We start from the raw sequence: 144,179 nt of genomic DNA, 5'->3' as shown, positions 1-144,179 counted from the left end.
GTACACTTGAAAATGGAATGCATGTTGTATATTGCTCTCTAAACAATTCTCAATCTGTCAAAAGAAATAATTAATAATGCCTTAAAATGTATGCATGTTAGGGAGAAACTGTCATCAATGTTTGATATTACAAGCTGAATATATTCTTTCTAATTTAATAGTCACAAAAATGGCAGCTTGGTTTTATTTTCAAATACTTGATTGCCAGCTAGGTTGTATGTTTCAGAATTTGTTTCTAATTATATTCCTTAATTTGTGAATTACCTCTTTCCCCTGCTTACTTGTCTTTCTTATCAAATCCCGGAAAGATAATGGAAAAGACAGAATTAATAAATAAGCATTACTCTTCATGCATTGGTTTTAATTCCATCTATTTCTAACCTCACGCTTATATGTATCTGCACTTCAGAAAAAAGACATGAACATTTTTTACATAGAGTACTAAATGGTTATTCTTTTATCAGGTCTGTTTCTTTAGAGAGTCTTATAAAATTATCTTGTCATATTTGTAGTATGAACACTGTCCAACAGGTGCATATTCCTTTAGACTTATATTTCACTCTTTGTTGGTGTTTCTCATTCATTATTCACAGAGTGGGTGCTTATAGACTGTGCTTATGGACTATTCCTATAAACATTAGAAAATACTTCAAAGAACTGAGTCAACAGCTGCAGAGACAATCTAAGGATATTGATGTTCAAATTATATTAAATTAAGTCACATATCAGGATTTTCAAAAAGAAGCCTAAAAAGTAGATACATAAGAGTAGCCTTTGGGTTTATGAGAAAGTCACAGCAATCAATTTGCTTTTAGAAACTAAGTAGATTTCTATTAAAGGGTGAAGAAAGCCATTATGTGTTTGAATTATTCATTTCATGTAAAATATCTGTATTATGTTCAATTTATAAAGAGTTAGCATAGAGTTTATATGAATTGCTATGCAAGTCTGGCAACACTGAGATTTTATATACATCAAGCGTCTCATGAAATGTAAATATCAAACTGATGGCAAAATTCATCTTGCTTATTTCAGATACAATTGCAATAAAGTTTTAGTCATTAAGGGGATTTAAGTGCCAATCCAAACTTGGTTTATGAACCTCCATGGATAGCTTTGAAGTCTAAGGAACGTAGATTTTGGTATCTTTGCTAAGTGTTAAAGATTCCCCTCTCAGTCTCTGGGTAAATGGCAACTCTCACATTGTTGTCTGAGGAAGGTTGGTGGTGGGGTGACTAAACAGACCAGAACAGCTGGTTAATATCTCAGATTGCAAATTCATAACATTTATTATCTGTGTATAGAAAAGAAAAAAACCGTAGTGTTATAGGGGCTGGGTCTGCATAGATAAAGTCTTAGGTCACATCTGTAATAGTAAATTGAAGGGATTAGAAGGTGAAAAACACTAATATCCTCCTGAAATAATACAACATCCAAGCCATGTTTCTCAATAGGAGGTGATTTTAACCCTCTTTCCAGAGAACATGTGGCAGCAACGTCCAGAGACATTTTTGATTGTCCTAACTTGGGAGGAAAGGGGGTGCTACTGGCGTCTAGTCGGCAGAGGCCAGGGATGCTGCTAACCGTTCTACAATCACCAAAATAAAGAATTATCTGGCTTAAAATGCCAATAGTGCTATGATTAAGAAACCCTGAATTGAAGAGGTATTTTTTAAAAACTGGGAATATGTACAACTTGTCTTGATTCTCTTGTTTTTATTGATTTGTCATAGGGATAAAACCAATAGGGGAAATATGATCGCTGCTTAGCAAATCTGTTTTACTTTTTTATTAATCCCTAAGATGTGGAACCCATATCCTAGAAAAATAGGTTCAGTTTCTGACCCTGCCAATTCTTTAAGTGAATGATGTTTATCTTGTGTTGTGTCAAACTAATCAGGTAAAAATGAATTTACATAGAATAATACTAAAACATCAAGATGCCTCAATACCATACAGGACAAAATGGAATTTGGTCATTATGTAGTTAATGTGATTAATATGAGTAACAAGCAAGATGCTTCAGGGCCCCAGTGGAACATTTGTCCTGAATTATCTGGGTTGACTGTCCACTCCTATTATGGGAAGTGAAGGAGAGCCAGATCTCTCCATGCAGCACATTTGCATGAACAGTAGCAGAGGATACAGTGTATTAGGGTATACACAGGAGAGATCATTGACTAGGGGTGTTACCGTTCTTAGCTAAGAGTGTAACTTCCAATAAGAAAGCTAAAAATGAAGAGAGAAACATGACAGAATACTCCATTTATCGTTTCTGTGTGCTTATAGAAGATATTCTGCAAAATTTGCAGTTCATTTTCTCGAATTCTTCTCCTGCACAATTTCAGCACAATTCCTTTTAAAATACGGAACAGGAGTGAAACACATGAGGAGTTCAAAGGCACAGTGTCTTTCTGCTGCTGCACTTGACTACCTTTGACGCCTGGTTGAAAAGAAGTCAAGGATGGGCTTCTTTTCATCGTTGCTTTCATTTTTTTCTAAATGTTTATCAACATCAGTTAGTAGTAATGTATTAGTTATGGGTAGGAGAAATGAAATATCTTGTAAGCTTGGCAGATAGTTATAAATAATTTTGATAAGACACATTAATTGCACGGATATTTTATACTTTACAACATATGTTAGTATTTTAAAAAGGAGTGCCCCTAGATAATACCCATAAGTGTTAGAAAACCCAGTTACACAGAAAGTTATAATAACTATATTATAATTAGAAAGTATATTATATGTGTTAGCATTTTAAGTATATTACAGTTAATGAAAAATTAAATTTAAAAATTGGACATACTATTTTTAGCAAGTTATGACATAGACGGATTGTCCTCCCTTTTATTTGGTAGGTGTTTTTCTTCCTTTCAGTAAGATCCATTCACCAATTCCCATTTAGCCTGAGTGAAATATATAACTCAACTATGCTATCTTACCAGGAAGGGCAACAGTCGACATTTCCTTTTTGCCTGCATTAAATACAAATGCAGGTGAGATATAAATTCAAATGCAGGTGAAAGGAAATGCCTACTGTTGCCAATGCTTCTGGTCAAGATAGCATAGTTGAAATATATAGGAATAAAAAGAAAATCTCCTTATTTTATTATATTAAATACAAATGCAGGTAAAAAGGAAATGTCTATCATTGTGCTTCCCAGTCAAGGTAGCATAGTTGAGTTATACATTTGGCTTAGGCTTCAAACTGATAGCAATGATAGAAAAAAGAGAAAAATTGAAATCTAAAAATATATGTCCAGGCTCAAAAAATAAGGTAAACATCTTTATGAACAAAAACTACACCAAAATGAACATGTTAAATGGGGCTGAAGACATTGGTATTCTAAGATCTGGTTCCAGAAGCAAGCAGTGGTGTCTAGACGTCTCATATCTGCCAGTAAAGGGAGCCAGAGTTTCACATAAATATTTAAAAATTGATGACTTTTATAAATATAAATCTTTTAAAAATACATATATAAATCTATGTATAAACTTAAATTATATTTCTGTAATCAAGATATGTAAGTGAGGGATTGGAAACAGGTTTGCTGTGTGAAGCCATGGGCTCAGGTACCTCTCTCTGGCAGCAGACCTGCACTACAAGAAATACTATGTTAATGTTATTTTTGTATTGATTAGAATGGGATTATGAGTGATTTGTTGGTTTTTTTTTTTTTTTTTTTTTGAGACAAGGTCTTGCTCAGTCACCCAGGCTAAAGTGCAGTGGTGCAGTCATGGCTCACTGCAGCCTTGACCTCCTGGGCTCAAGTGATCCTCCAACCTCCCTCCCAAGTAGCTGAGACTACAGGTGTGTGCCACCATGCCCAGCTAATTTTTGTGTTTTTTGTAGAGATAGGTTTCACCACGTTGCCCAGGCTGATCTCAAACTCCTGGGCTCAAGCAATGCATCTACCTCAGCCTCCCAAAGTGCTCGGATTACAGGCGTGAGCCATCATGTCTGGCCTACAGGAAATATTAAAGGAAGTTCTTCAGGTAGAAAAAAAATGATCCAGATGGAAGCTAAGAGCTACACAATGAAAAGCAACATAAATGGTAAATATATGGGTAAATGTCCTAGACAAGTTTTATTTTTGCTTTAAAGATTATATTTTTACTTTAAAAATAATAATTGAACATTAAAAAGAATAAGAAAAGGTAATTTATTGCAGTTCATTTTGGGACTAAAGAGTGTGTTCAACAAGGTCACAGGGCACATGGTAAGTATACAAAAAATTTGCATTTCTGCATACTAACAACAAAAGAAGATTTAAAATTTAAAAATACCCTTTGAATAGCATTAAAAAATGAAATAATTAGAAATAAATTTAATAAAATATGTGTAAGACTTGTACAATAAAAATGATATATTGATAACAAAAAATAGGTAAGACCTAAATTAATTGAGATATATCATGTTCATGGATTAAATAATTCAATATAGCTAAGATGTCAATTCTCTTCAAATAGGAAGAGAGGACGTCAACCTATCCTTGTTTGCAGATGACATGATCCTGTATCTAGAAAACCCCATCGTCTCAGCCCCAAAGCTTCTTAAGCTGATAAGCAGCTTCGGCAAAGTCTCAGGATACAAAATCAATGTGCAAAAATCACTAGCATTTCTATACACCAACAACAGGCAAGTACATAGCATGTACACAAATAGCAGTTTTATACATAATAGCCCCGAACTCTAAACCCAAATGTCTATTCAACAGGGTAAATGGAGAAATAAATTGTCGTATATCCATATGATGGTATACTACTGACAATGAAAAGAAATTACTGACATATGCAACAGCATGAAGAGTTCCCAAAACATTATGCTAAGTGAAGAAAGGCAAGCACCAAAAGATACACATTGTATAATTCCATTTGTATGAAAATCTAGAAAAGACAAATCTAATTTAGAGTAACAGAAGTCAAAAAAGTGGTTACTTGGTCCTTAAAATATGGGAGGGCGGGGGAGCTTTACTGCAAGAAGGCATGAGGGAAATTTGGAGGATGGAAATTTTCTGTAAGACTGTGGCCAGGCACAGTGGCTCATGCCTGTAATCCCAGCATTTTGGGAGGCCAAGATGGGTGGATCACCTGAGGTCAGAAGTTCAAGACCAGCAGGGTCAACATGGCAAAACCCCATCTTTACTAAAAAAAAAAAAACAAAAAACAAAAATTAAATAGTTGTGGTGGCGGGCACCTGTAATCCCAGCTACTGGAGAGGCTGAGGCAGGGAGAATTGCTTGAACTTGGGAGGCAGAGGTTGCAGTGAGCTGAGATTGTGCCACTGCACTCTAGCCTAGGCGATAGACCAAGACTCCATCTCAAAAAAAAAAAAAAGTTATGGTGGTTTCACAGCTACATACATTTGCAAACCTCATGGTACTACATGCTTAAAATATATAAATTACGCTTATATTATGAGTTGGTTCATTAATTTACAGATCAGAAATGTATCCACCCTTTAATCATATACAATTAAAACAATTTATCATTCACTTGCATATTTGTTTGGCATGGTTTTTCTGATCGAATGTGTGTCTGTATTAGTTTTGTATATCTTGGACATAACTAACTAGAGTTGAGAGAGAGTGTATATAGTTATGTTTAAAATCAGTACAGGCCACGCAGGGTGGATCACGCCTCTAATCTCAGCACTTTGGGAGGCCGAGGCGGGCGGATCGCTTGAGGTCAGGAGTTCGAGACCAGCCTAGCCAACATGGTGAAACCCTATCTTTACTAAAAATACAAAAATTAGCCAGGTGTGGTGGCAAGCACCTGTAATCCCAGCTACTTGGGAGGCTGAGGCAGGAGAATCACTTGAACCTGGGTGGTGGAATTTGCAGTGAGCCGAGATCACGCCACTGTACTCCAGCCTGGGCGACAGAGCAAGACTCCACCTAAAAAAAAAAAAAAAAAAAAAAATTCAGTACAGCAAATAGGGACGTAAAATAGTTCTAAGATGAAGCTTGCTTTTAGTAGAATAATGATTCATGATATACCCTCTTCCTAGGGTAGGTAATTTGTACCAATCAGAGGATTTTACCTATAAAATCCAGGCTGAATTTAAAGACTTCATTGTCCTAAATCCTTTATAATTTTGTCATTTGACAAATATTCAGTAATATTACTTAGAGTTTTTAAAGCCAAACTTTATGCAGCCATAAAAAAACCAAAATCCTATCCTTTGCAGCAATATGGATATGGCTAGAGGCCATTATTCTAAGTGAATTAGCACAGAAATAGAAAACCAAATACTGAGTATTCTCACTTATAAGTGGGAGCTAGACATTGGGTGCGCAGAGACACAAAGATCGAAACAATAAACACTAGAGATTCCAAAATGGGGGAGGTTTGGAAGAGAAAAAGAGCTGAAAAACTACTCATTAGGTATTGTGTTCAATACATGAGCAACAGGATCATTAGAAGCCCAAACCTTAATGTCATACAATATGCCCACATAACAAACCTGGACATGTACATACTGAATCTAAAATTAAAATAAATAAATAAATAAATAAATAAATTTAAAAATCTATTTGGAAATGCAAAAAAAAAAAAGAAAGGTCTTCAATAAAATTCATCCCTTCATACTACAAACTCTCAATAAACTAAGTATTGAAGGAATATACCTCAAAATAATAAAAGCCATATATGACATAACCACAGGCAATATCATACTGAATGGGCAAAAACTGGAAGCATTTCCCTTGAAAACTGGCACGAGACAAGGGTGCCCTCTCTCACCACTCCTATTCAACATTGTATTGGAAATTCTAGCCAGGATAATCAGGTAAGAGAAGGAAACAAAGAGTATTCAAATAGGAAGAGAGGAAGTCAACCTATCTTTGTTTGCAGATGACATGATCCTGTATCTAGAAAACCCCATCGTCTCAGCCCCAAGCTTCTTAAGCTGATAAGCAACTTCAGCAAAGTCTCAGGATACAAAATCAATGTGCAAAAATCACTAGCATTTCTATACACCATCAACAGGCAAGCAGAGAGCCAACTCATGAATGAACTGTCACTCACAATTGCCACAAAAAGAGTAAAATACCTAGGAATACAGCTAACAAGGCAAGTGAAGGACCTCTTCAAGGAGAACTACAAAACACTGCTCAAAGAAACCAGAGATAAGACAAACAAATGAAAAAACATTCCATGCTCAATGGTAGGAAGACTCAATATCCTGAAAATAGCCATACCGCTCAAAGTAATGTATTGATTCAATGCTATTTCCATTAAATTACCATTGACATCCTTCACAGAACTAGAAAAAACTATTTCAAAATTCATATGGAATCAAAAAAGAGCTCCAATAGCCAAGGCAATCCTAGGCAAAAAGAACAAAGTTGGAGGCATCATACTACCTGACTTCAAACTATACCACAAGACTACAGTAAACAAAACAGCATGATACTGGTACAAGAACAGACACATAGACAAAGAGAACAGAATAGAGAACCCAGAAATAAGACCACACATCTACAACCATTTGATCTTTGACAAACCCGGCAAAAACAAGCAATAGAGAAGGGATTTCCTTTTCAATAAATGGTTCTGGAAGAACTGGAGCAGAAAATTTAAACTGGATCCCTTCCTTACACCACATAAAAAATACCAACACAAGATGGACTAGTGACGTAAATGTAAAACCTAAAACTATGAAAACCCTAGAAGAAAATCTAGGCAACATTATTTAGGACATAGGCATGGGCAAAGATTTCATGATGAAAATGCCAAAAGCAATTGCAACAAAAGCAAAAATTGACAAATGGTATCTAATTAAACTAAAGTGCTTCTGTGCAGCAAAAGAAACTATCATCAGAGTGAACAGACAACCTACAGGATGGGAGAAATGTTTTGTAATTTATCTATCTGACAAAGGTCTAATATCTAGCATCTACAAGGAACCTAAATAAATTTATGAGACAAAAATAACCCCATTAAAAAGTGGGCAAATGACATGAACAGACACTTCTCAAAAGAAGACATACATTCAGTCAACAAGCATATGAAAAAAAGCTCAATATCACTGATCATTAGAGAAATGCAAATCAAAACCACAATAAGACACCATCTCACTCCAGTTATAACGGCTATTATTAAAAAGCAAAGGAAAACAAAACAAAAAGAAAACAAAAACAGATGCAGAAGAGGATGAGGAGAAAAAGGAATACTTTCACCTTGTTAGTGGTAGTGTAAATTAGTTTAACCATTGTGGAAGACAGTGTGGCGATTCCACAGAGACCTAGAGGCAGAATAACCATTGGACCCAGCAATCCCATTAGTGGGTATATGCCAAAAGGAATATAAATCATTCTATTTTAAAGATACATGTTCATTGCAGCACTATTCACAAAAACAATCATGGAGTCAACGTAAATGCTCATCAATGATAGACTGGATAAAGAAAATGGTACATATACACCATGGAATACTATGCAGTCATAAGAAGGAACAAGATCATGTCTTTTGCAGGGACATGGATGGAGCTGGAGGCCATTATCCTCAGCAAACTAGCACAGGAACAGAAAACGAAACACTGCATGTTCTCACTTATAAGTGGGAGCTGAAGGATGAGAACACATAGACACATGGCGAGGAACAACACACACTGAGGCCTGTCAGAGGGTAGGGGGTGGAAGGAGGGAGAGCAATAGGAATAGCTAATGGATGCTGGGCTTAATACCCAAGTGATGGGATATTCCATACAGCAAACCACCAGGGCATACATTTACCTGTCTAGTAAAGCTGCACATCCTATATATGTACCCTTGAACTTAAAAATTGGGAGAAAAAATAATCTATTTGGAAGCATTGAAAATATTGGTAAATTATTTTTTGAAAATTGAACTCTGATACTTTTCTCCCATTTTATCCTTCCTTATTACTGGAAAATCCTCCAACATTATATTTCTATAGTTTGGAATAAGGATGTATTCTGCCCTTAAAAACTGTAGGTATTTTAATTATATCTAAATAAGTTCACAGAAATATATATCCATGGCTAAAGGGTAAAAATAAATAAATACATAAAGAAAGCTAATCTTTATATTTGTATGTCTCAGTATATACAAACCATCTGTTTTCTCTCCTACTCAAATCTTAAAAAGCAAAGTTGCTGTATCATAAAAATAAGACTTTTTGGCCCACTAAATATATCAAAAATTAAAGTGAAATATATTTGTTCACATAGTCAGAAATATTCTTCTGGGACCACCTTTAAGGTGGTCTGGGACCTCATGGTGGACAAAAGTAATCAGCGAGAAATGGGTAGGATGAGGGTCACGAATAAGCAGGTGCCACCCAGGGGCCAGGCTTCAATACAATGGTAAACTTGGATAGTGAAGCATTCAGTATCCTAGGGTCTAAAATAGGCTTACGGTAAAGAATATTTCCAGATCCACCTGCCGGTAGGAATAGAACTGACAGAAGCCAGACAGGATTGATTGTAGGTTGTGAGGAACTCTTCAATATCTAATGAGATCAATGAGATCAAGCAGGAACTTGCATCTGAAGTCATATGAACTCTGCTACGACATCCTGACCATCCCAATTTGAAGACAGAGAAGCAATGTTATCTGGAATACCTGCAGGCTCTTCTGTTCACATGCTGGCAGGCAGCATCATTTTTGGGTGAGCAAGTACTAGTCTATCTGATCTTTTATCTTTTTGGAGAAAGAGGAAAGGAAAATGCACTGCATTTACAACGAGCCCTCTATAGGCACTTTGCTTGTGATATCTCATCTTATCCCCACTTATTGTCCACATTTGCATAATAGGAAATCATGAAACTGAAGCTCAGAAAAATTGCCACCTGCTTAAGCTCACACATTAAGTCATTAGAGTTAAGAATTAAACTCAGATCTGTCTCCCTCCAAAAACGATGTGTTTTTTTCCTACAACTTTGCAAGGCTAAAAGGTCATTTTGTCAGCACATCAAAAATTGGTACGACATTTATGGACATGAGATTCACACTCATCAAATTCACAGGAGACTGATTCATTAAAAGAGTTAGAATTTATAAATATACAATGAGAAATAAAACTGACAAGAAAGACGAGAGGGCTTGAATCGGTAATTTAGCACAGTCTCTTAAATTTAAGAGTTACCCGGGAAGCTAAATTCTATTCAAAATATTGCTTGGTCAGTGTAAATCAGAAACAAAAGGAACTGGAGTGATCTACAGTACAAAGTGCCTCCATTAAGAGAGACTGAGGTTGTCATCCTCACTTGTGAATAGGTTGCTGTTGGTGATGTTCCTTGGTCTGGAGCTCACTTTCCAAAGGACAGTGCTAAGTATTAGGGTGGTGCAAAACGAATTGCAGTTTTGGCCATTACTTATAATGCAACTAGCATTACCATACTGTCCGTGAAAATGCTGCTCTTTCAGAATTATTCACATTCCTTCATTCATTATGTAACTGAGTAGCTTTAGCTTCAAAATGCATTTTAAAACCTTTTTTTCCCCTCCTTTCTCTCTAGTCTTAAGATGTAACCTTGAATGAGTTCATGTCCTTTGCAGGGACATGGATGAAGCTGGAAATCATCATTCTCAGCAAACTATCACAAGATCAGAACCTAAACACCATATATTCTCACTCATAAGTGGGAGTTGAACAATAAGAACACATGGACACAGGAAGGGGAACATCACACACCGGGGCCTGTCGTGGGGTGGGGGGCTAGGGGAGGGATAGCATTAGGAGAAATATCTAATGTAGATGATGGGTTGATGGGTGCAGCAAACCACCATAGCACGTGTACATGTATGTAACAAAACTGCACGTTCTGCACATGTAACCCAGAACTTAAAGTATAATAAAAAAAGAATATAAAATACATCATTAATATTTGTATATTGATTACATGTTGAAATGATAGCATTTTGGATACATTGTGTTATATAAATATATTATTAAAGATCATTTCACCAAAAAAAAAAAAAATGTAACCTTGAAACAGACTGTAGACACTTCTTTCTTAATCTTAAAATGCAGCAGCCTTAAAAAGTACTTTGCAACTCTGCTTCTTTCCCTTTCCCACCAAACACTCCCTTGCACCATACATACTTATCTAACTGCATGCTTGTTAAGAAATTCCGGTGGCTCAAGCCTGTAATCCCAGCACTTTGGGAGGCCGAGGCGGGCGGATCACAAGGTCAGGAGATCGAGACCACGGTGAAACCCCGTCTCTACTAAAAATACAAAAAATTAGCCGGGCGCGGTTGTGGGCGCCTGTAGTCCCAGCTACTCGGGAGGCTGAGCCAGGAGAATGGCGGGAACCCGGGAGGCGGAGCTTGCAGTGAGCCGAGATCGCGCCACAGCACTCCAGCCTGGGCGACAGAGCGAGACTCCATCTCAAGAAAAAAAAAAAGAAAGAAATTCCAGGGGCTAATTTTGTTTGTTTGTTTGTTTGTTTGTTTGTTTTGAGATGGAGTCTTGCTCTGTTGCCCAGGCTGGAGTGCAGTGGCAAGATCTCGGCTCACTCCAAGCTCTACCTCCCAGGTTCAGGCCATTCTCCTACCTCAGCCTCCTGAGTAGCTGGGACTACAGGCGCCTGTCACCATGCCCGGCTAATTTTTTGTACTTTTAGTAGAGACAGGGTTTCACCGTACTGGCCAGGATGGTCTAGATCTCCTGACCTTGTGATCCGCCCACCTCGGCCTCCCAAAGTGCTGGGATTACAGGAGTGAGCCACCGCACCCGGCTTTTTTTGTTTTGTTTTATTTTGTTTTGTTTGTTTGTTGTTGAGATGGAATCTCTCGCACTGTCGCCCAGGCTGGCGTGTAGTGGCGCGATCTCAGCTCACTGCAAGCTCAGCCTCCCAGGTTCCCGCCATTCTCTCCAGGGGCTAATTTTATAACAAGTCAGGTAAGGAGGCCCAGCTGTGCAATTCTCCCCAACTTCGAGATTACCCTCAAAACGAATAATCTACAACCTGCTTGCAACTGAGATGGCAGCAGCCAGCACTCCAAGTAGACAATAGTTCAAGGTAGCCCTTGGAGCAAGATCCGCAGACCCGCCTCCGGCATTACTCCTGCATATTTCCCATACCACGCCTACCCTTTGAAAGCCCCTTTGCAGGCCGGGCGCTGTGGTTCACGCCTGTAATCCCAACACTTTGGGAGGCCGAGAGGGGCTGATCACAGGTTTAGGAGATCGAGACCATCCTGGCTAACACTGTGAAACCCCGTCTCTACTAAAAATACCACCACCAAAAAAAAAAAAAAATGGCGTGGTGGCGGGCGCCTGTAGTCCCAGCTTCTCGGGAGGCTGAGGCAGGAGAATGGCGTGAGCCCGGGAGGTGGAGCTTGCAGTGAGCCGAGATTGCACCACTGCACTCCAGCCTGGGCAACAGAGCCAGACTCCGTCTCAAAAAAAAAAAAAAAAAAAAAAAAAAAAAAAAAAAAAAAAAAAAAACAAAGAAGAAGAAGAAGAAAGCCCCTTCCCTCGGCCTAACATTTGGAATGGTCTTTTAAGTGCATAAGCCGGGCCATTCCCCAACTGCTAGCATTTGAATAAAGTTGTTTTCCTTTCACCACATCTAGCTTCTCCTATTTTCTGCCTCTGAGTGTTGAGCAGCCAGACTTGAGTCAGTTATATATATTGTACATTTCTACTGGCCTGACTGTTCTTTGCACTGGGAATACACTAAATATTTAAAGTCCCTGCTTTTGATGGAGCGACTGTTTTTAAAATGTCAAAACCAAGGAAATTAAAACATTGACTTAGTTACAGCTTTAGAGATGCAAGCAGAGTTGTTCTTATAAATGGATTTTACTTGGGCAAATCACTATACTTCAAACGTCTCTGGAAAGCATGCTGTTCTCTCTGGTGTCACCTACATAAGGTAAATCAATGGTTGAACACTAAGAATGCTTCCTGTAAAAACTAGTAGGTCTTAGGCAATTTTTATCTTGTGACATTCCTGAATGTCCCTGAAGCTCCTCTTAGAGGACATTGAATTCTTCGAAGATTCACTATATCTCTGAAGAAGACTTGTAAGCAAGACATTGTAGCCTTTGTTACACCAGTACAACAAATGCCATCTATTTTGAGTGCTATCTGTTCCCAGGAGACTAGGGATTGGTTGTCAACTAGCTTTTGTGATTACGCTTTTCACAACAGGCTTTACAGTGATTAATGTCAATTAAAATATACCTACTCGACTGAATTACTTCATAAACATGTCTCTAATACCAGGTGATCTTGGGGTTTTGTGTGGCACTGTTACCCTCTCGTCACTAAGAGGACTCCATGGCCCTGATTCTGTCTTGTTTACTTTTTGTTCTAGGATTTTGTTACTTATACCAGGAGAAATAAGTGGGCTGAAGCCTGAAAATCAGTGTTCTTTTGATTATCTAAGAATTTTGATCAGAATGCCACTTGCAAAAGAAAATATCCTAAATATGAAAGCAGCCCTTGCTCTCTGCTCCTCACCTCCTGCCCAAATAAAACTTTAAAACAATCTTTAATACAATAGAAGTAGTCTATTAAATTATTAAAGTATGTATTCTATTGTATCTAAGTATGCTTCTACTAGTGATTAGGTAGATTTCATACAGTAGATTTGAATTGAACAGTTTCTGCCCTAAAGCAGTTTTCATTCAGGATTGGGTGGCATATAATGTATATACATACTAATCAATGTTTCAGATTTGCCATGCGAGGATGGGCCAGTCCCTGCCTCTTCCACTTACCATCTGTGTGAAAGCTCCAGTACTAGAGAGCCAGGGGAGCAGAGGGGTTAAGTGTACAGTGTCTAGCATCATACAGCCGTCTTTAAGCTCCAGCCCAGCACTTGTTCGCAGGGTGATCATGAGCAAGGTGTGTAACCTCTCTGCACCTTAGTTCCTTATTTGTATAAAATGAGAATAATTACATAGCTTATAGGGCTGTTGCAAGGGTTAAAAGAGTTATTACATGTAAAGTCCTATAATAGTGCTTGACAAAGAGTATACCCTCAAATGCTGTCTTAGCTTGCTAGAAAGCAGTGGCTGACTCAAGTCACGTACACTTTGGTTCTCCTCTCCTGTCCAATTTCCCTTTTCCCTCACTCTTGCTTCCCTGGGATTGCAGGTCCTAATAAAAATCATAGAAGATTCAGCATTGCCTGAGGTTTGCCTTCTGGAGCTTGGGCAGGATGATCTCCAAGATTCCTTCCTGAAAACACTCTTGGTACAAAGAGAGTGAATTGCAGTCAGAAGGTCTAGTTTATGTCCTGGTTTTATAATAACAATGATACCAGGGTGACCTTGGGCTAGCCATTAGCCTCCTCGGACCCTGGCTTTCTTTTTAGTAAAGGAGAATAAAATGTATTTACTGTTTTCATAGGAAAAACAGTTTTCTTCACAAAATGATGGCAAGGATTGACTAGATATTTATATGAAAGCAGTTTGTAACTATAGATCTATACTAATCCGTATCTGTTAGTCCTTTTTCCTTCCATCTAACATTCGCATAACTAAGGACTTCTGTTCCTCTATCCACAAGGGGCAGAGATCAGGGAGACCTATTCTGACCTCTTATACTTCCTGCCCCCAGGAAGCAGAATGTCCCAGGTTTTTTGTGGGTAGGGTACATGGTTTATGCGTGGCAGGCCCTTTTGCCCTTGTGAACCTCCATGAAATCAGATGAGGGACTTGCTTATTCTTTCAAGCCCTCATTTTAACTTCCTGCTACTCTCTTACCAGAAGCCCATCTGTTCCCCCATCATGGACAGGCCTATTCTTGGTCACTCTCTCCCTGTCCTGGAAGATGTTTTATGCAACAAAGAACATACCAGCGCAGGCTCGTACCACCACCCTTAATGAGGAGCTTGGCCAGGTCAAATATGTGTTCTCTGACAAAACAGGGACCCTGACTCAGATAAATTATGATTTTCAATAATGACTGGGTACATGAGGCCAGCATGCTTATCTTGCAGGAGGTTAGAATAGACAAGTATACTTAATAGCTGCCCTGTATGTTTGGTGTTCACAGCCAATCCCCAAGAATCAGGGGAAGAAGTTCCCATTAGCTTAGTCTAAGCTGTATGACCACCATAGTTTACAGAAGCCTCGAAGTCCAGGGGTGATTAACAAGTAATGAAGCTGATAGTTTGTGAGCCCGCTCTCTATTTTGTCAGAATCTGGGAAGGAATAAGGATGTTTTTTTCATGCCCCACTATCCCCCCTCAACTTCTAGCAATATCTATAACATAGGAATCAACATTGTCTTCAAGTAGGCATCACTTTTACCCCTTTCTGATGCTCAGTCTTCACAATGGAAGAGTGAATTTGGAAAGATAAGTATACAAACACATTCCCTTTGAAAATAAAAGGAAAAAAAGTCTGTTTAGAGAGCAGATGTAAAAACTTTTAACAAGAAACAGATCCTATCTGCATTGAACTATATTTAGATAGAAAGCCATCTGGCCACAGTCCAATTATACCTCCATGTTCTGTTCAAAACAGCATACTCTCTCTGTCTATTCAACAGAATATACCATAAACTGCAGAGACTGGGTTATTTAATGCGGGTTTTGACTGGTAGCAACAACAATTCTAAAAATAATCAGGATAGCCAGTATACTTCATTGAATATCTATAAGACAGAAAGTGTTCACAACACTTACGACAGAAAAAGTTGAAACTAGCATACCACAGCAAACTGAAACTAATCCGAAAGACTGCTATCTCATTAGCAGGATGTTTCAGTTCGTCATATTCCCTACACAGGTTACATATTCTGGTGGATTTGTATTATTCCAACTTAGTGACAACGAACTATATTTCCCACCATTCCCTTCTCTGGATAGTTCCCTGTAGCATGGGTCACAAGAGATATTTTGCATGACATTTAGAAGGCAGAAGCAGGAGCTATATCCTTTTACACATGGTAGTCGGTGAACCAAGCACTGATGCAGCTCTCACATATTATCACTTATGTGCTGGCTCTCCTCATTGGTGCATGGCAGGCAGTACTGGGCACGCAGCTACTCTAGCTCCTACCAGATGCTTCATCAGCTTGTCTGATTTCTGGGCCAAATGCATCTGTACCTCCTATAAGACACCCAGGTCATCAAAACTGGAGGCTTGGAGCCAGTAAGAGAACAACACAGTTTCTAGCCCATCCTTGTGGGTTTCAGGTTTTCCTCTCTCTCCCCATCTTCACATTCAATTTCCCTTTCCAGTGGCCTCAAATCCCCATGCTAGATAGAAAGATAATAATGCTACATAGACTGTTTAACAAGTCCCCACAAATATGTAAGGTCAAATTCTTTTAATAAATCTCAATGGTTCTGTTTCTCTGATTGAATCTTGACTGCTACAGGAAGTGATTTTGATACTGGAAGTGGTTTCACAACAGGATTTTAAGAGTAGATTCTTGGAAATGGCTTTGTGTTATCAAAATGGATTCTCCAATGTGACTCGATTGAGTCATCATTAATGACTTTGCTCCTAGTGATAACAGCTAATGAAGCGTGGTGATGAGTTCAAGCTCATGGAATTCACTGATATATTCTTCCTTTTTTCTTCAACAGAATTTTTTTTTAACTTTTATTTTCGGTTCAAGGGTACATGTGCAGGTTTGTTATATAAGTAAACTGCATGTTGCAGGGGGTTAAAGATTATACTAAATAGCTGCATTTTGTCATCCAGGTAATAAGCATAGTTATCAATTATTTTGTCACCTCAGTGGTAAGCATGGTACCCAATAGGTGTTTTTTCTGATCATCTCCCTCCTCCCGCCCTCCACCATCAAGTAGGCCCCAGTGCCTATTATTCCTCTCTATGTGTCCATGTGTTCTCATTGTTTAGCTCCCACTTATAAGTGAGAATACATGGTATATGGTTTTCTGTTCCTGCATTAGTTTGCTTAGGATAATGGCCTCCAGCTCCACCCATATTGCTGCAAAGAACATGATTTTGTTCTTTTAATAGCCATATAGTATTCCATGGTGTATATGTACCACGTTTTCATTATCCAATCTACCTTTGATAGCCATTTAGGTTGAATTCATGTCTTTACTATTGTGAATAGTGTTGCAGTGAACATACTCATGCATGTGTCTTTATGGTAGAATGATTTATATTCCTTTGAGCATATACCCAATATTGGGATTGCTGGGTTGAATGGTAATTCTGTTTTAAGCTTTTTTGGGAATCACCACACCGCTTTCCACAACAGCTCAACTAATTTATTCTCCCACTGGCAGTGTATAAGCATTCCCTTTTCTCTGCAACCTCTCCAGCATCTGTTATTTTTTTGACTTTTTAATGATAGCCATTCTGACTGGTATGAGATGATATCTCACTGTGTTTCTAATTTTCATTTCCCTAATGATTAGTAATTTGGGGTATATTTTTTCCATATGCTTGTTGGCTGCATGCATGTCTTCTTCTGAAAAGTGTCTATTCGTGCCTTTTGTCTACTTTTTAATGGGATTGTTTATATTCTTTAATGGGATTGATTATATTCCTTATCATTGTGAAGCAGCTTGCCTGATGGAACGCTAGGATGACTTTTTGAAGACTCAATTATGGATGGCAACACAAGGGCTGGATAATATCCTCTAGAAGATGGCATATGCTTTATATCAGGAACCAATAAGTAGTGGCTATTTCTCCTATAGCTAGAATTCACACACCTAGGAATCAAAGGGCAAGAAATGGAGTAGCACTTCTCATTAGCAATCAACTGGTGAAATTTTTGCTTCTTGTACACATGACTTATGACTCTGATGATCTTAGATGTATTACATTCCAAGTGAGGAATGCTTCCACCAGGAGACACAGCAGTGGGTTCACAAAACTGAAAGTTGAGGCTGCCAACTGCCTCTTTACAGAAATCATGCCAGCCAATTGTCAGGCAAAGAAGGGAGCTACAGTGGTGGCTGGGAAGATCGATCCTGATTTTCAAGAGGAAATGGGGCTGTTACTTAATGGGGTAAGGAGGAACATGTCTGGAAGGCAGGATACCTCATAGGGCTTTTCTTCATTTTTCCTATGTTCTGAACTAAGTCAATAAAAAAACTATATCAACCCAATTTAGGCAGGACTGCTAATGGCCTAGACTCTTCAGGAATGAAGGCTAAGGTGACTCCATCAGGCAAGGAACCATGACTATCTGAAGTGCTTGCTGAGGACAAAGGGAATAGGAAATGGATAGTGGAAGGTGGTAGTTTCATTTACAGCTATGACCACATGGTGAGTTATAGAAACAAAGATTGTAATAGCTTGATTATTTCTTACTTATTTTGATGTAAAAAGTGTCTTTTCTTCCCCTGTCCTATTCTTCTACCACATGACATGTGTTAATAGTAGTTAACCCCGTATCTCTGTTGTCAGCTAGAAGGGGAATGCACATCACCTAAAGATTGGATAAATAGACTCAGTATTGTTGAGGTGGAGGGTCACTATGTTTTCAGTTAGGCAGAAGCATGATCTTGTCGTATTTGTAAGTTAAACATGGTGAAAGGAGGTAAATGTCGATGGCAAGTTGACAGTGGAATATAGAGAATTTATATTGTGTCAACTTAGCTAAGCTGAAACTACATCTCCCAAAATTTCATTCCCTCCATAGTTTCATGTTAGCGTGGGTCACAAGAGACATTTTGGGCAAGATTTGGAAGGCAGAAGGGGCAATGATATTCCTTTAATGCTCAGAAAGCAGGTGCAAAGCCACCAGGTGTGCTGCAGCTTTATCCACGTTGACGTTGCTGCTTATCCAGCTGCTGGTTCACCTTGTTAGCATTGGGCAACAATGGGCATGGAGCTGCTCCAGCTTCCACCAGATCTTCCTTCAGCTTCTCGGACTTCTCAGCCGGATGTGTGTTTAGTTTTGCCATTAAAAAAAAAAAAAAAAAAAAAAACACCTCATCATCCTCTGGGAGGCCTGAGGGTGGTGAGTAGTCATTGTGGGTTCCAGTGTGGTATGAGTTCCAGTTTGTGCTTCTGGGTTCCAGTTGACCTTCTCTGTTCCTGTCACTTCACACATTATTTTTCTTCTCCCAGTTGCTTGCCCTACTGACTTCAAGATTCAGCACAGATGCAAGAAGATCTTTATCTAGACTGTTTAACCAGCTCTTATAATTGTGTAAGGTCAAATGTGTATATGACCATGAGATCACACACGCCTAGTGGTCATATATATATAGCCATGTGCTACGTAATGACATTTCTGTCAATGACAAACTGCATATACAATGGTGGCCCCACGAGATGACAATGGAGCTGCCCTATGCAGGTGTACCATTTTTTATCTTTTATACTGTATCTTTACTTTTTCTATGTTAGATATGTTTACATATGCAAATGTTTATCATGATGTTATAATACCCTATAAGAGTATAGTAACATGTTGTACAGATTTGCAGCCTAGCAGCAATACATTATACCATACAGTCTAGGTGTGTAGGAGGTTTTACCATCTAGGTTTGTATAAGTATGCTCTATGATGTTTGCACAGTGATGAAATCACCTAATGATGCATTTCTCAGAATATATCCCTGTCATTGAGTGATGCCTAAGTGTATATGTACACACACACACATACACACACAGCAGCAGCATCTAGCATAACACTCAGCAAGTAATAGGGACTCAAACATGTATGTTGAACTTAGGACATTGAATAGAATTAAAAAGATAGTTTGTATGAACATACTCAACATCTTAATACAAGTTTATTATCCTACTAAAGCTCTTCAAGTCAGAAGTCTGATGGGCTTGGCTGATTTCTGTGCTCCAGGTCTCACAAGGCTGAAATGAAGGTATCAGGCAGCCTAGGCTCTTCTCTGGAGGCTCTGGAGGAGACATTGCTTCTAGTTCTCCTTTGGGTTGTTGGCAGAATTCAGTTCTGCCTGTTGTCCCTGGTTCCTTCTGGACTATTGGATGAGGCAGTACTCAGCCTGCATTCCCTGGTTAATGGTCCCATTTATCTTCAAAGCCAGCAACTGTAGGTTGAGTCTTTCTTAGTCTTCAAATCTGTATACCTCATCTGACCTTCCTCCAGCTGAAGAAAGTTCTGTGCTTTTAAGGCCTTGTGTGATTACACTGGGCTCACCTGAATAACCCAGGCTACTCTCTGTATCTTCAGGACAGCTGATTAGTAACCTTAATTATATCTGCAGGGTCTACCACCACAGCAGTATCTAGATTAGTATTTGACTGAATAACCAGGTGATGGGAATCTTGGGGGAACATATTTAGAATTCATCTACCATGAAGCCCACTCCCATTTGGTAATTTTAAAGCTTAAGGTATGAGTCAGAGACTGCAGAGAGAAAGAGCAGGACCAGGTCATAGGCAGACTCACATGCTATGGAAGAGTGCCTTTAATTTATAAGTAATCAAGTAGGTTCTTAGTAGGGAGTTCAGGTTTGTGATTTAGTTGAATTTCTGGCTGCAAAGAAAGAAGGCTGGAGTCTTACCATAGGTCAAGGATAGGATAAGCCTGAGCTATGAGGTGATGGTAGAAACTAACAAAAATCTATGAATTCCAGAGGTATCTAGACAGTAAAATTTCTGGGACTTGGATGCTGAGGGTAAAAGAGAAAAAGTGTTCTGAGATTGAATTTCTAAGTTTCTGACTGAAGGAAGCTAAGAGTGGGCTGGTGGTACGAAGACATGGGACTCAGGGAAGCAGGCAGATCTTGGAGATGGTGGGCAGGAAATGAGAGCTTCCATTTTGGACAAAGGGCCTCACTGGACATTATGAGGAAAATACAAGCCTCCCTCCCTGTGTAGATATGTGTGTGGTGGTTTTGTTTTTTTTTCTTTTCTTTTTTTACATGGTAGCAGGGTAACAGTTTAGAAAGAGCAAGGGAGCAGATTCATTACACCACTGAAAAACTATAGCTATTTGAAAATAAACATACAACAACAAAATGTCTTGTCAAATTAGTTTGTGTAAATCTCATACAGATTACTAGCTAACCCTTAGTGATTGATTATGCTTAATCAGAAGTTTCAGAAATGTTTCAATGCAAATTTCATCTAATTATAATATGAAACTCTGTTCTGCTGTGTTCAGCCTCGTGCTGCTCACAGATAATGTCCGCCTGCTCACAACGTAAGTGTACGGGTAACGGAGGTTAAAGGGGAGGAAAAAGGAAGTTGGTATAGAAGAACATGGAGGCATTCTCCTTCCTATACCCCACATCCACCCCAGTTTTAGGATCCTCATTTTTTCTTTTCTGGTATCCAGGATGTCACTTATAAAGAAAAACAGAAACTGGGCAATGAGATTTAGCAACAAGCTACACAGCGTGAGCCACTTGTAGAAGAACTAGAAAATGTAAAAGCAACTGTAAAATTCTGCTGCTATTACCCATTAGAGAGTTCCTCTGAACTAAGGAATTAATGGCAGTAGTCAAATTCAACCTTTTCCAAACCAGAAGATTATCAATGTTGATAACTGGGCCTATAAAGCATGATGTATTTAATACATATTTAAGAATCAATAGAAACTGAGTGTAACTTAATTAAAAACATAATTATAAAGTGAATTAATCATGTTGCAGGTACTGGCCTTTCCTTCTGTTATACGCATGGTCAGAAACTTCAATTTTCTTTCTTTGTTCATTTTGATAACTCAAAGTCAGTTGTGATGTTTGAATAAAAGGACAATCTTGTAAGAATTGTCTCCTCTTAACTATGCTCTTAGAAAGTTAAATATAGCACAACTCTCTATTATATAGGCCACACACAGTCACACACACACATTGTAAAACAGGCTTTTTTGCCCACAGCATTCATTTAACCTTGGACTCCATACACTTGGCACATTCTCTTGTTAATCCTCAGAGACATAAACTAAAAAATTGGGGGTCTTTTTTTCAAATTCCGATTTCTATTTTTAAAGTTACTCTTGGAAAATTTCCTATTGCTTCCATTGAAAGTAAACAAGGAAAAGCTTTACCCTGCACTGAAAATGGGAAGTGATCTTCTGAATTAAACATGAAATCATGAGGTGCTTTCCCAGCTTGGGAGGGCATTCCATGTCATCTATCCATTAATTGAAGAGCGGCTGACATGCTGCAGAGATCAGGGTTTCAGCCTCATGCCCTGGTTCTTTCTCTACTTCTCATTATCACCACCACCACCCTGGCCCTGGCCCTCATTATCTCTCACCTGAGCCGTCTTAACAGCCTTCTAGCTGATTTCCTCCAAGTCATTCCCCTCCTGAACCTGCGCCTTCGAAATAGGATGCAGTTTCCGTAAGTGCTGGGGTGATGCCATCGTGACCCTGCTTATGAAGCTCAACCCCAGCTCCTGGTCTGCTGCTGTGGGGAGCCTTTAGAGCACTGGCCCAGCCTCCTCTTCCAGAACTTTTCCTCTGTTCTCCTTTACCTTTCCTCTAGCTGTCAGCCAGACTAGAACTTTATGTTAATTGAAACCCTCATTCATTTCTTGCCTCCATAATTGTGCTGTTTCTGCTACATCAGTTGCCCTGCCTTCTTGAGGTGTGCTAAATGTTGTCTGTAGAAAAAAAAGAAAAAAAGCCACCAGCCATACAAAGCTTTTCTCCACTGTGACCTCTTTCATGATTATTTTTTTGACCACCTTTCTCCCCTTCTTGAGCCAGATGAGAACTTATACTCATATATCTTTTATGGCATTATCTTTTTCTGCTTTTCATTATAATTATTTTTATATTTATTTTATTCCCTCAATGTTTCTCAAACTTCTTCATCCCTGCTCCTTTTTTTAGGGGAAAAAAAAATCCAACACTCTCGTAACATTTTGGGATTTCAAAAGAAATGAACTATTATGGGCAATAAATCAAAGTATAGTATTAATTATGCTTTTTAAGACTGTGGTGATTACTGAGAATCTCTGTATCAGCTGATAATTAAAACCCTAACAGATGATGCTGAAAATGTATATAAAATTCTTAGCACAGTACTTGGCACATGGTGGGTGCTCAATAAATGTTAGCTGTTTTTATGATTGTGATTAGCTCCTCAAGAGCAGGACTGTCAACTGTTGGTTGCAATATTCACAACTGGCTGCTCTGTTAAAGTTTACAATTTTAGCTTTATGACAAATTTAAGATCATGTCTTCTTGATAATGCTAATCAATAGTAACAAAGCACTCCATGTTTTTTATGACATGGGGCTTATGAGCTTCAATAAATGAAACAGTGGCCAAGAGGGGACAATGTAAGTTGTAGCAAAGTACTGGTGGGTAGCAAAGTACTGGTTAAGTGAACACTGGGCATTTCTGGGCATAGCTGTGGGTTCAGAATTGCATTGTTTTCACATGGAAAGAGATGTACAAGATACTCTGATCAGCAGAGTTCAGCAAATCAGGTAAATAGCCATTTCAGAACTTTAAATTGTTTAACCGTAATCACCAATGTATAATATCAGGGATTGGATAGGATATATGTCTTATGATTCAAATAACCTGTTAAATTCACACGAGAGAAAACATTTCAATATTTCCAAATCAATCACCTTAAATGAGGGTTATGTAACAAGAGGACAAAGTAAGGATGTCAGACACCCACTTCAACTTAGTAAAAAATCATCTATGGTAAAATATTTATGTGCTTAGGATCATCACCCAAAACAGGACTTTTCTGAAGTTTTCAGTTACAATTATTAGCTAAGAAGGCTTAGAAGTTGAGTCAACATCAGAAGACAAAGTTGGAGACTAAATTACATCACTCGTGTTTCTAAAAAACACTGTGAGCATTGTCTTGTCAGGCAGCTTAGAAGGATATCACATCAGAAAAGCATGCTCACACCAGAGTATATCATGAAACGCTGATGAAAATACTATCAAACTGTAGAAAACATGACATTGCCTCTTACAGTTAATTTTATTATTATGAAACGATAGCAACCATCCACAGATACTGTTTAAACTAATGCAGATATTGGCATGGCTAGGAGCTAGGTAAAGAACTAGGAGTTCAAAGCAACACATTAACTTTGATTTTAATCTTATCAAAAAATTGAGTTCTCTACATCATTTTTACTTCTTTATCTTTAAATCACAAAGTAGTATAACATAATTTTCATTAACTTGATTAAAGCTTTTAAACAAACACCCAAGCAGGCTTCCAGGAATCTCACGATGTGTTTTCTATATTTATGCTCTGCCCACACTGCTTCCAGGAGAGGATGACATGAAAATGAGCTGAGCTCGTAATAAAGAGCTTCTGTCCTCTGCTGATAGAGGACACACTCTCATGGTTTCCCGGTGATCCTTAGCTAGGGAGACCTGGCCTAGGGTCTTCAGGGTCAAGAAAGGCTTCTAAAGGGAGGGAACCTGGGGGCTGAGATCTAAGTAATGAGGAGGCACGACCATTTAGTCTCCAACTTTGCCTTCCTTCTGAGGTTGGCTCAATTTCTGAGCCTTCTTAACTAACAGTAACTGAAAACTTCAGAAAAGTCCCGTTTTGGATGATGATTCTAAGCACATAAATATTTTACCATAGATGATCTTCTTACTAAGTTAAAGTGGGCGTTTGACATCCTTACTTCGTCCTTTTGTTACATAACCCTCATTTAAGATAATTGATTTGGAAATATTGAAATGTTTTCTCTTGTATGGGTTTAACAGGTTATTTGAATCATATGGCATATTTCCCAACCAAGCCTTGAAATTATACATTGGTGATTATGGGTAAATGATTTAAAGTGAGAGCAGAAGCAGGGAAGAATGTTCCCTCTGATGAAGCGGCACCGGAGCAGAGGACCTGGAAAGAAGCTGATGTGGAGGCTGGAGAGTGACAAAGACTGTCTCCCTGACCACCCTTTAGTCAGGCTCTTCTGGGTCCTTTCCTTGACGAGGCTCTGACCTTGGCCATGTCCTCTCTTTGACCGGTCTAACCCAGTTTCAGCAAGAATCCTACCAAGTCGGTTTAGAAAGGACCCTCCACCCTTGATACCTGATTCCCCCGGCCTGCCTTTGGCAAGAATCTCCTCACCCTTGCTGTCTCCTCTTTAATTTTCCATCCACTGACCCCCTTGCTCTGCTGGTTGGCTGTAAATCCCCACTTGTCCTCACTGTATACTTGGAATTGAGCTCCGTCTCTCTCCCCTGTTGTGATAGTTTTGATGTCTATTGTAGCAGCCCTGAGCAAGACCTGCCTTCTTTACAGTTTTCACAAGAGCAGAGTGAGGAGAGGGAGGGAAGAGGAAGCAGAGAGAATAGAGTCAGGGGAGGCAGCCCAGGTCCCACCAGACAGGGACTCCTAGGCTGCCTTAAAGACTGTGGCCTTGATTAAAACAGAACAGAAAGGCATTGAAGAGTTCTGAGTCACTTAGTGACATGATCAGATTTTCATCTTTGAAAGACCATTCTGGCCTTTAGCAAAGAGCAACAATAATACTGTTTTTAAAATCTTGTACAATGTGTAAAGTGACGTGAAAGAAAAATTGAGTTCACCTATACATATGCAAATGTGTCCCAAAAGAGCCTGAGTGTGAATTAGAGCAGGGATTTGCAGTCTTTGTCAGCCCACAGCTATTAGTGCCCTTCGATTCCATACTCCCCAACCTCAGTCCTCCTGCAGCTATAAGATATTAACAGTGACTGGCTATGACCATCCCAGCTACCAAATCCTCCTGTTCACTGTGGGTGCTTTGGGGTTTTGTGGTCATTCTAGCAGCCTTACTTGAGACACGTGTGGGGCTCCAGAGGGACGGTGCTTGCTCAAAGGACAGTTTATAACCTGGGATTTATTTTTAAGACATGGTGACATTTTGATATTATTTTGAGAAAGCTCCTTTTTCACTTTACATATAAACCTGGTGGTAGTGGGAATGAGGGTGGTACGTTATAACACAGTGAAGTCATTTAGGACCATAAACACCTTAGGCAAAATGGGTTTGTTGAGGTTAACAGTGTAAGAGCATCTGCTGAGAAAAATCAAACAGAAAAAGTAAGTCTTGGTTAAAGAAAGGTCTACATGTTCCATTTTGTGAAACCATGTACAGGTTGAGGATGGGAAGAGGGGCAGGGACTCAAAGTGACAGCTGGTTATCCTGACAATGGGCTCTGGATAGGAAAGGAAATCAGAGTCCACAAAGAACCAGGTGGAAAGGATAACACTCAGACTATCTGCTGACTAGGAATCCACAGGTGGCATGCCCTTGATGTGTCTGACCAGACCAGCAACTGCAGTATCTCAGAGAAACCTCCGAATCAGTTCACTCCATCCCAGACTATGACTTCATTCTTGTTTGCAAGGACAAATATATTTATTCACAGAGCTTCCCTTCTGCTTTTCAGAAGAGCACTTTCAAATAAATTTTCTTCTGTATAGAATTTGCTTCAAAATACAAGTATGTGATCTTATTGCTAAACTTGCTTTGTCAACAAATTTGTTTTTCTCTGATGAAAAGAAATTGGCTCCTTGTATTATGTCCTATAAGATTTTGCTATTCTCTACTGGGTTCTGGGGTGCTGCTTTTCTGTTCATGGTCAGCTAAGTAACAGAGCAGGTAAAATTTCTAGCATAAAAATTAGGTAAGCATACAGAAGGGAGCATTCTGCTTCATTATTTGGCAGCCAGCTCCTTTAAGATCTTTATTGTCTTCTGATTTGGTTATGGTATCTTATCTTGCTCCATAAGTGTTTGAAAATAAGACTGAATATTTGTCAGGTGGGAACATGAATGGGATCTGACAATGCTTTTCCAATGAGCAAGAGAGACATTTTAAGAAATCGAGTTGCATACGTTTATGTACTCTTTATGTATGACTAACTGTGATGATGAGGACAACAAACCAAAGGACTTACTGTCCTGTTGCTATAGGCCAATATCATAGCATAACTGTTAAAAAGCAAACTTGCCTCCAATCCATTATATAAAAACAGGCTGCAATCAAGGCCTCCTGGTGTAGTCATCACACAGATGCAGGTATTTTTAAAAGCTGGAAAGCTGGGCAAGAATAACTAGCATCACATGCATTTTTTCCCTCCCACCACTTTTCCTGTGGGTGGCAATCAGCTGTGGATATTATGTGGCAATTGACCTTTACATAAATGAATGAGCATTAGAGTGGAGCATCGATTGGTAGGAATTTTGCTTTCATTAAGCAGTAGGAATTGTGGCTTGCTATTTGGGTCAGAAAAGCTTGACGTGATTAGAGTTTTAATTGGAAACATGCTAGCCTTAATTACCTGTTTGTCACTCCTGTTTGATGTCAGTGGAAATGGTCCTACTTTTCATTCGTAGTCTTTAGTTCTAACCTCAACTTACCCCCATGACTAGTTCAATTTGTTTGACTAAAATTTAGGATTTTATAAAGGAAAATCACTTTCATAGTGGAAAGAGCATCACAGGCTAAGAACACAAATTATACTCTAGACTTCAGAAAAGTATCTGCTTTTGCAAGAAGTGGCTACCTAAGAGCATTGAAGTATCCTTCTGTGGTCCAACAGTAGGTAGACAATAAAGTTGACTGGTGCTAAACAGGGCCTGTTCCATTCCTGCCATCTAGTCCCCAAATGCAGTCAGTTATGTCCTCCAGCAGCCTCCCAGAAGCCCAAGGTATCATTTCCCAGCCTACTCAAAAAACCTGGAAGTACTCAACTCCACCCAGGGCACTAGGTGGTCTATTTGGGTGGGCTGACCCTGGAAGGAGAAGCCTAGATGGCTTGTGGCAAGGTGAAATCCTAAGGGGAGAAACCATTCTTCATTCATCTGTGCCCCCTCACCACACACACACACACACCCCCACACCCCCCACAACCCCCTCTCCACACATACATGATATAGCTTGGATATTTGTCACCTCCAAATCTCATGTTGAAATGTGAGCCCCAATGTTGGAGGTGGGGCCTCCTGGAAGGTGTTTGGGCCGTGGGGACAGATCCCTCCCTGCAGTGATGAGTGAGTTCTCATCACTCTGTTTGCTCATGTGACAACTGATTGTTTAAAAAAGAACCTGGAACCTCCTCCTTCCTCTCTCTTGCTCCGTCTCTTGAGATGAGACTTGCCTGCTCCCCCTTCACCTTCTGCCATGATTGTAAGCTCCCTGAGGCCCCACCAAAAGCAAGTGCTGACACTATGCTTCTTGCACAGTCTACAGAACCGTGAACCAAAATAAATCTATTTTCTTTATAAGTTATCCAGTCTTAAGTATTTATTTATAGCAACACCAAATGGACTAATACCACACACAAACATCCACACTCTGCCCCAGGGCTTACTGCATCACTGAGCATATTGAAGATGCCTAATGTATATAGATTGACCAATTCATATGAGGGGCCAAGGAAGATCTTCCTGGCCCCAATATCACCCAGACTAATTTGTGTTAAGGTGGCATTTTGAGAAAGTTCTTTTTAAACTCCAGATGACTTGAGTGAAATAACACCAAGTCATCAGCACTGATTCTTAATGTTTACTGAATGTTACTATGTGTCTGTGCTAAATATTTTGCAAATATTTAAATCTCAGTTATATCCCTATAAGGTATTTGCTATTATCCCTATTTCCCAAATGAGGAAACGTGTTCCTTTGCCAAGGTTAATTTGCATAAGACCACATGAATAGTAATTAGCCAAATCTTATCAGTCTAACTCCAAAGCCTATACTCTTGAACACTACTTTATACTGATGAGTTCATTTATGAACTAGGATGCATGAGAAGCAGACAATATTACTAAGGAAATAGGAGAGAGACCTTGTATCAAAAGTGAAAGGTTGAAAAGGCTGGGACCGGGGAGAGAGAGGGAGGCAGGGTAGGGAGGCTTGGGCCTCTGCAGAGAGTAAGGTCCCCTATAGCCAAAGGAAGGTTCTGAAACAAGCCTGCCTGGTTATTACTTTAAAATTGTCTAAGGTTGGCCCTGGGCATAACTTGGCTCTGCCAGCTTGGGAGGAATTATTATGATCAAAGTTTTAAAACTTCTGTTTGCTTTTAACCAACAATTTTTAAAGCACATGTTTCTCCAACTGTTCTGCTATTTTAGGTACAGTTCGTATGGAAGGGAAGGAAGAGGAGGGATTTACTCTCCCACCTCTCCCAGGAGGATCCTTCTCACTCTTTCACTCCCTTTTTCCATGGCTTTGCTCCTTCTCTACAAAGCAGCGGCATCCATTCTGCAGTTCTGTTTGTAACTGTTCTTGTGTTTGCTATGTATGTATATAAAATCTGTAGTTGTGAATAATGGCACTGAGGCATAGTGTTCTAAACGTGGTTGTCCCCTTTCCCTACTTTAAGCTATGTGAGTTATAGCCCTGTTTGAACACTGTTTACAGAGTCCATATGTCTGAGTTAAAACTGTGTTTGGTTACAAGGAATAGAATGGCCAAAGCTCAAACCCATCAGGGGGGCCCCTTCCTTAGTGTGTGGCCTTGGCCTCATGCTATCAAGAGCATGCTGTACCTCTTGGCTTCATGTCCATGTCTTATGGAGAGGAATGGCAGCTCGCCTGTCTCTTCCATAGCATGTTCCCAAAGCTCTTCTCAGTGACTTCAGCTTAGATTCCATTGACCAGAACCGGGCCACAGTGCCACTCCAGAAACAAGACAGCCTGGGGAACTGAGTGTTTCAGCATTTTGGATTCTCGAGGTAGAGGAAGACAAAGGAAGAGGCGGTTGTGACGTAGCACCCACATCACCATGCTCCGGGAATGCTTGACGGGGAACTTTGGGTGCTTGAGCTGACAAAACTCTCTCTTATCTGAGATGGGGTTCAGTTTACCTTATTAAAAAAGCTCTGATGGTGAATCATGCCTGGATTATAGGTTCCCCTTAAAAGTTACTTTTTGTTAGTGATTGCCATAGTAATTGAAAATATGTCAGAATTATAATGAGTTAGGGAAAAGTAGGATACATCTACACAGTATAACTCTAACCAATTTCATTAATACCATTATTTTATAGTCTGACACTACTACAAAAAAGGGATTGAAGAACAGAAGGATACTTCAGAGCTTACCCAGATTTACTCTCTTATTGCACAGATGAGGCAACGATTCAGAGCAGCAGGTGACGTGATTGACTCAGGGCGACGCAGTTAGGGAATGACACCACAGGGGTGGGATTCAGAGTGCTTCACTCTACCCAGGACAGCCTGAGGACCAATCCCAGGACCCAGCACTGGAACAGTCAGGCTCAGATCTTACCCAGGGCCCTGCCCAGGAACCACATAAACAGTAGTTTGTACAATCTCAGTCTTTCTGTCCTTTCACACCCAAAAAATAATTTCATGCAATTACTGCTGTTTCAATCAGCACACATTCTATTTATATTGTTATAAATGCAAATATGATTGTAAGGGGGAAAAATTCTAAGTTAGAAGTGAGGAAATTTCAGCATTTGTGTGTCTATCTTAATGACAGCTAAAATATACTCCCTGGTCTACATGTCTGCTTGTTAAAAATATAAATAGGAACATCTTGAGTCTAATGTTTATTTTTAAATACTGAAGTATTTAAATTTAAATATTCTATATTTAAGTATTTAAATACTGAAGATGCTAATATCTTTAGTGAACCACAAACTTAATATATACAATTTTGGTAGTAATGTTGCCATAGTAACTTTAGACTCAGGATCAACTTTGAGGTTCTTATATGCCCATATTTTCTTTCATTCTAATAACCTTCATTATTGATTTTCATTAAAGAAAGTGAAATTTAGAACCTCTCTGATACACCATCCAGCTTTCTGTCAGCTACTAAACAAAATGATAATAGTTCTCTATCTTCTAAAATAAGGCTCCAGATAATGTCAAAGTGTTAATTATTGCTTTGACATATTTTTTGAAAAGTAAACAGATTTAAAAGTAAGTTAAAACATTGCGATAGTTATTGTTAAATAAAATTTTAAAACCATTCAAGTCAGTAAGTCCCTAAAAAATTTTATTTATTTTAAAATAAATAAGTCTTTAAAAAAAAGTCCCTAAAATTTTTTTATTTATTTTAAAATAAAATTTTAAGTAAGTCCCTAAAAAAATTTTATTTATTTTAAAACAAAATTTTAAAACCATTCAAGTCAGTCAATGTCAGGTATGGGAACAGGTATGGGAAGTCCCATTCCCATACCTGACAGCGTATCTGTGTGATCTTGATAATGACCTGAACTGAATGTCCCTGCACTTCAGGTTCAAGAAATTGAAATTTGTGGATTAGATGTAAAAAGAAATTTGTGGATTAGATGCTCTGTAAGGTGCTCACAGTCAATGCTTCGAAGAGAATGTCAGATTTGCACTGTCTCTCTTTGGTCCTGAACACTGTTGTCTACGACGGTATCAATCCAGGAAGCGGAACTACCAAGAATTATGAGACAACGGATTTATTACAGGAATTAAACCTTTCACAATTGTAGGGAGGAGGAGGTTGCTGGGGAATGGATGGTCTGATAGGGGAGTGATGATCAAGAGTCCTTAGTCATTTCAAGAAGCTAAATATGTCCAGCCCCAGAAGTAGATTGCCAAGGGGGAGCTGGTGGAAAAGTCTACAGGAAAACAATCTGTGGATCCACAACCAAGAGTCTAAGGAAAGGCTTAGGGCCACTGCTGGTCAGAGGGTCAGAAGTCAGGAAGAATGGCTGGAAGGGAAGTAAAGGATAGTGAGTTGAAGCTAGAGCCTGCTGGCACCTCTGACCATATAACCTTCAGAAAAGGAGGCTGCTGCTTACCTCAGCCTCCCAATTCTTGCACAGGGTTCCCTTTAGCCCACTCCTTACCCAGAGCTAGTCAAATAAAAGCAGCACCTCTAGGACAGGGATTCTAGGAAATATAGTTCCAGTTTAATTAAGTTGATAACAGGACAATTTAATACAAACACAACTGAACAAAGTGGTGAGAACTATGCTCTGATTCTCTCAACTGTTATTTAGTCCTTCTATATTCTATGCACCTTTGTGAATAGTCTCAAATCCTTGGTGCAGTAAGTTAGGTAATGAACACTTTTAAAGAAGCTTCATTATAAAAATGTCTGAGGATTTAGGGACCATGCGAACAATTTTAAAGTGAAAGTTTGGTATGGAATTAACCTGATGGTCTGCTCATACTAGCCCTTTCCTCCTCACGGATGCCCAGGCTGTGGGAGGAAAGAGTAGGAGGTTTTGCAGAAATGGGATGCCCAGCCAAAAGGGAGGGGAGCAGTGGGAGGAAGTGGCAGGTGGAGATGCGGGAGAGGGAGAGAGAGAGAAAGAGAGAAACGGAGGGAGGGAGGGAAGCTGGAGGGAGGGGGAGGGAGAGAGAGAGAGAGAGAGAGAGAGAGAGAGTGTGTGTGTGTGTGTGTGTGTGTGTGTGTGTGTGTGTGTGTGTGTATAAGTTCAGGAGATAGGTAACAGGGGGATAGGGGGTTGGAAAAAGAGCAGACCAATGAACCAACACTGCAAGTGCAATCTGGCTGACCATAAGAATTAACCTGGGGAACTTTTTTTTCATTTCATTACTATGAAATATTTTATATTTTCCAAAGAATATATGTAGCATATATTTAAATGCTAGTGTATTATAATACATCAAATACTAACAGACCCACAACCCACTTTAAGAAAATGAACACTGCCCACTACTGAAGCTCCCTGGATGCCCCTCTCAGCCTGTCCCTTTCTCCCCTTCTCTCCTGTTTACTACTTCTCCTATCCTGAATTCAGAGTCCAGAAGTTCGCAGTTGCTTTTACAAAGGATACAAAGAAGAGTGCACGGTGTGGGTGAGAGGAGAGTGGATGGGGTTTCGTTGACTAATTTTTCTTCCTTAAGAAAACCTGCATGGAGTTTCTGTCTACCCTGACCATAACCTAGCCTCTTAGTGCTGCGAGATCACTTGTGTGGTCGTGGGCATATAGATAAAATGTACAGGACGGGCTGGCAGGGGTCACCGTTTTCACTCTGACTCCTGTATATTACAATTCAATGATTTTGGCATTAAAGAACCAGAGTCTTATGACTACACTCAAACTAGCAGAGTAACCTCTTAATTCTCCAAATTAGAGGCATTAACTGATATCATTCTCCTGTGTGGAAATTTGATATTTAGTAGCCCCATTGAAGGCTGTTACTTTGCAAATGGTAAGTTAGTGGAACTTTCCTATAAGTTGGGGCTTTTTTTGTTACCTTTTCTAGGACTTCTATATTGGTCTCTTTGGGTCCTTTTAGCCTTGTTGATCCTAAGGAAGCAACAGATATAAGTAAATCACAAGGAAGGGTATGTTAGCGGGGGTTAAGAAGAAGTACACAGCAGAGAGAAGACAGGTAAAGGAAGCTAACGCTGGATTCCTTGAGGAAATGACTGTCTGGTCCAATATCGAATCCTTCCCCATGCCTTCAGCTTTGCCTGGCACAGAACAGTTTGTTGAATTGTTGAGTTGAAACAGGAGAGACAGAATTGGTCAGCAAAGCCTCCACAGCTTTCTAGCTTAACCATGCTTTTCTATCATCTACGTTGATTCCAACTCCACTGTTTCAGAACTGCAGGCAGAATGGAAATCCACAGAGAAATCTCTCCAGCATCAGCAGATCTGCCAAATGCAGTGATGTTTCAGGAGTGGCCTCAGAGGAGCCGACGGTCCTTCCAACCTGGTGGTATAATTGCCGCCAAAGGCTCAGAAATGAGACAATATTTTCCAACCTAAATCTTTGAAGCAAGGTTGTCAGAATGTTCTGTAGTAATCCCTGGGACTAAGCCAGCATGGATTAGGGAAACGTGATCGGGCACCATTCACAGGCTTGACCAATGGGAGAATGGCAGATGAATAGCAGAATGTTCTGAGTCATAGACCAAGGTCTAACTAGGTCATTGTGACTATAGGGTAGGTTTTCTCAACCTCAGCACCACTGACATTTTCGATCAGATAATTCTTTATTGTGGGTGATTATAGTACTGTGTATTGTTGCATGGCTACCAGCCTCCTTGGCCTCTCCCCACTAGATGCCAGCAGCATCCTCCTCCCCTTAAGTTGTGACAACCAAAACTATCTCCAGACATTGCCACATGTTCCCTGGTAGCAAATTCGTCCCCAGTTGAGAACTACGGCTATAGAGAATGAGTCTACAATAGTTTTTCTCAAAACACCATTCTCAAATCACCTGCAAGAGAAACACGTAGCATACTCATTAAAATGCAGAGTTCTAGGGCCCATCCCAGAATCACTGGGATCCCAGCATTTGTATTTTTGATGAGCATCTGAAGAAATTCTTATATATATGAGGTTTGCAACCCATAGTCTTCACTACTATTTGAAGCAGGGATCTTTGGTTTTGATAGTCCAATAATATATGTTCATCACATCTGCAAGGAAAATTCTATTTTAGTGAATTTCCTTTAAATGTAGGATTTTGTTTAAGAAATCTATTTCTGTGTCCTGAAAGACACGGCTTGTTGATTCATAAGTAACCCTTGCACAGCTGCTTAATATAGTATTTTCCAAAATAAAGTGTGGCCATCTACGTGGCACTGACATTCCTTCCTGCAACAATCAATGCCCCTTCTACTGTAGGTGGCCAGCACAGCTTGCAAGTCTTACCATTGGATGTTCACAGAAATTTGGGCAAGGAAAGCCATCATTATACAAACATTAACTGGTAGAGAAAACTCTTTACAACTTAGTATCACTTAGTTTTAAGGTTAGTCCTAGCATAGTGCATGGAAGAATCGTAAATAGACATTTAAATTTAGATGAGGGATGAGATGGTTTTTGAGTTTTGAATATAAAGTAAGTTATTTTTAACTAGCCAACCTCAAGATATTTCTGTGGAGGCAACTTCAGTCTTAACATTCTTTAATAAATGGAGTGTATTATTTGTGGGTACTATGTGCTTGATTAATTTGGGGAAGGGGTTTAGATGTTATTGGACTGCTGGGTGGTGGTGGTTATAGGGAATGTAGTACATAAGCATCGGAACCCTAGGAATTAGAGAATTAAGGTTGTCCAATAAGAAGCAGAAGAACAAAAAGACTTTAAAAATTAGCAGAGCCTGCCTTAACATTTTTCTTAAGGCTGACTCAATGACCGCAAGTAACATTGCTAACACGTTTACTATGTGTATACTGGGTATTATCTCATTTAATCCTCTCAACAGCACCAGGAGGAAGGCATTCTTATTATTTGCCACTGCAGTTAGGAAAACTCCAGTTTAGAAGCAAAGCTATGATCTGAATGTAGGTCTGTCTTTCTAACCCATGTTCCTAACCACACCACTATGGGCTGCCTAGATTCCAAATAATTCAACTTGCAAAACCTCCTCTAGGGAACAAAGGTTCACACAGGCTTCCATGAATGTAGCTGTTAATCTGTTACACGAAAATGGCTTTTGATATAGCTCACAATTTGAGCTCCTACTATATCGGCCTCATTATCTGCCTACCATGATCTTGAAGAAGTGGAGCAATTCTGAGCGAAGCAGGGACTGAGAAGAAGGAGTTCCTCAAGACTGGGTGAAGACTGTGGCTGGAGTCACAGGGCCCATGCTTCAGGAGTCCAGCAGGAGGAGAGCAAGGGTCTGGCGCCACAGGGACTGGGGAAGGAGGGGGCAGTTATCCCACCTGGTGCAAATATAGGCTGGAGCGCTTTCACCAGTTTATAGCAACCTAATTTCTTTCTCTACATTCTGCCTCCTGCAGCATACTCCCCTTCCTGTCTTCCTCTCTCCCTCTAAGACATTCTCTTTCATCTGAATTCATTCACTTAAAAGGGACAGCCGGGCACAGTGACTCATGCCTGTAATCCCAGCACTTTGGGAAGCCGAGGTGGGTGGATCAACTGAGGTCAGGAGTTTGAGACCAGCCTGACCAACATGGTGAAACCCCATCTCTACTAAAAATACAAAAATTAGCCAGGTGTGGTGGCAGGCACCTGTAATCCCAGCTACTCATGAGGCTGAGACAGGAGAATTGCTTGAACCCAGGCGATGGAGGTTGCAGTGAGCCAAGATCATGCCAATGCACGCCAGCCTGGGTGACAGAGCCAGATCCCATCTCATAATAAGAATAATAATAACGACAAGAGGAAGACCATTCAAAGTAATTCTTCCTGCTCTGCATCCCCTCATGGAAGGCGAAGGTTCTAGAGCCTGAGGGACCCTAGGGGACTCCATCATTCACTATAAAAGAGAGAATTGGTCAGGCCTGCAAGGAAGGTGGCTATCAGAGCTGAGTGTCTTCAGAAAAGAGGCAGAAAGCTTGCTTTGTTTAAAGGAGGAGGGAGAAAGAGAAAGGGAGGGAGAGAGAGAGAAAGAAAGAAGACATTGTATTCTGATCAGATAATATAATTTTAATATCCAATTAAGTATATTAGTATTAGAATTGACTTGTGTTGATTTAGTCGGTGCTGTCATGACTTTTTTCATCATTGGATCTTTCACTTCTTTTGGTTTTGCTCACCCTGCTCACCTGGTCTGGAAAACACAATGTCTCCCAAGACAGGGACATAAAGTCATGGCAATGTGACTTTTTTTTTTTTTTTTTTTTTTGAGATGTAGTCTTGCTCTGTCACCCAGACTGGAGTGTAGTGACATGATCTCAGCTCACTGCAACCTCTGCCTCCTGGGTTCAAGCGATTATCCTGCCTCAGCCCCCCAAGTAGCTGGGATTACAAGCGCCTGCCACCATGCCTGGCTAATTTTTTGTATTTTTAGTAGAGATAGGATTTCACCATGTTGGCCAGGCTGGTCTCAAACTCCTGACCTCAAGTGATCCATCCTCCTTGGCTTCCCAAAGTGCTGGGATTACAGGTGTGAGCCACCGTGCCCAGCCGGAAACGTGACTTTTACAATTGCCAGTACACTGTATTACAGGGTATCCTGCTTGTGGTCTCCAAAATTCAAGTTCTCCAAGTCACTTAGAAAGTGTCAGAACATAAAATCAAGCTATCATTGGCCTTCAAAATGTATCGTGCACCTACTGCAGCACACTTATCCCACGAGGGACAGTGCTTGGCCTAAGGCTTGGCTGCTGGTAGAGCTGTCAGAGGACAGGGTCCTGTGGCTGCTTCTCCTTTCTTTCTTTCTGACAACATCATCCTGTAAGACACCTGCAAATCCACAATGCTGCAATTCAGGGCTTTTCATGTAGTTGCTTCAAGATGTCTTGCTGTTTCAGGTTAATGTACTTGGGGTAGAATTTTTGGCTCTGAATGAGCCACTTTAGCATCCGTACTGGGGCGGGGGTGAGTCAGCAGGGAGGCTTTCATTCCCAGGCCATCCTATCTGTACTTTGTAAGCACTCCACTTCAACAACTGTGAAGTGTTTTGTGGTGACTGTCCCTACATTAGGGGCAGAGAAATATCCACCACACAACAAGAAAAATTCTCAAAGTTGAAGGGAAATAAAGAAAGCCGACTGCCCTTTGTTTCTACCTGTGAAAGGAATATAAATCTTGGGACCTCAAAATCACTAAGCCAAGGAAAAGTCAAGCTGGGAACTCTTGACTCCTCTTTTATGACTAAATAAGATAGCTATAAAGACAAAAAAGCTACATGCCTCCCTCACAATTTGCCCACAAGGAAATTGCTTGTGAGCCTCAAAATATTTACCCTAAAACCGTTCTGTTGAATTTCACCCTGGCGATGTAAACGGATAGCTTACCATCGCAGGTGAGGGACAGAAAGTCATCATGGCTCTTCTGACCTGAGACAAATGGATATCTGATTGCTTCCATTATTTACGTAAAAATGCAGGTTTACTGAGCCCAACTAAGTTGTGTATTTAGTGTAAGGCTGATCAAGGACTCAAAAGAATGCAATCTTTTGTCTCTTTATCTACCTATGAACTGGAGGCACCCACCCCCACCCCTTCATCTTACACATGTTTATTGATGTCTCATGTCTCCCTGAAATGTCTAAAAGCTAGCTGTACCCAGACCACCTTGGGCACGTATCATCAGGACCCCCTGAGGCCCTGTCAGTGGGGCATCTTTAACCTTGACAAAATAAACTTTGTAAATTGATGGAGACCTTCTCAGATATTTTGGATTCACACTCCCCAAAGGACTCATTTTCTGGGGGGGGAAAAAAAGACAAAATTGAAAGCGGTATCAGGAAATCCACATTTCCATTCACCAAGTAGAGAGCAGACACCACCAGGAACCCAGATTCTGTATCACATCATGTTGCCTATTTTAAAGGCTTCCCGTGGGAGTGTCCACTCTCTGAATAGCCACCTCAAAGATAAAGTGCTCCCTTTAAGAGAACAAAGCTAATTATATTTATGTCTTATTCAAGTCATTTCTTTTATCATGATGACAGTGGACTTTGAAATCTGCCTAAGATTCTATGGGGATTTTCCTAGACAGGAGCATAAAAACATGACAGAGAAGCAGACCTAATTTCTGTGTCCAAATGCTGCCCCTCACTCCCTTTATGTTGGAAGCATTAAAATAAATAAATAGGACAACTTAATCGTAGCGTTTCAACTTTTGGGGGAAGTAGCAGGGACTCAGGATGGGATTCATTCTATTTGGGCATGTTTTCATGTCTGGAGATACTCACTGTCTCTGAATTAAGGAATGTAATAGAAAAAATCCAAAAGTCTGGATATGTGGAAACTGAGAGATTCCTCTTTGTTTGAAGCTGTGCCCTTTGCTTTACTAGGTTTTTCTTCCATCTTCTTACAATGTATCCTCTGGGCACCTGGTAGGTAAAGACTCCTGTTTGCTCACCCTCCCTGAACCTCTTATCCTCTACAACCACAAGCGCCAGATATGAACACTTAGAAATTTGGTGAAGGTGGGGTAGGATGGGGACTCTCATTAGAGGGACAGGCTAGAGGTCCCAGTGCCCACAGCTGTGTGACCCTAGGAAGTGGCCATTCTGGCATTGGTGACTTTACCCAGTGTTCTTATGCTTCCCCCTTTTTATCCCTATTCAAACCTTTCCCTGCTCTTTTACCCAGGATTAGAAGAATAGGTTTCTAACAGGCCTATGTGTCATTCTGTGGTACCGTTCTCATTCTTGGCAAGAGAAAAAGACAGGGCCAATTTTGAGCGTAGGCAGAATGAAAGATGCCTACATGCCATGATTTTTTTTTTTTTTTGAAAGCCAGAAGAGCTGGCACATTAAGGTTTATCAGTCCAAGGGGTTTAACGGGTATCTTAAAAGACATGCAGGATGAAAGGAACTTGAAGCATAGTGACAGGAATAGAAATAGTGTTCATTCAAGGGGACAAGAATCCAGAATTTTGCCCTAAGCCATCTTTCAAAAACAGCTTTCTGTCACCTTTGTGTCCACCTAAGTGTAAGGCAACCTGCTCTATTTCTTTGTTCCAGACACTCTTTCTAGGAAAATCTTGATAGCTAGTATAATTTGAGTATTTCTGATGAAGTCAAGAAAGATCAGTGACTTTTCCTCATTTATGATTCACTCTTGAATTTTATTCATTGTAATAAAATTCAGAAATTGTAGCTTAATGTCAGTTGGGTTTGATTGATATCTTTGATTGGAAGAATATATAAAGCTCAACTTAACATATATTTTCTTTTTCTTGTAGGAGTTATACCTAGAACTACTTAGTCTATTTCCATATGAATGTGATAGTGATGCATTATGTATGTTTAAAGTTGTTATTATGAAAATTTGGATGCAAATACCAAGAGCTTCTTTAGTCAGTGGAAATCCTTTGGACTCAAAGCCTGGTAACCTGAAATCAAGCAACAGGGTTGGCTCAGAACACTTTTGTAATGCAATTGTCTGAATATAGGTTAGTAATAACACCTGGATGTGGCGAGATGGTTTTCTAAGATCAGGGATGTGAGAAATTTGTGATTGAGACTAAACATTTCAGCATTACTCTGTCATCCCAACCATCAGAGACCAGACAGTGCTATAGTGCAAAAATAAATATTATAGTTGCCACGGAAACTGAGATCACCTTGGAGATGATTAATACCGGTAGGGCTAACAGTGGAGGTTGCAATCACATCATTTCCGGCCGAATTAATCATGACCAAATGAAGAACAGCAAACGTTTTTATAAGGTCATAAGAGCCAAAGTCTCTTTTTCAGATCATGTAAGAATTAATACCAAGATTTGTTCTCTGAGTGAAAAAAGTATCCTACTAAACGGATAGGTTTTCAACTGCCAAACAACTTTTTACCAGATCAGTTTTAGGGGTCTTGAACGTCTTTTTCAGGGTGCAGTAGAGAAGGTTTGATAATGAAAATCCGCTTTGCAAACTTACAGGCACTTTCCCCTTTCCTTCTCTGTTGTCTTTTCTTTTGTTCTTTTGAGAATCTTGTGACTCTAGATCACAGTCGTTAAAGTTTTAAATGTTTGTGGCTTTTACAGAGATTGCCTTGCTTCAGAGACCTTTGCCAAACCATCAAATACATGATGCTATTATCAAAAAAGTTTATTATTGGACAGGAAGAAATTGTTACTGCTTAAACAAAAGAGTTCTTAATGGAATGGAGAGACAATATAAAAAATATTTGTTATCTGGTGTGGCCGGGTAGAGATTAGGCTGTCTTGGTTTTAAAAGACAATAAAATCATTAACAAGGATAATGTTCCAATCACATACTTCTCTTAGAAATCTCAATATCAGAGGGAGAAATAATGATAAAAATAGTTATGCTTTTAAGGTAAAGAGGGTTACGTTATGAAAATATTATTAAAAATTGAATAATGTCAAAGATGATTATTTTGATGCCTGTAATGTACTTAGCAATACTTCTTCCTGGACAAAGTAATGCTATTATAGGTATATTAGTAATGATGAGTAACTTGGCTGTTGTCACAGAAAATCATGGAAATCTTGGAGGCTTAATTCGATGAAGAGTATTTCTCAAATCCAACAATACCCAATTTACTATTCATCTTGATATCACAGAAAGAGACCATGGATATCATATGCTTCCTAAGGAGATCCAATAAGAAGTACACAATACCATATATTCTTGCCAAAAAACCTACCTGTTCAAATGACCCATACGCAGAATATGGGAACAGAGAAACTTGGTCAAACAAGAGTTAAATCAGCTAAATCCAGAAAATGGAAAATGACTCAGGACAAATTGGCCTGGTTTCTTTAACAAAGGAAATTAAAGACGAGAAAAAAACTAAGATATAAGTTCAAGAGATATAGTTAACCAACTATGATGTGTGTGGACCTTATTTGCATCCTGATAAAAAGAAACCAACAGAAATAGAATTATAAAACTACTGGGGAAATTTTAGTACCAAGTGTTTGATAATAAAAAATAATGTTATTTTTGTGTGTGTGGGACTATAGTACTGTGACTCAATTACAATGAGAGGAGACTCCTTTGGGGATACTGAGATATTTACAGATGAAATAGAATATCTTGGATTAGTTTCAAAATAATTCAGTGTATAGTGGGGTGAGACCTTCACTTAAAAAAAAAAGAATCTCAGTGAAGACTTTGCTAATGGTAGAATATAATAATATTAGAAATAGTACTGAAGACAAGAATTGGTGCTTTCAAAGATCTGGCAAGTACAAGAGATTTTGTGTATGCTTGCAAAGCATAAGTTACTAAAGAACAAGTAACATAAAGTTACTGAAGAACAAATATATTCATTTCATGGTTAGAGATAAAAATCTCCAAATCAAAATGGAAGCAATTCATTAACAAGCATCAATGGCATCTTAGATCTTTTTCTCTTGGGAGCTTAGGTGATGAAGAATGTTGCTCTCATGACAGAGATAGGAAGGGGAGAGTAGTGAAGGCTGTAGAGCAAACACACATATAGTAAAAATTCCCCTAGGGCCTCCTCCAGGCTGGGTCAAGTATACCTCCTGGCCTGGGTGCTTTTTCAAAGTGTAGCTAAGAATATATGCTACCTTGCTTCTTAAGTTATGAGAAGATTGTTTTAGCCGAAGGGACTTTTTCTTTCTTTTCTTTTTTTTTTTTTTTTCAAATAATGATTTTAGTTCTCAGAAGATCTTTCACTGAGAAGGCAAAAATTCCAGAAAATACTCAAAGCCATTCATTTACAGGTGACATGACTTAATAATTGTTGAGTTTCTGGATCATCTCAGAAACAGTCTTTTCAAAATTGTTTTGAAACAATTTTCAAAACAATTTCAAAAGAGGCCTTATCCAGCCTCTTTATTCTGAATTCTTTGTTTCCTTTTCCTCATCCCTCATGCTGTCAGCAGGGGGTTCTCTGCATCCATGAGGCCAGCACAAGCCCCAAGGCAGGAGGATAATCCAGGGCAGAGGGAGTGGTTAGTGTCGAGGGCGGGGAGTGAGCTAAAGGTCATAGCATGTGGCCATATCCTTGTAGTAGTAGATGATTTTGTTATTTAAGTCTTGTAAGCTCCTTGAAGGATGGGGTAATGTCTTATTTGGCTTTGTTTTCACAACATCTTACACAATGCCTGATGTATAATGGGTTCTCAAAAAGTAATTGTGACAGTGGCTATCTGAGGGTGGGGTCGTGGGGGACATTTCATTTTCTAAGTCATACAGTTGCATTTTATTTGAATGTGTTTTAATATAGTGACCACACATTATTTCCATAACCAGAGAAATTATGCAAATAATTTTAAGTATATAGATAATAATTAAAGTTTTTAAAGCAAAGGTGAATAGCTTGCTGTGTCAAATCAAGAGGAAAAACCTGCACATTGTTGAGAGACTAAATAGGTAGGGAACAGTTAATGGAAAGATTGGGTGTGGGGCATGAAATAAAATCTAGTCAATGATGATGCAAAGGGTTTTGAGCTAAACTATTTGAATGATGGAATGATGTCATGAGCTAAACAATTTGAATGATGGGATGATGTCATCACTGAGAAGAGAAAAACTATAAAATGGACTAAATTTAGAAGGAAAAGTATACAGTCCAGTTTTTGCTATGATAAATTTCATTTGTCTATCAGACATCCAAGTAGAAAAATCAAGAGACTGAAATAAAGGAGAGTTTGGCAGTTGTGGGCATTAAATATTTTTTAAAGCCGTTAGATGAGCAATGAATTAGGGTAGATTCAGAAAAGAAACAAAGACTGAGCTCTAGAGCACTCCAATGTTAAGTGCTGGTGGAGACAGGGAAAAAACAGCCATGGAGACTGGGAAGAAGGGATTAGCAAAGTAGGAAAATCTGGGAGGGTGTGGCGTCCTGGAAATCAAGATTGAGAGAGAACACAAAGAAAGGTAGCTAGTTTACTGAGATGACTGAGAATCTGAGAATCGAAAATGTTCCCATTTTTCTTGCTACTACTTTGATCCGTGTCCCAACTACACTTTATTTTTCTCTTTCCTTCCAGTATTTTCCAAACCACTCTTCAGATCATGACCAAATTTATATTCTTGAGAACCTCTCCTAACATATTTCTCTCATGCTTAGAAAGTCTTACCAGTACCACAAAACCTAGTTACTTGGCCTGGCTTTTAAATTTTTTACCACTCTGAACTCCAAGTACCTTTTCAAACTTATCTCCTTTTCCTCTCCAATTTAAAGTCAATACTCCAGGCAGGCCACGTGTCCTGCAAAAGGCTTTACTTCTTCCCAATGCTAGGCCTTAACCTTGCCTGCTATTACCTTCTGTAAGATTGTCCTTGAAATACTTCCTTCATTCATACAAATCCTCAAGGTCTACCTCAAGTTGCTCCATCCAGAGAGCATCACTTTCTTTTTAATATTCCTTCAGGATGTCAAGGATAGTACAGGTCTTATAGTTGGTTCCCAATGCCATACATAGAAGTCACGTGAGTGTGCATAAGGCCCTTGAAAGTCTTAAAAAATCTGTTCTGTACCTGTTTAATAAAATTAATAATGTCAAAATATATTTTCTACTCAATTTGAAAGAGGGGATATTTGCATCTAAAATTGATTTTCCTACTCTTCTGGTATCTGCTGTTACCAGAACGTGTAAATGTGTAAAATTTCATTAAGAGTAGGTTTCTATTTTCTGGTTTACATCTAGGAAATGAAGGTAATTTGCATGCACAGGTAATGTTGGAACTCCTGGGAGACTAGAGAATGGGAAACATGTGCTATACCAATGATAGGACCTTGGTAAATGAAACGTAATCTGTAATTCTCATGAAACTAACTGAAAATTACCCTTTTGATTATAAAATCATGACATTGAAATACTATGTTTACCTGAGTAATTGCTTCATTGATAAAATGGAGATAGTTCCTTTATTTCAAATAGGGGTTGGGCCTTAAGGTTAAATTGCAAATATATGGGATAAAAAGGTAATACAAAGGTAATGTGTCAAAAAGGCCTTTGGCCAGTTTTACAAGTATTGAATTCCTTTTGCATTTCAGAATTAGCTTTTATATTTTCTACAAATTTGAAAAGATACACCCATCCACTGAAATTACTTTCCTTATTCATTCTAGGTTCAAATGAACCAGAGTACTATTGTATTCATGCCTCCTCTAACTCCCTGCAATTGGTTTATAACCCAGTCACCGCCTTCTATCACCGTAAAACATAAAATTTTATAACCAGTCACATATGTTTTCTGTTTCCTGACATAGAGTCTTTGGAAAACTGACCCCTAAGTATAGGACAATGAAACTGATTATTCCTTGTATTTTCCATAGTGAACTAAAAAGTAAATTAATTCCACAAACATTCATTGGGAACCCAATATGTAGCAGCACTGTGTAAGCCCCTGATACGTTAAAATTAATTTCAGAATTTTCTGGACTTTTTGGTATACAAATAATTCAGGGACATATCTGGATTGACAGTAATCTTTGACCAATGAGCCAACTCTTGATTGACTATGGCAATAGAAGTGGGTGACTGAAAACAGCACCTATAAAAGATATACTTAGTTCAACTTCCTCAGCCCCATTGGCTTTTTCACATTTTCTCCCTTTTCTTCCATTGTAAGCCCGTGGCCGGTGTCACCATTACGTTGTAAAATGGTCAACACTCAATTTTACCTCTCTTTTAACCTACCAACCAGAGAACACAGCCATAAAATTGGGTTAACAAATGTAAGTAAATAAATAAAAAGTTGAAAGAGAAGGGCCTGAATGAATCACAGATTAAATACTAAGTATTTAAATATTTGAGAGCAGGCCATATTTTTAGAACTAGACCCTTTCGGTGGAATTTCATAAACATCCAATAATTTTGTGTCAGAATTTCTTAGTATATATCATTGCCAGAAGAAACCTGGGTAAGAAAAGACTGGCTTAATATTAAATGTACTTTGTAAGTTGCTAAACACCTTGGTAACCAATATAAAACAGAATGTGGTATTCACATGCCAAAGAGAATATATTTCACTTACATTACTTCAGAAGAGAAATTTTTCCTATCACTTAAAGTATAGTAAGCATGTTACAGAGTAAGGAATAATTATATCCTATATTCAGTTCAATCCAGATTCTAAATGTGCTTCATATTTTTTGCTCATATGTATTTTATTTGAACCTCTTCAGGTCTTGAGACAGTAATAGGCATTAATAACAAACTCATAAAATGCAAGAGTCTTTGAAAGATAATTCCTTAACTGTTCAACTAACTGGCTGGAAAGTTAATTTGACTTTTCAGGTTATTAACATTGTAAACGATAACACAAGGTAACACACTTGGAATTTGGAAATGCTTTAGGGAAAAATACACACCTAATGAACACAGAAAATATCTGAGTACAGAAAAAAGTGATTTTATTTTTTAAAATAATAATTTCTTAACAGCTTGGAGCTATTCATGACTCATTAACTGATGACTTCAAATGAATGATTAATTCACTAACCCTTAGGGTGACTGACTCAAATGAGCTAGATAATAAGCACTGTTAATGCCTACTAAAATGTATTTTAAAATCAACCAAGAATATTTTCTCACTGCCTCAGTGATTAAAAATTATAAGCTTGGTTTTATTCCAAAATTTAGTGTAAATGGAATGCCTTTCCTATGCATGTGTTTTTAATAAGTAGGAAAACATATGGCATTCTCTCCTCCTCTCTTATCTCCCAAATACCACACTCCTTCCTTCCTTCCCCCTTGTCTTTTTGCCTTCCTTGTTGTACATGTGGTTTATTGAATATGGATGCAAACGTCTTATTTTAGTTCCGTGTATCTTGCTAAAAGACAATATAATGATTTGGAAGGGCTTAATGGCATAATTTTCATAGCAGTGTTAGATAGTTAATACTTTAAAATGTGGGAAATCAAAGTTAAATACTTAAAGTTCCCATTCTAAGCTTGGTGCTGTCTGCAATATAGGTCCCAAGTATACCACCTTACCCCCAATCCAGCAAGATGTGTTGGACATTTCAACACTATGTTTTCCTCCAGAAATTATAGATGCTTCTCTCTTTACCAGCCGTAAGAAACCCAAAGTCTAATCACCAGATTCTGCACATATGTGTTTTAAAAAACTTGATTTGATTCTAATTGATGCAAATACTAGGAATCAACAGTCCCGAAATCAGGTCTTGACTCTGCTAGCTTCGGTGTTGCACTGGGTGTCGGCTCTCATGTCCTGTTTCTTCAAAATTCAAGGTGTTTATGTTTCTATTAGCAAATTATTCCATCTTTTGTATTATAAATACTGTGGCCTTGTCTACATTACAAACAACTGAAATGTACATATATCTCTACACTTAATTTGTAGCATACACATGCTCCTGGAGGACAGACTATATATTATTTGGTAATGAGAAAGAACTAAAAAATTATTGTAAGTCTCAAACTTTTAAACTGTGAATTAATAAGAGAGAAGACCAAAATGAAAGTAGTTTTTCTCTGTTATTTTTGTAATAAAGTAACCAATGAATCAACAAAGGATAAAGGATGGCAATAAGAAGGAAATAGTCCAAGCTGAAGGTTCTGCCCAGTTTGCTGAAAACCACCTTGAATATGAGAATAACAAGATACTGTGTGTAGAGGTTTCTTTCTTTCTTTCTTTCCTTCTTTCTTTCCTTCTTTCTTTCCTTCCTTCCTTCCTTCTTTCTCTTTCTTTTTTTTTTTTTTTTTTTGAGACAGAGTCTCACTCTGTCACCCAGGCTGGAGTGCAGCGACATGATCTTGGCTCACTGCAACCTCCGCCCCCTGAGTTCAAGCAAGCATGTCCGGCTAGTTTTTGTATTTTTAGTGTAGACGGGGTTTCACTATGTTGGCCAGGCTGGTCTTGAACTCCTGTCCTCAAGTGATCCTCCCGCCTTGGGTCCCAAAGTGCTGGGATTACAGGTGTGAGCCACTGTGCCTGTCTGAGGTTTCTTATATCCTCTTTGTTACTTCCTTTGTCTTATCATACACTGACAGTAAGAGAGGAAATATAAATGTAAATTAGTTTATGTAAAATGTACCTCAAGAAGAGGAATTGATCTGCTGATATATGAGGACAGATTTACTTCATTTTGTCACTTTAATGAGCCCTGTTCTTGGGCAGGTGTTATTTTAAAATTATTATCTGTTATGAACTGAAGTGTTCCCCCATCTCCAATTGCTATGTTGAACTAACCCCCAGTACTTAAGAATGTGACTGTATTCGGAGATAGGGCCTTTAATGAGGATATTAAATTAAAATAAGGCTGTCATGATGGGCCCTAATGCAATCTTACTGGTATCCTAATAAGAACAGGAAATGTGGATACACAGACACCAGAGATGCACAAAACCATGTGAGAACACATTGGCGAGCCAAGGAGAGGAGCCTCAAGAGAAATCAAACCAACCAGCACCTTATTCCTAGACTTGCAGTCTCCAGAACTATGAGAAAATAAATTTTATTGCTTAAGCCACCCAGTTTGTGATATTTTATTATACCAGCCCTAGAAAACTAACCTGTTATCTTAAGACAGCATCAACTATTAAGTAAAAGGCACTTCAATGAAGTAGGCCTTTTTTCTCTTATGCCATCATCCTGGGAAAAACAGTATATACAGAGAAATCAATGAATTACTTCAGTGTGAAAACACCTCACAAAGGACTTTAATCATCAAATGGGACATTAAAGACAAAGTCCTTCAATAATCCAACATCAAGGTTATACACATTAAAACCTTGATATAAGGTCTAAAACGGGATTACATATAGGGTCAGGGAAGGGTGACAGAGTAATTTGCGGAAAGTAAGAGACAGGATAACCAAAGTACCACTTTCACAGTTCCTACTTAGAGAATAAGTGATTAAGATCTCTGAACAACCTGAACACCGCAGTAGGTGGATGGATGTCAGTGGTAGGCCACCACTATAATATTTAAAATGTTATAGGAAAATTATTGATAAACTGATGGGTCTTTTTCTTTTTTATGCTATATTTTACTTCTTTTAGTTATCTGTGGTGAATTTAAGAGCTAAATGTGGGGCCGGGCGCAGTGACTCATGCCTGCCTGTAATCCCAGCACTTTGGGAGGCCAAGGCAAGGTGGATCACCTGAGCTCAGGAGTTCGAGACCAGCCTGGTCAACATGGTGAAAGCACATCTCTACTAAAAATACAAAAAATTAGCTTGGCATGGTGGTGGGCTCCTGTAATCCCAGCTATGTGGGAGGCTGAGGCAGAAGAATTGTTTGAACCTGGGAAGAGGAGGTTGCAGTGAGCTCAGATTGCACCATTGTACTCCAGCCTGGGAGACAAGAGCAGAACTCTGTCTCAAAAATGAATAAATAAATAAATAAATGCTAAATTTGAACTGCTAAACAAGTAACTCAAAATTTGTCTTTAGTAAATTGTCAAGAGCTACTATAGTAGCTCTTGATACAAACTGGTGCTAAATAACGTTTTTCTTTTTACTTATATTGCCATTGTTTCTTCGAAGATTATACAGATAGAAACATGTATTTAAGCCTGAAAGCTTCATAAACTGATAGATGCCGGGTCTTCTGGTTCCAACATCCATGCCTCCCACCGCTCTGCTCTTCTGCAAGTCCTACCCTCATCCTTTGAGAAGTAATCTGCTACAAAGAGACAGGGAGAGGCAGTGGATCTTCATCGGAGGGCATCAAGAACCCTGGACCTTTAGAGTTAGAAAGAACTTGATAGTTTCTTTTCTTACTCATCTCAATTCACAGGTGAGGAATTCAAAGCCTTGACATTAAGAAAGTAATTGAAATTGAGGGATTAAGTGATTGACTCAAGGCTACATAGCCAGGGTGGCAATGTCATTAAGGGCATATTGCACATTCTCACCTACTTTAGACTAAGAACCCTTACTCACCGCTCCACACCCCATGTTACAGGCTGAATTGTGTCCCCCTGAGATTCATATGCTGAAGTCCCAAACCCCTGCCCCTCAGAATAACCATATTTGGAGATTTAAAGAGGCAATTAAGGTGATTAAGATTAAACAAAGCATCTAGAGTACAGTTCTAATATAATATGGCAGGTGTATTTTAAAAATAATTTTCAATATTCATAAAAGCCTAAAGGAAATACACAAAATATGGTCTAACTAGAATTCCAGGTTTCATTGCTTTTAGGTAGAATTGTATCAATGTGGTGACACCAGCTATCTCATATGAATCTGAAACCTTAATTAGTAATCTATGTCTCTGATTAACTTAAAATGAGAAAAATATTTATAATTTATCAAAGTTGACTTGCTTGATAAGTAAAAAACTCAGGCTTTTTGACGAAGAGAAGATTGAGCAGGAACCACTACTTTAAGCCCCCAATTCCTTTATTTGGATCAACTAAGACCCATGCTGTTTAATCCTCTTCAAATTTCTAGAGCTCTTTCAGGGATGAACTGAACAAATTATATGGCTTCAGTCATCTGTCACATCAGGGGTGTTGAGAGCCACTGTTTTCAAATCTGAGTGCCGCTGACATTTGCTAGATGCTGTATTTGGTTATTTTCCTGAGAGTCAATGAAACTTTAAGTGAAAACAATCCCAAGATAATAAAACAAAAAAATGTGTTTATCCAAAAATTAAACACATGGATAGACCTAGCTCTTTAACCGAATAGAAGCAAAATTTAAAAGCCGAGATACTCAGTACATGTACTAGGGTATCAAGTGTCCTCAGTAGTGTGAAAAACAGTACTTTAAGCAGAAATGTACATTTTATTTAAAAAGCAATAGCAAAGGTGTGAAGAACACAAACTTCTATTAATAACAGAAGTTTATTAAATGCTTTATAGTAAAATATTAAGCCCACTCTATTACAATACACAGGTTTAATGTTCTAACAAATAAAACTGCCTCAATTGAGGGACGTTTGTGATGCAAATGCAAGGTGGAATTTTGGGGAGCAACACAAACAAATGTATCCTCCTTCTGCTCTTCCACAACTGCAATACTGATGTTCAGAAATGTTTAGGTATTGGGAGAAACCTTTAGAATTTCCTGAGTATTTTCTTAAACAATTCTTACAAGTATGTTACCTTAAAGGAAAACATGAAAATTTTCTGAGGAAAACATCCACTTTAATATTTATTATCTTCAGTAACTAAGAAACACAATCCTAAACAACATGTATTATACCATGAGAAAGTCTTTGGAGTTATCATAAGGCTTTCCAGCACAAGGTAAACTTCAAGGCAATTTATCAAGAACTAAATTTTTTTTGAACTACCAAGCTAGTGGCATGTGAAGGTAAAAAGAAATGTCAAGGTTAGCTGGTTGTTTTCCAAATACCAGGATCTAAAGCACATTGGGGGAAAATAGAATGTGGGAATGAGGGGCTATTGGAAGGTAACAGAGGGCTAAAAAAAAGTACTGAGACTAGTTAGCATTAACTAGTATATAATGTATCTTCATTCATTAGTCAACATCGTCTTTGTGTATATAATTATTTAAAGATAGCATTTCTACAAATTATATTGGTTCATTTATTTTATCAAGTCAGCTTGCAAATAAATTTTGATTCTGAATATCTAAAGTTATAGCTACTATATTGCATTTTGATGTTTATTCCTAAGTATATCTGGCACTGTCAGCCATGGCTCTTGAATACATAGTTTCTTGATATAATACCACTAAAAACAGAAGTGATATTGAAAAAAATACTACCTATCTAAAACTCAAGATTCACAATGAACTTAACCAATTAACATTATTGAGCTCACACCGAAACTAGATCTTCTTCAGTTTAAATAATTTAACCAAATCCTACAAAGAACAATTATTCAGAAAATCACATCCTAAGGTTTGCACTCATAGTCTTCTATAATATGTATTGAGTATTGGGACTGAATTTGTACTCCTGGTCCACACTTTAGTACCCTCTGTTTTCCACACTGGACACTTCATTTTATGAATAGGGCAATCAAAGAACTTAAAAGTAAAGAAAATAAGCTTTAATTTGGATGCAACTATTTTGCATTCATATTAATAAAAGAGATCATGCTTTCAAAGGAAGAGAAAAATAAAATCATATGTGATAACATAGAGTACTGCAGTCACAAGTAACCCAAACATACAACCATCTTCATTACGAACTAAGCAGCCAATTCTAATACACTACAAACCATTTGATTAAAAAGGCTTATAGCCAGTGCTTTAAGAAGGAAACACCAGTGAAAATCGTTTTAAAATATATACCCTTGTAAAATGATATATTCTTTTAACATTAAAACCTTGTTTCAGAAGTTCCCCGCTTTAGGTTGTTACTCAAAAACTCATCATGTTCAAAACTCAAATTATTGTGAGATCTTGAAATCATAAGAAGCTTCTCCTTATTGGTAAAGTCTTTTTTGATGGCAACTTGGGGCACAAGCAACCTATCCATTGGGTCCTCTTTGTTCTCTAGTTTCATATATCCCTTGCTGTTGTTCCGATCCAACCTAGGCCAACTTGGATGTTTCCGTTGTTCTGCCTGAACAGTCAGAGTGGAGGGACCCCGGTCTAAGTCTAAGGACTTTGAGTGTGATGAGAGCAAATGCAACGATGTATTGGACCCAAACTGTCTTCTGGCAGCCCCAGGAGACAAGAGCTGTCCAGTCCCAGGTCTGAGAGCCATGGATGACTTGTATTGACTCGACAAAGACTCCCCGATGGAATGATTCCTTGGTAGCACTGTGCTGACGGGCTGGAAGGATTCACTGGTGTCAGCCAAAGGAGCCACAAGGGAATCCATTGACAAATTCCTTGACCTGCTTTTGAGGTTGTCAGCATCTTCAGTGATGTTATCTATACTGGGTTCATCAATAACACAGTTATTAAGTTTGATCACAGGCAATGTGAAAGCACTGATGGACGATGACACAATTGACTTGGTTTCACATTTCTTAGAACCGCTGGTCTTATCATCAGTTGTCTTGGAAGAAGGTGGATAGAGGCCAAAGACAGACGCAGAGCTGTCAGAGAGCAAAGGGGGCATAAGATGCCCAGAACTCTTACTTTCATTTAGCATAAGTTCATCCTCCTCCACGGAGCTGTCCATTCGAAAACTGCTCCGAAAACCCGAGAAAGAGGCGATCGTATTTGCTGCCAATCTCGAGGCACAGGAGCTCCCATTCTGTTTTACTTCTGTTTCTCCCATCAAACCAGTGTACATGCCATTCATTTGCCTTTGCTCCTTGATTCTTAGCGTGTGAATGTCAATGACTGTGGAATAGATATCCCTCATGTGTATGATTTTGGTCTCTTTGTCACGGTTTTCATGAAGAATGGCATTAGCACAAATGAAAATGAAAATGCCAATCCCCATGGTGAATGGGCCAAGCATTTTCATCTTATCAGAATGCAAATGCTGCTCAAAGAAGCGAACCACCACACCGCCCTCATTCCGAATGACCTGAGTTTCATTTGTTGACAGTGTTGTTTCAGCATCAATAAAATGTTCTTTTTGGGGCCAATATCCAAGAACGGCCATGGCAATTCCTATAATGGAGATGAGCACTCCTAAAATAAGAAAAAAGCCAGATGGGGAATAAAGCCGGATTTTGCCACGAACAACCACAACATCTGCCCGGGGCCGGCGCCTGATGGGTTTCTTCTCTTGGGTAGCAGGAGACGGGCTGAGGTTGACATGCTGCTGTGATCTGGCAGAGTCTTGCCTTTTCAAGGCGGCCAGGCCAGTTATCACTCCACCAGTTGCTATCATAGCTTGGCCTTTTATTCTGAAGGAAAAAAAAAGGAAAAAGATGATCTAAATATGTTCCTGGGGTATGAGCATCAATTCAATTAAACAGCTGTTTACATAGAATTTTTGTTGCTGTTGCTGTTTCATGTGATTAAATGGGGCAGAATGTCTTTTTAATTAACATAGTTTGGGTACAAATTTTATTTATTGACTAATGTCAATTTCCAGAGATCTCCTTTATGGCTAAGTAAACATTTCTATTATTGATGAAATGTGAGCTCAAGGAATATTTAAATAATTTTATCACTTATTAATATAAAATAGTCCCCTGGCCACAAGACTGGTGCTTACTCTTTCTCTCTCCTTCTCTCTCTGTCTCTCTCTCTCTCTCTGTCTCTCACAGACAGACACACACACACACAGAGAGAGAGAGAGAGAGAATTATCTGTGCTACTTTAAATCATTGGACAAATCTAGCATACTTAATAAGTCAAAAACAAACACTCCAGACTGACAAAGAGGATACATTCCAGCAAGTCACAGTTCTAAGACCTCTCTTGTGAAAGTCGTCAATGAATTCTTAGCTGCCACATATAATTTCCCCCTCAGTTTTCATCTTCCTTACCTCTCTGCTTCCATGGATATTACTGCTCCTCCTTTCTCCACACTCTATCTTCCCCAGTCTTTTATGATGTTAAGTTCTCTCACTTCTACTCTGACCTCACTATTTCAACAGACTCACCTAAAAGTAGAACTTCTCCCTAGAGTCTTGTCCTTGGCCATCTTCTCTTCCATATTCTCCCTTGGCATTCATATCTGTTCCTACATCTTCACTATTTCCTTGATGCTAATGAGTCCCAAGTCTATATTCCAGGTCATATTCTGAGTTTCAATTTCATACTTTCCACTATCCATTAGGGAACATACACACATTCATGTACTGCTAGTAAAGCTGAACTTACTTTCTAGCACACACCAGCTGCACCACTTGACTTGTCTGACTTTTTTAGCAGGGTCAGTTCTCAGATTTGGCTCTTTACAGTTATTTTTAACTCCTCCCTTTCTTCTTCCTCTCCAATCAGATTCTAAATCCTAGAAATTTCCACTACATGATGTCCTTTAAATCCACCCCTCTGTTCTAGTCCTACTCTTCCCAGCCTTGTGCAGATCTTATTAACTTTTACTAGACAATATAATAACACCCTAACTGGTCTTCCAAACAATTTCTCTTCCTTTACAATCAAGATTAGTGCAGATCAATCATCTCTGAAGTTGTTTAAAGAGCAGAATAATGATAAAATATTCTCCACTACCTACCAAAGTTTAAGCTGAAATTCTAGACCCATTGACCTTAACTTTGTCTCTAACTCTTCTCTTTAATTTGCATAAAAATAAGACCTAACCAATGTTCTGTTTTTCTCATTCATATTCCATTTTGTACCATTTCTGAGATTTTGTTAACAATGTTTCAGCTGTCCAGAATCCACCCACTCCCCACTGCCCTGCCCTGTTCTTCACACACCCACATCTGGCTAGGCATCAAAGCTCATATTCCACTTTCTTTATAAAGCCTTCTCTAGCTGACCCACTGCACCCTATGCAAGCATTAACTCCTCAAAGCTTTTTATAATAGCAAGTTTTCTATGGCATTTATAATATTATATCACAGTTCTTATGATCAAGCATCAAATTTAATTCATATTTTCATTAGCAGAAACATTCACTGTAGTGCCTTGCACACAGTTAGTGTTCAAGAAATATTTGCTGAAATGTTGAAAATGAGAGATAAATTCTCTTCTTGTGGTCTGTTGGATGACCATATTACATTGTAACTTTCCTAGTTAAAAATATGAACAAACAAGATTAATATCCAAACAAAAAGCAACATTTTCTGAGTTGGTAAAATATCTATTTTGATCTATAATAAATAGTTCTCAAGCTGCCATATCTAGCTGGTAGGAAACAAAAAGTTATTTTAAGTCCCACAAGGTCTTTGGCAAATTTCAGAGTTTCTTCAGGGCATCAAATCTCATCTTGCAGCATTGAGCTCTCCTTTTGAATTTCTATTTATGATTTCTGAATTGTGTTTAAATAACAGGGTTGTGGTTGATATCTACAGTTTTAACAAGTCAGTGAGTAAATCCAGCCTTCATTGAACTTATAACTAGGATTAAAATAGTTTTATGTTGGAAGAACAAACTAAATTGTAATCTGTTGCTCTAGTCTATGAAATTTATTAAAGTGTACATACTACAGATTAGAACCTTTCCCAAACCTTTGCTAAAATAAAGCTCAGTGTCAACCTACGTTTTCTTGAAGCAAAAACCATTTCAAATGTTTGAATTAAATGCTCAGATTAGATAGCAGCCATCTAGTCCAGTTATTTCCATATGGCAGGCTTAAGGATTTAGTCTGAAATCCTTCTGAGTATAATGGAAACACGGGCAAAGTCTTTCATTTAATTTAAAAGCAATAAAAGTGAATTACATTCCATACAGATTTCTAGTCCTCCCCCACTTTTTAAAACATTAGCACTACCATTTTCTGCTCAGGAGGCTGATAGAGGAAAGGCGGTAAGATGAGAAAAGATATTTTAAGAAAAATATATGAGGGCAGAAAGGTGAAAAAGAGAGCTGGATGACTGGGCTTGCATGTGAGCATGTGAAGAAAGGTTAGACAGGAGGAAAAAGCAAGGGTAGCTTAAAAGTATGAAAATGTATAGAAACAAAAAGAGGCAAAAACTTCTAGAGTAGTTCAGAAATAAAGAATATAATGGGTGGGGGATCACATTTTCTTCAGCCATTCTACCCTCGTCAGGCCCAGACACAGGCACCAAATCTACCAAGGATTAGCAAAATCACATTTGGTGCCAATGTCCTTTAATTCTGTTCAAAGCAATTCAGTACTACAGAAGGCTCTATTATCACTTGGGGACCCAATGTAGACCCCAAGAGGAAAGCAAAGGTGAGCAAATTCAATCACTGTTTCAAAGAGCTTGAAACCTAATGAAGGAGCTAACAGATCCACATAAAACAGAATGAGGTAACTCCTAGAATGAAAGTTTCCATTAGAGAAGGACCTTTCTTTAGGCTTCACACACGAGACAGCACATAGATCACAGTCAAAAGTCAGGTTAGCAGCATTTCAAGGAAGGTCAAGGGAAGGAAAGCAGGCCAGGGAATAGGAACTTGGCCAGCACACAACTCAGTACTACAGGAGGTCAGCTAGGTAAGTGAGGCCAGGGCGAGAGGGAGAGCCAAGTCTTGGGAGTTGGCAAATGCTATTCCTAAATGCTTGCAATTTACACACATCTGCCATGGAGTTGGAGTAAGACATAAATACTGCTGTTGTTATTTTAGAAAAATTAATCTGAACTAGGAGATGAAAGCAGGAATGAGGGACCAACACCGGGAAATGGCATGGGGATGCTAAAGGCAGTTTCACAATAAGTAGCCTAGTGAAGCCTGAGTGCAGAGCTCACACCTGCAACTCCAGCGCTTTGGGAGGCTGAGGCTTTAGCATCACTTGTGGCCAGCAGTCCAAGACCAGCACTGGCAACACAGCAAGACCCCATCTCTACAAAACATTTTTTTAGCAAGTTAGCCAGGCATGGTGGCAGATGCCTGTAGTCTCAGCTACTCAGGAGGTTGAGGCAGGAGGATTAATTGAGCCCAGGAGCTGGAGGCTGCAGTGAGTTATGATCATACCACTGCACTTCAGCCTGGGTGAGAGAGCAAGAGCCTGTCTCTCTGAAAAAAAAAAAAAAAAAAAAAAAAAAAGATAAGAAAAATGAAGCCTAGTGAAACTAAAATCTAGAGTGAATCTACAGGCTCTGCATCTTCAAACTGTAATGCCAGTTGGTACAAAGTGGTCAGTATATGCAAAAACAGCCCAAATCTACCTTTTTTTTTTTTTTTTTGGCCGATGCTGCAAAGCTACATGCCCTCCATCCTACACTTTTATGACTGTTTTTTTGTTTTGTATGTTTTTCTAAGGCATGGGAAGTGTAAGAATCCTGTTAACTAGTCTCCTCATTGTAACAAGTCATACTTTTCTAAGTTTTAATAATAATAGTAATAACAGCCCATACTGCTTGTGGTCAGGCACTATTCTAAGTGCTTTAGTACAAAAACATTTGTTCTCACAATAATTCTGGAGGTGAAATAATTCTAATATCTATTTTTCAGATTACTGAGGCTAAGAGAGCTCAGATAACTTGCCTAGAGTCACACGGCTAGGAGTGACCCCAGAGCCTCCCATTTGAGGTGGGGAGGGGCCTCCAGGTTTGCTTTCATTTGAGGTTTTCTTTTTTCTTATCCTGATTCCTGTTTCTATAATAACACCAAATGCTAAAGAATGCTGCTCTGCCTTTATAACTAGGCCTGTGGACCAACCAACTCCCATTTTACAAATCTCAATGATTGCCTGCAAAAAGTCATGGGGAGTACATAAGTTTGAAGGCCTCACCTTGGATGAGTATCTGGTCTCTTGCACCTGACCAGATCCCCTTCAGTGTATGAAGATGCAGACTCAAAGGAGACCACTCTCTACCTCCACATCCTCCTCTTTGCACTCCACCATGCCTGACTGGGCAGGGCTGGGACTTATTCCCTCAAAGATTCAAGTGAAGGATTTTACTACACTGAATTTCATTTTGTTAACTTAGGAACAGAATTTATGCTTATCAGTCTCTTTGGATCCTAAGCCTGGCTTCCAAAATCATGTTGTCCCTCTCAGTTTGTGTTCATCTGCAAATATTATAAATCTGACTTCCAAAGCTTCACCCAAGTGTTTGGAAATTGAAGAAAGCACAGAGCAAAGAAAACTCTATGATATTCCACTAGAGACCTCTTTCTAGATAGACATTATTAATTTGTGTAGATATTCATGTAACTCCAATAAAAATGGACACCTGGCATTGAAGTAGACACTGGGCTCAAAATATGTTTCCTGGCCTGAGACTATATTGATCAGCAACCATCATTTTGATGACGTCATTTAGCTGGTTATAAATAAATCTAACTAGAACACCAGCCACATTTAATGTTTCCGTATTCTTCAAAAAGAGATCATGATTTTGTCAAAGCCCAAGTTAAAAGACAAATATGGGCTGGGCGTGATGGCTCACATCTGTAATCCTAGCAACTTTGGAAGGCTGAGGCGGGTGAACTGCTTAAGCCCAGGAATTTGAGACCATCCTGGGTAACATAGCAAGACCTCCTCTCTTAATTAAAAAAAAAAAAAAAAAAAAAAAAAAAAAAAAAAAAAAAAAGACAAATATGTATATACTCTGCAGACAACCAAAAACACAAAATTAGTTTGGGCTAACTTTTGGCTACATATTGATCTTCTTTTTTTCCATTCCCAGTGCTCATAAACCAGCCACAATTTTGCTAAGCAATAGACATCAAGATTACCAGCTTGAAATTCACAAAACACACCTTCTTTACTTTGCAAACCAGGATACCGTTGGGCTATCTCCAGGCTTTTGGCATCTTTCATAAATCTGAGATTCATTGTGGGTCTTGGAAATCATCTGTAGGAAATCTTATTTTCCACCTTTCTCACTACAGAGAGATGTACTCTTGCCCACACTCAAGCCCACTGTCTGCTTGCCTCTCTTGGGTTCACTTCCCTTTGAACCATTTGCCTTTGCAGACAAAAGCTCTTCTTGATGAGAAGATTTCTGCTTTGTGTGTCATGTGTAACACTACACCACATACCGTCCGTTCTAATCTTCAGGCTTACCTCTCCTATTTTTGTTCTCATACTAATCTTAAAAGCCTTATTGTTGTTCTTTACCCTCTTTTACCAGCTTAAGCACATTCTGGTATTTGCTTTTTATGGCACTAAGCCATACCAGTTTTTAGTATTCTCACACTCACAGAAGTTTATTCCTATATATTTAGGTCTTCTAACCACACTTGCACACTATTCTGACCACAATGTGAGCCTGTAACACATTAGACATGGTTCAGTTATATTTGAGATAATGATAATTACATAGACTTACAGAGCTGAAAGACTTTAGACGTCTTTCAATCCAGACATTCCTTTTAGCCAACTAAAGGCCAGGAATGTTACTGAAGATCAAACACCAAATTAGCAGACAGAATAGAAATGGAATACAAGTTTTCAGACTCCCAGTCCAGTGTTCATTCTTGTTTATATATTCTCTTTTCTATTGTTTTTTCATGCTGCCCCAGTGCCTTGACAGAGTGTCTGGCATATACTAAATGCTCAGTAAGTATATGTTGACTGTGAACTGAGTTGATGAAGGCTTGAGTCCGGTTGAAATGTTCCAGGCACTGGGGACACAAAGTTAATAAAATCTCATTCCTGATTTCAAGGAGTATGGAGTCCGGTAGGAAAACAGTAGAAATAAACATTTAAAATAAAAATAATTGCTATGATGGAGCTACAGGAGCATTGGAGAATGCTTTTCCATACCATCTAAAGGAGTCGGAAGAGGCTTCCAAGAAGTGGTGGCAGTTAATGAAGGCTTGGCACATCACTGAGGGTATGCCATGCAGATAGATTCTAATTCACCCTTGTTCCTGTTTCATAAGGGTCCCTGCCCTCCAATTTTTCATCATCTTCCCAGTTGAAGTGTGACTATTATTTTAAATATATTTGATACCATCTTATTTATATGTTTGAATTTTTATCTTTATCTGGAGGTTTAAAAATTCACCAGAATGTGAGGCTGTCTGCCCAAAGGAAGTAAAAATTAATCTATGCCTCGAGTACCAAACAAAAACATTATATAAAAACCCCATGTGGTATCCACAAATGTGACAGATGGAAATATTTTCTGTTCAAGCTAGAACAGTTTTAGGACTTTCTTCCCAGTTGAGACATTTCAAACTTTTAGAATAGGATTTTTAATCTATATCTTTACCAGAATTGAAAAAAGAAAATTCATATGGGTGACTACGGGTTCAATCATATAAAGTTTAAAAAATAAAAATAGAATACAAATCACTTTTGGCTGGGTGCAGTGGCTCACGCCTGTAATCCCAACACTTTGGGAGGCCAAGGCAGGTGGATCACCTGAGGTCAGGAGTTCAGGACCAGCCTGGCCAACATGGTGAAACCGTCTCTACTAAAAATACAAAAAATTAGTTGGGCATGATGGCAGGCACTTGTAATCCCAGCTACTTGGGAGGCTGAGGCAGGAGAATCACTTGAGCCTAAGAGGTGGAGGTTGCAGTGAGCTGAGATTGTGCCACTGCACTCCAGCCTGGGCAACAAGAGCGAAACTCCATCTCAAAAAAAAAAAAATCATATTTTAGTGTGTAGCATGATAGTTTTTCACATGGACACTGGAATCAGAGAAACAGGGGCCCATGTCTTTGCTTCCTCATTTGGTGGCCATGCCAGTGGCTTTTCTTATCTCAGTTCCTCCATCAATAAAATGGCAAAGCCTTCTTTGATACAAAGTATATGGTGTACTTGAGGCAGAAGACCTAGGAGGCTTGAATCCCTACACAGCAGTTATTAATACTTAATAACCACACTTGAACAATGAATCAACCTCTTGGAGCCTCAGTTCCTTCATTTGTAAAATGGGTATAGTAACAGTACCTGCAGGATTGTTGTGAAGCAGAGGAGATAATAAATGCAAAGCACAGCTCAGTGTCTGGCAATTAAGGTCTAAGTGAATGATATTAGTGATATCGGCTGGGTCTGACTACGAGGAATTTTAAAAGATAAATTATGTATATAATGCTTACTTTTGTGTTGATTATAAGAAGTTCTCAAACAATAGCTATTATTAACTCTTCATAGCTCACATTATTCTTTTACTGCTCTGCTAGGCAAATTAAAAATATACTAAGTTAAGTAATTAATGATGGCTTGCTGTCCATGGAGAGGTAGTTATGACTGCAAGTTTGTTCTGAGACTTAAGAGTCAAAAACTATCTGAATAGAATCTGTATATTTTAGTGGCAAAAGCATTAACAATTTGGTAGTTAAAAAGAACAGTTGAATTTATGTAAGAGAGACAGTTGGGAGATATAGAAAGAATAAAGCATGCCTTTCTTTTAAATTCATTCTATTTCTTCAGATTTGGAGACTTGTCTTGTGACAAACATAAAATCAATAAGAAAAACAAGGTAGGAAAACCTAAACCCGTTCATCTGATGTTTTTAGTTATCTTCATGATGCAATTGGATCAAATGCATGAGTAATCTGATCAATTCTGCAAGCACTATTCTGTTTCCATTGGGACACCCAAGCATAAAACTAATTGAAAAATGAAGAGGAATATGGGGCCTGGGCATATGCGGAGTAGAGAAGATGCCATAAGGGTGATATAATGTGAAAATCTGCAAAATATAAATTCTGTGGCAAGTTCAAGCTATGATTTTTATGGACACATTCTGAAGATCTTTGCTGGTCTACCTTGGGGAGAATTGTTTCTCAATATTCAGTATAGTTCTACATTTGCATCAATGCTGGAACTAAAAGGAAATACAAAATGTTTAGAAAATTTGCAAAATGATAGTCAAGTGATTAAATGTAAAATATTACTTTATGGTCAAGTACATCTTGAGCCTGCAGAAAATGCTAGGAATAGAGACGAGACTGCCCTTGGAAATCTATACCTGTTCTGTTAGTAATGCCCTCAAAACCTGCCAGCCTGATAAACTGTAAAATATGTGCCCCCACCAATTATGAGCTGTGTAACAATGACATAGAACAACTGATCTCCAAAGACTAAAAGCCAGAAGCCCGTAGAATACAGAAGTCTCCAGGAGGCCAAGTAACAGATCCATAATGAGCTCAGAAAACACCCTGCTGAGACCCTGTGGGAGATGTTTTCTGCAGGAAAAGAAGAAATTAGAAGGCCATTTCCCTCAAAGTAGAAATATGCTTTCTGCCCCGCATCCCATCTCCTCAAATCTGGACAAGCTCTTACACAATCGCCATCACACTCCCCATTCTCTGCATTTCCTGACAGGAAGGTGACTTGAAACTGGTGTAAAGAAACTATCACTAAAAATGTCATCAATTTACTAAGATGCAGGAAATTGCCGAGATATTCCTGGATGAACTGAAGCATTCAAAATCACAAATTGGACTTTTTATAGAGACCCCTCCACTTCAGGAAAACATATAGTAACTTCACTTACAGGATAGTGGCTATGTTTTTCGAGACACCATTAAATAGTGAGTCTCTAATAAGTATTAATATTCCTTCCAGTGATTTTAAATACCTGTAAAATCCCACACACTGTTGGCTTTCCTACAGGACAAGGGGGAAAGCTGAAGAACAATAGCAATTTCGATTCTAGCTGCCCAACTACTATTAAATATCTTGTATAAATAAGCCTACACTTTGGCAAATAACACAGCCATGTCCATGCTGTTAAGGCTACTAAAGGTCTTACATTCTTAACTGCTCTAAATAAGGAGCCATCTCTCACCAAGATAAAAATCACCATCTAAACGAAAAATGAGGTATGCCATCTTTTAAACCACAGACTAATATACTGTACTTTAAATGTATTAAGAAGTTTTCCAATTGATGGTAGCTCAATTAATAGTAAAGCATTCTCAAAACTCTATACAAACATTAGAAAATTGTTCAAATTACATCATTCTGCTGGAAAATTTTACTTTTTTTTTTCCATAAGTAAAATCTAAGTTGCATCATACTTAAAGCAAGGTAGAACGAGGTGTGAAGGGAGACTTCCTGGGGGATGGCAAGACCAAACTTCCCACCACTCACAAAAAGAATGATCTATTCCACTTGTAAATGAAAAATTCTTTTAGCATTTAAGAGACATACAGGCGTTTTTCAGAGAAACCCCATGGTTGAAACCTTAATGGCAAATGTATTAGAAAAAAAAAAAAAAAAGGAAGGTGGTGGAGATGCCTGCAACTATTTCTGGACTATTTCTGTTTTCATCTTTTTCCCTCTCTTCTCCTACTTGTACAGGTTATTGGCAGCAAGATGAATTGAAGAAAACGTAGATTTTCAATTTTTAAAATGTATTTCTCAGTCTGTTTTTCTCTCACTTATTTCTCTTTGGAAACTACTTGCTATAGGCTGAATATGTCTCCCCCAAATTCCTATGTTGACATCTAGCCCCCAAGGTGGTATTAAGAGACGGAGCCTTTGGGAGGTGATTAGATTCTGAGGGCAGAGTCCATGAATGGGATTGGTGTCCTTATAAGTGGAATCCCAGAGAGCTCACTTTCCCCTTCTACCATGTGAGGACACAGTAAGAAGATAGCATCTAAAAACCAGATAGTGGGTCCACACTAGATACTGAATCTGCTGGTATCTTGGACTTCCCAGCCTTCAGAACTGTGATAAATAGGTTTCTGTTGTTTATAAGCCATCCAGTCTATGGTATTTTTGTTACAGCAGCCAGAACAAAGTAGGACACTCCACATACTCATGCTAAAAACCCAGCAGTATAAAATGAAGAGGGAGTCACTTTAGCCTCTGGTTCTCCTTCCCCAGTGTAAGCATGGTGTTGGATTTCTTATAGCTATATCCAGAGAAGAATGTTTTCTCATTTGGTTTTCTAGAACTGATTTATACAAATGTTTTTACGTATTGAGGAAATCAGGTTTCTGGATGTAATATGCGTGGCAAGCATGTTTAATTTATATTTTTACTTTATTTGATCGTATCTTTTATCATACAGAAAATTTCAATTGTATATGGTTAATCCTATCAGTGTGCTCACGAATGGTTTCATGTCATCATTGGAAGGACCTTCTGCAATCTAAGATTATATTTAAAACATTCTCCCATGTTTCTTTCTGTAATTTTATGGTTTAATTCCTTGCATTTAAATTTTTTGATGCATCTGGGATTTCTTTTTGCATAACAATCAGGCAGGAATCTAACTATTGTTTACATGTAAATAATCTCTCTTCCCTTGGTTTGAAATACTACCTACATTACATATCAATTTCATATATTTGTACTAGATACTAAATCCAGTATGTATTTGGGTCAATATTAAGAGTTGCCATCCTGTGATTCTCCTGCCTCAGTCTCCTGAGTAGCTGGGATTACAGGGACACGCCACCATGCCTGGCTAATTTTTGTATTTTTAGTAGAGATGGGGTTTCACCATGTTGGCCAGGCTGATTTCAAACTCCTGACTTCAGGTGATCTGCCCACCTCGGCAGATCGGCCCACCTGGCCTCATTATTTGTCTTTGTCAAAAGTTTCTAGTGTGTTCTTACACATTTTTTGTTGCACATGAACTTTAGAATTTGATTTTTTAAAATCCAGTTAGTAATTTTTTATGGAATCATGCTAAATCTATACATAAATACATGGAAAACTGGTGTTTTTATACTGCTTTAGCATTTTATCTAAAAATAAATTATATGCCATAGTTTTTTTTTTTTGTTTTCTTTTCTTTCTTTCTTTTTTTTTTTTTTACATAGACCTTTCTCATTTCTTATTACTTTTTATTTCCTGGGTATTTTGTCATTGGGTTTCTATTGTATATTGGTAAACAATACAATTGGTATTGCATATTTCTTTTACTCCCATTTCTATCTTCAAGTAGTTGTTTGAAAGTAGAAAGGCTACTGATTTTTGTGCATTGATTTTGTACTAAACCACATTACTAAACTTGCTAGCTGTTTAAGAAAAACAGTTTCCAGTTCATTCTCTCAGGTGTTCTAGAAATACAATTATATCATTTTGATATAGTATTGTTTGCCTCCCTTTTCCTAATTTTAAAACCTACAATTGCTATTTTCTAACTGTGTCACTTAGTGCCTCCAGAGCAAAGGTAAACACAACTGGGATGAAGGTGTACATCCTGGCCTCACTCCTGAATTTAATGGGTACAACTATTGTTTCACCACTGAAGTATCAATCAGTGCCTGCTTTATTAAGAGTTTTCACCTAGAATTCCAGGAGAGAAAATTAATTGGTTCAGAGTTGCTGTCAGAGAGAAAGCTCTCTACCTAGAGAGGAAAACAGAGAAAGTGAAACAAAGGAGCAGAGAAAGGGCAAAGAGAAGAAAAAAGGAAAAGGTGGAGGATAAAGTATAGGAAGAGAAGGAGAAAGTTATATTGGGGGAGAAAATTATGGATTAATGACAACATTAAGTATTGGAAAGCATGGATAAGAATTCCTATATACCTTCTTAAATGTGCTTACTTCTTAAAAACAATCTCTTCTTTGAAAAATCACATGTATCTAAGGACAGGAATTTTCTGCCTGGGATTTTTGAGATTGCTGAATTATCTACCAAATATATGAGCTGAAAGGGAAAAATTGAGAAGAATGATAAATTGCCTAAGATGTCAGGAATATAATAAAAATCAGAAAGAATGCTTAGCAGTGAAAATGAGTTCAAGGGAAGCCTAAGATAACAATAACAGGATAAAACCATGTTTGTAAAAACACCATACATACATACTACCACTTTCTACAAGGATAGTGTAATTTGGAATCATGCCTCAGATATTTTTAGTTTCAAGTATCTCCTACACTTAATAATGGTTTGTTTCCTCTACAATGTCCTGTTAGAGATAGCCAGTCAAAAGAAAAGTGGGTAAAAAACTTTGATAGTTGATTCACAGAAGAAAAAACATAAATGTTTTGTTAACAAATGAAAAGAAGAATGAGCAAAGAAATGCAAACTAAGGTAATTCCCAAAGTAAAAATATTAACTGCACTTACTAAATTGGCAAAAATGAAAAAAAAAAGACAAAAAGATAGATTATGACCATTACCGGTGAGGTATAAGGGAAGAAGCTCTAATAAGCTGTCAATGAGAGGACAAAGTGGTACTTTTCTTGAGGGTAACATGAGAAAGACTTTCAAAAATTGAAATGTCCATTCCCTTTGCCACCCCCTGCCTGCTGACTGCCAATTTCCCTTCTATGAATTCTCCTTTCAAAAGATGTGCCTGAGAATACATGAAAACTATGTATAAGGATATTCACTGCAGCATGATAGCAATGGCAACAACTTGGAATCAACTGAAATGCTCAGCAACAGAAAATTGGTTAAATCAATCATGCCAACTCTATATAATGGAATATTATACAGATATTTAAAAGGATTAATATACACTAATAATGAAAAATGTTCACATGATATTTCTGAGATTTTAGAACAGAAATAAAGAGTTAGATCCTGTTTATGGCAAACATACAGAATGTTGTTGGTGATATGTAACAGAATGCTCACTTATATGTAACTGTATTATTAACCTATGCAAGGAACATGCACTGCTTTTATCTCGTTTCCAATTTGGAACTCTAAGTACAGAGCGACAAAGGATGTTGAAGCCTGGAACATAAGAGGAAAAGGCAAACCAATCTGGTACATATTAGGGTAATTAGGTGCGCTTGCTAATTTAAAACAGGTGGAGTGTAGCCTTTGAGGCAAAAATTCAGGACTGGAGCAACAAGAAAATACCTTAACACACAAACCAGACTAAATGAGAAGTTCAGCAAAGAAAGACTTATTTATGACACATTATAATCTTGAAACACTGAAAACAATTCCACCCACTCGGACAACACCTGAATCTATTGGGTGTAAAGTAGCACAGAGGATGCATCTAGAATTGGTATCTGCCTTTATGAAGTTTGTACTCAAGAATCTGTTTAAGGCTAATGCTGTGCATTGTAAAGCAAATGAGAAGTAATCCTTAATCAGCACTGATGAACTTTCTCTGCACCTGGGTCACCCCGATATCTTGACAGCTTCCTCCTGGGCTCCCAAAGGGACATGGCTTGCTTTCTTTCCTTCCCCAAAGCTCAGTCCCCACTGTGATTATGTCTACCTACCTTCATGCCAACTCATCAGTGATCTTTGGTTGCTCTAACCTTACAACTTCGATTCACAGATGGAAATGGGTTCTTTCTGAGAATATCCTGTGACTTCAGAATGATTACTCTCATAAGGCATGCAGCCACAGAGGCTGGACTGAGACCTTCAGCCTTGCGATGAGACGGAAACTGAGCTGGGGTTCCAGAAAGGATTCTTCCCCCTTAACCTAATTTACATTCATCTCCTCATAAAGATGATGAAGCAAGACTGAATTTTATTTAATTTTCATGCCTTGAAATTAAATCTCCATTCCACTGCCTCCGTTTATCCTATTTCATCTTTTGTGTGCTGCACAGCCCTGCATCTGCAGAGACCATGAGTCATCCCAGTGGGTGAGCGTCTGTTTCCTCAAGGCCTTAGGGCTGGAGCTGGGCGAGGTAGTGAGAGGCCACTGTCCCTTGCACTCAAGGGTTACACCACTGGAGGCTTTTCCCTGTCTACTGTCAACCTACAGAAGGAATATTTACATTTGACTTTTATTCAAAGCATTACAATCCCTGGGGCTTATTTAAAATGAGTTTATGACAAGGGAGAGCAGTCCCCTACATTCAAGTTCCTTCAACCGCAGTTTTCTTGATTTTTTTTCATCAAAATCAAATACTAACAGTGTTATGAGTTTTTGATATGTGTATGCTTTCTAAACAAATAATCAGCATTTGTTTATATTTCTTGATCCTCAATGGTATCAGATCCATAGACAAACATAACTTACTATAACACACTATTTTTTGCTTTGCTGTGGTTTCATGCAAAACCATAGATTTATTTGCAGTCTTTTGGAGATTAATGGAAAGTTTGTTGGCTTACTCACATACTGGCTCACTTAATTCTCATAACAACCCTGAGAAGTAGTTATCAACATTCCCTTAACAGATGAGCTAAGGTCCAAGAGGATATGTAATTGGTATGTAAGTGGCTGTTTTAGCAGCTCTTCCAACTCAAGTTCTGACTATACAATTTTTGCAGCCACTATAGTACTTCTGAACTGGCTGTGTCTTCAAAATGACAATGCTGTAGAGAACTGAAGTAATTGCTCAGCTTTCTCAGGCTTCAATATCCTTTGCTTTAATATATTTATGGGGTGTCTGGATTATTTTTGTATTGCTTTTTGAGTGATGAGGAGGACTCTTCTTTCTTCCTAAATGTGAATAAGATAATGAAATCAAGTAATTAGGTAAATCAAATAGCATTCTTAATTCTTCCAGAACAATGTTGATAATTGGTTCAAATTTCTAGTTCAGTATAATTAGAAAGCAGACTCCAACTCATCTTTATTTAGCTCTGCTTATGTTGTTTTCAATCCAGACCACCAATTATAACTTCAAACGTCTATGCTCCTTTATCTAAGGGAATCATGACTTTTATCTTAAACTCTTGTGATGTTTAACATTGATTTCTGCAGAAATATTCAATACATACTTGCTGAGCACTGCCATGAGTCGTGACCAGAGTCTGTCACTGAATCAAACATCCTCTGTGCTCTTACTGGGCTGAGGGTCTAGAAGCAGGGAGACGAGCGAGTATTACTAGGCACAAGGATGGGGGTATTCATGGGGCACAGAGACAGGCCGGAAAAAGAACTCTGGGGATGGAGTAAGAGGGAGGGAGAGAGCAGGAGATGTTTCACAAAGAAGGTGACCCTCAAGCTGTTTTCGAAGAAAGGAGGAGGAAAAGCAGCGAGGCAGAGAGGAATTCCCAGCCGGGAAAATCAAGGGAAGGCAGCTACTAGCATAGCATGAATTGATTTGCATGCATTCAGACTGATTGGGGTTTAGACTTAAGAAGCACAACCTTCTATCAGCAATTCCCAAGCAGAAGACAGAATTCATTGGTAATACCTCTAGGTTTTACTTGATGAAGACACCAGTCACCATCAGAGCTCCCCCACCCATCCCTGGTGATCCTGGGATAATAATTTCTTCCCATAATTTGAGGACTATCTACTGCTTAAAAGGTGATCTCAGGACTCATTCAAATTGGAATTAAATAATGTTAACTAAACTAAGGTCTATAGCCTTACTTAGATCAAAGTAAATATTAGTTAAATGGTGACTTTTTAATAATGATTAACTCCAGAAAAAAAGAAAAAATCTTTTATCCTAAATCTTTCCCAAAAGAACTGCCAAGAAGTTTTAAATTAATCATCTGGACACTTTGGGGGAAAGTATGAAAAATGAGAAGAAAGAGTGAAAATTAGAAATGAGAAGAGAACTAGCATTTATTGAGCCCTGATTTTTGTTTTTAGCAACTCAATATATATTATTGTATTTAGTTTCAGAAAAATGCAGGAGGAAAAATTGCTCCATTTCATTGAGGCTCAGAAAAGATCTGTAATTTGTTCAATGTTACACAGCTAAGAAGCAGAAGAGAAAGTTTTCAAATTCAGATCCGTTCAGCTTAAAGAACACACAATTTCTCCTTCATCATACCACACATTAACAGAAAAAGGATGAGGAGAAGGAAGCATAATTGAAAATTTTTGAAGAAAACAGATGAGAAAGAAAGAAGACTTTATGAATTTAGGATGCAGTTAGAAAAAATATGCTAAAGAAAACATTTTAAAAATATGTTATTTAAAGAAATCAAATGTGTCTCTGAATTGCACAGCACAGTGTCCTGCCCTTGATAACTTGCAACTGTTGGTGAGGACCAAATGAGTTCAACTTCTAACCTTTATAGGAACTCACTTCCATAAAAATTATCAAAACTGTATGTGAGAGGTAATCAAATACTTCAAAACAGAAGCAAAAACAAACACATACCACACAATGCGTAAATCAAGCTCAAACATTCCAAATAGCATGTAATGGTGGCAACATTTAATCTGTTTAGTTTCTTATGTATCTTATTATTTGGAGGCATAATTTCTGGTGTTTTTTCTCTTTATTGCTATAGATTGGACCATCTGTCTCCAAGGCTAAGAGAATACTAAAAAATGACCCCTATCACCCCAAACTGACTGATGTTTTTAAACCTAATCAGGTTTAAAATTTCATTTTCTTCCTAAAGTATCACATGGAAATATTAACAAAAGGTTTTTTGTTAGCAACATTTGTATATATATTTTTTCTCCCTTTCTTGGGGGGTAATTTGGCAACATATAGTTTTTTTCTTTCAATTATTTTAAAGCAATGATTTTCCAACTAATTAGGGTGTATTCAAATAAAAGAATTCTATGTAATCATTTAAAATGTAAGAAATCAGTTGATAGGAAGAAATGTTCAGTAAATGTGTTAAGTGAATATAAAGACAATGTGATAAGTGATCTCATTTACTTGAGACTTTTTCACATGTACACATGGCTGGAATAATAGACACCAAAATATACACAGCTGTCTATATTCAGCTGCTGATTCAGCAACACAAATGTCCCTGTAGTAACAAGAGGCTCATGGAGAACAGATATGCATAAAGAAAATACCCAGATAAGCCATTTGAAAAAGATTTCACTCTATGGTCTAACTAAATATAATTTTAATTCTCCTCATCTATTAAGTATTACCCCAAATAGAAGGCCACTTAAAATACAGCCTTTCATTTCTTCAAAGTCATGTATATCTTTATTCTAAAAAGTCAAATTACTTTGTTGTTATGCCAAGTTCAATTTGAGAGCTACAACTATGAATTTCTAGCTTAGTCAACTAAATGATAAAATTCCATGTCAAAATTATAGATACATTAATCGTGGCTTCCACAAATACTTCTTTTTAATGATTTCAAAAGGACAACTGGCTAATTAGCAAGACACCAGAAATATAATAAGAACACTTATATAAGTTTTCTAAATAGTTGGTTGAAGGGGTCCAAATGCCTTCAGTATTCTGACCATATGCAACTTGCATTAAATGCTGAGTGGGAAACCCTCTCTAAGGCCTTCTGGTTCAAAACAGTTCCCATGTTTTGGAATTTGCAGTCCATAACAATCAAAACAACATTCAGGAAGACACATAAAAGACACGAGTATTATGATACGCCAAGGAGAAATAATTAGGATCATTTCAACAGTTCAAAAGCAACATTAAAAACTACAATGAGGCTGTGTGTGGTGGCTCACGCCTGTAATCCTAGCACTTTGGGAGGCCAAGGCAGGCAGATCACTTGAGGTAAGGAGTTCAAGACCAGCCTGGCCAACATGGTGAAACCCCTTTCTACTAAAAATACAAAAATTAGCTGGGTGTGATGGCGTGCATTTGTAGTCCCAGCTGCTTGGGAGGCTGATGCAGGAGAATCACTTGAACCCGGGAGGTGGAGGTTGCAGTGAGCCGATATCACACCACTACACTGCAGCTTGGGTGACAGAGCCACACTCCATCTCAAAATAAAATAAAATAAAATAAAATAAAATAAAATAAAAAACTATAATGAGATACCTCCTCACACCTTTCAGGAAGGTTATCACCAAAAAGACAAAAGATACCAAGTGCTGGCAAGGATACGGAGAAAAGAGAACCCTTGTACACTGTTGGTAGGGATGTACATTAGTACAGCCATTATTGAAAAAGCATGAAGGTTCCTCAAACAATCAAAAATAGGACTACCATATGATCCAGCAATCTCTCTTCTGCGTATTTATCCAAAGAAATAAAATCAGTATGTTGAAGAGATATCTGCAGTCCCATTTTCATTGCTGCACTTTTCACAATAGCCAAGATAAATAGAATCAACCCAAATGTCCAGTGACACATGAATAAAGAAAATGTGATAAACATGTGTATATATACATGTATACACACACCCACACAATAAAATATTACTCAGCTTTTAAAAAGAAAGAAAGCCTCCCATTTGTGACAACATGAGTCAATCTGGAAGACATTATGTTAAGTGAAATAAGCCAGACACAAAGAAAAATACTGTATGATCTCACTTATATGGAATCTAAAAACGTCAAGTTCATAGAAGCAGAGAGTAGAATGGTGGTGACCAGGGGTGAAGGGAGGAATGGGAGATATACAAAGGGTAGAAATTCTTAGTTATGTTAAGATGAGTATGTTCTGGATATGTAATGTACACCAAGGGACTATATACAGTTAAAAATACTGTGTTATATATTTAAAATTTGCTAAGAGTAGATCTTAAGTGTTCTTAACATGTACACATGCACACACACATACACATACACACACACAAAGGTAACTGTGAAGGAATGGATGTGTTAATTAGCTTGACTATAGTAATCAGTTTACTATGTGTATATATATATATCAAAACATCATGCTATGCACCTTAAATACATACGATTTCAATTTAAAAAACAAACAAAAAAACTAAGTAAAACCAGTACCTGAGAATAAACTAACATCCGTGAGTCTTGGGATGTAAGGATGTAAGAGAACAAGAAGAGTTCAGATGGAGTAATGCTGCCCAAAACACAATCCTCGGGCCAGCAACATTGGTATAACCTGTGAGCTTGTCGGGAATGCAAATTCATGGTTCCACTTCTCCCCACTGAATCAGAAGCGCTGGACCAAGCGGGCCCAGCAAACTGGTTTCATAAGCCCTCCAGGTGATTCTGATGCCTGCTGAAGTTTGAGAGCCACTGAGCTGGAAGAGTTTCTGGCACAGATGCAGCCTCTACTCAGATGAAACAGAAGGGAGGCGACTTTCTAAAACAAGATTCTTTTTGGAGGGTGGAAGGAGGTGGGGAAAGGAATGCCGTTACTAGAGAAACATGACTTGAGGCAGCAGTCTCCAGCAGGTCCTGGAGGATCAGGGAGACTCCTTGGTGCTTGCCCAGTGGTCACAGCCTGGCCATGAAGGATGGAAGAAGAAATGAGTAGGAAGGGAAAGACAATAAGCATAGGATTTCAGGGGGCCCTGCACTGAGAAAATGTCCCCTCGTGCTCTCCCTATGCCTAGAATTCCTTTAAACGGGACAACGTTTTTTGTTGTTCACTCAGTCCGTTCTTCATTCACTGTTACTTGAAGACATTGCTGAGAACTAAGGACCCATGGCTAAAGAATGTCAGAATCTACTCCCAAGGAGCTCACAGGCCAGAATAATACATTTAAGACGAAAGTGCCAGCTGCAGTCACATATTCCCAGAGGTCCATTGTTTAACTGCAATTTCCCAACTCCATGAAAGGCATAGAGAGGTCACTTACTTTGGTCAGAAAAATGTGAGTGGGGAGATGTTCATCTCTTCATGGTAAAAAACTTTAAGAGCTAGTGTGTGACATGACATGATCCCTTCCCCTTGCCATGGTGACCAACAACCTTCCAGATAGCAATGGGGCAGTCAACTCAAGTTCTCATGTAAGGATGATGTGGAAGAGGGACTGGTCAAATCACAATGGACATGAGTAAGTGAGAAGTTCATCTTTGTTGTTTTAAATACTGATATTTAGGGGTTGTTTGTTACTGCACATAACCTATTCTGACTGATACAAGTAAGTATTAGTATTATTCCAATGTTACATATAAAGAAATAAAAGAGAGATTAAAACAACTTACTAAAATACAGAGAGGTGGTGCTGTAGTCTGAATGTGTCCCCTCCACCAAAATTCCAATTCATATGTTGAAAGTTAATGACCAATGTGACAATGCTAAGAAGTGAGGCCTCTAGGAGGTGATTAGATTGTGAGGCCTCCACTTTCACAGAGAGGATTAATGCACTTATAAAAGAAGTTTCATACAGCCTTCATCCCTTTTGCCTTTCTACTTTCCACCATGTGTGGCACCACCTTTCACCATGTGTGGCACCATCTTGGAAGCAGAGAGCAGCTTTCACCAGACACTGAACCTATTGGCCTTGATCTTGGAGTCTCCCAGCCTCTAAAGCTAGGAAAAATAAATTTCTGTTGTTCATAAATTACTCAATCTGTGGTATTTTGTTATAGGAGTAAGAACAGACTAAGACAAGTGGTGTCACTGAGTAAATGTTTTTGGTTTAATTCCTGATGCTCTGGCATCAGGAGCCAAAGGAAATTCAATTACTTGATTCCACAAAGATTCCCTCTTGTAGTTCTAGTTCATACTTTGCCACATTGATATTTGTTTATATCACATGACTAATAATTGATCAGAAATTGCCCGCATCTAGACAAAAAATAATGAATGCTGGAGAGGATGCAGTGAAAAGGGAAGTCCTATACACTGTCAGTAAGAATGTAAATTAGTACATCCACTATGGGAAACAGTATGGACATTTCTCAAAAAAACAAAAATAGAAATACCATATGATCCAGCAATCCCAGTACTGGTTATTGATCCAAAGGAAAAGAAATTAGTATATCAAAAAGATGCCTGTACCCCCATGTTTATTGCATCACCATTCACAATAACAAAGATATGGAATCAACCTAAGTGACCATCAACAGATGAATGGATAAAGAAAACATGGTATATTCACACAATGGAATACTATTTGGCCACAAAAAGTAGTAAAACCATGTCATCTGCAGCAACATGAATGGGACGGGAGGTCATTATGTTAAGTGAAATAAGTCTGGCATGGAAAGACAAATATTGCATGCTATCACTCATATGTGAGAGCTAAAAAAGTGGATCTCTTGGAGGTAGAGATGAGGATGGTGGATTCCAGAGGCTAGGAAGAGACTGCGGGGGAGTGGTGGTATGTAGAGGTGTTGGTTAATGAGTATAAACATACAGTTAGATAGAAGAAATAAGTTCTCATGTTCAATAGCAGAGTAGGGCAGCTATAGTTAACAACAACGTATTGTACATTTCAAACCTGATATGTTCCCAATACATACAAATGAGAAAAACTTGAGGTGACGGATACCCTAAATACTCTGAGTTGATCGTTACACATTCTATGCATAACAAAATATCACACGTACCCCAGAAATATGTAAAATATTCTATATTAATTTTATAAAAAGAAACTGCCCTCATCTGAAGAGGTTAAGCTTATTGCCCACTGTGACTCAGTGTGTGACCAAAGTAAGGACCCAAACTCAGATCTTTCTGACTCTAAAGCCTGTGATTTTATCACAATGCTTCATTGCTGTCACGGCTAAATGTACTCTAAACCAAGTAAAAGTTCTCGTCTCAACTCCACCCTTAATAGTAATAACCTTGAGGTAATAATTTAAGCAATGGCTTCAGGTTTTTATTTGTAAAGTGGGAATATTTACCCTCCCTTCCTCACAGGTTGCTATGAGCTAGACTGAGTTTTAAAGGTTTGTAAATCATACATCAAAGAATTAGAAGTAGTAAATCATAAAATTTCAGCTCTGGGACAGTCTCTGGTTCATGAGTGGCTCTAGAAAAAAATAATTTCATATTCATCTCTTTAGAAGAAAAGCTTTTTACTTTAATTATTCGTGATGGAAATAATAATACTTCATTCTAGGCTCCTCAAACAATATTAAACATAATTTTATTTTCTTTTGATGACTTAGAGTTGTTTTGGTATGTTTTGATTATGAGTATCAACCAGGACATGGTTTTGTGCAGTCCTCTGACAGTTGTGTGAAAAGCCAAAGTCTTTCCTTAAGAAGCTCATCTACATATGATCAAGAACGGAAAATGACTTTTGAAAAGCATAATCATGCCAAGAGGCGAATGTGGTTAGTGTGCTCACACTAGTGAAGGTCTGCAGGAGTCTGGAGGAGGAAGAGATGGCCACTAGGTCAATACCACCACTGATACTGGTGGGCTACTGTAATTGTCTTCTGTCCAAATCATGAGTGAGGATTTTAATTTGCTGTGGCCCTGGAAATGAGAAAACAAAGTAAACAGGCTTATGGATGTGTGCAAATTAAGAGCAAGCAAAGTTGGAGCGAAGACTTTGAGTATACATATGCGTTGGAGTTTACAACAACTATTTGACTTGTTTGATTATGAATATCAACCTGGATATGGTTTTGTGCAATATCCGGACAACGAAAAGCCAAGGTCTTTCCTTAAGAAGCTTATCTATATATGATCAAGAATGAGAAATGGCTTTGGAGTTTTTAAAATTTTGTGTGTGTATGTCTACTTCCTGGTTTTGTTTCATCTTTAATAAGCAAAGGTCCATAGAGTGTAAAGTTATGATACTGAATAGCCTTTAAATGGTTAAAGAGTTGTTAGATATGTTGTAGCCTTTGAGTAGAGGAAAAATCTGTTCTAGATTTTGCATTCCATATAATACAAAGAATTCATAAAAAATCCTTTCCACTTGTTCAGGGCTTGCCAGTGTATTTAAATTTCTCCACCTAAAGATTCTTTCTATACACACTTATATGTTGCTAAATCAGCTTCAACCCGGGTAGATAAAGCTGTTGATATTTTCAAACTAACTTTTAAAAAGCACTACCCATTCGTGCTCAAATTTTCATAATTTTATTTTTTTCACACTCAGATTGTCAGAATAATTCAACACCAAAAGTAAGTGTTTGAGTGACATTCAAATCAGTCTTTCATTCACTCACTCACTTGTTGCATTTATTTTCATTCATCTAACAAATATTTAATTAGCATCTACTATGTGTCAATCACTCTGCCAGGGGCCCAGGGATAAAATGATGCACAACTCAGACTTGATCCTCATCTTCTTAGATCTAAATCTTGAGTGGAAAGACAGAAATTAAACAAACAATTATATATATGATACATATTAAAAAGAGAAAATGTAGTATGGTATGGAAGTGAATATCAAGGTGGGCAATCTTAGTCTGGAAGGTTTTAGAAGGCAGTTTGAGGAAGTGACTTGAAACCAAGATAGTGCAGGGAAGGGAGGGAAGACTAGCATGTGCCAAGTCTCAAATACTGAAGTACCCGGTTTCAAAGAAATGAATGGAAAAACAATGCGGCTTGGGCAGAGAGGTGAGTGAAAAGATAGCAGGGCAAGATCATCTGAGATTTCATAGATCATATTAAGGAGTCTGAACTCTATCTTAGGAGACACCATGATGATCTCTTCTAGCAGAGATAGAAGAGGATCATATTTGCATTTTTATAATGTTCATGCTGCTGTATGGAAAGGGGCAAACAACAGATGTAGGAAGACCATTTAAGAAGCCCCTACAGTAACCCAGGAAAGAGATGACAGCAGCTTGAACCAGGGTGGCAGTCACTAGGGTGAACAGAGTAGACAGAACAGACAGCTATTTAGAAGATAGAATACAAAGACCTTGACACCAGGTGTGGGCAGTAAAGATGAGCAGCTATCAAGATGATGCCCAGTTGCTGGCTTGAGCAATTGGATGCAGGATGGCACCTTTTACTGGAATAAGAACAAATGAAAAGAAGCTATTTGAGGAGAGAGTTTAGTTTTGAACATGTTATTGGTTCTTACATTCCTAGAGACTTGCTGTTAATTGACTATATGTATAGACACACACACACACACACACAGACAGAGAGAGAGAGAGAGAGAGAAAGCAATCCTATAATCAAAACTAAAAATTTAATCCACTAATAAGCATGAGGCTTAGTGACTATGAATCATAATAATGTTGTTTTTCTTAGTGAAATACAATCTCTGAATCTTCACACTAGAATCAAATGCTGGCTGATGAGTATAATTTGGGACTAATTTCTGTTCTCTTACAGCATCATTTATTTGATAACGAAGGAGAACTGTGGTAGCATTTAGTATAAAGTAATTGTTAAACTCAATATACTATTAAGAAAACAACAAGAAAAAGCCTGCCTGCAACTGCTTCCAAATTAAAAATCTTAATAAAAATCAATGTCATTATGACATTAAAATGATAAAAAGAAAAAAAAAATGCCACAATATTTAGAAAATATTTGGTATATAAAACACTTTGAAACCCTGAAAGAAGAGAGAATTCAAAGTATCATTGTTACCAAATTATTACCAGTTTGATTTTCGAATGACTTGTTTCAACAGATAATGAATTTTCACTAATGATGCTTGCATACTGTGACACTTCCTTACATCCACATAGCATAATAATTCAGCTGCACATCATATCACAGATTTTTCTTTTAGGTTTGGGTGCAACCTCAGACACCCTTCAATAACTGCTTAGTGGTAGCAGGAAAAGGAGGGCTTCATGACATGTGGGTAGAGGAAAGGATATCTCGTGAGCGTGGGAGGGGTGGACAGATTTCTCGTAATTTAGTAAACAATAAAAGTAGGGCTCAACGAGACCCCTACATCCTTTCAAAATGTAAGGATCTGCCATGTTATGGAGACTTCAGCTCTTTTTCCATGTACTGGTAAATAGTTTTGTTTTCATTATGTAGAGCTGATTTCTTCACCAAGGAATGGTGCAATTCATTAATAATGAAACTTGTTATTGGCAAGTCAAGCACACGAAAGTGAGGAGAACATATTAAAGGATGCATCCCTCCAGGTTTGAATTTTATCTTTTAGTCTCACAGGGTACACAGGGACCTTCTGTTCATTCTCCCAAATCCTCCAGTCCTAGTACCTTATTATGTCCTCAGTAGGAAAAGAAAAACCTTCTCTTTGAGGTCAAACCTTTCTTCTTTCCAGGCCCTAATGGTCCCTAACTCCCTGGTTGGCCTCTCTTCCTCAGAGTAACCCCTTTCCTTCTGCTTCCCTTGAGGATAATTCTGCAAGTCCTTCCATTCCATTGAATTGCATTCCACATAGGGTGGTAGGGATGAGCTTTCAGTCCCGAGGGGTAGATTATCTACAAAACAAAAATAAAATATTTCATGCTGAACCAAATACTTGACTTCCTATGAATGAATATGCTAAGGAGCCTCTGACTCTTCCTTTCCTTTATATTTCATATCCAAAGGTGGGTTTGGAAGTTCCGTATGGTGCTGGCCCCATAAAAACAGTCTGTGCAGAGCAAAGAAAAACAGTCCTCAAACCATACATACATATTTGCTGGTTTACTTGTTTATGATGTGTCTCCTCCACTAGATTATACAGGGAACATTTTTGTTCACAAGTTCCTAGCATAGTGCCCGACACATAGTATGCTTCAAATGACATTTATTAAATGAAGGTGGAATCCAGAGAACTGGACTTGGCCAAATGATGTTACAGGCGTCATTGAACTATTCTGTGCTCATGAGGCTGTGAATTTCAAGACAGACCATGCATACCTTCTTGTACTGAATTATAGACATGTGACAAATTATTACAGTATTTAAAAGCAGTCTTAATGAAAATTCATCTTTACTAGAATGAGTCATTTGAAAATTAAACTAGTAATAATTTGGTAACAACACTTTAGGTTCCCTCTTCTTCCAGGGTTTCAAAGTGTTTCATGTACCTAATATTTTCTAGATATTGCAGGGTTTTTTCCATATATATATATATATATATATATATTTGAGACGGAGTCTCGCTCTGTCACCCAGGTTGAAATGCAGCAGCGCGATCTCAGCTTACTGCAACCTCTGCCTCCTGGGTTCAAGCGATTCTCCTGCCTCAGCCTCCCCAGTAGCTGGGATTACAGGCGCCCAACACCATGCCCAGCTGATTTTTGTATTTTTAGTAGAAATGGCGTTTCACCATGTTGGCCAGGCTGGTCTCAAACTTCTGACCTCAAGTGATCCACCCACCTCAGCCTCCCAAAGTGCTGGGATTACGGGTGTGAGCCACTGTGGCTGGACTCTTTTTATATTTTCAATGTCATAATTCATTGATTTTTATTAAGACTTTTATTTTGAGAACAGTGAGAAGCAGGTTTTGTTGTTTTCTTAATAGTGAATTAAGTTTAACAATTATTCCATATTAATTGCCAAAGAGATTCTCCTTCAAGTAAAAAATAAATAATACTCTAAGAGAACAGAAATTAGTCCCCAAATCATATACATCAGTTAGTTTTTAATTCTAGTGTGAGGAGTTAAAACTCCTATTTGGAAGAGGGAAGATAATGATATTCTAAGCACATAATGTTCAAAAGCTCTAAAGCAGTAAACAGTTTGATATGTTCTGGGAACAGAAAGAGGGCCAAAGTGGCTGAGGCAGAGATGGACAAGGGGCTGGTCATGCAGCCTAGATAAAAAGCGTGTGATTTGTTAAGTGTGTTTAAGCTGGTTTGTGACACAATCTGATATGCAGATATCACTTTGACAGCTGTAAGGATAATTAATCCCAAAGTGGCAAGAATCGAAGCAAGAAGTAGACCGGGTGAGGGATGCTGGTGGCTTGGACTGGGGTTATGATAGGAGTTGCTGAAAGGGACAGAAGACAGGACGCACCACATAGCAGGTGAAGGACAAGAATCAAGGGAATTTCCAGATCTCTGGCTGGGGGTATGGCTGTGCTGTTTATTGACATAGAGAAGACTGAGAGTAGGAAGAAGATTCGGCCTGAGGAGAGCAGTCAGTATTGGGAATCATGAGTTCAGGAGTGGGCATGCGAGTCTGAAATGCCTGTGAGACATCAAAATGCAGATGTCACATAGACACTGGCTACAGGTGCATGAAGCCTGGGGATGCCTACTTGACATCTGTTTTGATATCTCACAGGCATCTCAATGACAACGTGTTAACACAACACAACTGAGACAAAAGAGCATTCCGAAGTAGAGGGCTTCACAGGCAGTTCCAGGAGTAAGATCTGGGCTAGAATACATACTCGGGATTATCAGTATAGATTCCATGTGTAGAATGAGAGCAACCTTACACTTTTGTTCTGTTTAAAAAGACCACAGATAAGATACAAGGTAAATGAGAAACTGCTGGTACTTGATTCTGAAGTTTCCATCATGAATTACTTTGGACACAAAATCCTCTGAAGACAACTTACTCCTAAGTAATTTATTGTACATACATATTTTACAGAAGATATGTTATAAATATATGTTCATTTCTCACTGAATGCAGAATTAATCAGGCATCAAAGTTTTGCCTTATTAAAATATGTATCTTCACATTAAAAAATAAATTGATATGAGGACATTTAAGAAATAATTTCTCTTCAATTATGTGTTCCAGAATCTTGGTTTCAGAATATGACCACAGATATTTTGTGTTTGGCAAACCATTAGGTAACTTCTAAGTCAACCTTCCAAACTAGCATTGAGCCCCATGCTCCTTCATGAACAGTTCACCCCTAAAGCATTCGAAGGGGGTGAGCACAGCAGGAATCCACAGCAGAGCAGAGAATTCCTGGAGACCAAAAGTGGGGTGCCAGGGCTTGGCTAGCATGAGGAGGACAGTCACTCAAAGGGGTGGTAGCCCTTTTCAAGTGGACTATTCAAGTCTGAGCTGGGTAAAGACGGGTATCTCCACAGGAAGGGGAGTGGTGGTGTCTAGGCACAGAGTTTCAGAGCCCAAGCCAAGAGAGGAGCACTTCATATGGGGCTGTGGGCCAGCACAAGGTGTTAGAATCTGAGAGAACTGAGATGGGACTCCCTGTGGGAGGGGAAAGGTGGATGAGGAGTGGCAATGCAGAGCACAGCCATGCAGGGAATCAGCACCGACAGTGAGAGGCAGGAATCCCTGTGGGGCAGAGTGAAGCAAGGGCTGCAGGGATGAGAGACTGTTTACACAGAGAGGGCCTATGAGTGGTGGCAATACCCGGATAGCAACAAGCACACCCATCATTTCAGACCTTGGTTTCTAAACACATTTTCCACTTAAAAAAAAAAAAATCAGGCTTCTGGGAGAAGTAGCTAATTTCAGAGCTAGAGCAGGAAAAGGACAAGATGAGCTCACAATGATTAGTGCTAAAAAAAAAAAAAAAAAAAAAAAAAGAAAGAAAGGCAAGGAAACATTCAAAGAATGATGGGGTAGGTCAAAAGGCTTGAATGAGCTTCCACTGGTCAAATATGGGATAACTGAGCATCAAAATAAATAATGATAGTATCAGATTTTAACCTACTAAACCATGAGTCCATAATAGAAATAAATATATACATTGATAGTTTAATAAGGAACAAGATATTTACATACATTTGATGTATGTAAATAATATAAAAAATAGTAATTAAAAATGGAAAATAATATGCAATTTTACAGTGGCAGGCATGCCTAATCGAGTGACCAAACTGAACATCATTATCATGGGACAAACTGAAATGCAGTAACCAACACAATGAGAAGACAGCACGACTTCTGTGATAATCCTGCCAACCTGACTCTAACAGCAAGCAAGCACCAAACAAACCCACCTTACGAGACATTCTATGAAATAACTGGCCTTTCCAGTTTATGAAAGTCAAGCAAATACCAAAGAAACATTCCAGATTGAAGCAGAATAAAGAGAAACGACCACTAAATTCATCACAAGATTTTGGATTGGATCCTTCTGCTATAAAAGGCATTATTGGGAAACTGGCAAAACTGAAGTGGGATCTGAGAATTCTGTGGTAGTAATATACCAGTGTTAGTGCTTTGAATTTGATGGTTATGTTGTAGTTAAGTAAAGAATGTCTTTGTAAGAAATGCACACTAAAGTGCCTGGAGGTTAGAGCAAGTTACTTTGAAGTGTTTTAGGAAAACAGTTTTTTGTACTATACTTGCAAAATTTCTGTAAGCATAACATTTTTTAAAAACTCTTTTAAAAATCGCATTTATTTGTCTTAGCACCCAATAAGCTAAGACACTTACCGCAACATAGTCAACTACTGGTTTAAAACTAATCTCAAGTGTCTTTTTTTATTTTTATTTTTTATTTTTATTTTTCTGAGACAGAGTTTCACTCCTCACCCAGGCTGGAGTGCAATGGCACAATCTCGGCTCACTGCAACCTCTGCCTCCTGGGTTCAAGCGATTTCCCTGCCTCAGCCTCCTGAGTAGCTGGGATTACAGCCATGCGCCACCATGCCTGGTTAATTTTTGTATTTTTAGTAGAGATGGGGTTTCACCATGTTGACCAGGCTGGTCTCAAACTCCTGACCTCAGGTGATCCACCTGCCTCAGCATCCCAAAGTGCTGGGATTATAGGCGTGAGCCACTGCACCTGGACTGATTTTCCAAAACTTCCACTAAAGGGATGCAGTCTCCCTATGATAGGCAAGTCTAGAGTCCACTGTGGCTTTCCTAGAGCTACAATAACACTGACAACTTATTCTTAATTAAACGAGAACATCATGCCCCTAAATCCAGTCTTATCAGAATTAAGAAATAAGTTCATTAACATTTCACTTGGGCTTTTGAAGTGGTAATTCTTGTCATGTTTTCTGATTATCACTTACCTTTGTTGAAACAAGGGATCTGCCACACTCAACAGGAGCAATGACTCATTTTTGTACATGGGTTCTAAATACTACAAAATTATACCATTGAAATCTTTTCGCCCAAAAGACTTCTAACACTACTAGACAATTTCAGAGAAATATGAGGTTTTTCTTTACATGGTTCTTTTTCCATTTAAGCAACTGCTATATATTCCCTTTAAATAAAAACAGTCTAGAAAATGCCCACAATTACCATGAGATCATCTGGATTTAGACATTTCATTTAAAAATGAAAAAGTTAATGTTAAAGGCTCTTATATCACTCCACAGACTTTGGGTTCATTTGAATTTCGTCAGCCCTTTTGTTGTTTCTTACTGAAGAGTTTCTAATGTGTAAGATGAGAGCAAAGCCAAAGTGATGAGGTTGGTCTTCAGTTCCTTCCTAAATCAGCCAGACCACACAGGGAATTCCCACTCACGGAGAACTCACAAAGAAACTCTGATCACAGGAACACACAAAAGTCTACCCAGGAGATAAGTTAAGGCTCAATTCCATAAGTTAACTCAAACACATTCACTTTAGTTTCAAAATATATGATATGCAATCTAGCCTTTTATTTTAAAGAAACATAGTGTGCAATTTTGCTGTTAGAGTCATATAAACTGTAATAAATACCATAGATCTTCTAAAAACTAACTTCTCAAACTTTTCTGATTTTTTTATTATTATTTATTATTTATTATTATTATTACTATTATTATTAAGATTGAGTCTCGCTCTGTCGCCCAGGCTGGAGTGCAGTGGCACAATCTTGGCTCACTGCAAGCTCCGCCTCCCGGGTTCATACCATTCTCCTGCTTCAGCCTCTGGAGTAGCTGGGACTACAGGCGCCCACCACCATACCCAGCTAATTTTTTTGTATTTTTAGTAGAGACGAGGTTTCACCATGTTAGCCAGGATGGTCTCGATCTCCTGACTTCATGATCTGCCTGACTCGGCCTCCCAAAGTGCTGGGATTACAGGCGTGAGCCACCGAGCCTGGGCACTTTTCTTATATTTAAAGATTGCAACATACTTCAAGAACATGATTCATTGTTTTTACTTAAACAGTGATTTTTCATTAAAAAAAAAACTGAGAAACAGAAAGGAAGTACCTTTCATACATAAGGCCATATTATTCCATAGAAAATAACTGCCTCAAAAATCATATCGAGATTCACTATAATTAATCCTGGCCTCCCAAATCCTAGGTCACTGGCTTTTAAGACACCGAATTATCCTCTTCTTTAATCTAACCACCTGCTAGTCATGAGATATCAAAATACTTTGTATTGTAAGAATGACAGACAGGAAAAAAAAATCCTATCTATCTGAAGAATTACCTGTCCATCAAATCTTTGAATTGGAGCCAATTCTGTCACAGACAGAATGTGGGAAATAGGTCACTAAGTAGAATTAGGCAAAGGCTGGCACCTCCTCGCTGGTCCCTGGAAGCCTGTCAGATCCCAGGTAGTTGCAGAAACAAACTTGTGCAGAGGAGCCTGGCATGGCCCAGAGGTCCAATCTGTCCTGAGATTATGTATTTAAGATTATTTCTGACTTCATTTATAAAAGTGTATTTCATATAAAGGAAGGCATGCTCATTCAAAGGGTAAAACATAAATAACTACTTAAAGATAAATAATACAATTTAAAAATAGACTTTGAGGTATCATGTGTCAGTTCATGTCCAATGGTAAGCAGGAGTCAAGAGAGAATTAGAAAAGATTATTGGGGAAAACACCTGTGATAGATAAAGAAAAGAGGGTGCAGGAAAAGGTAGAGAAAACCTTAGACCACCATGAAGCCTTGGAAACCACGAAAGGAAGGAAAGAAAGCAGGAATGAGTAGGAGGAGACTCAGATGCATGTGGCTCTGAGAAAGTATCATGCAAGGACTGCCCATTAGAGGAGTGGCATGTGAGAGAGAGCTGGCCTGGCACTCAAATCCCACCATGCTCAGTCACTGTCTGGGAACATCCCAGGGTTGGGGAGGGGGTGGTGGTCCTGTGTGAATGCTGTGATGGATCAGATGTGGCAGCTGCAGGCTGTTGGCCAATTACTCCTATGGTAGTTCTCCCCTAAAGGGAGATCTGAATGGCACCCTCCTCAGTGGTGTCAATGCAGAAACAACCAAACTAGAAAAACAGTATGCATATACTACACAGGTCTTTTCATATCATTCTACTACTTGAAAGCCTGTTAAACTTCTCTGTTACCCACATCATAATACCCAAACCCCTCCACAAAGCACATGGTCTTTCAAAATCTGGACCCAGCTTTTCTGGTCAACTCCATTTCCTACCTCTTCTCCATAAGCACCCTACTACCCACACTCAAGCCACATGTATTTCCTCATGCCCACCCCACATGTCTCATGTCCTTTTTGCTCCCTTGACTTTTCAAATGCTCCTTTCTTTGTTTGTCTGTATCTGATTCCCCAACCCTGTCTAAGATGCAACACCTGCCAAATCCATTCAGGCCTCTGGAGTCATCCAGAGATCATGGAAAGTAGATAAGGAACAGGTCAGGGTCAGAGGATGGAGGCTAGAAACAAAAGCAGTGCCTCAAATACTCAGAGGGTCTGGGAAGAGGTTTATCATAGACTTTCTCTGGCCTCAAGTGTAGTTGGAGGAAATATCCGGGAAAATGCCTACCTGGGCAGAAAACCCAGAATGCTCCCCTCCTGATCCCTCTGGTAAATTCCTATCCATCCTTTGAGACCCTCATTGGGTTCTGAAGCCTCTACAGTCTGCTCTGCCCAATCCATCAGGGTTCATAACTCCTTCCTTTGGGCCATTATGGTATTATGCACTATGGGGCACTTTTAGTACTGTTCTGGGAATACTGTTTGCATATCTGCCTCCAGACTGCTCCAAACTCCTTGACCATGCTTTACCAACCTTTGCATGCCCCACATTTTGCAGGTGGAGCATAGTAAGTGCTCAAAATAGGTTGGATGAATGAATGGCATTTACTACAAATATAACCATAGAGATGATATGTAAATAATACATCAATATACTTGTTACATAAAAATAAAAAGGATAGCAGACATAAAATTCAGAGATCAGGTCTGAGATGCAGTCTCTTAAATCTATTTCTAAGGAGAATAAATTTCAAAGTTTGTGAGAGTCAGGCGCCCTTCCTATGACCCTTTATATAACTTTTCTGTTTCTAAAATGTTATTTGCAGTCTGATTTGCAATATAAATTGTCTGCTTAGTTTTTTCCCCTCTACATTAGAGGCAACTTGGAGATTATTGGCTCTTGCTCATCTCTACGTGTCTTGCAGCACCTATCAGTGTTTTAAACATAGTAGGCATTTATGATATTGACCAAATCAAGTACCACCATGGACACATGTGTGTAAACGGACATGAGTAAATGATAATTGAGATAATTCCTCCAAAGAGTGCTAACTGAGGCAACAAAGGTTTTGGTTTTGAATTATCTAGATGGTTATTTAAATCATCTCCTTGCTGAAGTCTGTAAATGCAGACAAAATACACCTCATGACCATTAACAATCCTACTATAGCAAGCTCCTTGTGCAAATGAGAAGAAACTACTAATTCTGTTGTCATGCAAGTGTGATATTTCACAATCTTGATGCCCAAACCACATTCCAAAATGAACCAAACTCTATATAAAAGAAAACATTAGGTCAGATTTCTTCCAATTAATTTTGCTTCTGTCACTGTATTTCAGATGGTACTTAAAATACATTGAAGCATTTTCAGATGCAGGGTCAAGCTTCTCTGCCTCCCCTCACCCTCTCACCCACATAGGCTTAATATAGCACCACAAGACTTCCAGAATGCAATTATAATTCCAGGGGCCTTTCACATTATGTAATGGAGGTTTCACTCTCCCCGTATAAAAATAAAAGGAAAACTATACTAAAATCAGGTACAATGTGCTCAAAACCAAGAAAACTAGATTAGAAATTCTTTAAGGTTTACGTTTAACATTTAGCAGAGAGGAAAAAATAGCCATGAGCTTTGTTCAGGAAACTAAAGGAGAAAGTTTAAAAAACATGGAGAGATCAGCCACCAAGAGATCAAACAAGGCCCAGATGGGAGGCTAAGACATAAAGACAGTGAGTATCAACTACTCCCACTAAGATTTCAGTCTTAAAGGAAAAGAGAAAGAGCATTAGTTAGAGATAGGTACACAATTAAAGAGAGGGGATTGGGCTTCTGTTTAAGACAGAAGAACTGCTTCTGACAAGGCTGACAAAGTCAAACCAGACTATTTCCAGGGTGTAAGACTGAGAAGTAAAGTTCCTTCATTTGGAAGTCGGGACATTATGTATCAGGTATAGAGACTACAGCAATGCACCTGGAAAATGTGAACTGGACAGGAGAAAACTACTGTCACATGTATTAACGTAACATAGATTTGTCTCACAAACACAATGGAGAGTGGAAGAGCTACTTTCAGAGGACTATATATATTTAGATTCCATTTATATTTAAAAATATGTGAGACTAAACAAGGTTTTTAAGCGATGCATACACATGACTAAACTATAAAGAAATGCAAGGGGGAATCAATGTAAAATTCAAGATATTGTTTAGGGGAATGTGGGAGGAGGGATCAGAGCACACAAGGGCTACAGATATATTTAAAAGGGTCTAGTCTTAAGCTGGATAGTGTTTTTCTAAGTATTATTCTTTAAGCTGCACATATATTTTATATTTCTCCTCTATGCATGTGGTATATTCTATATATTTTTTAAAATCAAATATAAATAAGACAGAAAAAAACTTGGCTGTATGATACGTAAATGGAAAGGAGCCAAGAGGAAAAGTTAGATATTGAAGATATGAAAAGACAAGGATCTGATGGAGACAAATCCTGGAGGAGAAATTATGTATGAGCTCCTTCCTGAGGAATGCATTAACTTTGGAGAAGAGGGTCATCTATTCCCAGAAGCCAGGGAATGACAGAGGGTGAAAATAAGCTTGTATTAGTCTGAAGTAGATAAAATTGCTGGTTTTGCAAGTCAAAACCTAGTCAAACATGGGCAGGGTCATATGTGTCCACTCAAGACATGAAGAAGCAACCTGCCAGTGAGGTGTTAAGCATGTGCAGTGTCTGTCATCTGGATTAGGAAGCAGCCCATCTACCGCAAGCTAGCAGTGGGTCAGGAAGCCTGGGGAAGGCGATGAGAGCCAGCATAGGGAGAGGACACTCCAGGTGTGCACAAGAGGGCTGCTGAGCAGTGCTGAAAGCACATAGGATCTGGAAACCATGACTGTGCAATGGCAATAGCCCACTAAATTGCACGATTTTCTCCAGGAGCACTGAGCAACCCAGTTCCCAGAGGAAAGTGAGTGTTCCCAGGAATATGAAAACGCATGATTCCTCATTCTCAGTTAGAATGATTCTCCTACCACGATGCAAAGTCAACTAATGGAAAGTGAACTATAAGAAGAGACCAAAACAAAACTGCTGTAGTAGTCGAATTTAAGTGATAAAAGCAATTCTTAAAAGTTTCTGAAAATAAATTTCCATTCATAATTGCCACAAAAAGAACAAAATACCTAGGAATACAGCTAACTAGGGAGGTGAAAGATCTCTACAAGGAGAACTACAAACCACTGCTCAAAGAAATGAGAGATGACACAAACAAATGAAAAACATTCCATGCTCATGAATAGAAAGAATCAATATCATTAAAATGGCCACACTGCCCAAAGCAATTTACAGATTCAATGGTATTCCTATTAAACTACCATTGAGATTCTTCACAGAACTAGAAAAACATTTTAAAATTCATATGGAACCAAAAAGAACTCCAACATCCAAGGCAATCCTAAGCAAAAAGAACAAAGCTGGAGGCGTCATACTACCCTACCTGACTTCAAACTATAGTATCGGGCTATAGTAACTAAAACAGCATGGTACTGGTACCAAAACAGACACGTAGACCAATGGAACAGAATAGAAATCCCAGAAATAACCACACAACTATAACTATCAAATCTTTGACAAACCTGACAAAAACAATGGGGAAAGGATTCCCTATTCAATAAATGGTGCTGGGGTAACTGGCTAGTCACATGCAGAAGATTGAAAATGGACCCCTTCCTTACACCATATACAAAAATTAGCTCAAGATGGATTAAAGACTTAAATGTAAAACTCAAAACTATAAAAACCCTGGAAGACAACCTAGGAAATACAATTCAGGACATAGGTATGGGCAAAGATTCCATGACAAAGATGCCAAAAGCAATTGCAACAAAAGCAAAAATTGACAAATGGTATTTAATTTAACTAAAGAGCTTCTGCACAGCAAAAAAGAAACTATCATCAGAGTGAACAGGCAACCTACAGAATGGAAGACAATTTTTGCAAACTATGCATCTGACAAAGGTCTTATATCGAGCAAATATAAGGAACTTAAACAAATTTACAAGAGAAAAACAGCCCCATTAAAAAGTGTGCAAAGGACATAAACAGGACATTATTTTTCAAAATAAGACACTATTTTTCAAATACATTATTTTTCAAAATAAGACATACATGCAGCCAACAAGCATATGATCATCATCACTGATCATTAGAGAAATGCAAATCAGAGCCACAGTGAGATATCATCTCACACTAGTCAGAATGGCTATTATTAAAAAGTCAAAACATAACAGATGCTGGAGAGGTTCTCTGTGGAAGACAGTGTGGCGATTCTTCAGAGACACAAAGACAGAAATACCATTAGACCCAGCAATCCCATTACTGGTTAGATACACAAAGGAATATAAATCATTCTATTTTAAAGACACATGCACATGTATTATGTTCATTACAGCAGTATTCACAATAGCAGAGACATGGAATCAACCTAAATGCCTATCAATGATAGACTGAATAAAGAAAATGTGGTACATTTACACCATGGAATACTATGCAGACATAAGAAAGAGTAAGATCACATCCTTTGCAGGGAAATGGGTGGAGCTGGAGGCCATTATCCTCAGCAAACTAACACAGGAGCATAAAACCAGATACTGCATGTTCTCACTTATAAGTGAGAGCTAAATGATGAGAACACATGGACACATAGAGAGGAACAACACACACTGGGGCCTACTTGAGGTTGAAGGGTGGGAGGAGGGACAGATTCAGGAAAAATAACTAATGGGTACTAGACTTAATACCTAGGTGATGAAATAATCTGTATAACAAACCCCCATGACACAAGTTTACCTACGTAATAAGCCTGCACTTGTACCCCTGAACTTAAAATAAAAGTTTTAAAAACGCTGTAAGTCATGTTGAAAAAAAAAATAGCAAAATGAAAAAAAGTTCCTGAAATAAGAAGGATTTACTCAAAAACTATAGATGGTCCCAGGCTTTTTCACTGTAAAACTACATGTTATCAAATATTAAAAATTTTTCATTCAAAATTGTATAATTTTGAGCATATAATTTGCCTCTTCTAATAATGTTCTGATTATATAAATAATCACCAATGTGAATCAGCAGTTTAAAAATACCTCAAAGTTAAAAAAAAAAACTAATTCTGGATACCATTTATCAAAATAATAATAATTAAGAATAATTCATTATTACAGTATCTAAAATTTACTTGGTATGAAAGTGCTATCTTCTATGGTCATACATTCTGTCTAAACCCTGAAAAGAAAATCTGTGATCTACTGTTATCAAAATTAATTATAAAATGGCTTCTTATGAATATCTTGCTACGTTTGTCAAAAGAGTTCAATTTAGTAATTAGTGATTATTTATGTAGTCAAATGACAGGTGTCCCTCAGAATGGAGGGGACCATCTTCTATCCAAATGCTTTTCCCTGTTAAAACAAGTGGCTTTACCTGGTGTTGCTGCACTTAGAGATATAAAGAAAGAAGCAGGACAGCCAGGGATGGAAACTGTGTGAAATTATGCCACTGAGGATTTGGAGAATGGAGAGTGGTAACTGGAGGCAAGATGCAAAAAATTGCAGTTAAAAGTGATATGGAATCATAAAGAAAAGAGATGGAGATGGCCTCTTGCATACATGTAGATAACATAAAGAGGCTACATTTTTACAATAACAAGAAGTTCTTTATGATATAATTTCTAATAGAGGATAGGGATATTTATAAATAAAATTTCGAATAGAGGTTAGGGATATTTCACTTCATCTAACATACGTACTTTAAATAAACTTTGTATATCAACTTTCTATAAAATTAGATAAGTTGAAAACCAAGGATTTATAGAAATTCCTTGAGTTTGTTATGAGTTGTTTAAACTGCACACGTTATATTCCTCTTTTGTGTCTGCAGTATATTCCATAGGTAGATAGCAAGAAAGAAAAGTCTTGGCTATGATATATGCTGAAGGATGGAAGCCAAAAGGAAAGGGAAATATCAAAGGTAGAGAAAGACAGGAATAATTGATAGAGTCAAGTTCTGGAAGAGAAGGCAAATATAGAATCTTGAGATGGAGACCCCAAGTAATTCTCATAAGTACAATAAAAAGTTCCTTTGTGGGTCTTATCTGGTTAGTAATAAATCCCTAATAACATAATAATAGATAAATTGATTGTGTTTTTTTATTTAGATCTACTGAGTGTCAACCTTTTTTTATTTTTTGCTCAACTGATTCCCATTTTCCATGAACAGTGTTGTAGTCTCTCCTGAGGGCACAGTGTTTCAATTTTTATTTCTTGGAAATTGCTTGTTGTGTTTCACTTTAAAGTTTTCATCATCTCATCATTTTTATGACTTTTTTGCATAATACTCTATTTGTTTATTATATGAACTATTCTTATGGCAAACTGTGATATTTTTCCCATAAAAGCAATTCATAAATTCATTCTTTTGAGTTTTGTAGTCATAGTAATAAAATCAAAAGCCTTAAGGTTTTTTTTTAAGACAGACAGCTATGAAGATATAAAATTTTAAACTCCTGTAAGGCAAAGCCACCATAGTCTAATTTAGAGCACAAACAGCAAACAGAAAGAAACTGCATGACAGGCAAAGGTACACCGCCCCTACCATATAAACACTTCTTAGAAATATGCTGCTATAAAGACACATGCACTCGTATGTTTACTGCAGCACTATTCACAATAGCAAAGACTTGGAATCAACCCAAATGTCCATCAGTGACAGATTGGATTAAGAAAATGTGGCACATATACACCATGGAATACTATGCAGCCATCAAAAAGGATGAGTTTGTGTCCTTTGTAGGGACATGGATGCAGCTGGAAACCATCATTCTTAGCAATCTATCACAAGAACAGAAAACCAAACACCGCATGTTCTCACTCATAGGTGGGAACTGAACAATGAGATCACTTGGACTCAGGAAGGGGAACATCACACACAGGGGCCTGTCATGGGGAGGGGGGAGGGGGGAAGGATTGCATTGGGAGTTATACCTGACGTAAATGACAAGTTGATGGGTGCAGCACACCAACATGGCACAAGTATACATATGTAACAAACCTGCACGTTATGCACATGTACCCTACAACTTAAAGTATAATAATAATAAATAAATTAAAAAAAAACAAAAAAACATTGAGATTTAAAAAAAAAAAAGAAAAATGGAAAAACAGGACATAAACAGGCAATTTACAAAAGAGAAAAACTGAAAAAAGCTCATAAACACACACACACAAACATTAAAAAAGAAATCCTAAGTAAATAAGTGAGATATCATTGTTTTTACCTATCAAATTTACACATTTAAAACAACTGAAAAGACTTATTGATAGCCAAGTATGGAAAAAGTGTGAAGTGGAAGTACAATGGGTACAAACTTTCAGGAAAACAACCTTGCAATACTTAATTCTTAAAAACGCATACAACTATAGACCCAATAAAGGTATTAAATATACAAAATTATTTGATAGGTACACAAAAATATATGTACAAGGACACCTGGTTGCAGCACTGTTTAATACAGTGAAAAAGAAAAAAGACAAAAAGGTAAAGAAAAAAGAAAGAGAGAAAGGAAGAGAGAGAAAAAGACAGCAAGAAAAAGAAAGAAGAAAGAAAAAGAAAAAGAAAGAGAAAGAAGAAAGAAAAGAAAGAAAGAAAGAAAGAAAGAAAGAAAGAAAGAAAGAAAGAAAGAAAGAAAGAAAGAAAGAAAGAAAGAAAGAAAGAAAGAAAAAGAAGTAAAGAAGGAAGGAAGGAAGAAACAAACAGAGGAGAGAGGGAGGAAAGGAGGGAGGGAGGAAGAAAGAAAGGAAGGGATCTAAAGGATCTGTAATAGGGATTAGTCTATTAATTTATGGTTCAGCTGAACAATGGAATACTATGAGGCTAATAAAAATAATAATTTACTGCTGTGAACAGATGCCTTCCACATAGGAAGTGAAAGGCAAGATATTAAACAACATGACACCTGAATACAGTGAGGTGGCACTCTGGGGTAAGATGGACCTCCTGGCTAGAAATACACAGAATTGCTAAAAAAAACTATATAAACAAAAAAGGTTAATGCATAGCTGAGCTCTGATGATGAACAGAGACATCCCCACTCCCCATTTATTTCCAGAAATGAAGAGGTACCCAAAGTCAGAATGAAAAATTTCAGCTGATGTCAAGGCATCTCAGGGAAATTTCAGACCTAGATGTAAGGTCCATCACTTAATGACTAAATTTTGTTTATTTATTTGTCTGCTTCTGTAACAACTGTGTGGGGTCAGGTGGTGTGATGAGAAGGCCACACAAGGCAGGGGGTTGCACTTGGAACCCTAGAATAGAGTCTGTGCCCCAGACAGTCAATTATGCCAAAAAGAGGCAAGAAAACTTCAGTCAATGGCTCAGTGAAACGACGAGGAAGCTTATCTTTGCCTGAAGCTCCAAGTGTGTGGCTAGGTAGAACTCAAGTTAAACTCTCCATGAAGTACAAAAATCTTATGTCACAAAATTATAGGGAAGAAAACTAATCTTGGACTAATGAAATCCCTTAAAGCCCAGCAGAAATAAACATGTCTATTGAAACAACCATAATTCAGGGCTTACATATGAAAATAGTGCCAGTTAAAGATAAGCTCACAATTTAAAAAAAAATCATAGGAGCTAAACTGTCACTATGACAGAGTCAGGAGATTCCCCAAACAGTAGGACTCATAACCCCAAGAACTGGAGATAATTTTTAAAAATAGGAAAGTGACTAAAAGAGAGCTGTGGATGTGGTGAACAGGGAACACCTCTACACTGCTGGTGGGAATGTAATCTAATATAGCCACCATGGAAAGCAGTGTGGAGATTCCTTCAAGAACTAAAAGTAGGACTACCATTTGATCCAGCAATCCCAGTACTGGGTATCTACCCAGGGGAAAAGAAGTCATTATTCGAAAAAGATACTTGCACATGCATGTTTATAGTAGCACAATTCACAATTGCAAAACTGTGGAGCCAACCCAAATGCCCATCAATCAACGAGTGGATAAAGAAACTGTGATATATATCTGTGTGTGTGTGTGTGTGTGTGTGTGCTGTGTGTGTGTGTATGTATATGTGTATACATATATATGTGTGTGTGTATGTGTATATATATGATGGAATACTTCACAGCCATAAAAAGGAATGCATTAACAGCATTTGCAATGACCTGGATGAGACTGGAAACTATTATTCTAAGTGATGTAACTCAGGAATAGAAAACCAAACATTGTATGTTCTCACTGATATGTGGGAGCTAAGCTATGAAGACGCAAAGGCATAAGAATGATACAATGGACTTTGAGGATTTAGGGGGAAGAGTGGGAGGGGGGCAAGGGATAAAAGACTACAAATATGGTGCAGTGTATATTGCTGGGGGGGGTGGGTGCACCAAAATCTCACAAATCACCACTAAAGAACTTACTTATGCAACCAATATCATCACCTGTACCCCAATAACTTACGGAAAAATAAAAAATAAAAAATTAGAGTATAAATAGGGAAAAAATAAAATAAAAAATAAAAACTAGAAAACATAAGTAGAAAATAGTATACTATGAAAAAAGAAATGGTGTTTTTAAACAGAATTTGTCGAATGAAAAATATAATAATAATTAAAAGCTCAATGGCTGGATTAAGCTACAGATTAGTCACTGCTAGGGATAAAAGTGGTATACAAAGATGCTTCTGAGGAACATGGCATGAATAAAGAATTAGAAAACATAGTAGCTAATATCAAAAGGTCCAAATTGGTCTATTAAGAGTTTCTACAGGAAACAATAGAAAGCATGGGAAAGAGGCAATTCAAAGACATAGTGGTTGAAAACTTCCACAGCTGATGGAAAACATAAATTAGCAGGTTGAAGAAATATACTAAGTTCTGAAGAATTTTTTTAAATGCATACTTACAATGAAGTAAAACATTACACAAGAAAAAGAGAAAATCTTGAAAACAACCAAAAAAAGGTTAAATACAAAGAAACAACAATGTGAGTGAGTTTAGACTTTCTGTAAGAAATTGTAGAGTCAGAAGTTAAAGGGAGTGGGAACTTCAAGGCGTTGCAGAAAAGGAACCATTAACAATACCTGCACAACCAGCTAAACTATCATTGAAGTCAGAGAAAAAAATAAACATATTTTCAGACAAACTAAGATTGTGTTTACACTCATGGATCTTCAAGGAAATAACTACTAACGGATATACTTTAGTAGAAGGAAATTGAACCACGAAAAAAATGAGATATGAGAGGCAATTGGGAACTAAGACAATGGTAACCACTAAATAGCAATAAGAATTTACTATGAAAATATTATAATATCATTAGATGGTGACAGCTCTCAAAAGAAGACATACGTGAAGTCAACAAATACATACATGAAAAAATGCTCATCATCACTAATCATCAGAGAAATGCAAATCAAAACCACAATGAGATACCGTCTCACACCAGTCAGAATGGCCGTTACTAAAAAGTCATAAAACAACAGATGTTGGTGAGGCTGTGGATAAAAGGGAGCACTTATACGCTCCTGGTGGTAATGTGAATTAGTTCAGCCACTGTGGAAAGCAGTGTGGAGATTTCTCAAAGAACTTAAAACAGAACTACCATTCAATCCAGCAATCCCACTACTGAGTATATACCCAAAGGAAAAGAAATCATTGTATCAAAAAAAAGAACACATGCACTGGTATCTTCATTACAGCACTCTTCACAATAGCAAAGACAGAGAATCAACCTAGATGCCCATCAGTGGTAGATTGGATAAAGAAAATGTGATACATATACACCATGGAGTACTACACAGCCACACAAAAATTAAATAATGTCCTTTGCAATAACATGGATATAGCTGGAGGCCATTATCCTGAGAGAACTATGCAGGAATCAAAAACCAACCACATGTTCTCACTTCTAAGCAGGAGCTAAACACTGACTGCACATGGACACAAATATGGGAACAACAGGCACTGGGGACTACTTGAGGGAGAAGGGTGGGAGGGAAACATGGGTTGGAAAACTATCTATCAGGTACTATGTCACTACCTGGGTGATAAGATCATTTGTACACCAAACCTTAGCAACACGGAATTTACCCATGTTACAAACCTACAAATGAACCTAAAATAAAAGTTGAGAGAGAAAAAAAGAAACATTTAAAAAGAAAAATAACTCATGTAAAAATCTAGGGATGAAATATAAATAAAATATAAATAAAAATATTATAATATTTTTATATAATAATTATTATTAAATAATAATTATTATTGCAAAGGATGTGATTACTATAAAAATGTATACCTTCCAAAGCAACAGAAGGAAAAAAATGAAAACCTATGAAAAGATAATCAATGCAATAAATAAACATATAAAAAGCCTGGTGAAAAGACAGACAAAACAGGATGGTGGAAATAAATCCAAATGCCTCAGTAATCATACTAAAACCACACATATTAAATTTAACAGATAAAAGCCAGAAATTTTCAGATTGGATTTCAAAAAAAACCCCACAAATTTAAAACATAAATGACACAAAGTAAAAGAATGGAAAAAGATAAATACTAGCCAAAAGAAAGCTTGTATAGCAATATTAACATACAAAATAGACTCCAAAGAGGGGGGAAAACCATTATTAAGGATGAAAAGGATTTTTACATCATGGCAAAAGGAACAATTTGCCAGTAAAATATGGTAATCTTAAATCTATATTTATCCAACAACAAGAGTTTAAAATATAAAAAGCAAAAATAGACTGAGTTACAATAAAAACTAATCCTTGTTAATGGGGATACAAATTGGTACAATCACTTTAAATTCCATATTTGCAATAATTAGTTAAGTTTAAAGCTGCCCTTAATCTATGATTCTACTTGAAACTATAAATCTTAGGAAAACTTACATGAGTAAGGAGACATGATTCCCCTGCAATATTGTTTGTAATAAGGAAAAACTAAAAACAAATTATTAATAGTTGCCATCAATAAGGGATGGATGATACAACCATGTAATCTACACAGCAGTTTAAATAATCAGTTAGCTACAAGTGTTAATCTGATTAAATTCAAAAATATATTTAATGACAAAATGTGCAAAGAGCATGTGAACTAGGAAATCATTTATGTAAACTAAAAAATACACAAGACAATACTATAAATAATTGTAAGTACAAACATAGAAAGTAAAAGTATGAAGCAGAGGTGAAGGCTGCACAAGGTCCTACTGATTTTGAAGAGGGTGAAACATGCAATGCAGGGGGAAGAAGCCTCCTATAGTAGCTTCTATATCCTCATTTTATTTCTTAAAAAGTATTTTTACAGTATTTTTTAATGACAAAATGTTAAATTTCACTTGGATGATGGGTACATAGGTACCTTCTATCCTCTGTATATTTTTGTATACCTGAAATATTTCACTATTAAATATAAAACCTTACCATATTAAAAAGTACGGGTGATTTCACTTTTTAAAAATACACTAAGTATAAATGTATGTGCATGTATATACAATGTGTGTGTATATATAATGTATATGGTTTTGATATTTTTAAAGGCTATGCTCAAAATATGGATAGATTATTGCCAATTTTTATTTACTTCTTTATATTTTTTCCTAATTATCTGATTTTTTAAAAAAGAAAAATATTATCCTCTTAAAACCAAGGTAACAACCAGCAGAACAAATCCCCTCCTTTCCTCCTGAGATATTTTATTCTTTACAACCTTTATCTCACCAACTGAAAATATTCTTAGTTTAAAAAAAAAAAAACCAGACTGGTCAGAATCCAAAATAAGTTCTGAGTCATTTTTGAGGCTCCAATAAAAATATAAGCAAACAAAAATACATAAATAAAAAACTAGTGCAAATGGTTTTTCTTACGTTTTTAAAAATCTCTATCATCACTAGCATTTTCAGAGCACCCATTACATGCAAGCAACTGCTGGCCCCATGTTCATAAGCATTAGAAATACTGACATAATAGATAAAAAGTCTGAGAGTAGAGAAATTTGTGAAAGTTTTAGCTGATATTTTTAGGCAAAAAGAAAAACAAACCATATTGGCTTTGCATACAGTTTATAACTAAAGCATGTCTAAGAATGTTCTTTGAAAATGATTCCAACATCAAGTATCCCTTTTCACTATTTTCATATTTACTCCAGAGAGAAAGATGGAGCTGTTTAAATGTTAAGTTTTAGCCACGAAAGGCACTATGACAAACTGGATAGCCAAGCCCTCTTTAGAACTGCCATCACAAAATGATTGTCTTAAATGACCACAGCATTATTAGCTCAGTAGTAAACTGCCGTTAAGTGTAACACTTGCTTTAAATTCAACGACTTTGATCCACCTTGAATTACCTTCTTGGATACGTAATGCAATCCCGTCAAGAAAGTGTGTGGGATGAGCCTGTTCTGTCATCGTTAACAAACAAAACCTTCTCCATCTGACCAGTGATCTAAAAGCAATTGTTATGAACAGAAATTTCGTTCTTTAACAATTTATTTTTTAATCACTTCCTAATATCAGCTTTAATGAAAGCTTTTTTTAAAAAAAAATTACTTAACTGACTACTTAAGATTCTCAACCATACTTGAAACATTTTCAGGGCTACTTTACCTCAAATTAGTTGTTTAGAATAATCATTCCCTCCGAAGAGACCATTTTTGAGATCTGTTCTTTCTTAGTATGCCTTCACAAATCTGCTATTAATGTTTCAGAAAGTTTAATAGAACAGACTGTCCAGGGCAGGCTATTGGAGCTGCTTTTCCACAGCCTCCAAAATTACAGATTGATTTTGACACGGACTCTTCAACTAAGGGTTCCATCCCACTTGGGAAAGGGAAAAACTACTGAAATGACCTCTTTTCTAGGCAACTCAGTCTAGCTAGAGGATTTATAAGCAATCCAACCAGTACGGCTGGATAGCTTGTCAGAATCTTTTGTGTGCGTGTTTCTAAGGGAAAGGGGGAGTGGAATTTTTCCCATCCTATATGCAGGAAGGAGCTATGAAGATAGGCATTGAGTAGACCTAATACATATTTCCTGAGTGTCTACTACTTTCAAAACATTGCAATGCAGTGAAAATAACACAGGACAAAGAAAGACTAGGATACTGATGGAGGCTCTATCAGGAGGCTCCTGATTGGTTAGCTGGGTGGACTTGAGCAAGCCATGTAATTGTTCCTGGCCTCAATTTCCAGAGAAATAGGGAATAGACCACACGAACTTTCATATCCTTACCTTCATACAAGTTTAGGATTCTGTGATTCACTGTTCACTAAAGGGCCTTAAGACTTTTGCAAGAAGGCAAGTAAACCATGCCCACTATCCTCTGTTTACCCTGTACCATACCTTCTATTCCAGAGAGATAGCTTCTAACATCTCATGCATGCCTACTGGAAGCTCCGGAATGTAAACTCAGTCTTCAATTCAGTGCTTTGTATGTACCTTTTGACATCTTAACAAATGCATAAGGGATGCCAAAAAATAAATTATCAAGGGTTTTGTCAGCCAGACATGAAGAGAAGAGGATAATCTTTGCCAAAAAATGTCCTCCCACATACACAGAAACTGGTAATTGGAAGTAAGAGGAATCCCCCACCTCCCCAGAGCAGACTGTGCAGAGGCGGGCGCCCCTGCCAATATTCGAGCCTCTGCCAAAAGCAGAAGCAGCGTGGGGACAGAAGAAAGCTCTGCCACCCCTGCCACTCTGAGTATTTACGGGGATGCATTCCAGCTTCCAACAGAAACCTGCTGGCAGAGGTAAATATTCCCTTCTGTGGGTGCAGAAGGGAATTTCAATATGATGGTTGTGAAACAGCAAAAATCACATCAAGCCTTGATAAAGGTTCTTTTTTGCATAGCAGTTCAGCATTTCTCTTTAAGCAGTCTCAGACTTACAGACTCTAGGCTGGGTTCAGGAGAAGGATGTTGACTCCCTCAAAACAGAACGATCAAGATCCAAATCTTCTGATGTTGGTATAAGGTTTTGAGAAATGGACAAATATTGACTTCAAACCCTAACAATGAAATCCTAAGTACAGTTTATTGAATCACTAAATACAACCAGGGATATGATTCATTGCTATTTCACCTCAACAGCAAAGCAGTGTAAAATAATGGGAACAGAAACTCATTCATTATTCCAATCAAAGAGGCATATGTGATATTCAATCTGTAGGATCAAGACAGGAAGAAAACTCCTTACTCAAAGGGTGGGATGAGATTTCAATAAACAAACCATGGTTAAAGATGTTTCAAATGTAGTTTTAAAGATGATTTGGAAAATGCAGCAACTGTTTCCTGAACCAAAGAGAATAACATGGTTGCTTTGAAGAAGTCATGGCATAAAATGGTTAGTGATGTTACTAAATGGTGTTTTGGTCATCTCTACAGTGCTGAAAAAACTGTACACCATTTCCCTGTTTTACATGATGGGCCTGGAAAATAATCTTGAAAAAAGAACTCTTGAGACTATTGTTTTTTGCAGCAAACTAATCTACAAATTATGCTTACATAGAAAATGACAAAACACTATCACCATTGATGGCTGAAGCAACGTGATCCCAACCCATTCAGACCCCTTGGACATGATCTTTGCTCAGGCTCACATGTGAAGCCGTATTGACACTGAAGTACTTAAGACTGATGTAACACATCTGCCCATTGCACACCCGCCTCTGGTATTTTAACTGGTCATTTCTGGCCCATAATCAATGATGTGACAATATTTGTTGAAAAATTACTTCATTTCTATTGCCATAACACTAGGTATATATTTTTAAATAGCACTCTATTGTTAGAATTAATATTTTTTTATCTTCTGGTATTTCTACCTTACAAGATCAAATTCCTTAATATTAGGGACAATTAAAGAAGACAGCATGACTTAATACCCAGATCCCTTGGTCTTCCTCTCTGTACTATCTATTTCCGATTGACTTAGTCAGCTAAGACCTCGGACAAGATCCCAGCTTTTAGCTTCTCTTTGGGTATCTACTGATCTCTCTGTTCTATCCAACAGAGATGCCTGCATGGTTTCTTCATTCATAATTTGGCTGGTTAATTCCATCAATGAATTCTTAAACAATTTTGCTTCTATGATTTTGTAAGTCTATACTGTCTGATTCAATCTTATGGAATCCTAGCTATATTCAACTACAAATAGTTATTAAACACCTACTACATGTCAAGAAATGTGCTACTCACTGTAAAAACCAAAATAAATGAGGAACCAAAAATGAATGAGATGTCAAAAACTCACAATTTAGTGAGGGAAATAAATCAAGAAACACAAGTTATGCATGGTAAGTGCTAGAAAGTACAGGTGCACAAAGTGTTATTGTGGTAAGAAGACAGGCACAAAGTATAGCAGTGATCTCAGGGAAGGGTGGTTAGGTGTTGCTTCTAAGATGAAGAAATGCTTGAGCTGTATTTTAAAAATGAGTACATGTTAGCTCAACAAAGAGAAGAAAAACAGGAGGGAACAGCTAACACAAAGGCATAGAATCATGTTGGGATTTGAGTTACTAGGCGATGGGAGACACTAAAAAATGTATCTCTGTCCAGGCATCAAGAAAATGGACAGATAGGCTGACAGTGAAACTGGAGGTGGAAAGGCTTGTTAAGAGGCTACTGCTGTAATGATTTGGGCAAGAAAGGTTCAAGGCCTGCACTGAAGCCATTGCAGTGGAAATGAAATGGGTAAGAATGAACTGTGCATACTGCACTGAAATGGGAGGCAGGATAAAGAAAATGTAGAAACTTGTTGGGTGGGAACAGGGAAATAGTGAGGGCAAAAGTAAGAAATGGCTCTCAAGTATTTGGTTAAAGCTTGTTTTGAGATAATAACATCTACTTTTATTAAACAGGCTCTGCATTGTTTTCTAGGTGATTTATATGCATTATCTCATTAAGTAATTTACATGCATCACCTAATTTGATCTTCACAATAATACTGGAAGATCAGTATCGATTTGACAGATAAGGAAAATGAGATGGAGGGTAGATAATCTGTACAAGGTCACTGGGTTATTAAATAGCAAAGCAAGATTCTCGCTCCAGAACCCCTACACCATTCCCTGGGATAAAGAATCTTGAAGGAAGTTTAAAATAAGTGAAATAAGATGGTGAGTTTAGTTTTGTGCATACTGGGTTTCTGTTTCCGGAGCTTGTGAAATATACAAGAGGAGACTTCTAGTAATACTATGAGCTAACAGGTAGGTTCTAAGCTAGAGATAATATATTTGGGGATCTTCAGGTTATTTGTTGGAGCCTGGGTATGGGAATTGCTACAGAGTTTAAGAGAGAGGGAGAGAGAGAGAGAGAAAGATGCCTTTAATTTCTGCCTGGTCCTTAAAGCCTAACATCTCAGGTATCCAATCCCAGATTACCCTTTTCTTTGAGTGAACACATTGTCTAATTATATCAATGATGGGGCATGGGCAAGGGAAATATCTGAGACAGTGGTGGCATAAATGGTTTCCGGAAAGAAATCTGAGGTTATGGTGAGTCCTTGCCCTTTTGGTCCAGAAGAAAATAAAAATCCACTGCATATAATGAACCAACATAGGTATTATAACTGATAACTAAGTATTTCTTAAACCTTTTTGTCCTTCCACATTTATTGCACTTCTATGGGTGTCCAAGCTGTGGCGCCAGAGAAAGACATCACACTACCCTCTAGGGGCTGGCAGTCTGGTGAGAAGGGGCGCAGGTAAACTGACATTTACATCACAAAGCAGTGACTGCTGTATGTATGTAGTGGTTCTCATTCTGAGGCATTTTTGTCCCCCAGAGGACACTAGGCAATGTCTGGAAACATTTTTTTGCTACAACTTGGGCTAGAGCACTACTAGCACATAGTAGGTAGAGGTTACAGATGGAGCTAAACACCCTACAATGCATAAAAGTTATTCAGTCCAAATTATCAATAGTGTAGAGGCTGAGAAACCCTATTGTGATAAAGGTGAGCTGACAGAAAGCAGAGCAGTGAACAAAAACCCAAAGGTGCCTGGGAGATTCAAAACAGTCTCACCAACATGGAAGCTGACTTTAGAAGGAGCAATTTGCCAAGCTAATATTTCAATACCTGATTCTAGCAGACATCTCCTCCTTGCTTTGCAGTATTTGCTTTTCATAGTCTCACTCCATTACAGTATCAAGTAAGAAATACTATTATATGCAACACATTCCCCTCCATGCTATGGTGGAGAAATAGTCATGAAAAAGACAGGATTTGTACCTTTAAGGGTTTAAAGAATACTCAGGTTTGTCAAGCTTTTTAACATACTTTATCATTTAATCCTTAGCAGTCCTATCAAGTAGGCAGTACTAGTTTCACTCTGTAAAGTCAGAAAGAGCTCACTGAGATTAAATGACATACTGTAGCCCACATAGGGCTGCTCTGATACACAATGTGTGTTACATTCAGATGATATGGTAAAAAGCCGTGGTCATTTCACCAAAACACAACACATTTGAATTTGTTCTACAGCTGTGGTTACTACAACTTCAGAATGCTTCTTGGTTAAAACTATAATAGATGACACAGAGGTATAATGAGATCTTATTTCTCCAACATTCAAACCACTGAGATTAATTAAACAAAACTGTATGACTTATAATCATATTTATCAGATCCTGAGATTCAGTAAATGAAAAAACAGTTAAATTATATTCAAAAATAATTTGGGGGTTGTTGCGCATTTCATTTTTTATACCTTTTTTTTGAAAATTGATAAGCATTTACAGAAATTCATGGTTAAACAGAACATCTCAGAAACCAAAACACATTTCTGGCCATTCTTGACAAGAACTTGTAAGCAAAATAACTTTTATTAGTAACTCTTAGGTATCAATGTGAGCAATTTTTACATGGCTAATTACTCTCATAAAGTAAAACATATTAACAAAGAACTGGATGGGGATCCTAGAACTTTAACAATGGAAGCCCATGTAATAAAATGAACCCAGGGAATCTCGAACTGAGTCCCTGAATTAGCACGACTGGCCTGGAAGTTTTACTGAGTACTTTTGAAATTTCTGAGAAAATCTGAAGTTCTGTGGATCTCTCTGAACCCACAGATGCTGTTAAAATCTGGCCTGTGATATTATGTATATAAAATTAATGATTTCTCAAAATTCTAACAAACTATATTATTGCTTCCTTCTATTCAAAATATTTTGGTAGAGGGTCCTAGGATACATATTAACTTTATCACTTTCAAGCTCATAACCTCTTTTTTCTCTCAAATTGTTCCTTACATAGGATATAGAGTTGTGAGTTGAGGGAAGAAGCGACACAGTGTCAAAACAGACTGCCCATTTGAAAATCTGTACTGGACCTTCTGGTCAGTGCACTACAGGAGAGAGTGCCCAGGGCTGGAAATCGAGAGAGCCCATAACTGCTTCTGCTTCCACTCATATCTTGTTGTGTGACTGGGTAAAAGCCGTGTCATTTCACCAAAAACATTTAGTATTTTTATCAATACTAAATCTTCATTTGCTCATCTGTAAAATCAGGGGACTGTATTATAAGATCTTCTAGTCTATTCAAATCTAACAATCTATAGTTTGAATCTAAAACTGTATTTTACAGTTCTACTTTGTTGAGAGTCAAAGACAATGTCTTTGACTTATCTAAAGATAATGGAGCTAGACTGTAGTGCTACTTTCATATTATATTTATTTTACATTTTCTATAAAATTCATTTTATCTTATGCTTAGTCAAGAAACCATTGTTCAAAACATGATTTAGGTTTTGTAAATAATTTCTCTTAAATGTACTAATTGGTGTTAAAATTACTGCCACTTGCTTATGTGCCAAATGTCATGAGTTAGGTGATTTTATAAACACACTTATCTGCAGTGGTTGATACAATTCCCACAAACTGGGGGAATGATACTTTCTATAAGGATATTCTAATGTTTTATTTTTTCATTCTTGTCAAGTTTAGTATTTCCATTTGAGTAATGCACTAGACTTGCTGTAAAAATAATCTATATATTTACAAATATAAAAATGAATAGCCATCATTTCTGATAACAAGATTGAGAAATATGATTATCTACTTATGCCACTCAGCAAAAGAACCAATCATCTTATTAGAAATAGAAAAAAATAAGGATATATAAATTTAGATTATGAAGCAGTGTGCATGAATGAAAACATGTACAAGCAAGAATCCACATTTAACATCCACACAAACAGAACTCATCTAAGCAATGAATTGTCACACCCTGAGTTTACACCTCATGTTCCTTATTGAGGACAGATATAACACCTCTCTTGATAATTCATTCCAGGAGGTTATCAATTTGGGAAACATCCACATAGCTAATATCCTAATGTTGTAGTTTATTTCCTTTTTAACTGGTTATTCACTGGTAGATATCTGAGTCCTACAGCATCTGAAAGCCACTGTTATAAGCCTTCTCTTCTCCAGAATAATCCTAGTTCCTTTCACATTTTCCAACTTCTTAAACAAACCTTATTGCTTGCCTAGAACTTCAACTTCTTCACTTCCTTCTTTTTGGTTAACTACTAAAACTGACACAGGAATCTCCAAGGGATCTCCACTAGTGCAGTGTATAATAAACTTACTAAGCTTTAAACTGTTATTCTCCCCTTTCCTAAGCGGCATTTGCCATGCTACCTTTGACTCCCATACAACTCATCATGAAAACTTCAACCTGGGAAAGGAAAATTATTTTGAAAATCAGAGACTAACCATAAATCAATTCTCTAAGACTTAGGAATACCTACCCTTACACTTCTATATTCTTTCCTACCTTCAAAAAGGCAAACAGGATTTTAAAAGCTTTTTAAGAGAAAAGACACCAGAAATTGGATAGGGCTCTAAACCACTCTAGTAAGAAATTTTAAACCTAAATATTCTCAAGTCTACTCGCCAAAGAGCCTCATGCATAACTGTTTTGGGGAAACATAATTAAGAGTATGGAAACTAAGTCACAATTTCAATCTAGAATTCCCTTAACATATTTGAGTTCTGTTGGCTTAAGCAAATGCAAACAAGACTTAAGAAGCCGTGTGGCCAAGTCCACATGATGGCATTCAAACAGAAAAGAAAAGGGTTGTTTACCCTTTTAAGAACTCTATCCAGGCTGGGCGTGGTGACTCATGCCTGTAATCCCAGTACTTTAGGGGGCCGAGGCAGGTGGATCACCTGAGGTCAGGAGTTCGAGACCAGCCTGGCCAACATGGTGAAACTCCATCTCAACTAAAAATACAAAAATTAGCCAGGCATGATGGAGGGTGCCTGTAATCCCAGCTACTCGGGAGGCTGAGGTGGGAGAATCATTTGAACCTAAGAGGGAGAGGTTGCGGTGAGCCGAGATCGTGCCATTGCACTTCAGCCTGGATGACAGAGCAAAAGTCTGTCTAAAAAAATGAAAACAAACAAACAAAACAACAACAACAAAAAACCAAAAGCAACTCTATCCAAATAAAAATATCCATTCTGCTACAAAGGAATTATGGGAGATTTTGCAGTAGCCTTTAATGCTGTTATATTATTTTTACTATAAACATAGGTAAAAAACATTCTTTCCATTTAGGCAACTCAGTGTCTTGCACTACCACCTTCATATAAGAAACACATATTGCCACCAAATGATAGAATTAGAAAGAATCTTAAAGGTCAAGTCCTCTTAGCATTGATAATTAAAGGCCCTCTTCTGCCCACTCACTTCAATAGCATTAAAGGATTATTGATGAATGAACTGTGTGACCGCCTCCACCACAACTGGAAGGCTTCAGGTTTAGAAATAGGTTCTCCATGAAAGAGTGCCTGGGAGTACTGCAGGAGTGCCTTATAAAAAGATCTGGCTTCTAAATGATGCTGGCGAAGAAAAAGGAATACACCTTTGAGCACAGTTTTAAAGTAACAGTATGTTAATGCAAGGCAAATTTGTTTTATTTGAAAATGCCCCAAGTTCCTATCTGTTGAGAAGACATTCTTACTATTTCTTGGGGGTTTTTTGGTTTGTTTGCTGGAATTTTTTGGTGAAAACAGAATCTCAATGCTAATCACCCAGAGTATCTTTTAAACATCCATGGCTTCCTTTCTGCACTAGAAGTTGATGTTTGAAAGGGGTAAGGATTGGAACAATTTTGCATCCATGTGGAAGGAAAAACCAGACATCTAAGATGAAGAGGGTAAAGCTTTCCTAATCTCTTCCCTAGATTCTCTCTAGTGGTCTAAAAAGATAATCAATTTCAATTCCCACGTGCCAGTCTTTGGCTGACAATAACATAGTTTGTTTTAGTGACTCTAAGAGTAGCTTATAAAAGGTGCATCTTTAGAGCAATCACAGTTTGCTCTGACAAGCAGAATTTTGGTCCACAGCAGTTTTCAGCTCTGTTCTAAGCAAACTCAGTGGCTACCCCTTTTAGCAAAGAAGACTTTGAAACACTCAAGTGCTGCACACAGAAAATACTTCTACGTATCCCGACCCTTCCTCTGAGCATCGGTGAATGAGATTGGTCCCTGTTCAAGCTACTGGATTTACTGTATTGGAGATCATTTATCTTAGAGGTATGGGGCTGGGATTACTTAGGGAATGAAAACCAAAAAGCTCTCTCAATACAATAGATTATTTTCTCCCAAAACTGAATGTTAGTTGTTTTATAAACCAAGTTACACACCTAGACACATACACACAGTAAAATAAAGAATAGAGAAAAATCCTAGATAATTCAAGTTTAAGAGTCCCCTTACAAACATACAAAACAATTTTCTTCAGGATATCAACATTATTTCAGAAACATGGGATTTTCTTCTACAACTGAAGGATAATTTTCTCAACTGTTCATTTTGCATTTCAAGGCACCTTTTGCCAAAGGGCAAAAGGTGATCCCTAAAAATTCATCTGCAAATTATTTCTGTAGTTTATGTAAAATAATGTGAGATTACATAGCATCATGAAATGGTTAATGCTCAGATTCTTAGAGAAGGTTTTCAAAAAGAAAAACAGCATGAAAGATTACAGGTTACAAGGTTATAAACCTCCTTTTATTCCAAGCAGAACAAATATAATTTTGAAATTACAGAAGAGCAAAGAAAATTATTTTTTTCTGTAGACAATGAGCTTCTAATTAAGGGCCTTTTCTCTTGGGGATTTGTGTGGAGAGAAAAGAATGAGAGGAATGAGGAGCAGTCTTGCTAAAACAGCCTACTCTATAAAATGACCTATACAATTATTTTTACAGTGAGTGTTTCACCAGAGCAGAGACCTATCTCTATCTCAATTTAAAAGTGCTTATTGCAAGGAACTTTGAAATGTCCAAATAAGACATCTGGTTTATTTAACCAAGCTAAAGAAAGAATTGCCTGACAAAGTCCCACCAATAAACTTTGTTAGCTCACTGGAAGAATAAACCCATTACAAAAATCATCATAAAAAGTCACCATCCAGGTTATCAGTCTCCCAGCTCCCTGACGTCATTCCCTGCTGTCGCTCACCTCCAGAGCCAGGTGTCCCAGGAAACCCTGGCTCTCTTCAGTCCTTTTCAGTGGCTCTGTGTGCTAAGAAATTAAGAATTTTTATTGTGTGAGCTCCATAACTGACAATGTCGCAAATTTAAATGCATGAAGCATAATGTCAACAAGCCAAATCCTCTTTCTACTTTTTTCTGTCTGACTGCTTTCTTCCACATTTATATCCAAAAAAATACATTAGAAATGACTGAATGGTCATGTGTTTCTTTCTGCCACCGGATGAGATGCTATGATAGAGATAAATCCATTTGCAAAAAGATAATAAATAAATGTACTCCAAATGTAAATTTTTGTATATTAGAAGAAAAGCAAAAACAATCCCAAACTGTCTAACATCCTCAAACTTCTAAAGAAAATGAAAAAAAAATTCTTTCAGGAAATTTTATGGAAGCGTTATCTACCCATTGACTAGTTCACTGTAATGTGATTTGACCATCACTTCAAAGGTTAAGCTTGATAGAAAATACAAAATATCTAATGACACATATTGGAAACATGCTATGCCTTTCTGAATCAAGGAAACTTCAAAGGAAAGTTTGAAGTGTCACAAGAATTAACATTTCTTTTTTTATTAATTAAAAACAATAATTTTCTGGCCAGGCAAGATGGATCATGCCTATAATTCCACAACTTTGGGAGGCCAAGGTAGGAGGATCACTTGCGGTCAGGAGTTCAGGACCAGCCTTGGCAACACAGCAAGACCTCATCTCTGCAAAACATTAAAAATTCACCGGGTGTGATGGCATACACCTGTAGTCTCAGTTACTCGGGAGGCTGAGACAGGAGGATTACTTGAGCACAGGTGTTTGAGGGTACAGTGAGCTATGATCATGCCACTACTTTCTGGCCTGGGTGACAGAGTAAAAACCTTTAAATAAATAAATAAAACAAAAATAAAAATACAGGTAACAGAACATTATACAGCCTTTAGAAAGGCATGTTTACAAAAATTTCAGTTACATGATAAATGCTTATAATAAACTACCAAAAAGCATTCACAAATGGCAAGCTTATTTCTTATAAAAGACTAAAACAACTTACAATGTTGAGAAAGTACTTAACAAGTGATTTCTTCTTTTCTCTTTTCCTTTTCTTTTTTTTTTTTTCCTTTGAGACAGAATCTCACTTTGTCACCCAGGCTGGAGTGCAATGGTGGCATCTCAGCTTACTACAACCTCCATTTCCTGGGTTCAGGCGAATCTCATGCCTTAGCCACCCAAGTAGCTGGGACCACAGGTGTGCACCACCACACCTGGCTAATTTTTTTGTATTTTTAGTAAAGATGGGGTTTCACCATGTTGGCCAGGCTGGTCTCAAACTTCTGACCTCAAGGGATCCCCCCGTCTCAGCCTCCCAAAGTGCTGGGATTACAGGTGTGAGCCACCACTCTCAGCCTCTTCTTTTCTCATATAATTTGAATAAATTATTCCCACAAAGTTCTTTGGGTCCCATGGCCTCCAAAGTTTTAATACTTGTCAGAATTATTCAAAAAATTTTAAAAGGGAAAAAATAATCTTTTGTACTCATAATGAAGACAGTATTCACCATATCTTGATATTCATTTTTACCTCGATGCCAACCACCTGTGATTTGTTAAAACACTAAAAATTTAAAGGAAACTAAAAATACTTACTAGCTTTTTAAATCATAACAGCTCATAATTTATTGATCAGTATTTTCAGAGACCCAGAAAGCTATATCTGGATACACAGCTGAGTGAAGATGGCTATGGGAACCAGATTATTTGCCATCTCCAGGCATTCAAGTGTCCAAACTTCAATTTTATTAAGACGGCATCATGAATGTTTCAAAACATCAAAGTGAATAAGGCCAAGAATGGGAACAGACTATCCCCTGTCATGAATACTCCCCATGTGGCTGCTGTGGAATGCCGGCATGCTGGAACTTGCTGCTCACCTCACAGTGTCTCATTCTCTTCAGGATGGCATTGCTGACTTCCCAGCAATCAGGAAGAGAAAAATTCCAAGCCTAGGGTGGCTCTTTTTCTGAGCTAGTTATTGCCCTTAGTTTGATATGACGTGTTCCTCAGTTGAATGTCACTGTCTTGCCCGATGCCACAGACAACTAATGAATCCCATGCAGCTGCCGTCTTAATTCAATAGAATGTGACAAATTTAATAATGTCTGAGCAAATAGATACGGGCCATAAGGAGGAGTCACAAACACAGTGTAACATCATGCCTGGCCTCAAGGAACTCACACAGTTCCTTGGGTGAGATGGTTTGCTTCCTGATCTAGAGTCACTAGGAAAGCCCAAGCAGGTGCCTCGAGGAACCTGGTCACAGACAAATGACTTCACACGTAACACAAATGTTCCTGCTTCGTGCCACTACCTTGCCCCTTCCCCAAGAAGATGGAAGGATAAGTTCTTGAAGGCCAGAGGAAGGAGGATACTTTTAGTGGGGCTGCAGTCATTACCCTGAATCCATACACTAGTTCCCAAAAATCAAGCACTCGATTCTCCATCAACAGAGCTGAAATGGGCTCTAATTTTTGGTAACAATGCCAGTGGTAAAATCATGGAAAAAAAAAATCATTCATGTTCCACGCTCCACTCAACTCTTTTTGTTGTCCTGAAGACATTAGGTCCACTTCTACTACTTACGGCCCTGGGTTTAGGATAGAGACAGAAGATAGACCAGTCACTATCACTTCATACAAGCTCATCTGATGGCATGAGCAAAGCACCCTGAAAGTGGTGGAAGGTGCAACCAACTCTCCTGAGACAGGCCGGAGAAGACTCCATGAAAGAGATGCACTAATTCAAGGTGGGTCTAGAAGAATGAAAAATGCCTCCCCAGCAAGGACTTCCCATCCAGGCAGAGCTAACAGCTGTTTCATGGAGAGCATGCATGCATGCAAGGCAAGTGCATCCAGGTGAGAGGGAATGGAGAGAGGCGAGTGCGAGCCAAAAGGGAAGGGAACAACACTGGGCAGTGTCCACTTTGTGCCAGATACTGTGCCAGATCTTCACTTACATGACCTTTCATACTGCCCCCCCACCAACCTCCTAAGATGGTCATGCTGCCCTACACTAAACTGGGGCTCTGCAAGGTGGAGTAATTTGCCCAAGGTTTCATAGCTCTTAGGTAGTAATGCTCTAATCCTCCTGTGATTGTCAAATTATCCTTGGCAATGGGATTCTTTCTTCCAAACAAAGTCTCAAGTGAATCATAAGTAGCCCAGATCATAAAAGGTTCACTATATATATCTTTAAAACTATCTTTGAAGGAGAGCCACTTCAGGAAGGCAGCCAGATGGCGGTGTGTTCTGGAGTGAACGGAAGAGGAAGCCACAGATCAGAGAAGCTGCAGACATGTCGGCTAACCAGACTTTCAAATGTTAACCTTCAGTCAGCAATTTCTCAAATTCTACTAGATAAACTATGGACCTAAAGGATAAAAACCAAATAAACCTTTCTGGTTCCTAGACTTGAATTTTAAAATGACGCTGTCTTTCCATAAACTTTTAATTTGCACATCTCAACAACAACTAAAAGGTAGCCTCCCATTGTCCAGGTAGAATATCATCCTATCTGTACAGCATAGCACAAGGCAGCTTTGAGACCGCCCTCAATGTTCTGCGGTTGTCACAGAAACATGGTGGACGTTCTCTGATCGCTGAACTGGGAGGAAAATTATTAGAGTCTCCGGCACTGTAATCCAAGCCTGATACTTGTTCTTCTACAACTTCTCAACTGATGTATGTGTCCAAGGGGAAGTCAACTTCCACAAATATAAACATCCTCTCTCATCAGGAAAACAGCGCCACTTCCCTCACGGGCCATCTTTAGAGATGGTTCACCAAAAGGCACAGATTTGGAAAAAAAACAAAACTATATTTTTTTGGTTAGGGGCAGGCAAGAGGATGGATCATCACATACAGCCAGCAATATCTAGCACTGCTTCTTATGACACATTGCTGATGAAGGTCATCCATAACTGACAGACACTTATGCCAGGACAGATAGGACCACTGATAAGTTCCCCTTCTAAGCATTCAAAGAAGAATAAAAGGTGCCAAAGGATTGATTGGAGGCTTCTTATTAAACAGGAGACCCTGAATGGCACTGCACTAACTCCCAGATGACTCAAAGTCTAGGAGAGTTTTCACTTTATACTTCTAAGTCATAACTTAAGAGAGTACTATGGGTGTATTAAGCATTGTTAGATGCTTTGATAACTTCATTTTAAAAATTACTTCTGAAACTTAATTTTTATTATTTTAGAGACACGGTCTCCCTCTGTTTCCCTGGCTGGAGTATAGTGGCATGACCACAGCTTTCCGCAGCCTCGAATTCCTGGGCTCAAACATTCCTCCTGCCCCGGCCTCCCAAAGTGCTGGGAATACAGGCATGAGCCATCATACCCAGCCTTAATTTTTGAATAGTGTAAGAATTGTAAAAAATGAAAAGACTATGTTGGTAGATTAGAGAAACATAAAATAAATGTAGTTAATCACCTTAGGACAATGCTCACACAAGGCTGATTTTGAATTTTTTCATATTCATTTCATGTACTACCAGTGACTCTCTACTACGTATTTCACTGTAGGGAAATAAGAACAAGGATGTGATGTTCCCTTAGGGTCCACCATCACATACAGAATGGGCCAAGATAAGCTCCCAAATGGGAAGGCTAAATGAAACCTCCAATAAAAGTTGTCTTTTCTCGTCAATTTTAACGAGCTAAAATGCATTCATGATAAAAGCCAGGGTAGCCCTCAGAGTCTTCTGATAGCTATTCAATCACTTCTTTTCTAAATTTTATGCTTTCCTTATAGTGTCCTGGCAAATAGCTTAAACTTCTATTTGTGGCTTTAAAAACATCTATAACAAAAATAATATATCACCTAGTAGTAAGCCTGCAGATGGTTAAAAAAAGTATAATGGCCTACTAAACTGGAAGGCAGCAATGGAGTTGACAGTAAGAATATATTAGTCATCAGCATGATCATGAAATTGACCTTCAGATGCACTATTCTATCATTTTATTGTGAAGGTGTGACTATGTCTATCCTGTTCTAACAGTACCAACAACTACGACATGAAATTCAAAAAAAAAAAAAGCTTTTCAGTAACTTGTAATCCCATTTCACTCAAAAATTTGAAGGTTATACTACATCGGAGTTGCACTTGTAGATTAAACTGAATAAACTGAACCCAAATATTCAAAAAGGGCTTCAGAAAGGACCATGTGCGAACAAAGCTTTATTGCGAATATCATGTAGCTTTCATCAGCAGTAGCACACCCCAGCTTTTCTCCTACTACTAAGGCTGCTACTTTTCGGCATGCTCTCTATACATCCTGAAATGTAGAAATTCCCAAAGCTTGTTCCTAAGCCTCCTTCTTTTCTCAATCTCTATTCTTTCCATAGCTTTATTTATCAACTACATACTGACGATCCTTAAATTTAAGTCTCCATTCCATATTTCTCATCTGAGCACCAGCCCCATCTGTCTGTCTGAGCTCCTGCCCCATCTGTCCCATCTGTGCTCTTTCCCCTAAGATGTCTCACAGGCATCTCAAATTTAGTGTGCCCCATACTGAACTCATGCCCTAACTAGTCACACCGACTGGTTCTGGCCAGTCTACGCAGAATGCGTAGTAAGGGTTTTTGTATCCTCTGCTTCACTGTTTGACATTGGAGGGTGGAAAAGTCCATCCATCCACAGATCGTGTTAACCCCACCATTTTTTGTAGGTGGGACCCATGGAGAGGCATGAAGCTCAATTGCGCATGCGCACATTTCTCCCTTCGTTAATATTTATGACTCTCCTATGGCTTATTGAATATGCTCATTTGGCCACCACATTCAGCATAAATTCCTGTTCCTTTTGTTCCTCCCTCTAAGTATCTGTTTCTGGCTTCTGGCTAGAAGCTATGCTTCCCAGCCTGTCAGAATGGCCACCCCACAGGCTGTAACCCTTTATGAGAAAGAAAGTCTCCCCCTTTTCTAAATTGTAATTTTTTCCAATTTAACACAGTGTTGTCTGAAAAATTCTCCACACAGCTCTCAATCAACAACAAAATTTTGTTCACACCTCCTGTGGTTTGAATGTGTCCCCCAAACTTCATGTGTTAAAAACTTAATCTCCAATTCAAAAGTGTTGGAGGTGGAACCTCTGAGAAGTGATTAGGCCACGAGTCCTCTGCCCTCATAGATGGATTGATGCCATTATGGAAGGAGTGGGTTAGTTATTATAGGAATGGTTTCTTCATTAAAAGAATGAGTTGAACCCCCATATGCTCTCGTCCTTCTGCCATGAGATAACGCAGCAAGAAGGCCTTCACCAGTTGCCAGCACACTGATATTGCCAGCACTCTACTAACCCAGCCTTCAGAACTTGATAAATACATTTCTTTTCTTTTCTTTTTGAATTACCCTGTCTGTGATATTCATGTTACAGAAGCATGAAATAAACTAAGATGCCATCTAAAGTAAAATATCTCTCCCTAGGCTTGGGAATTCTCTGGGCTATTCTTACTCAAGATCTTTTTTTTATTTTTTAGTTTTTATTTTCTTTTGAGACAGAGCCTCACTCTGTCATCCAGGCTGGAGTGCAGTGGCGCGATCTTGGCTCACTGCAACATCCGCCTCCCAGGTTCAAGTGATTCTCTGCCTCAGCCTCCTGAGTAGCTGGGATTACAGGCATAATCCACCATGCCTGGCTAATTTCTTGTATTTTTAGCAGAGATGGGGTTTCACCATGTTAGCCAGGATGGTTTCGATCTCCTGACCTCGTGATCTGCCTGCCTCAGCCTCCCGAAGTGCTGGGATTACAGGCGTGAGTCACCGTGCCTGACCAAGATCTTTATTAATATCACTTTCACATGACCACATGATTTCTAAGAACATTGAATTTGAGTTCAGGCCCCATCAGGCAGGCCTATAACTGACACAGACACCTGGGATTTTATTCACTGAATATTTCTTCTGAGACTAGTAATCAAAGTGAGGGTTAGGTCCAACAAAACCCCCACTGATGGGCCTGAACTCTAATTAAATATTCTTAGAAATCATGTGGTCACATGAAAGTTATATTGATAAAGGTTAGCTTCCTAGCAGATACTTCCCATACAACTCAGAGTAAAGTCCAAAGTTTCCTTGTGACCCCAACAGCCTCTGTGAGCCCCTGCTTTGTTCTAATCTATACTAATGCTACTCACACAGTCCAAGCCAACTCCCACCCTCCACACTGACTCCTCATGGCCTTTGCACTTTCTATTCCTCCCGCAGCGCACTCCTTCACCAGATATTCTAATGATCTCTTCCCTCACATCATTCAGGTCTCTGCTCAAATGTCAGACCTTATCAGAGACGCCTTCCTTGGCCATGCTACTCTAACCCCATCCTAATGGTTTTTAGTCCCTGGGCTCTGCTTTATTTTTCTTCTTACTATTTGTCACAACAAATTATGCATGTACTGTCTGTCTTCCCCAGCTGGAATATAAGGCTCATAAAGACAGGAACTCTGTTTTGTTTCCGATTACATTTCCAGTACCTAAAATAGTACATCGTAAGTACTCAGAAAATATTTATTGAATGAATAAATAAAAGAATAAATGAGTGAGGCTCTACTGGAAATGAAAGCAGCAGGATTGAGGCCTCTTCCAATCCAAAACTGCAGGAGGACTTGGAGGAACAGCTTAGGTCACTGTACTCTGAAGCCAAAGGGTCAATGTGTAGCCCCACATGCAGGAGGATAAAGAAGGGAGGGCTGGGTTGATGGGGCTCTAGGTAGGAATAAGTCCCAGAGGCCTGCAGCCAGATAGGTCTCCTGCCAAATAAACAGATGAGATTGTGGCAGTTGGGGCAGGAGAACAGGGAATCCCTAGGGTGATATCTCTAGAAACGAGAATTGCGGTGCAGGTGGCCTTGTTAGTTGGAGATGGATGGCATGTACTGCCTTTTTATCTGTGACTTCTTTTTTGTAATCTGTCTTTTCAAATCACTTAACCAAATACCAGACTAAAGGAATTCCTGAATTAATTCACAATCTCACTCCTCATTACTGCCACCCCAATGTAGACTCAGAGAGTACCACATAGCATCTTACTGCAAAACTCTTTCCCTTGTGCTAAGTACTTAGAGTATTACGCAATGGCTCTCTAGCCTGTGAGTTTCTTGAGAAAAGCTTGTTATGCTCTTAGCATAGAACACAATGGCCAGCACTTACTATGCACACAATAAATGTCAGATGACTTAATAAGTATATTTGGATAGATCTCCCAGAAGACACTGAGCTAAATATTCATTAACAAGCATCATTAGTTATATGTTATTATTGTCTTATATTCAATTATGCATGAAAAGTTCTGAATGGAGGTTAGTTTGAGAATTGGGAGACTCACAAAATAAATAAGGAATTTCCACAAGTCAAGTAAAGTGTGATAAGACCAAGTGATATTAATAAAATCTTTATATAAAATGTGGACTTTCCAGAGATTTCTACTTAACCAGGGAGAAAAAAAAAGTATGTGAGGAAGATGATTATACTTGTGTATTTTTTATTTTTCAATATTTCAATTTTAGCATTTTGAATACAATTTAAAATTACTGTTAATATTTAGAGTACAAAGAACATATTATCCTTTTTTTTTTCAAAGAAAAGGCTTAGTATTTTCATAAAAACACTGTTTTGTGTGATTTTCCTGAGTGCAGTGGCTCACACCTGTAATCCCAGCACTTTGTGAGGCCAAGGACAGGTGGATTGCTTGAGGTCAGGAGGTCAAGACGAGCCTGGCCAACATGGTGAAACCTCATCTTTACTAAAAATACAAAAATTAGCCAGGCATGGTGATGTGTGCCTGTAGTTCCAGCTACTTGGGAGGCTACTTGTGGAGTCCCAGCACAAGAATCTCTTGAACCCAGGAGGTAGAGGTTGCAGTGAGTCAAAATCACATCACTGCACTCCAGCCTGGGAGACAGAGTGAGACCCTGTCTCAAAAAATAATTAATTAATTAATTGAATGTGATAATTATTTAATGTGATAATAATTAAATGTGAAAATTAATTAATTAACGTGATTTTTATATCCTAGGTTAATTTTTTTCTTACAAGTAAAATATTCCATATGGTTAATTCAGTAACATTTGTCAAATGCATATAATGTGCAAGTCAATATGCTAGGCTCAGTTAAAGAACACAAGTTTCAAATAACAAAAACTCTATGGTGGACTTACTAAGCTCTATATATTCTTTTGAAATTGCTATTTATATTTATTTACATTTATATATTTATTAAATCTATTTACATGTTATATTTATATTAAAACCTCTTTGTAGGTAGACATACTGTATATGAAATGTCTTTAACCATATAGTGATACATGATATATCTTGACCATAACTACATATAGTCTCTAATGTGAGCGTTGTTTTTGCTCCCAATACCAATATCATCACTACAGTGAAGTAATACTTCACATTCTTCATCTCAACACTCATTTTTAATAAATGACCTCAAACATCATGCTCCAAAAGAGCAACCTTCTCATGGCTTTCCAGTGCACTGAGTACAAAACCTACTCCAATGCCCCCTCCCCAAATATGTGAGGCTGGCTCCTTATTCTCTCACAGGTTCTAGTTCAAATGCCTCAAATGAGGGAGGTCTTCCTTGACCAGCTGATCTAAATGAGCCCATGCACTCTCTATGACATCAGATTCTTTACTTTCCTTACGGCACTTTTGACTGCCAGAAGTTGCCTTGCTCATTTATATGTTTCCTGTTTGTCTCCTCCATTTACAATGTAAGCTCCTCCATAACTTTTTGTTTTGGTCATTACTGGATCCCCAGCTGGCAGCACAAATATTTAATGAATCCTTTATTAATTAATAAACTTTCTCCTGAGCCAAGTTTACTTTTTAATGCATGTCATAAGAGCTTTTATGTGTCTTATAAGTAAACAAATGTATAAGGCATGAATTCCTACACAGTGTTCTGTGTTATTGTTGTGTAAGAAGCTCTGTCTCATATTTGACAAAATGAGTCACAAATATAATTTAACAGCACCTACTGAATGAATCTCCCTAAATTATCATTTGTTGAACAAATGAACAAAAATAGTTTTGTTCAAAATTATTGACTGAGATCCGTAAAGGAGAATAGAGTTATTACAATATAATAATATCCTTCAACTTTTAGAAGAAAACCAAAACTTTTTTTATTTCAGTTGTAAATTATTTTTGTAGGAATATAGTAGTTGTGGAAAAATTGAAACTGGCACTCAAAAACCACCTCAAATCGACTGCTACAGTAAGTTTAATAGTTCTCTTTACTCTCAATAAGTGTTTTTAGACAATAAAATACCCCGCAGAGGTATGTGTAAGATCCAAATTCCTCTTCTGGAATAAGTCAAAGTTCATTGCCATAAAACTAGGTACTGTGATGTGGTTGAATTTTGTTTGGAAAGGAGAGTAAAACCAGAAGTTTCAAAATTCAGGAACTTTGTTTCTGGGCAATCAGTGACTAACATTACGGAAGTTTTCTAGGGGAAAAATCTCAAGCATTTTCATGGCTGGGTGAGGTGGCTCATGCCTATAATCCCAGCACTTTGGGAGGTTGAGGCAGGTGGATTACCTGAGGTCAGGAGTTCGAGACGAGCCTGGCCAACATGGTGAAACTCCATCTCTACTAAAAATAACAACAACAACAAAAAAATTAGCCTGGCGTGGTGATGTACCCCTGTAATCCCAGCTACTCGGGAGGCTGAGGGAGGAAAATCGCTTGAACCTGGGAGGTGGAGATTGCAGTATGCTGAGATCATGCCACTGCACTCCAGCCTGACTGGTGACAGAGCGACACTCGGTCTGAAAATAAATAAATAAATAAATAAATTAATTAATTAATTAATTAAATAAAATAAACAAACTCAGGCATTTCAGATTCCACCTCCCAGCAAAACTTGGTCTAAGGTCACCTGCTGAGGATATAGCCATGGACAAAACAGATACAGGCCTTCTTTCACTTGGGTTACAGCCCCAGTGAAAAGCGCAGTTAGAACACTCCATGACTACTAGGACCTAATATCCAAGGCTATAGAGGTGGGGCTGTCAGGGGTTTAGCTCTGCAAAAAGGGGCTCTCAACCTACATCAATCAACTTCTCTCATGGGCTGCCCCACAGTAAAGTCTGAAGAGTCCCCAAACAGGATGTGTATAACACTGGCTTTCAAAAAATCATTCACAAGCTACTTTTTTCTGTCATGGGCCCCTATCTGCATGTTCAGAAACACTTATAAGTAAATTTTAAACAGTGAAATGAATCACAATATCTCACACAGTCTACATTCTAAAAGGGAGATTTGGGTAACAAAGGAACAAAATCAGCAGTTAGCATAAACTATTCCTTTTTTCAAAATGGTATCTTTTTAAAATTTAAAAATAAAAACAACCACCTAGTGAGAGCATGTGGAGGGTAGTTCCATGCACTGTCAGTCATAACTTCAGTTATTTGCAAATCAGTTTGGCATTAAGTATCAAGAGCCTGAAATTTTCATACACTTTGACCCAGGAATTATCGTTCCATGAATCTTTTTTAAAGAAGTAATCTGATAAACATATATAAAATGGAATATAAATGCATTTATAACCCTTATGCACTAAAAAGAGAATCTGAAATTTGAAGAAAGAGTCATCAAAGTGCCATTTATAATACCAAATATTTGGAAATGGCCTAAAAGTCCAATTTTAAGGGACTAGTTAATAAATTATGATATGTCCACATAATCCAATATTATACTGACATTAATAAAGCTTGCCTAGAAGTTGGAAAATATTTAAGACATAAGATTAAGCAAACAGAGTAGGTTGTAATACGCTATTAAGCAATATGGAAAAAATCATTAAAAATAAGGAGAAAGAAAATGCCAGAATGTTACGAGTGCCTTTGGGTCACAGGATTACAGGCAAATTTTCTCCCTGACTTTTTACACTTAATGTATTTCCCAAGGTTTTTATTGGGAGTGTGTATCGCCTTCATGATTAGAAAATATAACATCTCTTCAGAAATGCTAACTCCATTTTATGACAAATACTTGCACATGTATGTTCACAAAGTCGATCTGACTGACTTTGCCAAGGGAAACAAAATTTGTGTCTCTCCTATGCCAACCTCAGCTTAGAGACAGTACTGAGATTCTTTGGATTCATCCTGTATTTAAGCCCAAAGATGTTGACTCTCAAAAGGAAAATATTTTTTTTTCTCCCCAGCAGTTGCTAATCTATCAGCACCTCTGTGATTAGCTCACTATTTACAAGAAAGAGCCTACCCTTATTCAGCATTGCTTTCGTGTCATGAGCCTCTAATATTCTTTCCATATCTCTACCAGCTTTATTTCAAAGCATCGTAATCATTTGTTTACATATTATTCTATTGAGTTGTTCTAAAAGTTATATACATAGTTGTTTTACCTCTCCGAATAGGCTACAAGGTTCTCATAAATACTTCTATTTTTATACACTTTCTCATTCCCCTTCCTCTTGTCGTACATATATACACAGTTGATTGCACACACATCAGTCACATACCTAAGCAGATACAAATTTGACTTTGTATTTGTTGGGAAACGATATGATGTCACTCACATTCTACTAGTAACTCATTTTATTTAGAGCATCCTCGAGTACACAGCTTTATAACTTGAGTGTGTTTCATGAACCTACTACATTCAGCATGTGCTAGCGAGTGTCCTCTCTCCCTCTCTATATGTATCTACTTCTTAATTTTTCATATTTCAGGGCAGAGTATCTGTATGTATAAAGGTAAATTCAGGCCATGGCAGCTGGCAGAGGTCCCTTCTCTTGAACTGAAATCAGTGACTTAAATTAAGCCTTCCAAACATCTGACTCGCTGACGTATCTACCCTGCATAATGATAGAGATCCTGTACTGAGGGGAAAAAAACCTACTAGATTATTAAGTTTTCTGCCAAAGCTGGATATAATCCTGCTGGACAATTCTCTTCAGACAGTCTGCTCTTATCTCACAGATGTCTAAAAGTTAGCTTACTGTCTTCCTTCACAACTATATGCCCCTGCTGATTTCCCTATTTCCATCTCTCAGACTTGATATTGACCTTGTCCTGCTAGCACCAGGATGACTCCCTGAAGATCCAGGAAGAGGTCTGGATTCCAACAGATCTGGGTTCCATGCCAGCTCTTTCACTTTCCAGTCTGGCTCCAGGAGCCTAGGCCAGTCACTTAACCTTCTGAGTCTCCATTTCCCGGCTCAAGAAAAGTGGTGGTGGAGGGGAGGCATAATATTTACCCTTCTGGAACTTATAATGAAGATTTAGTGAGATTACGTATCTAAGGCACATGGCCTTACAAATGTTAGCTCCTTTCCCTGACAGTGCCTGACAACTAATAAAATCCTGTCTCCCTCTGAGGAGCTGCCCATTCCATATTCTTATCGACTTACACCAGGAAGGATATTTAAAGCCATGGCAGATGGTAGAGTTCCTGTTCTCAGGTCAACAATCAAACCCCAGTTGTTCTATTGATCTGCCCATCTGTTCGACTTCCTGATAATTCTCCCATTCCCTTTCCTTGCTATACCCCAAACCCTAAACCCAGAATCGATGCATGTGATATTCTTTCCTTTCCAAGAATTTCTTACCTTGACATTCTTGTCCAGGTAGGCTCTGAACATGAATGCCATGTGCTTTCACCCTAATAACTTCTGTTCTGTGCCTTCTATTTGACCTGGAATTCTGGTACTCTCATTTCCTATCAGAAGGGCCAGCCTTTAGCTGGTCCTTCAGTGTGGCCTGATACAGTGAATTTGAGGCTGAGAGGTAGTTTTGCATAGTGGTTAAAGCAAGGCTTTGATGTCCGACTGCCAGGATTTGATTTCCAGCTGTACTGTCCAATGGCCTCATAACCTTCAGTAAGTTATTTACCTCCCTGACTTTGAGTTTTCTCTCATTGGAGGGCTATTGTGAGATTTCTATAACATTAATATAATAACTTTAAAGTATGTAACGTGAACCTACCATACTAAGTAGATCCTCGGTAAATGTCAGTTCTATGCATGCCCCTAGCACTCATGGTGACTATAGGCCTCCTGTCTACACAATCCATTTGCTATTAACCTATCTACCATGCACAGCCATTTCACCTACTGGCCCAGGCTGACTTCCTAGTCTACATCCTCCTGGTCTATTTCATTGCACAAATGCTTCTGTTAACACAGATTCTCCTTCACATTGCGATATAACCTCACAAGAACTTCATAATATTGCTCACAAATTCTTGCTGACAATACTCTAATTGGAAACCTATCATCTTATGCCTCCTAAATGATAATCCTAATCTGTGCCTGCCACTCCCCTCTGCCCATTTCCAACAACCCAATGAATTTGCATAAACAATAGTCCTGTGTTAATCACTTCAGCTCCCTGTTCAAATTTTCACTGGCTCTACAATGGCCAAAGTAGGGGGTCTCCAATCTCATCATCACTAGATGGGCAGGGCTTTTGGAAACAAAATCTCTGGGCTGGAAATAAGACACAGGGATATTTGCTAGAAGTACATAGATATGAATAAATGGTGGCTTCCCATTCAATAGTATTCTGGAAGCAATCCTCCTTTTAATAAAGTTTAAATATGAGGGCATTATTTCATAACTGGGCTATACCTTGCTTGGGAGAAAGGTCTCACTTTTGGGATATGCATAGTCTTGGCATCTGAGATGCTTCCATGCGCAAACTCCAGATCATTGTGCAGAGGGCTGTCCCAAAAAACGAAGGAATTATTCCCAATAATAGACACATTGTTTTTGATTGGCAGCATTATTTTTTGGGGAGAACCACACCTCTATGCAATCTTGACAGAACTGCCTATCATAGTGCCCAACCAGCCTTCTCCTCCTCATCCCAGCACCAGAACCACATATACACAGGGTTGGGCACACGATTTAGTCCAATGCAATCAGAGTAGCACTCTCTGCTAGATGCAGAGACCAATTCAATTACCACTGATCAGGGCCAATCAGAGACCTTCAAGGAGATTTATAAAAATGGGACCTGGAAGAGAAAGGACCTCTTTTTTTCATAGATGAAAAGCCCAGGAATGTGGGTTTAGAACTACCCACAGTCATCTTTCTCCATACTCAGAAAAAGAGTGCCTCAGAATACAGCTGACCCAGAGAGAAATGGGGCCGAGAAACGGGGAGAGAGAGAAATAACCCCAATAAAGTTGTGTAAGTCTCTGAGTTCCAGCCATGACTGAAGCAAGGACTTTCTGGTCACATGAGCCAATAAGTCCTTTCTTGCTTTACCTAGTTAAATATTCACACATGCAAGCAAATGAATCCTGAGTAACTCCCTTCTACATGAACACAGAGTGGGGTAGTGAACAGAGTGGGGTGGTAAGCGGGGACTTGTCCCCCCTTGGTGTACTTCATGCTCAGGGCAGAGTGATTAGGGCTCTATAGGAAGGAATGTACAGATGCTCATCTTACAGCTTGCTAGATTTCTATGCCTTCTGTGTAATTTCACCTCTGGTGACAAAGTTTCCAAAGCACAACTTGCAGAATGCACCCGATCAGTTAGTGATACAGTGGCCCCAGAATCCTCGCCTTTATATGAAATACATAGATTTCCTTTTTCCAGCATCACTAAAAGCTCTTGGAAGAGTCCTATCAATTACTCTGTGGTAGTCAAACCCCCAGAATTCCTGCTGGGGAAGAGGGGACCTTAGGGGAGGAGTGGGCACAGAACAAGAGCAGTCAGATTAAACATCAATAATCAGAATTCAAGGCATTTCAGGAAGTCTTGAGCTCATAACGGGAGACTTCTGTGTTCCAGAATGTAACCTAAATTCTTACTCAGAAATTCAACTTCACTTAAAATCTGACCCTAACCTTATGTCTCTCCCCTGTGTACTCAGGGTTTCCAAAGTGAGCTTTAGCTTCTCCTATCTCTACAAATCCTGCAGAAAGGCAGTGGCGCATCCTGGTGCAGATGTGCTTTGCAGTAGTAGTCCTGGCTTCATCACCTTTCTGCTCTAATTACTTCTGAGGGTTGTCATGAAAATCAATCGCCATCATTTGTGAAAATTCATGGAAAACCACCCAGTACTAACTGAAAGTTGGTATTTTTATTATTTTATTATGTATTTTCAATTCACATAATCAATGTTAGGCCAGATGTCCCAGACCAGACATCTTTTACTTCTCTTTGCCATTTCCCATTCAATACAACTAGCAAGACCCTCCGGCCTGGCTTCCTTTGACCAAAACCCTACAAACCACCCTCCTACACACACACACACTGATTTCTGTCTCTCTTTAATTCTGCCAGAATTTGCCTTGCGGCATTTTTAAAAGAGAACATAAAGATCGCCAGTCCAAAGCCCTCATTCTGCAGATAAGGGCACCAAGAACCAAAAAGGCAGAGGAACTTACCCACGTACCCACAGCCACCTAATCAGTGATTCAGTCAAGATGACAACTCCCCATCCAGGTCCCTCTGCAACACACTATACTGCTTCCCAGTCTGCACTGGTCCCCTGCTGCTCTCAGACCACCTCAGCTGCCAAGTGATCTGTGGTATATTTATCAGTCCCCTCTCCATCAGCCTACAAGCCCATAGAAAAGGCCTGGAGGGGTAGCTAGGATGACACCACAACAAGCACTCACTGATGTTTTCTGAGGTTTTGAGCACATATCAGATCTCAGCAGACAAAACACAGTGTAAGTCCAGGAACAAGTGGATCTGCTTGATAAAACGGTAAATCAGATATACATTCCTTAAGAAAATGAGGTCCATCTCATTGCAGGTTTAGTTTTCTGTCGCTACACAAGTTATTTTTCCTCTTTTAAATTCTACCCTCTATTTGATAAGTAATGTGTATGACTACAAGGGCTTATTTTTTATCCTCTACTAATTTTGCTTAAGAAATGTAAAAGGTGACATTTGCTTTTATCTTTGTTCTTATCTATCTTTCTAAGCTAAATATGAATTTCTTTCCTTTATGCTAAGAGTCATCATGAGAAGTAGAGTATTTAATCAATCAGTTCAGATCTGCTCCCTCTATATGTCAGTAGTTATCCTTTTCTGTCCAATGAGCTATTGTCAAAATTCTGAAGCTACACAAGTCCAAATATAGCAATCTAACTCTTGGAGTATTCAAAAGCTTCACAAAAAATTCCACTAAGTTAAAATAACAAGTACAGCCATCCCTCTTTACAATAATCTTTCCTGAAGAATCCCTTCTGATTTTGCGTGTCTTTAGACACTATACACATTGACATAGACCTGCCTCAAAGGCAACAGGTGAATCCTTTCTATGCTAACTGGCTGGAAATTACATACAGGGACTTCCCACACAACTCTACTGAAGGCTTTCCCAGCCTAGAGACAAAGCTAATTATAACCAGGGTTACAAATTATAGCTAAATTATCTCATAATTATGAGCTATCTAGTAGGACTTGATTAAAAATCATTCTCAGTGTGTATGTTTTACAGTTAAAAAATCATAATGTTAAATTGTCAAAGCATTTAACTACAGTTTCCAGTTAATGGAAGCATTATTTTCTGTTTAGAAGGACTTCTATTCTTCACTTGAGGTGTTTAAAAAGAATGAAACTACAACCACATGCTTCTGTGTAGGTAAACAGTGGGAAAATAAAGTAAGGTTTTAAAAGTTTCAAAATTAAGTCTACTTTTCACAAAATGATAATGTTTTCTAGTATCAGTAGCCAAATAACAAACTGAAGGTCTTTTTGTAAGTGTTTCCATGATTCAAGAAATGACAAAGTAAATAGCTTTCACAACCTCTGGTAATATTTATGCATACAGCCCTATAGAAAGTGTGCCTCTGAACTTGGTTTGATTGCAAAACCAAGAATTCAATATTCTGTCTCACAAACAAGAATAATTATCGATTCTTGAAATGTTTTCTATGCAGTTGTCCATAACTACTTCTGAAGGTATTCAGAAGAGACAAGGCAAGAGACACTTTAGTCCAACATATTTAGTTTTTAAATACACCAGAGTAAGGTGGATGGGGGCTGATTACAATTAGTCAATTACATGTATATGCTGCCTTTCTCTCTGACATTACCAATGCCTGATACTGAACAATGAATTGTTACATAAAAAACACACACACACACACACACACACAAACACACGCACACATTTCTCTAAATCAAACAGCAGTAAATACAGAGAGCTTGCGCCTACACAACATGAAGTGTTGGCTTGAACAATTTATAGCAAAAGAATGGTTAATGAAGCAAATCTTAGAAGCCTTCAGTCCTTTCTCTTACAGACAAGACTACAGGGAGAAGAGTAGTGCTGAATTTTGCAAATAATTGCTTTGCCTCTCCATTTTGCCTGTGTAGATTCTGCCCCATCCAAATACTGCTTTAGGAAACCCTGACCATACTTTGCTCAATCACAAATTAACGCTGTGGACATTACAGAGAATGCTGACTCTCAGGAACCGAGACAAAGGAGGGTGTTGCTTGGAGAAACCCAGCCAGGCCCTCCAGTACTCCGGGTTCTTAGAGGCTGCCCCGCACAGCTTCTCTCGCGCTCCAGGCACTGGGGAGTCCGGACCCGGTGGCGGACTTGGTTTGTTTCCCAAACTTTAGGAGAGACAGCGTTTACCTAACTCTGGAGGCTGCAGCGGAGAGGAGGGCAGGGGGCTGAAGAAGTGCCCGGTTTCAGCTGCGGTGGCCGCCCACCCAACTCCCCACTTGCGGCAGCACCCTTTCCTTCCCCTCACCTGTCCTGAGCACCGGGCCCTGGGGGTCGGGTCGCCTCTCCGGGTTCGCAGTCCTGGTCTCACTCCAGGAGCTGTCGGGACGTCGGGCGCCTCTGGAGGCGGACGAAGAAGGCGGCGGGGTCGGGGGCGTCAGCGGGAATCTCGGCCGCCGTGGGCAGCCGCGGTCTCCCTCCCCATCCCAGGGCTCGGGCGGCCACCGCGGACGGATGAGTCAGGCGAGGGGGCGGGCGGCAAGGGGTGCAAGCGGGCGGAGGGTGGGGGCGCCCCTATGCCCGCGCTGGGGGGGCACCGGCGGCCTCCGGGCATGGGACGCGCTGCTGCCGGTGCTCACAGAGGGCCTCCGCCATCCGGGCGCAGAGTGCAGGCGCGCCTGCCCTCGGAGGGCACCAGGCACAGCGAGCTGGGCAGGGGAGAGGGAGTCGCCGCTCAGGCGGCGCCGCCACCGTGTCCAAGAAAGACAAAAGGGACCGGGGATGGGAAGGGAAAAGTTTTCTGCTGGGCTCCAGATGGATCCCAGCCCCAAACCTCACACCACAAAGCCCAGAAGAGGCGGGTTGGGGGCGGGGGCCGGGGTGGGCTTCCAGGGGCGTCGCTGTGCGCCTGCGACCCCGTACGGTGCCAATCTTGCCGCCGCCCCAAAACCTGTGGGAAACCCCAGTCCTGCCACCCCCTCCTGGAGGACGCAGCCAGGATCCGCTCCTCCCTCTGCAGGAACCCAGGCCGGCCGATCCGCGCCCCGGCCACAAAGTTGCACTTCGAGAGCCCGAATCACCCGCAGACAAAACCCATCTTTGGGAACAAAGTACCCGCTTCCAGGCGCTCTTCCCGGGCTGTAAGGCTGGCGTGCGGAAACAGACACACCCACCCGCGGGGCCCGCCTCTCGCTACCGCGGGACCACGGGTTCCAGAGCCGGGGACCCGGCTCCCCCAGTTCTCCGGAGCAGCTGGGGAGCTCCAGCCGACTCGGGGTGTTCCCGAAGCAGGCGCCGCAGGACCCTGGCTCCACGCCCCTCGAACGCTTTCTGCTCAGATGCAGCCCGGCGGGCCGGGGTCCCCCTGGCGGACTGCGCGGGCGCTGCGCGAGCAAAGTCAAACCTGGCCGGAACAGACGCGGCCGAGGCCCGCTCCGTCCACGTGTCCCGCCGGCCCAGAAAGGGACTCCGGAGAACGGCTTGGGGGGCGAGAACCATGGGCGGGGGGAATGGAACACAGGGGGAACTGAAGCACGGAGGGCTTCGATGAGCAGTGCAGATGTTCATCTCCAAACATCAAAGCCAGAGGAGGTTCAGGTTACTCCTCCCTGACCCCATCCAGTGAGTGGAGACTGTGTCCTGTTCATAGAGTGAAATGTGTCGTCTCTAATTCGGCAGATACAGTGTTGACTGTATATATGCAGGCCACTTCCGTAAGTAAAGTTTCATGTAAAACTAATTACCGGATATTCCAACCACCCACCAGGCCTGTGTAGAGAAGGCCAGCCGCATGCGCAGGGGATGTGCTTTGCTTGTGTCCCCTGGATGTGTTTTAAGTGACAGAAGGCAAGTATGATATTCTGGTGCAGTGTATTTGTTTATTTCAGCGTGGGATCTGTTTATCTCATTTTCAGGAAAAGTTTGCTTCTGGGGGGTATAAAATGTATGTTTGGGGGGTGGGGGAGATCCATGCAAATATTTCCACGTTAGAAAAATATCTTTAAAATCAGATATGGCAATGAGAAGAGACTGTAGAAATGGATTTCCCGTGGTATTACCTTCTTGCCTTGACTAGAAGAATTTAGAGATAGGGCTCTTTTAGTGGAAATGTCACAATCAAAATGTTTTATAAAAAGAAAGAAAAGAAAACTAAAGGAGTTGGGGTGGGGGAAGGATGAGTCACCTTTATAAACCATCTGTAGTTTTATTTTTACCCCACCTGCATCTTGTATTCTAGCCCACAGCCACTTGCTCAGTTCGCTTAGGTTTTCTTAAATGCGTTTGTCAAGCACCATATCAAAGGAGTGTGCTTCCATTGGGCCTTCCTCCTAGTTGCCTCTACATTTTATAAAGAAATACACTGAAGCTACATTGTCTATAAAGCTCCTGAGAGGGAACACCCTCCTGGTTCCCCTCACTAGCTAAGGAGTGAGTAATAGGAATAGGCTCATAGCCCATAGATCATTTGAGATGACATCGTCTCTAAGACCCATGGTGAAACGTTTAAAATGGTCACCTAACCATTTAAGCATTGAGTGACTGAGCCGTCCTCAAAAAGAGACTGATGAGAACCATGAAAAAAGGAATAAGCACATTCTTAGGACCACAGATATTGATGCCTCCTCATTTATGAACTATGAACTCAGATTTTAGTGATTTACCAAAAAAGAAGAAAGATGGACTAAGTGAGATCACCAAAAGGGAATTATTTAGATTTGTTTTTAAAATAATTACTGTTAGTCTCACAAAAGACAGGTAAAATGGCCTGTAAATAGAGGATTATTTGCAATTCAGTACTCCGAGCAACTCTCAGCATATTAGTTATAAATTTTCCCTGACATTGAGTGCTCAAGGGAATCTCAGGTAAATTATTTATCTTTACTAATGGTCAATATCTTTCCATGTGAAAGTGAATATACCATGCCGGTAATGGATTTTTAATTTAGCTGCACATCTGCTTTGGAAATAATGGATAGAAGTCAACTATTTTCTACTTCTCGCCATCAAGTAGCACTGCACTTCACACATAATATTTTTTGCTGTGTCTATATGAGATGTGTAAATTTCCACTAGAACAAGCCAACCTTATAAGAGTGCATAGTAGAGAGTAATCCACCTGTCCTGTAATCCAAGCTCAACCACCTACTAACAGAGGGACTTTGTACCTCATTTCTCCCATCCCTTTAGTAGGAACAAAGTATCTGTTTCAAAGTGTTGTGAAAATTGAATGAAATGATGTGTATAATATTCTTCTTACACATCACATAGATCCTCAGTACATATGTAATTGAACATATATACACTCACATCAAACTTGTTTTAATGCAATTAACATCATTAAAAAAGACTCTTCCTCTGGAATCAAGAATTAACTTAAAAAATGTCAAAATATGAAGATCAACATTTTCACTCTTGGTATACTATTATGAAAGTCTAATGGATGGCAATTAATATATAATGAATTAATTTTTGAAACATATATTGAAATGAAAAAGAATGAGTATTCTTAAGAGGTCACGTAACAAGGCTATGGGAAGGGCTATTAGAAAATTTGCGTGGGATTATACTCATTTTCTCTTGCCGTAAATGTAGCCTATAGCATTTTTAGACCTGAGAAGGGGTCCTTAAACAGAAAATAAAAATGTCTTCAGTGGGAAAAAATAGAATTGCTTGCTAGATGTTTATCTGAATGGCTTTGTTCTTGATGTGAAATAGATTGATAGTCTTAAAACCCCTGTAGTATTTATGCTGGCAGTGATAGTCGCTTTTTCAAAGTAGAGGGTAAAGTCAATAAAGAAAATGAACTTTCTGACTTTATTCTTGAAATAAGGAAATGGGGGAGGAATATAGGATAAAGAAAAAGATAGAGGAAATATATTTAACAATAAAATTTTAAGGTCATTTTTATTTCACTGTGATTTTGAAAAGCACTTTGTCATACTTTTATTTCTGCTTTCTCGTTATGTACAATTGACAAATAGTTCAGTGTATTTCACAGCAGAAAGATGTTGTTAATTTCTCTTCTGTTCATTAAATGTGCAAGTAACAGTGCTAACCCCTCTCAAATTGATGTTTTATAATGTTGAGGCTGGTACGACTACTTAAATATTTATAAATTCTGTATTAGATACAGAATCATCTATATTAGATAATTAGATACCTCCTTGTTAGATAATAAACCTGATTAGATTCTTTTTGCCTGAGGGGCACTGGCAGCGTACCATTTAGAAATGTGAGATGAGCCACACTCTCTCTCTTCCAAAGCCCAGTTCTTTCCTCTGAACAGATTTGTGCCTATTGAAGGGAATAATCTCCAAGTAGCTTACAGAAATTCAAAAATCACTTTTAAAGATTTTGACTGTGTTTGTTGCAAGAGTCTACCCACAGAAGATAATAGAGATTTGACTGAAATGAGAGAAGATGGTAGTGGTGGCCCACCTGTTCCCCTGTCCATGGTACTGAACCAGTCATTCTTTCATTGGTGCTTGACTACTCAAAAGCATAGTCCGAGACTCAGCAATATTTGCATCACGGGGAAACTGTTAGAATAGCAAGATCTCAGGCGCTTGCCCAAACCTATTAAATCATACTCTGCAACTCAACAACATACTCAAGTGATCCGTCTGCATGTTAATATTTGAAAAGCACTGCACAAGGGCACGGTTCACATGTCCTCTGACTTCCCTGGTGCTCTGCTTATATCAGCCTTCACTTCACTGCCTTCCAGAAGTGTAGCCCAAATGCTGCCTTTTTAGCTGTATTTCATTTGGTGATGGCGGTATGGTGTTACACAGAGAGCATAGCCTTTGACTCGAACGGCTGGGTTAAAATATTAACTTTTACTGATTATTCTGGGTTTCATTGCCCTCATCCATAAAGTGCCAATAATTTTAATATGTCCATATAACACTGATTTAAGTGTTCACTGATTATAAAATTATAATTGTAAAACATTTAGCTCGGCATGTAGCAGATGTTCAACAAATCTCTCAGGCACCGTGTGAGTGATTCAGCCCAAGAAAGGGTGCCTCTCAGCATAACATTCTCAGGCATGGTGAAAATTTATTGTAAAATAATGTAATTCTCCAATTTCTGCTCAATCAAAACAGTACAATCGCATTAAATTAGTTGACAAAATAAAAATTTAAAATTCACTAAATCATCTTTCTGTTTGGGATTTCTCCATCCATAACCATGATCTAGAGTAAAGAAAATATAAAGTTTTTCTTGACAATTACATTAGATCTGCTTTTATTAAATTAGAACAAAACTACTTGGCATCTTGAATTCTAAAATGTTTATAAATATCTACATTTCTTAATCCTACAACCAACAGAAATCTGTACGCATATACAGCTGAGTTTGTAAACAGTGATCGTTTAGACCTGAATTAAGCCACAATGTTAGTAAAATAGAATGCAGTTTAAATCATGCTATTTAGGGGCTCGGGGAATACCCTTTCACACATTTCTTTTGGAACATGAGAAAATGTTGGCACATTCATTTTTCAAAAGAAACTTCAAACCTGATAATCTGTTCTATTACAATAGTCATTTAATGAGTTTTGGCACTAGGGATTATTGCTCATTGTGTCAATGCTGATCTAGAAACACCTGTTTATATAAGGAAATAAGCTGTAACGAACTTGAGCATGTTAGATCTTCTCCTAGACATTACATTTATTCTTTGTCATTAGATACCATTCTTTGCCACTCCTTCAATTTTTAGTTTATGAACACAAGTGGCCAGCTCAAGATCACATAACCACAGAATGATAGGGCCGTGACTGGAACCTGGATCTTCCTATTCCTAGTTCAGTGCTTATTTAACACTCATAAAACATGACTCATGTTAAAGTGCTTTATGGGTCCCAAGAGATTGAAGGACTTAGCATATCCCTGGAAGCTATGCATTTTCCAGCCTTACCACGCCTTCACACCTAAGGAAACAGCCTTGTGATAAAATATGAATAGAGCTTCAGTTTTAGATTGTTCTTTTATTAATTCAGAAAGCATTCGCATAATGTATTGGGCATTATATTTAGTTAGGACTGTACAGAAATGAGCAAATGAGAGCCCTTTTCTGCATATTTATTGTGGTATGTCATGTTTGGCACTTTTGTAAGCAAATAGCTGCAGTATGAAAAGTGCCCTAACAGGTACAAAATGGTGATATAAAGTAAGGATCATAAGAAATCCTTTGTTCAAAGGAGATTTCAAAGACATAGGTATCCAAGATCTTGGCTCTGAAAGATGCAGAGACTTCAAAAGGTGGACAAGGATGTAACAGAATTCAAAGAGAGGGAAATGTATGTGCAATTTCCAGAAAAGAACACAGTATTATACACTCAAACAAGTGTAGGCAGAATCACTATGGCTGGAGTGTGGGAAGACATAGGAGAAATAGGCAGAGGCCAGCTTACAGAGGGCTTTGCATTCCAGATTAAGGTTTTGTTCTGTGTTCTCAAACAAATCAGACCTACTCAAAAGTTGAAATTTAGATACATATAAAATCAGTGGATTGTAGTATTGCATATAGTGATTAAAATATCATATAAAATTATTATTCAGTACTTACTATGAAATAAGCACTATTCTAAGCATTTTATAACTATTAACTCTTCATAATAATCTTCTAGAGTAAGCCTAGTTTTTTCTCCATTTTACAGCTGAAATAACTGGAGTAAGGGAGATTAAGTAGTTTAGCCAAGTAAGTAAGTGAAGGAACTGGGTTCATGAGCCCATGCAGTCTGATGCTAAGGGCTGTGCTCTCAACAACTGTGATAGCTACCTCTTGGTGAAACTGGAAATCACCTCTGTGCCCATCAAGAGGAGACTACTTAAATTATAACATGTTTATACAATGGAATACCATGCAGCATTAGACAGAAAAGATCTATATCTAGGGATATGGGTAGGTGTCAAGGAGACACTGTTAGTGAGAAAATAACTTGTAGAATCTTGTATAGTATGATCTCATCTTTATTAAAATGTGTGTGTGTGTGTGTGTGTGTGTGTGTGTGTGTAAGACATGGCGGGATATACACAAAAATTTTAACAGAGGCTACCAATGGGGAATGAAATTGAAGAGTAAGGGTATTACTCTAATTTTCATTTTAGACAATTTTGTTCTTTCAAAGTTTTCTTAGTGAAATTGTATTGTTTTGATAATGAACAGTTTTAAAAAATAACAACAACCACCATCAAGCCCTTTTCCTCTTCTATCAACTGTGGACACAGCAGTCAGATGGAGCTTACTGATAAATGACAGATTTTGGAAGTTCATCTTCACATTTTCAGAACTTTCCTGACATGTACACACAACAATAAATTTAAAAGCTGGATTTCACCTCAGAATTTATCAGCTAAGATGCAAGATTTTTGGAATCCTTACTGAGATCTGTAATCAGAATTGCAAGCTTCCTGAACTCCCAGTGTTTCTAAAAGCAAGTTTTAAGGAATCTTCTGGCAAGTGTGATCAATGTGCAGCTTCTGTCTATTTGCTTCTTTTAGATATGTGAAAGAATAATTTACTTCAAAACACAGAAAAAGGCAAGGTAATGGTTCCTTGATTTTTAAATATCCTGCTAGGGAAAATGTTATCTACTTAGATTCTTCTGCCTCTATGGCAAAGAAAATGCAGCTTTTTGCCAAAGGATATTTGATTAGCAACCCACAGTTGATAAAAAGAACAGATAGAAAATAATAAATTTTTGCTATGAGAGAAATTAACTCTACTCACTAGTCTTATACCTAATTTAGTATTTCTTTTCCTACTGACAAGGTAAATCTTCATTTCTCAAGTGCTTGCCAAATCAGCTCTTTTGTCTTCCTGTTAATGTCCTCATTACTAACTTAAAGAAAATTTTGGCATGCGCCAACAAAAAACTTGACAACTGTGCTTTCACAAAGTTTACCCCAACATACTCATGAGCAATGCTCTTTTACAGTGTTTAATAAAGTGTGTCCGGTACCAGCAGATTTTTCCTTCACAAGTTGATCAATTACCTACTAGAGATTTGAATTTTTTTTTAACATTGAGAGGGAAGATACACATTAGAATGTTGGAGCTCCAAGAGTTTAACTTGCCAAGGATCTAGCAGCAAACAAATGTTAAGGCTAACACAAGAACACAGGTCTCCTGTCTTCATACTCATTATTCCCTATGCAAAAATACTCTCTTATGGGAAATGGTTATAACAGGAGTACAGGTGGTTTGCCAGGGGCTACTGCAAGTCAGGAGTTAATGTGGTACAGCCTCCTGGATCAGCAATTTTCCTGGATGATTGAAGGAAGATTTTTTAACTGAAATTAAAAGATGCCATAGCAGATAATTTTTTTAATATCATAGATTTTTAAAGATAAAATACAAAATATCAACAAATTCTGCATTCCCATCTAATGATTTGACCTATGTGCCCACTTCATAGTACAGTAGATACAAAGGTAAAAGTCCACTTTCCTCAGCAAAAGGGATATTTTGATGGAAGTGTTTGTGAATCACTTGCAAAATGGGAAGCTAAGCAACATTGAGTCACTCAGATTTGAAAGCATATGAAATATGAATTAATTGTGGCTTTCTGGTTGTCCTCTTAATTTCTTCCCTGTAGTTCCAACAGGTAAGTGACTTCTTCATAGAAAGGGAAACTTACTAGGTCCAGAAAAGAGAAAAAGATTGAGGATTGAGCTCAATTCAATGAACTCCACCCTCAGAGAAAAAAAGGAAAAGTAACAAAGCTGTTGGGCACTCTGGTACCATCTACAGGAATGTCAGAAACCATCAACTTGTGATAACAACTATTTGTTCCTTTATTCAACACACTTTTCATGAGTTCCTACTACTATGTTCCAGACCATAGTCTTCACCCTTAATGACTTAGATCCTGGAGGGGCAGATAATAATTACATACGTAATATAATGTTTGGAAGTGATACATGCTATGAAGAGAAATAAGGTAGGGTAAGAGGCTAGACAGTGATCCTGGGATGATAATGTGGTTTTATGTAGAATATCAGAGAAGTTCTCTTTAGGATGTAATATTTGAGCAGATATCTGCATAAAATAAGGCAGGAGCTTTGCAGGTATCTGCAGCAGGGGCAGACCAGACTGAGGAAAAGGCAAATGTGGAAACTCTGAGCTAGAGTGTTCTGGGTATGTGTAGGGATCAGCCAGACGGCCCTTCCAGCTGAGAAGATGAGGAAAAGCATGAATACTGATTGATGAGAGAAGATAAGGAGTCAGAGACCTGGTCATCCAGGGCTTCGTAGGACCCAGGTTTTGATTATAGGTTTGATGGGAAACCAAAGAAGACTTTAAAACAGTGAGTGACATGATCTTATTTATATGTTGTACAATCTGATTCGCATCTTTACAATCCTGAGAATTCAGCAAGATTTTCAAACAATGATGACAATTGAAAAAAAAGAACGGGCAAAGTAGGCTGCACCTCTAAAAGGCTGTAGCAAGGAAAAATGGTACTGATGGGAAAGTGTCTCAGAATGGAAAAGACAGTGCGGATTTTAATTGATGTAAATCTTTTGTGGTTTCTCCAAATATTCACTAAATCATGCTGCTCTACACCTTGTGTGAGATGTTTCTCTAATAGCTGCTGGGCTGAAGTACCTCTGCTTCTACTTGGGGTGTTTCTGGGGCTGCCCCTCTTGTCTCTGACCCCTCTTACTGGTGCTTCTCCGTTTTTCCTGTATCTGTCACGTCATCTTGCCTCACTAATGATAGATCCCTGGGCACTATCCCACTGAAGCACAATTTCCTTTTATTGCCTGGTGGGTTTAGCATTTTCTTTTTGAAAATGGAATTTCTTGATAGTAACAGCATCATGTGACCACAACCTTCCTCCATTAGAGAAGATGTTATGTCTTTTCAGTCTTTGAAACCATGTGGATAAACAAAAAGAACTGGATTTAGGGAGAGTTGTACATGTCATTCAAGTTTAAAAACGGAGGTGACACCAGTGTAAGTTGCGTCCTTATCTTATTTTATTTTATTATTTTTGAGACAGAGTCTCACTCTGTCACCTAGGCTGGAGTGCAGTGGCACAATATCGGCTCACTGTAACCTCCGCCTCAGAGGTTCAGATGATTCTCCTGCCTCAGCCTCCTGAGTAGCTGATATTACAGGTGTATGCTACCACGCCCGGCTAATTTTTGTATTTTTAGTAGATACGGGGTTTCACCATGTTGGCTAGGCTGGTGTCGAACTCCCAACCTCAGGTGATCCACCCGCCTTGGCCTCCCAAAGTGCTGGGATTACAGGCATGAGCCACCGTGCCCAGCCAGTTGCATCCTTATTGTAAACAAATGTACCCTACAGGTGCTGCTACAGATGGCACGTAGGATGCAAAGTTCTGAAGTTCACTTTATCTGGGAAACCTACACATCACTAATTGCTGAAGAGGTCAGAGTCTTTAAATATAGACTTTTTCTGTGTTTTTAATCAGTTGATTTCCCAAGGGAAGTGTGGCTCTGGAATGCCATATCGTTTTTTAAAATTTAGCACTGGTTTAAAAGGTTAGCAGGTCTCAAACAGAGAAACATCGTCTTGACCCCATAATCAAAAGGAGGCTCTGCTATCTCTTCAAATTTGAATTAGCACTGTCAGTTGTGCCAAGGAACATCTACTTTAATTTATTTTTGTTAACTTTTATTTTAGGTTTACAGGTACATGTGCAAGTTTGTTATATAGGTAAATTCGTGTCACAGAGGTTTGTTGTACAGATTATTTTGTCACCCATGTACTAAACCCGGTGCCCAATAGTTTTCTGTTTCTACATTAGTTTGCTAAGGATGATGGCCTCCTGCCCCATCCATGTTCCTGCAAAGGATGTGATTGTATTCCTTTTTATGGCTGCATAGTATTCCATGGTGTATATGTACCACATTTTCTTTATCCAGTCTACCAGTGGTGAGCATTTAAGTTGATTCCATGTCTTTGCTATTGTGAATAGAACTGCAATGAACATATGCATACATGTGTCTTTATGATAGAACAATTTATATTACTTTGGGTATATACCCAGTAATGGGATTGCTGGGTCAAATGGCAGGTCTGTTTTTAGGTCTTTGAGGAATCACCACACTTCTTTCAACAATGGTTGAACTAACTTATACTCCCACCAACAGTGTATAAGCATTCCTTTTTCTCTACAACCTCACCAGCATCTGTTATTTTTTTGACTTCTTAATAATTGCCATTCTGACTGGTGTGAGATGGTATCTCATTGTAGTTTTGATCTGCATTTCTCTAATGATCAGTGATGTTGAGCTTGTTTTTGTTTGTTTGTTTGTTTTGGGGTTTTTTTGTTTGTTTGTTTCTTTTTTCTTTTCTTTTTTTTTTTTTTTTTTTGAGACGGAGTCTCGCTTTGCCCCCCAGGCTGGAATGCAGTGGCGCGACCTGGGATCACTGCAACCTCCGCCTCCCGGGTTCACGCCATTCTCCTGCCTCAGCCTCCTGAGTAGCTGGGAGTATAGGCGCCCGCCACCACACCCGGCTAATTTTTTGTATTTTTAGTAGAGACGGGTTTTCACCGTGTTAACCAGGATGGTCTCAATCTCCTGACCTCATGATCTGCTCACCTCAACCTCCCAAAGTACTGGGATTACAGACGTGAGCCACTGCGCCCGGCCAGAGCTTATTTTCATATGCTTGTTGGCTGCATGTACGTCTTCCTTTGAAAAGTTTCCGTTCATGTCCTTTGCCCACTTTTTAATGGGGTTGTTTGGTTTTTTTTCTTGCAGTTGTTTACGTTCCTTATAGATGCTGGATATTAGATTTTTTTTCAGAGGCATAGTTTGCAAATATTTTCTACTCTTCTATAGATTGTCTGTTTACTGTGTCGATAGTTTATTTTGCTGTGGAATACCATACTTTTAAGGAGAACTGATGTCTGAGAGATGGCTTACAGCCTGCAGACACAGTTGTGTTCCTTGATTTTGTATCCCTCTGTGAGTCTCGGATTTTTGGGAGAGTTAGTTTCATCTTTCCTTCTGGTCTCATTTGTCTTCTACTCTTCCCTTTGTCCCTTTGCTCCCTAAAATAATGTATTTGAGATGGCTGATGTACAAGTCAAAACTTATTGGATGGCCAATTTTATTTTTGTAGTAAATTTGAGGGTTACAAAATCTGGATTAAAAAGAGGGCCGGAAATCCCAGCTGACATCCTAATTTGTTGCCAGAAGGTTAATTTGTTGCAAATCATGTTACTTGAGGTTGTACCTTTATTTCCTATATTAAGTGCAGTGATAGAAATTAGAATTTTATTTGGAAACCCATTTCAAAATATACAATACAAAAATTAATAACCGAAATAAATAAAACAAAAACACATGTGTTAGGTGCTTTTGTCCTGGAAGGCTCTTCTTCTCCCCTCTAGGTTTGACCAACTGCTTGTACACAAAAGAACTGATGGCCAAGTAGAGGCCAAAGTATCAGCTTTATTTATGGTAATGCAAACATATTAAATAGCTCAAAAATGCAGATCTATCAAATAAAACCTGGATTCGAGATACTATTATGGACCAAATCATTCTACTCCCTCTCTTTCCATCACTGGATCTTCTGTCTGAAACACTTAAGCTGGAACAGAAAGAAAGACTAGATGCAGAACAGAGTACTGGCCTTTCTAACTGGTAGTGAGTATAGCATTTCAAAAGGAAATTTCTAATTGGTAGTGAGTATAGCATTTCAAAAGGAAATAGATGTGAACAAGAGGAACCTTTCACACAAGACCCCAAAATAAGTCAAGAAAGGAATAAGAAGTATTTTGCTTTTTGCCAATAGAAACGTGAAGAAATGGAAAATAAATGTGTCAACTCCTTCCAATATTTTGGTTTTAAACAATTATTAATTAGATGAAACCAAAAATTTCTACAGTATATCATAAATGATCATTTTAGCTAAGGCTCATTAATATAAGAGCTCTGAGAATCTCAGAATGTAGATGTAGACACATCTGTTATAAGTAAAGCTCCCCAGAGCAGTATATGTTTCTTTGCTGTTCATAGAAACTGTGAGTTCTATTCACAATTAAGGTCTACTCTTCAAAATGTTTAATTTCTAACTCAGTGAGCATGAAGACCTCAGACACACTGGAAGGGCAAGTTCTAGGAAAGAGAAATTTTCATATTCTTCAATGATCTTCACTCTAAGTGCAGCTACACAAGGAGCTTGAGTGGTCCTATCCTTGACTTTGCATTAGCACTCAGATGTGTGGATCAGGTGAGTATCTGGGGTCCCTTTGATTGGAGGTAATTTGCAATCATAAATAGGAGAATTGGTGGTTACTAATGGCAGAGGTGATGTTTTATTTATAGTAAGAAAAGTTGTAAGGTGAAGAGGTTCCAATTCAAAACTCCTTAAGTTGCAAGTCATGCTTGAGTTTTAAAATATGGTGAGAAAAACTGCTGAAATAATTTTAATGGGCTTCTACTCATAAAGCCTTAATATCTTGATTCATTAATATAGCTCCTTGACTCGAGTTGATCCCCCTTTCTTATGTAAAACTACCATATTAATTTTTAATCAAGTTTTTTTTTCCTGAAAACTTCCATGGCTGCATATTGCAACAAGATAAAATGCAAAATATTCAGCTTGTCATAACAACCTAGGGTGCTTTTTACCCTTCTAGCCTTATCTAAAACCCCTCTCATGGAACTAACAGAACTGCCTTCCCTGGATGTCCTGACAGTTAATTTGGAAACAGGCACAATGACACATGACCCATGACAGATACTGAGACTTTTCTGGTTCCAATTATGAGAATCTGCTCTCTGTCTTTCGCTTCTTGAGCTCCCTACATTCATATGTGAAGTCAGGCAGTCTTCTTTTGTACCACTTGAGGACAGCTGACAAATTCTCTCCTTCCTGCTGTGTGATGGGGCTTAGAAGCTCAGTGTCTGTATTTACTCATTCAATAAACAGGTGCCAAGGGCCTGCCATGTGCCAGGTACTGAGGATTCAAAGGCATTCCAAACCCTGCTGCCTCTTGGGGGTGTTTCAGGAGACGTGGACACACTCCCTCTCCCCACATCCCCCGAGCCAATCTCGTCCATAATTTTACCTAAGCCTTGTCATAGCCTGGAGGATTCATATTTCCCAAAACAAATACAATTTCATCTAGATTAACACAGCTTCTCTTGTTTTATCCAAAACACTCCTGGATGATGAACACCCTGACAGGCAGGAGGAGCTGAGTTGTCTACACAGCTGCCTGGCAGGAAACACCTCAGTGGATGCCGGCTGCTTGTTTGTGCAGAAAAGAAGTTGTGAGTTTCTGAGGCTTGTCTTTTTCATTCCTAGGCTTCTTTTTCTAATATCCTTCCCCTTCAGGGGAACCACTTGTTCTCTACCTCCACCTCCACACAGGTATCTAGTACTTTCCTGTTTATGCAGGCTTTGGCCACCTCCACCCTCATGCTCTGATCCCCACAACAGAAAATTCAACTCAACTCCACACTCATTCATTAAAGACATATTAAGTATTGAGCCACTTACTCATTGCCCCACCTTAAGAGGTTTAGAATCAATGGATGAATTTGATGGAAATTTCATCACAGCCTAGTTTTAGGTCCATAAAGCATCCCTTTTTCCTCCATTTGTGTAGTATGATAGAAACAAGTTGTGCAGACATTTTGGTAGAGGAGATGGAGGGGATGGGTTGGGCATAGGGGGGCAGGTGTTCTGAAGCAGTAAAAGGAAAAAATTTTAGGCCAAAGTAAAATGAATGCAGTCTCTTTTTGTTGTTGTTCTTTCTGCTTCCTTTCCTTTCACTTCTACCCCCTTTCCTCCTTCTTTCTTTCTTTCTAGAAAATATGCATATATTGGGGTGAGTGGCATCTGCAGCAAAGGATTGCCTGTTAGAAGCCAGGTAACAGTGGGGTTCCATGGCTCATGCTAGTAATCCCAGCACTCAGCACTTTGAGAGGCCGAGATGGGTGGGTCACTTGAGGCCAGGAGTTCAAGACCAGCCTGGCCAACATGGCAAATCCCCATCTTTCTTAAAAACACAAAAATTAGCCGGGCCCGGTGGTGCGTGCCTGTAATCCCAGCTGCTCGGGAGGCTGAGGCAGGAGAATGAATTTAACCTGGGAGGCAGAGGTTGCAGATTAAAAAACAGATTCCAGGATTTTGTCCCTGGGCAAACATACAGATAACTAGAGATATACACGTAGGAAAACCACTGGGAAGACAAATAACAAAATGTTAGCCACTGTTCTTACTAGTTGGGGTTAGAGGAGAATTTTCTTTTTTATGTATTACCAAATTTTCTGCAGTTAACATTTGTTACCCTATAATAAAATAAATAAATTGGTAATAAGACAAGGAAAACAAAAGCCAGAAAAGCTTTTGTCCCTGAAGGTTACTTGCTGCCTTGCGTGCCCAGTGGGCCACTCTCTTTTGGGGGTTATTGAGATAAAAGAGGTGTCCATGACTCTTCTTTTTTTTTTTTTTTTTTTTCGAGACAGAGTCTCACTCTGTCACCCAGGCTGGAGTACAATGATGTAACCTCGGCTCACTGTAACCTCCACCTCCCGGGTTCAAGCAATTCTCATGCCTCAGCCTCCCGAGTAGCTGGGATTACAAGCACCCACCACCACGCCTGGCTAATTTTTGTATTTTTCATACAGACAGGGTTTCACCATGTTGTCCAGGCTGGTCTCAAACTCCTGACCTCAAGTGATCCACTCAACTCAGCCTCTCGAAGTACTGGGATTACAGGCCTGAGCCACAGCTCCCAGCCCATGACTCACTGTCAATAATTTCTTCTAGCACTGATACCTTCTCTCCTGCCATTTTCATCCACTTCTAGGCTACCTCTTAGTATGCCCAGCCCCTAACTCACCCAGCCCATGCATACCCTTTGCCCTAGAACTGAGCTGTCCTCACAGCAAATCAGCTCTCATAGTCTGACTTCCACAAGAGGAATATGTGCACAATCTTTGAATCAGGAAAATAACAGAAAATTGAGCATATAGGACACATATAACTTTCTTATAATACTGCAGAGATATGCCTTTTATTATTTAAATATTTCTTCACCCATGCATCAGTATGTTATCTTTGTACTGGCCATGAAGTGTGTGACAAAGTCCTATGTGACTAGAAAGCATCCTTTTCATTGTCTTGATCATGACTTTTGATATAGGTAGCTCACTTATGATCCTGATTTGTGGAGACCTGGAGTTGACTCAGGAGACGTCAAGGAGAATGTCTGAGCTTTCAGTGAAATGAAATCTTTTCTATAGTAAGTTAAAAAGATTATTTGAAAAAGATTCTGTGTTTATTGATAATGCAGACCTGAAATTGCCCTTCATACTAGATTTAATATAAAATTAGACAAAAAACTAAAAGTACACAGAAATCGATAATTCTAGAAGTGATTAAATTTCACTTTAAACTTCCAAGAAATTGTCTACTTTCAGAAATTTCCTAAAATAACTTACTTAACTCATTTTAGAAAAGTCAAGTTTTGTTCCTTGTATAGTTGAATCAAGGCCCCAGGATGGTCAAAATGTTCTAGGTTTACCATCTACTTTGCTTACTAAGTCGTGATCAGCAGCACTTCCTTTCCTTGTACACTCTGTAGATAAAGCCTTTGAGAATTTTATCAGATTTGAATAATATTTCTTATTGCCACCTTTCAGGAAAGCTACTTAGGTCAAGAACAGTTAAAATCAATTAAATACTGAGTTACATATAAAATTTACCACACAATGAAGTGTTGGGTTAAACAATTTTCTTTTTAATTTTTTATTTTAATAATAGAGTCTCACTGTTTTAGTTATAATTAAAGAAAAAGAGGTGTTTATTGCTGGTATTATGAAAGCCTGTCTAGCTGATAAGGTATTTTATGTTTTTTAAAGAAGAGAAATTCCTTTAAAAATAAGAATACACTGTGGTTTACAGAGTCTCTAAAGTGAGTTTTAAAGAGATTAACTTTAATTAATTATAAATGTGATTGCAAGATATTAAAATTAATAACCCAATTCTTAGCTAAAATTAATTGAAAATGATGCTTAATGCACAGGTTGCTTAGCA

General features: G+C 38.5%; 1 protein-coding gene across 3 annotated transcripts; it reads right to left on the bottom strand.

The window, feature by feature from the left end:
* Positions 1–49,844: 49,844 nt before the first annotated feature.
* TMEM200A (transmembrane protein 200A) lies at positions 49,845–128,432 on the bottom strand. 3 transcript variants are annotated; one of them, XM_065543393.2, is made up of 3 exons: positions 128,241–128,432; positions 127,435–127,526; positions 49,845–52,863 (listed from the first exon to the last, which is right to left on the bottom strand). In XM_065543393.2, exon 3 carries the CDS (start codon positions 52,845–52,847, stop codon positions 51,372–51,374), a length of 1,476 nt encoding a protein of 491 aa, XP_065399465.1. In that variant the 5' UTR covers positions 52,848–52,863; positions 127,435–127,526; positions 128,241–128,432; the 3' UTR covers positions 49,845–51,371. The 3 variants fall into 3 exon arrangements, with proteins under 3 accessions (XP_065399465.1, XP_065399467.1, XP_065399466.1); XM_065543395.2 differs by lacking the exon at positions 127,435–127,526; XM_065543394.2 differs by lacking the exons at positions 127,435–127,526; positions 128,241–128,432 and adding an exon at positions 71,947–72,203.
* Positions 128,433–144,179: the final 15,747 nt, after the last annotated feature.

This window comes from Macaca fascicularis, chromosome 4 (assembly GCF_037993035.2).
Source record: "Macaca fascicularis isolate 582-1 chromosome 4, T2T-MFA8v1.1".
In the NCBI taxonomy this organism is placed as follows: Eukaryota; Metazoa; Chordata; class Mammalia; order Primates; family Cercopithecidae; genus Macaca; species Macaca fascicularis.
The sequence above is the reverse complement of the archived record's forward strand: the minus strand, read 5'-3'. Positions and strand labels throughout refer to the sequence as shown.

Coding starts and splice junctions, on each gene's coding strand:
- TMEM200A (XM_065543393.2), bottom strand. CDS start 52,847: ATGATAGCAACTGGTGGAGTGATAACTGGCCTGGCCGCCTTGAAAAGG.